Source organism: Erinaceus europaeus, chromosome 7, assembly GCF_950295315.1.
Source record: "Erinaceus europaeus chromosome 7, mEriEur2.1, whole genome shotgun sequence".
NCBI classification, from domain to species: Eukaryota; Metazoa; Chordata; class Mammalia; order Eulipotyphla; family Erinaceidae; genus Erinaceus; species Erinaceus europaeus.
In genome coordinates, this window is record NC_080168.1 from 58,454,734 (window position 1) to 58,577,747 (window position 123,014).

Consider the following 123,014-nt stretch of genomic DNA (forward strand, 5'->3'; position numbering starts at 1 on the left):
AAGTTAGGAAACAAAGGTGGACTCAAAACAATGTGAAGAAAGGTCTGAAGAAACAAAAAGGGAAATAGTATAATATCAATAAACTACCCGAATCCTAAATCGGATTTGTTTCACTAGATACCTTTCTTGCCCCAATGAACAGTGACACAAAGGCACGGGAACTGCATGGCCACAATCTAGAATTACAGAATTTTGACAGAACCATACAAGATGTAGGTTCTGGGAATCCACCCTCTTCCCTGTGGGAACATTCCATTTGTTGAGTAGAACAATGATTGTGATCAGTGAGAAGTGGCACACAAATCCTAAAAAGGAAAGGTAGGCAATAGAGACACAGCACATCTGGTAGAGTTTAGAGTTTAAGTAGGTTAGAAGAGTGAGAACAAATTCTATAATAGAATCTAAGGAGTCAGAAATGCCACCACATAGCTCACTAATTTTATATTGATAAAGGCACTTCTTTTAAAATTTATATCATAGGCAAGCATTATAAAAAGGAAAGTTTTTTGTTTTTTCTTCCAGGGTTTATTGCTGGGACTCAGTACCTGTACATCCTCCTCCCCCCTTTTTTTTATTTAAGAGAAAGAGCAGTAGAGTGGAGAAGGAGAAATACAGAGATACCTGCAGTGCTGCTTCATTCACCACAGTGTGAAGTTTCACCCCTGTAAATGGGGAGTAAGGGCTGGAACCCATGTCCTTGCTTGCACATGATAATGTGCTTGCTCAACCAGGTGTAGTCACAGTGACCAGTAATCTGAGGTGACTGGTTTTTCTTTTTTAAAAATTTTGTAATTATATTTATTTATTTATTGGATAGAACAGAGAGAAATTGAGAGGAGTGGGGGAGATTGGGAGAGAGACAGAGACACCTGCAACATTGCTTCACCACTGGCAAAGCTTTCCCCCTTCAGGTGGGGACCAGAGAGGGACTTGAATCCTGGTTCTTGCACATTGTGCGCTCAACCAAGTGTGCCACCACCTGGCCTCTGAATGGTTTTCCCTTTCATAATACAGGAGAAAGCACCAGGATTAAAGTTTACCCATTTAAAAAACAGTCATGCTGGGTAGTGGTATACCCAGTTGAGCACACACTGCCACGAGCAGGGACTTGGGTTCAAACACTCAGGCTCAAGCTTTTGTTCCCCATCTGTAAAGGAGAAGCTCCATGAGCTTCCTGAGCGGTAGAGTAGTGCTTCTGATGTATATATTTCCCATTCTCTCCCTCTCTCTCTCTCTCTCTCTCTCTCTCTCCTTTCTGTCTCCCAAGTCCCTCTTTATTTTTCTGTCTCTATCCAATGAATCAGTAAATAAATAAGTAATTTATAGTCATTACAGTTCAGTCTGCTGTAGGTTTTTATCTGGAACTTTGCCTCAGAAAAGTTTAAGTCCTATTGTCCCCTACATACTGTTTAAAGAACGCATATTTAAATATGGTCCCAGGTTCAATTCCTTAAGTACCACATAGACCAGATGTGAGCAGTGCTCTGGCCCCTCTCTATATATCTTTCTCTCTGTATCTCTGTTTAATTAAAATAATAAATAAAATACATTTAAAAAGATGAATGTTGGGGGTTGGGCGGTAGCACAATGGGTTAAGTGCACATGGCACAAAGCGCAAGGACAGGCATAAGAATCCCCGTTTGAGCCCCTGGCTCCCCACATGTGTGTGGGGGGGGTCACTTCACAAGCAGTGAAGCAGGTTTGCAGGTGTCTATCTTTCTCTCTCCTTCTCTGTCTTCCCCTCCTCTCTCCATTTCTCTCTGTCCTATCCAACAACAACAGCAACAACAATAATAGTAACCACAACAACCATTTAAAAAAGCAAGGGCAACAAAAGGAGAATAAATAGCCTCAAGAGCAGTGGATTTGTAGTACAGGTACCAAGTCCCAGCAATAAACCTGGAGGCAAAAAAAAAAAAAGAAAGAAAAAGATGAATGTTACACATGTACAAACTACTGTATTTTACTGTTGACTATAAACCATTAATCCCCTCAACAAAGAAAAAAACTGACCTATAAAAATACCGACAACTATAATAATAATTTCCAGCTACAGTTGAGACTTACCAGCCACAATTCACTATTTACTCAATGTGTTAGCAAATGACCAGTGTTCCTGAAGAAAAGCAAAAACAAAATACTGTGTGCCCTTGGCCCACTTCCTTATGTACATGAATAGTTGAACTTTCCATATAAATATGACAAGTGACATTTTAGTTGCAAACCTAAAGCAATAGAGTATATATAGTGGTTGGTTTATTTTTAAATATATATTTTAATGAGAAACACAGAGAGATAGAGAAAAAGGGAGAGACAGAAATAGAGAGATACCAGAGTTCATCTCGGGCTTACAGCGGTACAGACATTGAACCTGGGACCTCAGAGGCATGAATGTCTTTTGCATAACCATTATGCTATCTCCCCAGCCTCAGCAGTTGGTTTTATAATGATACACACCTTACAACTTAAATAATACTATTCATGACTTCCACAAAGGATCATTTTCAAAAGACATAGCAAAATCAAAGATGTAGTCACCACTCAAGTGTCTTTCTAATACTGTAGTTTATACTGAGTTTAGGTATTAGGCAGCCCTATCCATCTGCCCTATTTTGCTTAGTTTTTAGCGCTAAGATTTACAGCATGAAGAATAAGGAGTACATTCAATCCCTGGAACCACCATAAGCCAGAAATGAGGAATAGCTGGTTGAAATTTAAAATAGGGAAAAAAGCTAGAAAATTAAAAAGGAATAAGAATACAAAAAATACAAATGATATGATACACATGTGCTGCCAAGAAATAAAAAAAAAGTTTACACCCAGATATAAATGTGAAGAAGTAGGAGGAGGAGGAAGGGAGAGAGGAGGGAGGGAGGAAGAAAGGAAGGAAGGAAGGAAGGAAGGAAGGAAGGAAGGAAGGAAGGAAGGAAGGAAGAAAATGGACAGGGGAAAAAAAAAACACTTCTTCAAAAATAAAGTAGGTCCTATGGGCTTTTCCCAGATGTTTTATATAGTTTTTCCAGTTTAGAATGTAAAATAAAATGTACATTGTTTCATTGAATCATCATAGTATAGTATAGTCTGATAATCATAGATGGAATCACAGATTCTTTCTATCAAAACATTTTCTTTCGAGGGTCAGGCAGTAGCACACTGGGTTAAGTGCACATAGTACTAAGCTCATGGACCCGCACAAGGATCCCGGTTGGATCCCCTGGCTCCCGACCTGTAAGGGGTGGGGGGTGACTTCACAAGTGAAGCAAGTCTGCAGACCTGTATCTCTCTCTGTCTGTCTGTCTCTCTCTTTTTCACACACACACACACACACACACACACACACACACACACACACAGAGAGAGAGAGAGAGAGAGAGAATGTCTGCTTACCCACCAATTAAAAGGCAAAGTATTTCCAAGTAGCCATCTAGGTAAGTGCACCCTAAACCTGAGAAAACCAATCTCCTTTTCTTAGGCTTAGCTGTTCCTATTCCAGAGTATAATAGACTCTGAAAAGAGTGATTAGAAACATAATCGTTTTTAATCATGAAAACAAAATCTACCATCAACCTAGATATAGAGATACAAAGTCTCGTATAGCCTTCTTCATCTGTCAGAATTTTTTAGACTTCTTAGAGACCATTTAGATTAGAAAATTGAAATGTGGGGAGTCGGACGGTAGAGGGTTAAGCGCACGTGGCACAAAGCACAAGGACCGGCATAAGGATCCCGGTTCCAGCCCCTGACTCCCCACCTGCAGGGGAGTCGTTTCACAAATGGTGAAGCAGGTCTGCAGGTGTCTATCTTTCTCTCCCCCTTTCTGTCTTCTGCCCCTCCTCTCTCCATTTCTCTCTGTCCTATCCAACAACAACATCAATAATAACTACAACAATAAAACAACAAGGGCAGCAAAATGAAATAAATAAATATTTTAAAATATATTTTAAAAAAGAAATAGACAAAAAAAAGAGAAAATTGAAATTTGGGGGAGCCGGACGGTAGCACAGAGGGTTAAGCACACACACGGTGCAAAGCCCAAGGACAGGGGTAAGGGTCCCGATTTGAGCTCCCAGTTCCCCATCTATAGGAGGTTCGCTTCACAGGCGGTGAAGCAGGTCTGCAAGTGTCTTTCTTTCCTCCTCTCTGTCTTCCCCTCCTCTCTCGATTTCTCTCTGTCCTATCCAACAACAGTGACAGCAACAACAACAATAATAACAATGATGATAAACAACAAGGGCAACAAAAGAGGAAAAATTAAAAATTAAAAGAAAATTGAAACTTGGCACAAAAGTGTGTGTGTGTCTGCCTAGCCTATGGGGAGAAAAGTCCTGGAGTAGTGATCAGTTTAATCTGTATTTAATGTGTATTTTAAATCAATGTAATCTAAGTATACTTTGCTTTACTCATTACTAATTGAGATATAACTGGCAGGTATGATTACAGAAATAAGTATGAATAGGAAATTTTTGATAAGTCTACATAAAATCTTTTTTTAAGTTTTTTTTGTTTGCCTCCAGGCTTATTGCTGGGGCTAGGTGCCTCCACTATGAATCCACTGCTCCTAGAGGCTATTTTTTCCCTTTTGTTGCCCTTGTTGTTTATCATGGACTCGGCGGGCTCAAACCAGGTTCTGTACCCTGGTCCATGTGCTTCATACAGTGCGCACTTAACGCACTGAACTACAGCCTGGATCCCTTTAAGATTTTTTTTAATCTTTTCTTTATTATTGGATAGGGACAGAGAGAAATTGATAGGGAAAGGAGAGAGAGGGAGGCAGAAGGACATTTGCAGTCCTGCTTCACCATTTGTGAAGCTTTCCCCCTGCAAGTAGCAGCCAGGGGCTTGAATCTGTGTCCTTTCACACTGTAATTGTGTGCACTTAACCAGGTGCACCATACACCTGGCCCCATAAAATCTTCACTGATATTTTTTCCAGAAATTGAGAATGTGAATGATTCTAAGACCTGAGTAACAAATGCTGCTTCCTATAAGAACTTCACTTGCTTTCAACAAGCCTGAGGGAAAGACAAGTTATCTTTCAACAATAATTTTTGGAGATAACTGTGATCTATGATATATAACTGTAAGGAGTTTGAAAAAAATTAATAAGTGATGCTATTCAAGTAAAACTCCTTCCGTTAGACTGTAGAGATAGCCTAATACCTATGCAAAAAAGCTCTTGCCTGAGGCACCAAAGGCCCCAGGTTTACTCCCTAGCACCACCATAAGCCAGAACTGAGCAGTGTTCTGGTAAAATAAATAAATAAAGGGGGTGGACCTTTGTGCATGCCAGGTTAAGTGCACAAAGCAGATCTGCAAGTATCTTTCTCTCTCCCTCTGTCTCCTCTCCCCTCTCAGTTTCTCTGTGTCCTATCCAAAAAATCAAAAAAAAAAAAAAAAATGACTAAAGGAACAGTAGATTCATAGTGCCAACACAGAGCCCCAGAGATAACCCTGGAAACTAATAACAATAATATAAAAATAAATAAGTAGTGTAAACACCTTCTCTCTCGCTTTTTTTTTTTTTTACCTGCAGGGTTATTGCTGGGGCTAGATGCCAGCACCACAAATCCACTGCTCAGGAGACCATTTTTTTCCATTTTGTTGTTGTTGCTGTTGTTGGATAGGAGAAAGAAATTGAGAGGGGGGAAATGGGGGGGGGGGGAAGATAAACACTGCTTGTAAAGCGACCCCCCTGCAGGTGGGGAGCCAGGGCCTTGAACCAGGATCTTTGAGCTGGTCCTTGCACTTTTCACTATGTGGACTTAATGTGGTATGCTACCACCCAGCCTCCTAACCACTGTCTTTCAACTACACTGTCAGTTGAATACTATTGATATTTCTCATTGCTTACACCAGTAAATAATAGCTTTGATAATGAACCCCATACCAATCTGGCAATAAGTAGCACACAACTTAGACGTGTTTCATGTGAGCACCAGCCGGCCCACGTCAACAGTAGAGACATGAGACCTTGCACTCTAGTTTGTTTCAGAACTCAGTGGGACAACTCCTAGGATCTTTCTGAAGCAGTTCAGTACTAGAGACCTCCTTCCTATTCCTGTCAGCTTGTCTTATTGAGTACCGTGACAAAGATGCAATACTTCCTAACTTTTTCCAGGGAGACCAATTTCAGTTTTAAATAAACAGCCTCTGAAAGAGGTAATAAGCCACCTCTTACAAGTGCAGCTCAGCACACAGGAGGAAAAGTGGTTGGAATGCGGTCCCTGGAGAATAGTAAAGTATCCCGGGGAGAGATGTTAGAACACAAAATATTTCTATTCAGATGTTTAGATGTTCCTTTTTAAATTTTTTGTGCCCCCCCCCCCTTGCTGGTAGGGCTTTTAATTACAGCTTTGTACCAGTTCTCCAGAACAGACTTTGCTTTGTTTTTGTTAGATGGAAGGTAAGAGACAGAAAGGGAAAGAGTGGCTGAATGGCAGTGCACTGGGCTGAGCACACATGTTATCATGCACAAGGATCTGGGTGCAAGTCCTCAGCCTCTGCCTGCAAGGAGAAAGCTTCATGAGTGGTGAAGCAGGGCTGCAGGTATTTCTTTCTAAGCTTTCCCTCTTTGTCTTCCCCTTTCCTAATGATTTCTCTGTACCATAAATAAATGTTTTTGTTTTTGTTTTTGTTTTGCCTCCAGGGTTATCACTGGGGTTTGGTGCCTGCACTATGAATCCACTGCTCCTGGAGGCCATTTTCCCCATTTTGTTGCCCTTGTTATTGTGCTTGTTGCAGTTATTATTATCGTCGTCATAGCTGTTGTTGTTGGATAGGACAGGGAAAAATCGAGAGAGGAGGGCAAGACAGAGAAGAGGGAAGGCAGGTACCTTCAGACCTACTTCACCACGAAGCGACCCCCTGCAGGTAGGGAGCTGGGGGCTTGAACCAGGATTTTTATGCCGGCCCCCTTGCGCTTTACGCCATATGCACTTAACCCACTGTGCTACCACAGCTCCCCGTAAATGAATATTTTTTAAAGATTAAAAAAAAGAAAGAAAGAAAGAAAGGTAGTGAAACAGGTATAGAAAGGGAAATACGCCAGCAGGTATTTCATGAACTAGCCCCTCTGCATGGTTTTCTAATTTGGTGGCCAAGGATTAGAAACCAAGTCCTTAGGGACATGGTAAAGAGTGTTCTATATCCTACCCCAATATTTAGACATTTCTAACATCTAGCACCGGAGGATCCCCAAAGTAAGCACTCAATGATTCACATAGAAGAGCAGACCCTTCCACTAATGTGGTTCTAGCAGTTGCTTATCATCTTGGCAGGAAGATAAGTACTTACTAGCATTCTCAAATTAATGTGCCGTGAAATAGCTACACTTATCCCAGTAAAATCAACAACAGTGATAGGATGAGATGGCCTGGTAGGTAGAGCTCAGGACTTGCATGCAGGAGGCCCTGGGTTTGATCATTGGTATCGCTTATGCCAGAACAGGGCTTTGACCTTTTATGTCTGTTTCTCTGTCTGTCTCTCTATCTTTAATGAAATAAATAAATCTTTTGAAAAACCAGAAACACATAAAGTTAGCCATCTAATATTATGATGGAGCATTGTTTTGGTAATTCTAAGAAGAAAACAAATGAAATAAATAGTAATGTAAATTTTATTTCCTCAACTGCTAATACTTATTAATATGTATTAGTGAAAAAATTTTCAACATACAATTTTGATATAGTGACACAGCACATATACAAGATATACATAATATAAAACAGAAGACTTTTCTTTATATTAGGAGAAACATAGAAATAAAATAAAATAGGGCAGAGGGAAACAGCATAATGGTTATACAAATAGACTCTCATGCCTGAGGCTCCTAAATCCTAGGTTCAATCCCCCACACCACCATAAACCAGAGGTGAAAAGTGCTCTAGTATTTCTCTCTGTGTGTGTGTGTGTGTGTGTCTCTCTCTGCATCTCTCTCAAAAAAATTAAATAAATAAAATTAAAATTAAATTAAATTAAATTAAACCCCATGGTCTTTCTTTGTCTTGTGATGATCCAAGTTCAAATCTGGCTCCCACAGCACTGGAGGAAACTGGTGCTAGCAGTATGTTTCTGACTGTCTATCCTTATATCTATCTTTGTATCTGGAAAGCAGTAGTCAACCTGGAGCTGTAAAACCCCAGTGACATAAGTAATTAAATAAATAAATAAGGGTCAGATGGTGGCACACATGGTTGAGCACACACATTATAGTGTGCAAGGACCTAGTTTAAGCCTCCAGGACCCACCTGCAGGGGGACAGCTTCACAAGTGGTGAAGCAGTGCTGCAGGTGTCTGTCTCTTTCCATCTCTATTTCCCTCCTCCTCTCAATTTCTGGCTGTCTCTATCCAATAAATAAATAAAATAGTGAAAAAATTAAAGTAAGTAAATAAACCCCATTCATAATTGCAGTCAAATTAGAAAATATCTGGGAAAATCCTTAACAAAAATGTACAGGAACTGTAGAAAAAGGCCAAACAATTTTATATCAATAAGAATCCTAAAAGAGTTGAAAGTACCATGCTTGCATAACAAGAAAACAGAATTGCATTAAAAAACGTTTATCGGGGGCCGGGCAGTAGTGCAGCAGGTTAAGCACACGTGGTGCAAAGCGCAAGGAGGCATAATAAATATTTATTTTCCCTTTTTTTGGCCCTTGTTGTTATCATTGCTGTTGTTATTGCTGTCGTTGTTGCTGGATAGAACAGAGAGAGATTGAGAGAGGACGGGAAGACAGAGGGGGAGAGAAAGACACCTGCAGACCTGCTTCACTGCTTGTAAAGTGACCCCCCTGCAGATGGGGAGCCGGGGCCTCAAACCAGGATCCTTGCATGGCTCCATATGCTTTGCACTATGTGTGCGTAACCAGGTGCGCCCAGTTCCTCCTCCCCTTTCCTTCTCTATCTCCCCTCTCAAATTCCCTGTCTCTGCCCAATAATAAATAAATACAATTTTAAAAATTAAAAAAGAAAATATTTGAAAGATATGTGAGAGGCAAGGGTTGACAGTGTTGAGTATACATTGAAAAGGAAAATAGTTTATATAGAGTTTGTAAAAGAGAGAATGCTAATGAATAAAACATTTAAAGAATCTTGGTTTTTCTAAATGCTAGACTTTATAAATAATTATGGAAATGCCATTCAGAGTACATTTTTCATATGATGAAATTTCTCCTATTGTATTTTGAGCTTTAGAATACCAATGCTTTAACAGATTTCTATCATCCAATGGGATGGACTAAGAAAGTGGTGAGATTGTCAGTTACTCTACACATTGCTTGTGTTATTTCAGTTGGGGGAATCTATTCTCTAGAAATGGAGATATTTCTTTCTAAGGATATAAGAGCCAAGACTGATTTCACATGGATATAGTATAGTTAGTACCCTAGTGCATTGTTAAATGAACATAGTAACAAGTCAACTTATGTATATAATGATTCTTGCCATATTCTTATGTAGGAGGAACCATATGTAATTATTTGTTCATTACAAATTTTTACGTGTTTATAAATAGGCACCAAATTGACTTTTGCCTTTTAACTTTTTAAAGTAAAGTATTTGACTTTTTAAAGTAAAGTATTTGACTTTTTTTTTTTTGGCCTCCAGGGTTATCACTAGGGCTCAGTGCTTGCACTATGAATCCACTGCTCCTGGAAGCTATCCCCCCCCTTTTTTTTTTTGCCCTTCTTGTTTATCATTGTTGTTGTTGTTATTGTTGTCATTGTTGTTGGATAGGACAGAAAGAAATCAAGAGAGGAGGGGAAGAAAGAGAAAGGGAGAGAAAGATAGACACCTGCAGACCTGTTTCACCACTTGTGAAGCGATCCACTGGGGGCCGGGAGCCGGGGGCTCAAACCAGGATCCTTACACCTGTGCCTGCGCTTTGTGCCATGTGCGCTTAACCCACGGCACTACCGCCCAGCTCCCAATTATTTGACTTTTTAAATCTTCTCTCATCACTGAATTTTTCAAAAATCTGTGCAGTGCGTACATGTATGTGTATAGTGTAAATCACTAATAATCTAGGAGAAGCAGAGGGGTGTAAAACACATGAGGCTTGATTAGATCTGGAAGAATTGGCTTCAAATAACTAAATAAGCAAAGGCCTAGACAAAGTAGGAGAAAAACAGTGACATCTAGACTCATTTAGATACACTGAGAATGACTCCAAATTCACTCCTAATGTGTATTTGAAAAACAGACCAAAATAATGTTACTACACAGTCCTGCATGAAATAGAATTGTCACTATCAGGAAAGTAGATGAGAGCATTAGAAAACAGTCCTACTTTCAAGTCCTACTTCTATCTTCCCAAGTCAGAAAGATGGAATTGCAACCCACAAAACCCCAGATAAATGAACTGTGTTTACCTTAGCAATCACCATCATCTCCATTCACGGCTGCCTCTACACTGTAAGATCATCAGATTTTTTAATTGCATATTGTGTAACCAGTATGAATAAAGCTCTATACACACATGTAGGCTAGAGCTTCTGACTCTCCAGAGAATCAGAGTTATAAATAAAGGGAGCTTTGTTTATGTAAGTTTTAATCCTTTCCTAAAGTTTCTTGGACTCTGAGGGCTGCATAAAACAGGTTCTAGAGAAGATTAGTCACTTGGAACCAGACTCCTCCTTGATATTATTCTTTTTTTTTTTTTTTTACCAGTTAACTCTTACATGACCGTGGTTTTGGCTATCACATTGCATTAGTGGGACACGAGGACTCAACTAATTGTCACTTCACTTCAAAGAATCATTTACTGAGTTTCTTTTTTTCTTTTTTTTTCTTTCACTTGCAAGCTAAGATGCTTATCAGTATGAGTTAAATTTTCTTTGAACTGGGTAAGCTACAAAAAAGTGAAATAGGGAGTTGGGTGGTAGTGCAGTGGGTTAAGCACAGGGGGCGCGAAGCGCAGGGACCCGCATAAGGATCCTGGTTCAAGCCCCCAGCTCCCCACCTGCAGGGGAGTTGCTTCACAGGTGGTGAAGCAGGTCTGCAGGTGTCTATCTTTCTCTACCCCTCTCTGTCTTCCCCTCCTCTCTTCATTTCTCTCTGTCCTAACAGTGACATCAATGATAGAAACGATGATAACTACAACAAAAATCAGAAACAAGAAGGGCAACAAAAGGGAAAATAAAATAAGAAAAATTAAAATCAACGTAGTAATCATATTGGAACATTGTTTTGGTCTAGCCTAGCTCTAACCCTGGCTAGTTGTGATCTTGAATGATTTTATCAGTCTTGGTTTTTTTTAACATACAACATTATACTTTAAACTATCAAATTTGTCTACATTTGATCTAATAGAAAAGCTATTAGACCTAACCTCAGAGTTTCTGAGATTATTGTTCTTTAATTCAACAAGTATTTGTTGAGCAATTGCTCTATACCAAATACAATTCTAGGTTTGAGAGAGGATTATAATAACAAGCAAAGTAGACTAGGTCTCTATTACTTCTGGGAATTTGTTCTGACTGAAGGAAGAAAATGAACAGTTTAAAATACTAAAATTTAAAGATTTTTCCTCCTGCTCTAGCTTTGTACATATATGTATGTTCACTTCCCAAATGATACTATCAGGTATTCTGAACAAATTTGTCCTTGTTTGAAATATGAAATAGTTACCCAAACTTTACTATTTGTGTTTGTGAGTGTGTGTGTATATATGTATATATAATTATATTATACATTTTCTTTTTTAAAATGTTATTTATTTTAATGAAAGATACACAGTAAGAGAGACACAGACACAGACACCAGACTACCACACAGTTCTGCCTTATGGGTGGTGCTAGGGATTGAACCTGGGACCTCAGAGCCTTAGACACTTGTGTCTTTTGTATAACCATTATGCTATATCCCCAGAGCACACATTTATTTTCTAAACTCTTTGGTATAGTTTTCTGGGGGACATTCAGACCTCCACAATACAAGTCAGGAGAGAACTTTTATTTCTGCCAGTTTTGAGGATTTAAAAATTCAGTCTGTTTGGATTTTGTGGCTTTGTTTTGAAATCTGCATTCTTTATAACAACTGTATTTTCTTCTTATATCATCTAATACCAGAGCACCCCCCTCCACCACATATACTTCTAAATTCATAGTAGAAATATATTAAGAAAGTTACAGTAAGGGAAAGATCAGGTTAAGTGTGTGTGTGTGTGTGTGTGTGTGTGTGTGTGTGTGTGTGTGTGTGTGTGTGTTAAACTGTGTGCACACTTAACAACTAAATTAGCTAGAACATTTTTCCTTCCCTAGATAATATTTGCAGTTCTACAGTATTTCTTGTCTTGATTCTCAGTCTCAGCAGGTGAGACTCTTTCTTATTTGTTTATTTGTTTACTTACTTATTTTATTGCCACTAAGGTTATCACTTGGGGCTTGGTGCCTACACAATAAATCAACCACTCCTGGCAGCCATTTTTCTTTTATTTATTTATATTTTTTAATTTGATAGGACAGATAGAAATTAAGAAGTGAGGGGAGGGACAATAGAGAGGGAGAGAGAGAGAGAGACACCTGCAGCTCTGCTTCATTGCTTCTGAAGCCTTTCCCCACTGCAGGTGGGGAGCTGGAGCTCAAACCCAGTTCCTCACATAAGTTGAGACTCTTTCCATTGCTTCAGTTAAGTCAGTGGCTAGAGAAGAATGGACACAAAAACATCTTGCTATCCTCCACTCTGGATGCAAACTGGAGGCAGTTTTTGAAAGAGGAAGATGGAGAACTCTGATTCCTCCTGTCACTTCACCTGGAGCAGAAATGGAAATTTACTTTTTCTTAAGAAGCCCCAAGAAGCTGGGTTGTGTAGACCCTCTGGCAATAATGATAGTATTTATTGAATGCTCCCTCTGTGCTGCAGATCATTCTAAAAAAGGAACTGGGTTTTTTTTTGTTTTGTTTTTTATAATTTTTATTTATAAAATGGAAATACTGACAAGACCATAGGATAAGAGAGAGAGGTACAATTCCACATAATTCCAACCACCATAACTCCCTATCCCATCCCTTCCCTTGATAGCTTCCCTATTCTTTATCCCTCTGGGAAAATGGACCCAGGATCATTGTAGGGTGCAGAAGGTGGAAGGTCTGGCTTCTGTAATTGCTTCTCTGCTGGACATGGGTGTTGGCAAGTTGATCCATACTCCCAGCCTGTCTCTCTCCTTAATGGGGAAGGGCTCTGGGGAGGCGGGGCTCCAAGATGCGTTGATGGGGTTGTCTACCCAGGGAAGTCAGGTTAACATCATGGTAGCATCAGGAACCTGGTTTTAACTCACTTAACCTCATCAAATTTACCAAGCTACTGGAACACAGGCAGACTTTCACATTCCATGGATCACAATACAATAAACAGAAGAAGGATTTAAACCCTTGTGGTTTAGCTTAAGAGCAATGCTTCACACCACCTCTCAACAGTTAATATTCAGTTAGCCAAGAAGTAGGAAAGAACACTTAAATAGTGTCAAGATAATTGCACATTCTTTTCTTCTCTTGTCCAAATATGCAGATTGTTTCTTTTAAAAAATTTTTTTGTTATTTTTATTATTAGTTACTGGATAGACAGCCAGAAATTGAGAGGGAAGGGGGTGACAGAGAGGGAGAGACACCTGCAAGACTGCTTCACCACTTGCAAAGCATTCCCCCTGCAGGTGGGGACTGGGGGCCCGAACCTGGGTCCTTGTGCACTGTAACATGTTCACTCAACCAGGTGTGCTACTGCCCAACCCTGCAGATTGTTTCTTAGGCAGCTCAAAGTCCTGGAGAAACATGCTTCTGAAAAATTTCTAGTTATTTATATAGCATATGTTCTCCCAAATACATACACACCTGAATCACATTGTCAGTGTCCTCAAGCCCCGCTGACTCCACTCCAGCCCACCTCCCCATCCACATCTCCAAAGGTTCATCCCAAAGGTTGATTAAGCAGTTCAACAAGATAAGGTCTAAGTGTCATTTGAAAAAATCTTACAGAGTGGGGGCCGGGCAGTAATGCACCAGGTTAAATGCACATAGTGTGAAGCACAACATGCTCCAAGGATCCCGGTTCAAGCCCTTGGCTCCCCACCTGCAGGAGGGTCGCTTCACAAGCAGTGAAGCAGGTCTGCAAGTGTCTATCTTTCTCTCCCCCTCTCTGCGTCCCCTCCTATCTCCATTTCTCTCTGTCCTATCCAACAACAACATCACATCAATAACAACAACAATAACTACAACAGTAAAACAAGGGCAACAAAAGGGAATAAATAAATAAATATTTAAAAAATTACAGAGGACCTAGTGAGGGTTGTATTGTTATATGGAAAACTGAGAAATGTTATGCATGTACAAACTGTTGTATTTACTTTGGAATGTAAAACATTAATTCCCCAATAAATAAATAAATAAATAAATTTGGGGCTGGGCAGTAGTGCAGCAGATTAAGTGCAGGTGGCACAAAGCACAAGGACTGGCTCAAGGATCCTGGTTCAAGCCCCCTGTCCCCCACCTGCAGGGGGGTTGCTTCACAAGCGATGAAGCAGGTCTGCACGTGTCTCTCTTTCTCTCCCCCCTCTGTCTCTCCTCCCTCTCTCAATTTCTCTCTGTACTATCCAACAACAACAACAATAATAGCAGCAACAATAATAACAACAATGAAAAAAATCCGTAGTGATGGGGCTAAGAGCATTCTAGGTATCAGTACTTTGGGTGATTGCCTGGGAAAACCCCTAAAGACAGTTCTAGAGCAAGAGAGCAGAGTGTAGAAGAAGCCACTGGGTGAAGAATCAATGACAGAGCCCTCTGAGTATGTAAAATACACATGTACAGAAGCTCCCAGTAAAGAAAGCAAGCAAGCAGTGTCTGAAGACTGAGCAGGTCAGTGTCCTTGGTTACAGTTGTTGAAGGACAACTTTCTTCAGAGGCTTTCTTCAGAGGCCACATCGCATATGGCACTAGATGGACAGCAAAGATCCACTGCTTTAGTCTACTGCACTAGGATGGAATGCCTCACCTTTGTGAAGCATGGAAGAAGGCCTCACCTTTTCTGCTTTAAAATAATCCCTGGCTGCTGTGTAGAGAAAGGACTGGGTCAAAAAGCCAGAGCAAACCCAGAAAGCTCCTGTGGGAATCCAGATGCCCCCAATGGTTTCATGGAAACATGGAGAAATTGTTTGGGGAGTTGGCCTGGAAGATTCCCGGGTGACATTTTTCTCAGAGCATTTCCATCAAGAGAAGCCTTAGAAAACTGGCAAATCCGTGGACCTGGATCCCAGTAGCCAAAGCACCAGATCATTTTCTGCGGTGTTTTAGTTGTTTTGCTGAGCTTTCACACATCATCCTTTTTTCGTGACTTGGATGGGCCTGTCCAACATTCACAAAAATAACTTCTTGTACAATAAACAGACTTAGAACCATAGGGTCAGTATTAAAACACCTGTAGTTGTCACTGGTCAGACACAATAGATTATTCTTTTGCTTGTCAACCTTTTTTTTTTTTTTTTAATTCAGAAACAATGCTTCTCCTTTGTTTAAATATCTACCCAAGGTCATCACCTCCCCTCAGGCAGCAGTGAAACACAGAGCCCTTTAAGCTGCCACTGTTGACTCTGGCTCTGCTCCTGGTGTTTAATGAGTGGGGTTTGTTCACTTGCAGAGCTATCTTAGCAAGTACAGTGCTACTATACCCAGAGACCTGTGCACATGCCCCTCTGCTGGTGAGGGTCCCGGAAAGCTTAAATTGTCTACTGGATAAGCTTCTCCATTCCATCACTGCTGATGAGAACCAAGTGTGAACCATATCACATTGTAGGAACTGGTTATTCCAAATTGCCCTTATGAGCTGTGAAAACAAACTCTGAAAATGTTTTGGCTACCCTTTTAGTGTGTGTGTGTGTGTGTGTGTGTGTAGTCTCAGTTTGGTTTCAATAGATAAATCATTATGCAGAGAACAAGTTTGTTAACCACTCTAAGAAACAGGAAGGAAAAATCATGTCCAGAAGTTCCAGAAGCTATCTGCAAATAGTCTCTGATTCCCTAGGGAGTAAAGCTGATTTGTGTTCTTAAATAACTTCAGCGTTATAAATGCCAAGGTCATGGAGGTATAGACAAAGGCAATCTGGGTGCACAAAGCATTTATAAATCCCACTCCCCAAACAAAACTGGGAAACCTCTTTTGAAATGGTGTGTGTACGCGTGCATGCAAGTACATGTGCACATATGTGTATGTGTGCGTGTGTGTGTGCATGTGTAGAGAAAGAGAGAGACAGACAAGGCCTCACATGTGCAATTTCACTGTCCCTGGGCTGTCTTTTCACTAAGAGAGAGGAGGCAGTGAGGGGGAACAAAGAGAAACACCAAAGCAGCAGAGCCCTAACTCCTCCAAATGCATGTCTGCCTGAGCTCCAGCCTAAGCCCTGCATATAGCGATGCATGTCCCCTATGCAGTGAGATATCTCTCCAACCCTGAAATCTTTTCTCTTTGGACTTTGCCTTAAATTCCCATCTCACACGTGCAAGTATCCATCTAATGATACTGTCATTTGATGTCAGTTCAGTTGCAAGGCAGTTCTAGTGGCTCCATTTCTTCCTTCATTGGGATAGACAGCCACTGAGGGAAGATAACTCATTAAATCCTGAGGTCTGACTTAGAGGCTGGGTGGTGACACATACAGTGGAACACTGTATGTTATCTAAGATCTAACTTAAATACTTCCTTATAAATACACAGGGTTCAACTCTTGATGACTGTGTCAGAGCTGGCCTGCCTCTTGTTATTGTAATTCAAGTCTTTCCTGGGAACACAATCACAGTCAACCATGTAATCCTTATTTCTGCTTGCTTTCTTTGCCCCAAGGATAGTCAGGTTATATCCTACAAAGCCAAAACAATATGTATTATTTAGGCCCTTATGAAATAATGTTTAGGGGCATAGTGGTGCCACACTTGGTTTAGCACAAACACTACAGTGTGCAAGGACCTGGGTTCAAGCCTTCAATCCCCACCTGTAGGGGAAGAGCTTCACAAGTGGTGAATCAGGGCTGCAGGTCTCTCTCTGTCTTCTTCTTCTCTATCTTCCCTCCCTCTCAATTTGTTTGTCCTATTGAATCAAAGTTTTAAAAAGTTAAAGAATGTTTGCATTATGTATGTGTGTTCTCTTCATCCCACCTCACAAGTGCTTTCCTCTCTGTGATTAAAAATAGCCATTCTCATTTCTCATTTTAAAATATGCAGATTAATGCTCTCATGAAATCTTTTATTTTTCTTGGAGTTGGTGCAGGAATCATTGATAGACTTCAGGAAGACAGAATTGTACTCCTTGGTTCACAACTTGTTTTCAGCCTTGTTCACAGTTGGTAGACTTTTATTGATCAAACCTAGAACTTGTAGCAATCTGGTCCCTGCTTCCTCTCTCTGCTTCTCCATCTCCCTCTCCTTCTCCCTCCCTCCCTCTCAAACACACACACACACACACACACACACACACACACACACACACACCTCCTCACCTCCTCTCTCCTCCAATTCTTCCAACCATCCTCTTGAATCATCAATTATCTTGAAGTTAATTATAAGTCCTTTGTCCACCATTCTCTTATTTTCATTTTGAGGTAATTCTGCATTTACTCATATTCTGTAAGAGAGAGTAACAAACAAGTATTTTGTCATAAATTTTTATAGGGTCAGGTTGAGTACAATTTGTGTGGATTTCATTTTTTTCTTTTTTGCTGTGACATATTCATGTTGTGGTGTAGTGCATCATTATAGTTAATTTTCTTTTCTTTCTTTGATTCTTTTTTTTTCGTCCCTTCTCCCCTCCTGGGTCATCACCAGCAGCTTAATGACTCCACTGCTCTACCAGGTGAGCCTCCTCTGCCACCAGTCTTCTTCCTTCCTTTTTTCCTTTGTTTTCTGTTTCTTCCTTTGCCACCGGGTTATCAGTAGGGCTCAGTGTCTATGTGACGCCACCATTCCTGGTGACTATTTTTATTTCTTTTTTTCTTTTTTAGATAGAGGGGAACAGACAGGATGGAGATAAAGAAGAAGAGTTGGGCAGACAACTTCAGGACTGCTCAACCAGATGGTTTCATTCATGTGTGATATATAGAAGGGAGACACAGGAACTTGTGAAAAAAAGAAAAGAAAAAGAAAGAAGAGAAAAAGAGAGGGGGAAAAAACATAGCCAAAACGATCCCTAATACTTTTATTTTTTTTTAATTTTTTATATTTATTTATGTATTTTCCTTTTTGTTGCCCTTGTTGTTTAACATTGTTGTGGTTATTGGTGGATAGGACAAAGAGAAATGGAGAGGGGAGGGGAAAACAGAGAGGGGGAGAGAAAGATAGACACCTGCAGACCTGCTTCACCGCTTGTGAAGCAACTCGCCTGTGAAGCAGGTGGGGAGCCAGGGGCTCGAACCGGGATCCTTATGCTGTTCCTTGTGCTTTGCACCACGTGCACTTAACCTGCTGCACCACTGCCTGACTCCACCTAATACTTTTCAAGAACTTTGGTGGTTATGGTGGTGAGGAAGGCAGGGCACAGAATTGTGGTGGTGAGTGCAGTATGGAACTATACCTCTGTACTTTCATGATCTTGTTATACCCATCATGAAATCACTCATAAAATAGATTTTTGAGAGAGAGAAGTTGGTCTCCCAAAGGTATATTTCATTTATACACCATTCTCTGAATAACAGAATAAAATGGAGAACAGATTAATGGTTCCTAGGAGCTAAGGAAGGGAGGAGAGGGGTAGGAAATTGAACCTGTCCATGAAAGGGAAGCATGAGAAACCTGTATGATGGTAGACACTTCTGTCCAGTGTAGTTCTGGAATGCAGTGTGTTCTGGAGTTTTCACCATGGCACCACTGGGGGAAACTGACTAAAGAGAAGGTAGATTTTTCTGTACTAACTCTTTTGATTGCATATTATAAGATGCTTTTCTTGGGGCCGGGTGGTGGCACACCTGGTTGAGGGCACATATTACAGTGCACAAGGGCCTGGGTTCTAGCCCCCGGTCCCTACCTGCAGGGGGAAGCCTTTACAAGTGGTGAAGCATGTTTACAGGTTTCTCTCTGTCTTTCTCCTCTCTATCTCCCCTCCTCTCAATTTCTGGCTGTCTCTGTCCAATAAATAAATAAAGATAAAAATTTTTTATAAAAGATGCTTTTTTTTCTTCCTCCTCCTTCATTTCCTCCTCTTCTCAGTACAGAAGGTTCAATTTTCAGAAGCCATGTAAAAAATCATATGAAATTCAAAATTCAGTGCCCATACATAGAGCTGCATGGACAATACAAGTCAATTTGTCTTCATCAGGTGTTCCAAGTGTGGCTGTTCTCAAGAGTTCAGTTGTTAAAAGAATTAACTGAGGGGGCTGGGTGGTAGCACAGTGGGTTAAGCGCACATGGCACAAAGCACAAGGACATTGGTAAGGATCCCAATTCGAGCTCCCAGCTTCCCACCTGCAGGGGGATAGCTTTGCAAGCGGTGAAGCAGGTCTGCAGGTGTCTATCTTTCTCTCCCCCTCTGTCTTCCCCTCCTCTCTCGATCTCTCTTTGTCCTGTCCAACAACAACTGCTATAACAACAATAACAACCACAACAAGGGCAACAAAATGAGAAAAATAGCCTACAAGAGCAGTGGATCCGTAGTGTTGGCACCCCCAACAATAACCCTAGAGGCAAAAAAAAAAAAGAAAAGAAAAAGAGTTAACTGAAGATTTCACCTACAAAGGGAAATGAATAATAATCCCTGAATTTAAGGGGTTTATGTGGGAAAGATAATAGGTAGTTAAAATAAAGTGGTGTCTCGGGGGGTTTGGACTGTAGCACAGCGGGTTAAGTGCATGCGGTGCAAGGACCCGCATAAGGATCCTGGTTGGAGCCCCCAGCTCCCCACCTGTAGGGGAGTTGCTTCAAAAGCAGTGAAGCAGGTCTACAAGTGTCTGTCTTTCTCTCCCCCTCTCTGTCTTCCCCTCCTCTCTCCATTTCTCTCTGTCCTATCCAACAACAAATGACATCAACAATAATAATAACCACAACAAGGCTACAACAACAAGGGCAACAAAAAGGGGAAAAAATGGCCTCCATTTTTTGGAGGAGTGGATTCATGGTGCAGGCACCAAGCCCCAGCAATAACCCTGGAAGCAAAAAAAAAAGGGGGGGGGATAAAAAAAATTAAGTGGTGTCTCAAGTGGCCCCCACTGCAGTGAAGGAAGCTTTGGTGCTGTGGTCTCCTCCCCCTCCTCCCTCTCCTCCTCCCTCTCCTCCTCCTAAGAGAAGTGATGACTGCTTGAAACTAAAGGTCACTGAGGAGTTAATATGGAGGAAAGTGTTTAGTTAAGAGCTGTATAACAAAAAAGTTATGGGCAGATACTCAGTAAAGGAACTAAATGGGGAGCTGGGCGGTGGTAGCGCAGTGGGTTAAGTGCATGTAGCACAAAGTGCAAGGACAGGCCTAAGGATCCTGGTTGGAGCCCCCGGATCCCCACCTGTAGGGGAGTCACTTCACAGGTGATGGAGCAGGTCTGCGGGTGTCTATCTTTCTCTCCCCCTCTGTCTTCTCCATCTCTCTCCATTTCTCTCTGTCCTGTCCAACAACAAGTGCCCCGGCCAGCAGGGCGGTGAACAGGGGCTAGGAACCTCGGGACCTGGAATGACAGGGACAAGAGACGCGAAAGAATGACAGCAAGACAGGATTCTGATCAAGAGGCAAAATTTTATTGTGTTCACAGGCATTATAAGGCTTTGGGGAAGGGGGGGGAAATGCTGGAGGAGGAGGGGGGGGAGCAATCATCAAAGTGGAATGTTCCTTGCAACATACAATGGCTGAAACCATGTTTGTTACCACAACTATGTGTTGTGTCACTTGATTTCTGATAAATGGTCTACCTGAGGGGAAATGGTCTGCCCGTGGGGAAAATGAAAACTTGTCTCGAGGGCTTCCATTGTTTCAAAGCTTATCAAGCAGAGAAATGGCTCCTGGCAAACAAGGACGACAACAACAACAACAACAACAATAACTACAACAATAAAACAACAAGGGCAACAAAAGGGAATAAATAAGTAAATAAATAAATATTAAATAAAAGGAACACAATGTCCTGAGTAGGATGAGAAAGTATAATTGGGTTTGGACTGAGCACAGTGTGTGTGAGGGCATGTGAAACGTGAAACTGAATAAGCAAGACTAGATAGATGTTAGTTGGTTTAAAGTACTATTTCCCCACCTGTAAATGCTTGTTCACTTTTCTAATTGGAATTAGAATCACTTATTGAACTATTTACTATTTACTTTATTAAATCAAAGCATGGCAATTATTAAGATAGTCAGAAAATAGTTGTAGTTATATGTAGTCAGTTTTTCTATTTATAGAGGGTGCTTATTTCCATTGTTTAAAGAATTAAAGGGTGCTTGATAAGTACCAGTTCAAAAGTGATCCATTTAGAGAAAGAGGGCCTTCTTAATATTATAATACACTCCATAGGGAAAGGGAAAGCACTATATGAGACAGATAAAGTAAATAGTAAAATAATGTTAATAGTGAATGTTGTAACAATGTGTAAAATGTTTCAAAATGTTAGGTATTTTTCCAACAGAATATCACAATAATGGCAATAATCACAAAATTATGGGTGGGTGTACTGGGAAGATAGTATAGTGGTTATGTAAAAGACTTTTATGCCTAGAGCCCCAGAAGCTGTTGGGTCAATCCCTAGCACCACCATAAGCCAGAGCTGATCAGTGTTTAAAAATAATAAAGAAAATAAAAATGAAATTGTGCATTGGAATATTCAACCTTCACACATGCTACTATTTACTGGAAACTTGGCAGTGTGGAATTAATTAAAGGGAACCTGACTCCACATGGAGCCAGGAAGCTCTGAAGGGTGGCAACACTCTCACCTGCCACTTACTATGACAGCCAAAAAGTCTCCTAGGGCCGCAATCTTCTAGCACCAAAGAGAAACTGCCTCAACCTCAGAATCTCAATAACTGTGTTCAGAGACAACCTTTTTCACTCTTCCCCACAAAGCCTAATAAAAGCCCCACCTCAGGGGCCAGGCAGTGGCACACCTGGCTAAGTGCATTACTACTGTGCACAAGGACCTGGGTTCAAGCCTCTCTGTCCCCACCTGCAGGGGGAAGCTTCATAAGCAGTGAAGCAGTGCTGCAGGTGTCTCTCTGACTCTCTCTTTCCCTGTCTATTCCCCTTCCTTCTCAATTTCTCTCAGTCCTACCAAATTAAAGTTAAAAGAAACCACACACCCCCCCCACACACAGACACTTCACTGTTGGACTTGCTGTTGGTATGTAATCCCTCTGCTTTTTCTGAATAAACCTGAGCTAAAGACCTTGTTTCATTTCAAGGTTCATGGAAAAAATGTGTGTTTTAGACAAATGGCCATGAACCATTCTATATACTATTTAAAAGTGTATCCCAATTAACTTATCTGTGAAAACAGCTACGTTTTAAGGGAAAAAAATCTTCAGTAATGTCACTTTGCTTTAATAACACGGGAAGTGAGTATCTATATACAAAATCATGCCTTGCTAGTCGGAAGGGCAGGGGGAGGATGGTTGGTGTTCCCTACAGCATCTTTCTACCTATTAGTTTAAGAATCCAGACAATGTCATGTTTCTAGGAGAAAAGAGTGGTCAGTACCTCAGAGCAGGGTGGGGGAGATAGCACAATGACTACGCAAAAAGACTTTCATGCCTGAGGCTTCAAGATCCCAGGTTCATTCCCTTGCACCACCTTAAGCCAGAGCTGAGCAGTGTGCTAACCCGTAGAGAACACTGTCTCTAAAATGTTTAATTTGCTCCAGCTTCTTTTGGCGACCCTGTCATCTTTGCCTTTATTTTCTGACTATTCTATTAAATCTACATGGAAGAATGGACGGCAGGTGTCCTTGTCTTAACGCAAAGGACTTCGGAAACCAGCAGGTGGCGCTATGTTTCCAAAATCCAGCCCGGTGCGGGTGAGCGAAGAGCGCGGAGTTGGAGCCTGTGGGCACCCGTAGCTCGGACTCCCACGATCGGTCAGGAACCGGAAGGAAGACGGTGACCTCTGACCCCAGCGACTTCCGCTCGGGGAAGATAAATTCTTGCGCAGCCCGGCGTTGGTCGCCTTGCCAGAAACTCGAGGGCATGGCGGCTTCTGTCCCTGGCTCGACTGAGGGGAAGTTTGTGGTGGTGGGCGGCGGGGTCGCGGGGGTCACCTGTGCGGAGCAGGTAGCGCTGGGTCCCCACCTCTCGCCCTTCATCCGGGTCCCCTCGGCGCCTCTGCCCGCCCCCAGCTCCCCTGGATGGCTGCCCCCCCCCGGGGGGGCTGGGAGGTGGGGGAGCAGGGGGGGCGGCTGGGCCGGGGCCAGCGCGACCCACCGTGTCGGCCCTGTTAACCCGGAATAGACCCCGGGACTGAGAGCTAAGTAGCAAGTACTTGCTCAGAAAAGTGAGTCCCCTTCCTTAAGCAGCCGGTTGAATTCCGCTTCCAGATCAGCGCCAGCAAAAGTCTTGCACAAATAACTTTTCCTGTGCGCTCTCGGGATAGAAGAAGCGTCATCTCTGATAAGTTCATGCTTTTAAAAAGAGAGGGGAGAAATGAAATGCACGCAGGGAAAGCTTTGCTAATTATATTAAATCGTCAGCTCGATAGCTCATCGCAGGTGCCAGAAGGAACAGCGCAAGAAATTCAAGGTTTTGTTTGTTTGCTCGTACTTTTTTTAAAGGATGGTTTTATGGAAGTAACATTGCATTATAACGTAAATTTCAGGAGTGCGTCCTGGATGAACCCACATCTCTACAGGCTATATAGCAAACTCGCCTGTTTTTGGTTTTTTTTTTTTTTTTTTTTGCTTTTTGTCTTCGTTTTTCTCGGAGCGAGGGCTATGCCCAAGCACAGTTTATCTTTCCTGGGCCAGGTTTTTCTTTCACTTAGATAGAAGGGCACAGAGACACCGCAGCAAGAGGTGCAATTAGGAATTGGATCTGGACCAAGCACACAGAAAGATAGATACCTCACCTGTGACCATCTCTCCAGCCTTTTAACCTCCCCTTCCCCCCTTTTTTTAATACTTGGATGCAATTATGGGAAGTAAACTAGGATGAAGCATGAAATGTTGGCAGAAATTAGATCAGAATGGGGCTTATTAAACATACTTTAAAAAAATAATAATGCAATGCAGTGCCAGAGAATCAACCTAGGGACTCAGTGTATGTGCAGTACAGGTGAACTGCCTTCACAACTCAAGTCTTAAATCTACTTTTTGTATTTGAGATGGAATGATGGATAGAGAAAAACACCACAAAACTGTTACTCTTACTTTTGTGCATGGTGCTCCAGATCAAGCTCAGAGCTTCATGGTTAGCCAGGGGCTTTCCCATTGAGTACTTCCCAGTCCCCAGGATAAAAATCTACTGTAAACTTAAAGTAATAACTGATTTTGAGCTGCAGAATAATGTGTCAGATGAAAACCATTAAATGTTAATTATGTGTCTGGGGAAGGGACAGCAGTGTAATGTGAGACTGATCAGTCATGTTAAAGACAGTTCATGTAATAAAAAATTTTAAGACCCTGTCTAGTAATTAAAACACAAAAACTGGGAACAGAATATACAATGGAAAATATGGAAAGAGAATATTGTCAGAAATCAGAGCATGTACATCAGGTGATACTATAATGCATCTGATAAATATAAGGAATTTGAGGGTAAATTGAACATCAGATAAAATCCTTTATTATCATAGTAAGGATAGAAATAGAGACTTAGAGTTCAGAACTAGAGCTCTGAGGTAAAAGTTTATTTAAGTGGCATTTTTAAAATTCCTTTTTCTCACAGCCTGGGAAGTGACACGGGCTTGAATGTTGAACTTAAATTTGCTCTTCTCAAAGTTGAAAGTTAAAAGTTTAATGTGGGGGCCAGTTACAATACACAAGGACCCAGGTTAGAGCCCTTGGCCCCCACCTGCAGGGGGAAAGCTTTGCAAGTGGTGAAGCAATGCTGCAGGTGTCTTTTTCTCTCCCTATCACCCCCTTCCCTCTTCTGGTTATCTCTATCCAATAAATAAAGATAGTTAAAAAAACAAAACAAAAAAAGAAAAACCTTTAAAAAAAGTTTAACATGGTAAGGGGAAAATGCAGCAAGAGCAAGTTAAGTCTCTAGATTTTGTTAAAGCTAATTAATCGTCACTGATTTTGCCTGCCCAGAGCAGATACTGGTTGAGTGTATGGGAAAGGCAGAATGGCAGTGCTGCAGCACTTGAGCAAAGGTGCTTCCTGCTGAGGCTTTCACGTACTTTCTGTCCTTGTGTGGCAAATACTAATCATTTTAAGAAATAATTTGGTGTAACTATTCATTAGAAAGAAAGTTTCCTATCTCTGTATAATTGATATGTAAATTGTTGAAGTAGATAAGGAGTATCTCTTTTTTCAATTTTGTTTAAATATTTTTATTTTATTTTTACCAGATCACTGCTCAGCTCTGGTTTATAGTGATGTAGGGGATTGAGCCTGGGACTTCTGAGCTTCAGGCATGAGAGTCTTCGTATAACTATTAAGCTATCTACCCCTGCCCTAGGAGTATTATCTCTTTCTGTCTTTTTTACCTCCAGGGTAATCACTGGGGCTCTGTGCCAGCACTACAAACCCACTGCTCCTGGAAGTAATTTTTTTTTTTCCATTTTAGGACAGAGAGAAATTAAGAGAGGAGGGGGAAATAGAGAAAACATAGACACCTACAGACCTGCTTCAACACTTGTGAAGCATCTCCCCTGCAGGTAGGGAGCTGGGGACTTGAACTGGGATTTTTGCTCAGGTCCTTGTGCTTCATACTATGTGCACTTAACCAGGTGTGCCACTGACTGGCCCCTCTATCGCATTTGTTCAGGAGACCAGTGTTAGTGAGGATGTAAATGTATTCTTCATTTACTAGTATCTGAGTTGAGCATTACATTTCAGTACTTAATATGTAAGTATTAAGTACTTAATATGTAAGTATTAAGTACTTAATAAGTACTTAATACTTATATGAATAAGAGCCAGGATATTAGAAAACTTTAGATGATGAGCCAGGGAGTTTTTTTAAGTTCCTAAGTTACTAACATTAGAATTATCTCCATCTCACTTGCCTGACCATATGCACTAGTACTAATCTGATTTTTCTTATTTTTTTCTTCCTATATTAAAAAAAAATAAGCTGGCTGTTCACTTTCCATCAGAAGATATTCTCCTGATAACAGCTTCTCCTGTTATTAAAGCAGTTACTAATTTCAAGCAGGTAAGACCAAAAAACTTTGTTAATATTAACCCATAAAAATTGCAATAACTTGCATAGTAGTTAATGTAACTCTCGCCCCCCCGTCTCTCTCTCTCCCTCCATCTCCCTCTCTCTCTCTCTCTCTCTCTCTCTCTCTCTCTCTCTCTATATATATATATATATATATATATATATATATATATTGCTGGTGGTGGAAATACAGGAGGGATTGTAGTGGTCTCTTTGAGCCTGAAAAAGTAAGGTGAAGAGCTGAGAATGAAGAGGCTGGAGTATGTTACTGAAGGAATGAAAGGTGTTCCAAGACTTTGCTGTTCTCACTGCACTGACATTTGCACTGAGGGAACAAAATCAGTGCTAAGCTATAAGAGTGGCCATTGACTGCCTCTCCCTACTCAGATACAATGAATGCCAATTCAGATAGTTCTATTACTTTGGTGCAATATACCAACTCCAGTCCAAGTTCTGCTTGGAAAACTTTTTTTTTTTTTTAAGATTTAACTATTTATTTAATAGAGTCAGAGTGAAATGGAGAGGTACAGATGGAGAGTGGAAACTTTCTTCCCAGTGAATTTTATGCACATAGCCTTTTCTGATGAGGCGGTTGGTGATAATAACGAATGTGATTTCTTTATGTGGTAGTGATGCAAAATGTCAACATCTGAAAGGTCTCTTATACATAGTGAGCCAAAATTGTTCAAATAGCCAAGGTGTTAAAAGGTCCAAGTGAATGATAGACATACCAGCTTTTCACAGTATGAAAAGGTTATTTCATGTCTGCAGTTGTGTATTATAACTAGTCTGGAAGAATGCACATTTGTCAAGATATAGTAAAACGTTGACAAGAATAATATAATGTAATGTGAAAGGCTTGCATGTCTCTTGAGACCAAACTGGCTTTGTGTATTTCAAGAAGAACAACATATTGCAGTGCAAAACAAAATGACAAAGCAAGGGGCCAGATAGTGGCGCACCTGGTTAAGCTCACGTGTTAGAAAATGTCAAAGCGGGAGTCGGGTGGTAGTGCAGCGGGTTAAGCGCATGTGGCACAAAGCACAAGGACTGGCGTAAGGGTCACGGGTAAGGGTCACGGTTCAAACCCCCGGCTCCCTACCTGCAGGGGAGTCACTTCACAGGCAGTGAAGCAGGTCTGCAGGTGTCTATCTTTCTCTCTCCCCCTCTGTCTTCCCCTTCTGTCTCCATTTCTCTCTGTCCTATCCAAAAACAGTGACATCAATAATAACTACAATAATAAAAAACAAGGACAACAAAAGGGAATAAATGTTAAAAAATAATAATAATAATAAAATGTCAAAGCAGTTTAAGTGCAGAAGCATAGAGCCAGCTACCTCTCTTAAACATTAAAGAGCTTTGCAAAGATGTAAAATATCCTTCTCATCTACAGTTTTTTCAGTGATCGCTTTTTAAATATTATTTATGATTGGATAGTGACAAAAATTGAGAAGGGCGGAGGAGATAGAGAGGGAGAGAGACACCTGCAGCCCTACTTCACCACTTGTGAAGCTTTCCCCCTGCAGGTGGGGACCAGGGGCTTGAACCTGTGACCTTGTGCACTATAATGTGAGTGTTTAACCAGGTGCACCACTGCCTGGCCCCCTAAAGTCTTTGGAGGAAAAAAAAGTATCTTTAAAAGCATAGTATAACCACTTAACACAAAATGAATTTATTATGGTTAATTCTAAGTGAATGAGATCTGTTTTAGATTTTTTTTTTTTAGTTTTAATTGCTAATGTAAATATAGCTAGGTTTAACTCACAGAAACTCTTTGGCCCCTCAGTCATTTTTAGAGTGTAAGAAGGTTTTGAACTGTGACAATTTTGTAGTAGGATGTCCATACGGTACTAAGAAGTAGCTGAGGTCAGATAGCAGTCTGCAGAGTGCAGTCATTCTGTTGCAGAGAAGGCAGCACTAGAGGAGGCAGGTTATAATGATTGATGATTGGAGCAGTGGGGTGATTATTAGATAAGAATTAAGAGCATAGATGTGAATGAATCAGCCACCAAGTTCCAGATGCTACCATGATGTTAATCTGACTTCCCTGGACAGATGACCCCACCAGTGTGTCCTGGAGCCCCGCTTCCCCAGAACCCAGCCCCAATAGGGAAAGAGAGAGAGACATTCGGGAGTATGGATCGACCTGCCAATGCCCATATTCAGCAGGGAAGCAACTACAGAAGCCAGACCTTCCACCTCTGTATCCCACAGTGACCTTGGGTCCATACTCCCAGAGGGACAAAGAATAGGGAAGCTAGCAGGGGACGGGATAGGATACAGAGTTGTGGTGGTAGGAATTGTGTGAAGTTGTACCCCTCTTATCCTGTGGTTTTTGTCAGTGTTTGCTTTTTATAAATAAAAATTTTTTAAAAAGTGAATGGCTTGGACAAAAGAACAAATGATCCATAAATGGATTTAAGCTAAATAAGTTTAATAGAATGCTAATGGTTTTTAGAGAAAAGGAGAAAAAGAAGACAAAGATTATATCATAAAAGGGTTAGTAAGTGAAAAGAGAGGACTGGGCTGGGTGGTGGCTCACCTGGAAGAGCACACAAAGAGCCACACATACGCACCTGGGTTCAAGCCCGTTTTCCACATGCAAGGGGGAAGCTGTAGGAGAGCTGAACAGTGCTGCTAGTGTCTCTCATCTCTTATCTCTCTCCTTGATCTCTGTCTCCATCTATTAAACACAAAGAAAAAGGGGAAGAAAAATGGCTGTTGGGAACAGTGGAACAATAACTATGGCGGCAGAGAGAGTGCATCTGCCAGTGCACAGGAGAAGGAAATAGATGAACTACTTGATAAAACTATACAGAACTAGGTGGTGATGGCCCTCATGTCACAGTGCAGAAGGCTAAAACTCAGTCACTTATATGACTTGCCCAACAGTGTAGAACTGGTGTTTAAGTTCGTGTCCTCGTGTGGAGTCTGGCCTACTTTCCTGTGTATAGGATGCTGAGGGGCGGGGGGGGCTGTGATGAGTATAAAATAAGTACACTAAGTTCTATTGTCATCAATTAGTTCTTGGAAACTGGCTTTAAAGTGAAACAATACAATGTGACAGCAAGACCATTTTTTCCACAGTTAGCCCATATATTTTTTCTCATCAATTTTATAGGAAAGCCATATTGAACAAAATGTTATTCAGAGACTTTGTTTACTGTATAAAAACACAAAACACATCAAAGTTAGTTTTATTCAAAATTACTGAAGTGAAAGATGTTAAAGATGCATTTATACCTCTTTTATCTAATACAGGTGTCTAAGGTATTAGAAGAATTCAGTGTTGAAGAACAGCCAAGTACCACGTTAGAAAGCCGCTTTCCCAACATCAGAGTTATAGAATCTGGAGTGAAACAACTGAAAAGTGAAGAACATGTAAGAATTTGTTTCTTGATGATATTTCTGTTACATCTTGGTGAGGTTTTTGCCTGTCGTCCTTTTTCCTTACCTTTGCCAGCACTACCAATGTCTGTAACGTGAAGTTTAGTGATACTCCCAGTGTTATTACAGAAACATGTATGTTTGGGGGGGGATTATATTTAATTTAGCTTGGCATTGAATCCGGTTAGCATGAGCAGTTACATGGTGCCCTCTTGTGTTGTGGGCACTGTGGACACAATTGCAGTAATGAAACCTGCCTCTCATGTAGGAGATGTAGACATGTTCACACAGAATGGTACAATCACATGAAGACCATGGTCATGTGAAGAGTACCATCATTGAGATGTTACCAAAGCTCTGGTGTTTAGGACAATATTTGAACTGTGCTTGAAAAGATAACAGCATTGAGTCCTCCAGGTACCAAAACACATTCCAGGTGGAGATAGTATATAAAGGGCACAGAAAGAGGAAAGGGAACAGGTGGAATAAAGAGGAAGTCCAAGTGACTGGCTTGAGATCAGGCAAGGCCAGAGAAGTAAGATTATGAATAGCTTTTTATGTGGTATTAAGAAATTTTGCCTTTTGAAACACAAATAATTTAACAGGAAAAAAAATACTGAGGTATATATATATATATATATATATATATATATATATATATATATATATATATATATATATATATATGTTTGATGTAGTTTGGGAGGAGGCTAGAGACACTGCCCTTTGGTGGTAGGGTTCATTGTGGAACTATACCCTGTATTTTTTTTTTTTTGCCTCCAGGGTCATTACTGGGGCTTCTACTGCTCCTGGAGATAATTTTTCCCATTTTGTTGCCTTATTGTCATTATTGTTATTTTGCCATTGATGTTGTTATTGGGTAGAACAGAGATAAATGAAGAGAGAAGGGGAGACAGAGGGGGAGAGAAAGATAGACACCTGCAAACCTGCTTCACTGCCTGTAAAGCGACTCCCCTGCAGGTGGGGAGCCAGGAGTTCGAACTAGGATTTTTATGCCAGTCCTTGTGCTTTGCACCACCTGCACTTAACCTGATGCACTAACGCCTGACCCCCTATACCCTGTAACCTTATAATCTTGTAGCCCACTGTTAATCACAGGTTAAAATGTGGGGAGATATTGGGTAGTTTCATATGAAAATATCAGTCCCAAAACCAGACTATGTTCCTAATTCTTAAAGTGATAGTCCATAACCTATATCAGTTTATTGGCAAATGGAAGTTGGGCCAAAAGTACAGTAGTAAACATACATATTAGGACATTTAAGTGAGCCACAGATGGCCATAGCACTACTCATAGCAAAGACTAAAGTCTGATAAAATGAGACTAAGTTGTACTATTAGAGTACTTCCATTGGTGTTAGAGCTATGACCATTGTCCATCAAGGTATAACCATCAGGCTCAATTTTAGGAATTCTTACAGTAGTATCAAATATTTCCAAAGATTATCAGATTCTCTAAATTTTATGCAAAAGTGTGTAGTGTGTGTCTTATTTATCTATTTTTTTTCCAAAAGAGAAAGATACATTTTTAGAATATCCCTAAACTGATAGATGAACTTAAAATGAAGAGATACTGGACTGGAGACTGCCTTCCCTCAGCTCTGTTACTGCTGTGCCACAGTATTGAGAGCTACCAATAGACAACTTGAATCTATTTTTTGCTTTTGTCTCAGACAAAATTAAGAATGAAACTGTGTAAATGTTCCTACTTTCCTATTTCATGACTATATGTTTTTGCAGTGCGTTTTAACAGAAGATGGCGGCCGGCATGTGTATAAGAAGCTCTGTCTCTGTGCTGGAGCTAAACCGAAGCTCATATGTGAAGAAAATCCATACGTGTTGGGAATCCGTGATACAGACAGTGCTCAGGTAACACTGTGAGGTTGAATCGTAAGAAAAGAGCACAAAGAGTTCTCTCAGACTTTTCTACATCTGAATTGAAGTTTTCCACTAGTGATTCCTAAACTAAAAGAGGCGTGTTTTTAGTGTGTATAGGTGTGTGGGGGGGGATTTACAACTCATAAACAAACATAGTTAAAAATGTTTTGTAACTTCCACCTTCAGTCTGATTGTACTTGGTAATTTCTCTCTCTTTCGTTTTTTTTGTTGTTGTTGTTGTTGAAGGGGGGGGGGGGATTCTATACTAAATGTTGACATTTTACATTCTTTCCATTGAGATGTCCAAGATAATAATTATGCTGAAAGTTACAACATAAAATACCACACATACAGCTCTGCTTTGGCTGGAAATACATGATTTGCCACCTAAATACTGTAACAGTCTTTCTCTGAAAAGGTAAAACCTGCCCAAAGCTTACTGAATTTAATTCCTAGCAAAGAATTATTCAGAAAACCTTTTTTGGAACAGAATCATGACAAAAGTCTAGAGAAGAAAAAGTCACTTGGTTTATGTTTGTGTTCAAGAACAATGATAAACTATCCCAATGAGGCGAGACTATCTGTGGAACTCTAGGTACTTGTAATTAATTCTGGCTTTCTTGACCTTTTTTACCAAGAAGCTCACCCTGGTTTCCACTGACAAGATTTGTTCTTACTTTAAGTGCATTGTTTTTCCACAAGGTGGTAATTTTACATCTGTATAATATTTTATGTTCTTGAAATTGATAGCATTTTCTCATGGCCCATTCTTAAATTGCCAGGAAAGAAAAACAAGAGAAATTGATTACTTTCTTTTTCAATGGTTTGGTTAGGGAAATAATGATTTGTTGGGAGAGTTACCATGTGATCATCTTCTTAGGAAACACTCCAGTTTTCTGTTATTAAAGATAGAGCTCAAAGCTATGTTCCAGCCAGGTTCTCTTCATACATGAACTATCAGACTTCTCTTGGTAACTATGTGACAGTCATTACTCCCACATTACAGAAAGGAAACCGAGATTTAGAGAATAAGTAACTTGTATATATTGATGTAAATTTATCAGAAGTGCGATGTCTTTCATTACTTTTTTTTTTTTAATGCCAGAACACTGCTCAGCTCTAGCTTATGGTGGCGGGGAGGTGGGGGTAGGGGTGGAATTGAGCCTGAGAATTTGGAGCCTCAGGCATGGGAGTTTTTTTTTCATAACCATTATACTATCTACCCTGCCCCCATTACCTTTTCCAATATTCTTTAATATTCTAAATAAATATTCTTTAATAATTAAATTAATAATTAAATATTCTTTAATAATTCTAAAATTCTACTTCCATCAAATACAAACTGAAATGTATCTTTTATGGTATTTTAACTCACTTTAAGTAAGTATTGATTAAATATTTTAGTATGTTTTGAGATTATTTTAACAGAAATAATAATATAACATAGTATGAGGAGAACTTTATCTATTCAGACAGTATCCTGATAAAGTGAGATTACTCCATCTCCATTTTTTATAGAAGTAAGAATTTTTCAGTAAATGTTAGATATATTATTACTTGCTTGCTGTGCCAAAGCTTGGCTGCATTCATCATACTTAATCCTTCTAAGATAGTCATTTCTTTCTTTTTTTTTTTTTTTCCATTCACACACTGTTGTCTAAGGAGGGCCTGTGACACAGAGAGGTCGAGCAGCTTGCCCAAGGTCACCTGAGTAACAGCTAGAGCCAGGCAGGGACCTGTGGTGGTGGTGTGCTTCTCATTTGTACAAAGTTTAAGTGCTCATAACTCCCAAGGCAAGTCAGCAGAAGGGACTAGAAGGAAAGAAAGAATCCTGTCTCCAGGATGCAGATCAATTATCATGTTAGTGAACTAGTCAGATTGTTGGGAATGTGGTAAAGGCAGCGCCTCTTGTGGATATCCTGAGTTACTGTAAGTATAATGACATAAAGGCAAGGAAATCAGTAGGGGCATTGTTATATGGGCAAGTGAGAATAAACACAGTAGGAAGCACCTGTCATATTCATGGAGAGGGTGCATCCTGCCAAAGAAGGAAGTGAGGTTTTACTCCTTTGAAGAATATTATTAGTGTAGTCTCTGGCTTCAAGTGTTGTCCATTACCACCTATCACTGATCTCATTTTCTTTTAATAAAGGAATTTCAGAAGCAGCTTATTAAAGCTAAAAGAATAATGATCATTGGGAATGGTGGCATTGCCCTTGAACTAGCGTAAGTATCTGCTTTTAGTGCCATTGAATAAATTTCCTGTTAGTCATATCATAATATTTTAGACTAGAAAAATCCTGTCATTCTGAAAATCAAAGCTAAATATTATTTCTCATGTTCTTCAGGGAGAATTTTTTAAATCTTTCATGGAATTCATATTTGTATAAATGTCTATAGAAAACACAAGAGTTTAAGTGATGATTCCTGTCTCAAGTGATCTCACAATGGTGATATGCTAGACTTAACCCATAAGCTTATCTTATATGCGTGGCCTATATTGAAAAATAATCGGAGGCATGCACACATTTAGAACATCTGGTCAGGAGGCTGAGTGGTGGCACCCCTGGCAGAGCTCATGTGTTCCAGTGCACAAGGACCTAGATTCATTCCCTTGGTCCTCTTCTGCAGAAGAAAGAATCTTCACAAATGGTGAAGCATTTCTACAGGTGTCTCTTCCTCTGTACCTCTTCTTTCCCTCTCAGTTTCTCTCTGTCTCTATCTAAAATAAAATATACAAAAGAATGAGGAAAACTTTTCTTTAAGAAAAAATTTAGGTATTCTCATCTGCAGGTGGGGAGCTGGGGGCTGGAACCAGGATCCTTATGCCTATCATTGAACTTCGCACCATGTGCGCTTAGCCTGCTGCACTACCGCCCAACCCCCTACTTTCATCCTTCTTTATCTATTTATGTGGCCCATGAAAGCCAACTGTTTATGACTCTCCTTTTAAGATACGTGGTACTTCCAGTTCTTGGCTCTTTGCAAGTTTGAGAACTGTGAAGACTAGGGGTGGGGCAAAAAAAATGTGAAAACTCTAATATGAAATATAATCTGAAGATATCTCAAGTTCAAAAGATACTGACAAATGTTCCCACTGTTGTAGTCTACAAAGCACTGATTCCCAACACTCCCATATGTAGAATATAGGAAGCTGAAGCATATGAACTTGTGAGAGAGACACACTAAAACTTTTTGAGCACTGTGGCAGGGAGAGATGGGTTATCATAGAATTTTGATGGTGGGTGTGGTATGTAACTGTAATCTTAGAATCCTGTTATTATTAAATCACTAATAATAATATTTAAAAATAAACCACTGAGAAATATCCTGTTATAATCCATAAAGCATTAATTCTTTTTTCAAGCATAGTTTTTCAAAATTTCACAAAACTTTCATACAGCTCTGTTGTCTCTTTTAAGAATAGTTTTTTAAAATGAAAACGGTATTTCCCATGAGTAACGATAACATACCTGCTTGTTCATTTTGTCTGGGCATATTCTCTGGGCCTAGGTTGAAAGCAGTTTCTGTGATAAGAGGATCAGAGAGCATCCTCCAAGTACAGCGTAGACAGGCATTATTGTGGCAGCTGCTTCATAGTAAGCCATCAGTATGTTTAGCTATACTGCTATATGTTAAACTATTTTATGGCTTTAAAGATCAGTAGAGAAATTTTTCAGATTAAGAAAGGTGAAGAAATGCACGCATGATAATCATGTACCTGTATATAGATGGGAATATAAAAATTTATCACCAAATGCTTGAGTTGCCACTTTTTGCTTTTTAGCAGTGTTGACGCCTACATAAAATAACCTGTTCTCCACACCTGAAATTTAGTAGCTGTAAATATGTTGGACTGGCATGGGAGTGGGGCTTTGAAAGAAGCTGACAAGCAGGAATCAGATGCACTAAACCTTCCTTGTGCGCTTATTAGGTAGCCTTGAAAAATCTCACAACCTAAAATCTGTGTTGCATTATATTAGTCTGTAAAATGGCAAATGCTAGAAGAAGAAGTCTGTAAAATAAAGATGGTAAACATTGTTTCATTGATGTTGAAATTTTTTTATCTCTTTACTGGGGGACTAATGTTTTACAGTTGCCAGTAAATACAATAGTTTGTACATGCATAACATTTCTCAGTTTTCCACATAACAATAAACCCTCACTAGGTCCTCTGCCATAATGTTCCAGGACCTGAACTCTACCCCCTCACCCACCCCAGAGTCTTACTTTGGTGCAATATACCAGATGTTGAAGTGTAATGACATTAACAGAGTGCTATTTGTGTGTGTGTGTGTTTTATTATTATTATCTTTATTAGATAGAGACAGCCAGAAATTGAAAGGGTAGGGGGAGAGAGAGAGACACCTGTACCACTCCTTCACCACTCCTGAAGTTTTCTCCCTGCAGGTGGGTCAAGGGACTCCAACCCAGGTCCTTGTGCATTGCAACATGTGTGCCACCACCTGGCCCCCAGAGTGCTCTTAATAGCAGCACAAGTTTAAATACAGTCCTTGTGTAGTTGGAATGAGTGTACATCCTGCTTGTCCAGGATTGTTCCAGTTTAGCAGGTTTATCACAAGTTAGCAGATCACTTATAATCAACTCCAGAAAACAACATTGTTAGGGCCACCTGGTTGAGTGCACACATTACCATGCACAAGGAACCAAGTTCAGTCCCCTGGTCTCCATCTGTACCCCCACCCCTAATTTATAGCTCGCTAGTAAATGTTGCCCCCCCCAAAAAAAGATAACTTATTTGCAAGTATATGATTGCTGCTCAGATTTTGAAGTCATTCTGATTATTCCTTTTAGGTATGAAGTTGAAGGCTGTGAAGTGATTTGGGCCATTAAAGATAAAGCTATTGGGAATACTTTCTTTGATGCAGGAGCAGCTGAATTCTTGACTTCAAAGCTTGCTGCTAAAAAGTCACAGGCTGAAATCGCAAATAAAAGAACAAAATACACAACTGACGGTAATATAGCATCTAGCCCATTAATTCATAGATGAATGTGTTTCATTTGTGTGCTTTTTTATCAGATAGAAACAGAAGCAGAGAGAGTAAAAGGGATCAGAGCACCTAAGCTTTCTTCAGGGCAGCAAGGACTGGTCTCAAGACTGGGTCACACGTGGCACAGCAGCACACTGTCTAAGTGAAAAGTGAGGTACTTCACTAACCTACCAAATAGTTTTATTTTTGCTCCCAAGACTTTTTTTTTTTTAATTTATTGCCACCAAGGTTATCTCTGGGGCTTAGTGCTGGCACTTCGAATGCACCATTCCTGACCACTTTTTCCTTTTTTTAAAATCTTTATTTACTTATTAGATAGACACAATCAGAAATCGAAAGGGAAGGGGGTATAGAGAGGGAGAGAGACAGACAGACAGACACCTATAGCAGGGCTTCACTCTTGAAGCTTTCCCCCTGCAGGTGGGGACTAGGGACTTGAACCTGGGTCCTTGTGCACTGTAATGTGCACTTAACCAGGTGTGCCACCACCCGGCCCCCACTTTTTTCTTCCTTTAACTTTTTTTTCTTATTTTTATTAGGGCAGAGAGAAATTGAGAGGGGGAGGGGAGATTGAGAGAGGGGTTGGAAGATAGACACTTGCAGGCATACGTCACCAGTCGTGAAGCATCCCTCATGCAGGTGGGGATTGGGACATGCACTTGGTAATATATGCTATTAATGGGTGTGCCACTGCCCAGCCCCCACTGCCAGCACTACTAGCCTTTGCATTATTCCACCACTCTATGGACCTTTTTTTTTTTTCTTTTCCATAGCTTACTTCGTGTATGGTATTCCCATGTGGCTCTAGGCACACAATCCCGGAGCCTTGTGCCTAGTAAAGTTTGCACTTTACTGAATAGGCTATTGCCTGACCACAAAAACTACTTATTCTTTAACTATACAGGAGAAGATTGTAAGAAAAGTTAGCAAAATGTTGTTTTGGGAAAGTAAGAGTTCATTTCTGTATTCCTTCATAAGTTTTTACATTTTTCTATAAAACATTTTTAATAAAAATATGAAGTGAATTAAACCATTTGCATCTTTGCAAGCAGATCATCCAGTTGAACAAATACTAACATAGTTTTTTAAAATATTTTTTAAAAATATTTATTTATTCCCTTTTGTTGCCCTTGTTGTTTTATTGTTGTAGTTATTCTTGTTGTCATCGTTGTTAGATAGAGCAGAGAGAAGTGGAGAGAGGAGGGGGAGAGAAAGATAGACACCTGCAGACCTGCTTCACTGCCTGTGAAGCGACTCCCCTGCAGGTGGGGAGCCAGGGCCTCATAAAGGGATCCTTATACCAGTCCTTGCGCTTTGTGCCACGTGTGCTTAACCCACTGCGCTACCGCCCGACTCCCCCAGGGTAGTTTTATAAAATTATTGATTGATTGATTTTAGAGAAAGAGACCACAGGACTAAAGCTTCCTTCAATATGATGGGAACTGTGTTCAGACCTGGGCTGTGCACATGGTAAAGCAGCACACTGCCCAAGTGAGCTGTTTAACTGGCCCTTAAAATGATTTTACAACTGGGGGATGGGGGAAGAACATGATGGTTATTTGAAAGACTCATGCCTGAGGCTCCATGGTCTCAGATTCAGTCCCCAGCACCATCATAAGCCACAGCTGAACAGTGCTCTGGTAAATAATAATAATAATAATAATAAAATATGTGTGTGTGTGTGTGTGTGTGTGTGTGTGTGTGTGTGTGTGTGAGAGAGAGAGAGAGAGAGAGAGAGAGAGCCGGGCAGTAGTGCAGCGGTTTAAGTGCATGTGGCACAAAGTGCAAGGACCAGCTTAAGGACCCCAGTTCGAGGCCCCAGCTCCCCACCTGCAGGGGAGTCACTTCACAAGCGGTGAAGCAGGTCTGCAGGTGTTTATCTTTCTCTCCCTCTGTCTGTCTTCCCCTCCTCTCTCCATTTCTCTCTGTCCTATCTAACAACAACGACATCAATAACAACAGTAACTACAACAATAAAAAAAAATGAAGGCAACAAAAGGAAATAAATATTTTTAAAAAAGTATTGTTATAAAAATAATGTGCTAGCATAGCAGGTTAAGTGCAGGTGGTGCAAAGCACAAGGACCAGCATAAGGATCCCGGTTCGAGCCCCGGGCTCCCCATCTGCAGGGGAGTTGCTTCACAGTGGTGAAGCAGATCTGCAGGTGTCTATCTTTCTCTCCCCCTGTCTTTCCCTCCTCTCTCCATTTCTCTCTGTCCTATCCAACAACAACAACAGCAGCAATCATAACTACAACAATAAAACGAGCAATAAAAGGGAATAAATAAATAAATATTTAAAAAATAATAATGTGTGTGTATCACTGGCTTATATTCAGTACAAATTTTGTACCTTTCTGATGGTGCTGAAAATTTAGTGTTTTCAATTTGAGTTATTTCTTTCCTTTTTACTAACCTGTCCATCCAAAAATCAGATTGAGTTTACATAGAGGTCATTACTCAATATGTGTTTTGTCGGTTTCATGTATTCCTGATGATCCAGATGGAATTAGTTCCATTCCTCTTAGTTGTAAGTACCTTTTAAAGGAAACTAGCTCTATATCACAAAGTATTAAGATAATATATAAATGCTTAACATCACTTAGTTGAAGAATCATTACATTGCCTTAGAGCTTCAGAATAAAGGTAGCATAATTCTCTGCATGGCAGTTATTTTAATCATTGGAATTTTGACTTGAGCTTATCTCTTTAGGAAGGAAAAAGGTAGCACAAAGCAAAGCCAGTACTGGAAATATAGGCAGTGCCTTGGGTCCTGATTGGCATGAAGGCTTGATTCTTAAAGGAACAAAAGAGGTATGTTTTCATATATTTGACTAAACATGTCTAAATGTAATTTTGAATTTCTTTTTGTTAAAAACAAAAAAGATTTATTTTAATGTGTGAGAGAGAAGGACCAGAGAAATTCTCAGCCATGGCCATTGGTGGCTCCACCGATGGAACTTGGGACCTCATGCTTGCACGCCCTGTGTTCTACTGCTCAGCACCCTCCCCAACCTGTAGTTTTCAATTCCTAAACTTTTTGTTAAAAACTGGTTACAGGGGCCGGGTGGTGGCGCACCTGGTTGAGCGCAAGTATCTGGGTTGAGCCTCCAGTCCCCACCTGCAGGGGGAATGCTTCACAAGTGGTGAAGCAGGGCTGCAGGTGTCTCTGTTTCCTCCCTCTCTATTACCCCCTTCCCAGATTTCTGGCTGTCTCTATCCAATAAATAAAGATAATAATAAAAATAAATTTTAAAAAAACTGGTTACATAGAAGCAGAATTTCTAGATCACTTGCTTGTAATCCATAATTCCAACAAAGGACTTAAATGCACTAAGTTGCCCACTGATGAGAAGTGAATAGTAAGGTTGTCTAAAACTGACTCTGAGCCTTTCTTTATTTCTTGAAAACTCCTCAGGCACAGAGGAGTTGTGTCGCAGTGTTATAAAGATCATTAGATGGATTCTAAATAAATCAGACATCCTCACTGGATAAGCAGATGGCTTGCTTTTTCACCCATGTGTCCAGTGTTTAGTAGTTGTTAAAAGGCCTATGATACTTAAGCCTTGTCAGTAGCATACATTTGTGGTCTTTAAGACTGGATGATTTCTTTCTTTTTTTCTTTCTTTCTTTCTTTTTTCAGCTTTAGCTACATAGGGAAAGACCTCTTCTCATGATATATGGAATTGTTTTGATAGAATTTATGCAAAACTATTCTTCTTAAACTTTCACATCTTAAAGTCTATGGCTTTTTTATGTTTATGTTTTAATTGCCAGCAGGGTAATTGCTGGAGACTTGGTGCTGGCACTACAGATCCCACTTTCTTTCCTTTTTAAAAATTTATTTTATTATTAGATAGAGATGGAGAGAAATTGGGGGGGGGTGATAGAGAAAGAAAGAGACAGAGAGACATCTGCAGCCTACTTCACCACTCGTGAAGCTTTCCCCCTGCAGGTGGGGACTAGGGGCTTAAACTTGGGTCCTTGTGGACTGTAATGTATGCGCTTAACCAGTTGTGCCACCTGGTCCCCCCTTTTTTTAAAAATTTGATAAAGCAGTTAGAAATTGAGAGGGGTGGGGAGGATAGAGAGGGAGAGAAGAGAGACACCTTCTGACTTGATCCATTGTTTTGTGAAGCTCAGCAGTATAGAATAGCTCCTTGTCTGGTACTTAAATGTTCTGGGATATATCAATAAGTTGACATAGACCTGTCATCAAGATGTTTTTAAAATCCCAAACAGTTGTGATTTTTAGGGGTGTATATATATGTTTGTCAGTGAGGGGACTGGGCATTGGTATACCCAATAGAGTGCACAGTGCACATAATGTTATACCTGAGGACCCAGATCAAGCCCCCAGTCCCCACCTGCAAGAGAAGCTTCATAGGCAGTGGCTGCCTTCCTTTCCCCCCACCCAAATTCTATGTGCCTATAAGGAAAAAGGGAGGGAATGCCCACTGGGCATGGTAATTTACTTGTGCAGACACTGAGTCCCAGCAATGACCCTAGTGACATAAATAAAGTGGTTTATATTAAAAATCATGTCCTTCATGCTACTTGCTAGATCTCTTAAGTACTGAAGGGTTTCTGTTGACTCCCCTTATGCATGTCTAAGAGACTGATTTGAAAATTGACAGTATTTATTTCTTTTTTATAGATTATGAGAGAGGAAGGTGTGTGTGTGAGAGAGAGACAGAGAGAGAGAGAGAGAGTGCACAAGAATGAGAACCAGAGCTCTGGCATATATGTTGTTACTAGGGACTGACTGACCTCCAGGACCTCAGGCAGTAAGTTGGCTCTCTTATAGGTTGAACTCTCTCCTCTACCCAATGTATTTTTATTTATATCCTAATAATTAGTTTTTCTGCATGTTTTTGCAAGTGTATTACAAACTTGCTGTTCATCTAAAATAAACCAAATCATTCTTTCTTAGAAGTATTATGATGACCAGCTTCTTTTTCATTTCAGTTTTCTCATAAGGTTCACATTGAAACTGAGTGTGAAGTAAAGAAAATCTACCATCGGGAAGAATTTAGGATTTCTAAGAAAAACTCCTTGGCATTCCCACAGAATGGCCAGAAGCCATCAGTTACAACAGACAATGGTAAGTAATAAGAAAAAATACATAATTTAAAAGCAACTTCAAGTTTCTGTATAAAATTTAAACATGAAAAAGTAAATATAAACCACAATATAGTACTTTTATTCCATTTTCACTAAAGTAGGCTTTCTCCTTGTCTCCTTGTATAAATTGTATAGAGCTTTACATTTTACATAAGAATCACCACAACCCTGTAAGGGTATTGGAATGTCTTACATATCAAAAAGAACTTAAAACTGGGGGGCGGGTGGTGACATACTGGGTTAAGTGCACATGGTGTGAAGTGCAAAGACTGGTTCAAGGATCCTGGTTCAAGCCCCTGGCTCCCTACCTGCAAGGGGGTTGCTTCACAAGCGGTGAAGCAGTTCTGCAGGTGTCTGTCTTTCTCTCCCCGTCTTTGTCTTCCCTTCCTCTATTTCTCTCTGTCCTGTCCTATCCAACAACAATAGTACAGGCACCAAGCCCCAGCGATAACCCTGGAGGCAAAAAAAAAAAAGAACTTAAAACTAAAAATTCTTGATGCTGTCAGAGTTTAGGCAACTTTGCCAAAATCAAACAGGTTGGAAACTTGGAACTAAGAGATTTAATTCCTATTCTACAGTTATTATGAGAACTACTGTCATTTTAAGAACTGTTCTGTTTCTATTTCTTTGAGAAGAGAGGGTATGTTTAAATGTGAATACTATTCAAAATTATTGAAAAAGTGAATGGCCTAGTTGAACTAAATTGCCAGAGTACTATAATCTATACAGATCTTTTAAAGAAATAACTTATAAATCTATAGATAATATTGTAAATGTATATGTTAGTAGGAAAAATGTTTCATTAATTATACCCCAAACAAGGATATCAGATCAAATGCATTAAAATGGTTTTATCAGTTGTGCTCTACAAAAAATTATTAAGAAGTGTTGTTTTAAAGTTATCCAGTCTTTTTCTTATTTTGCTCTGGTCATTATTCATGTAATTCTGTGAACAGCTGGTGATGACTACATTTGAGAATTAAGTCTTTATCATTTATTTGTTTTTTAAGAAATATGGCCTGTATATGTGGAATTGACTAATGGAAAGATGTATGGCTGTGATTTCATTGTCAGTGCTACAGGAGTTACACCAAATACAGAACGCTTTCTCTTTGGCAACAATGTAAGATAACATCTCTATATATCCCTTTTTAAAAGTATTGTTTATGTGTACCTCTAATCCATATTTGTTCTAATATTAACTATAGCCAGTTGACTAAAACATTTAGTGGACTTCTTAATGTATTGATTTGCAATATTTACTGTTTAGAATTCTTAAGCAGTTCATATCTCACTCCAAGTGTTAATATTAATGAAATATAATACATAATTTCTCAAACTTAAGTTACCAGTGAAATATGCTGTTGCTGTCATCTTCACTGCTAGGGCTTCACTACTCTTGAGCTGCTTTTTGCAGATAGAAAGCAGAGGGGAGGGGAGGGAAACAGAGAGAGAGATCACAGTACCGGTTTCCCCAATACTGTGAAGACCAAGGGCTAGAAGCTGAGTTATGCACATGGCAAAGCAGGTGTAATCTGGGCTAGTTATCTTGTCGTCTTCAGTTTGTTTGTTTGTTTATTTGTTTGTTTTTGTTTGCAGCTACCTGGGCTTCTCATTTTTGGGCTCACATTTTTTGAAAGAGAGAGATACTGTAGCAGTGAACCTTCCTACACTGCATGTGTGTCAGGTCTGAATCTGAGCTGTATGCATGAGCTATGAGCTATTTGCCCTCACCACCCCCACCCCATGTTTTTATTGTTTTTATGAGAGATAGGCTAGAGCACTGCTTAGCTCTGGTTTGTGCTTGGGACCTCAGAGTCTCAGGCATTCCATGAATTCTTTAGTGACTCTTTCAGAGAAACCATATTGTTATTTTATAATAACTTCTTTTACCTTTTGCATTTGAAGCTTAAAGAAATTAGGGAATTTCTTTAAAAAATTAGGGTTAGGGAATTTCTTTGTAATTAATGAGAGGTCAGTGGGTAATTTTGATGTTAGGACTGTATCAATTTTATGGGTTTGTCTGAGTAAGGAACTCTGAGGTCCCAGAGCTCTGACAACAATATATGCCAGAGGCTCTGTGGTGTGTGTGTGTGTGTGTGTGTGTGTGTGTGTGTGTGTGTGTGTGTGTGTGTGTGTGTGTGTGTGTGTGTGTGTGTGTGTTTGTTTTCTCTCGGCCCTGGTGTGTTTTCTCTCTCATAATAAGGATAGCTGCAAAGTTTTAGACAGAAGTCACCTTATTTGTCTGAACTTTATAGCTATCTTTCACTTCCTCGTTAAAGATAAGCAAATTTGGCATGTTTTAGAATGAAAGTTGTTTCCTTTTTCTTAGCATATTGTCCTTATGAGAAACATTGCTTAGTTTGATTTAGGAGAAGACAGTGGCCTGAAAGTGGATGATCACATGTGCACCTCCATTGCTGACGTTTATGCTGCAGGGGACATTTGCTCAGCTGCCTGGCAGCCCAGTGCCCTCTGGCAGCAGGTGAGTGCACATGGGGGGATTGCTATGTGCTGGTAGCATAAGTTCCTTCTGAAATTAACTGCTGCCCACCCACAAATCCAGCTGGCTGCTTTTCAGCTTTGCTGCTGCGTGTAGAAAGCCATCAAGTTTTTGATGACATGAATTAAAAAAAAAAAAAAGATTAAATTACTAGTACCTTTCCCATTTGGTAAAGTATAATGGATTGATGGACTAGAAATAAGCCAGACTGGGAGTGGACAGGTCAGCCTCTAAAGAATCAGTTTGCATACCTGAGGCCTTGGGCTACAAGTTCTGGCACTGCCTTATGCCAGAGCTCAGTCGTGTTCTAACCCTCTCCTACTCCTTCCTTTCAGTCTCTTTCTTAAAGTAAGTTGTGTATATAGATCCTTCAGAAAGAAACTAATTGTCTTTTAGTTTGCTTAGAATACTGGGTGCTCATCTGCACTGTCTAGTGGAACTTTCTGTGATGACAGATGTCTGTACTTCTGCAGTGTCCAGTCAAGTTGCCACCAGCTATGTATAACTTGAACACTTGAAATGTGGTTAATATGATGGAAAAACTTATTAAAAATATGTTATTTATGTATATTGGATAGAGACAAAATAGAGAGAGGAGGGGTAGATGATGGGGGAAGAGAGAGGTACAGCCCTGCTTCACCACCCTCAAAGTCCCCCCTGCAGGTGGGGAGTGAAGAATTGAACCTAGGTCCTTGCACAATGCAACATGTTCATCAACTGGCTATATCACCACTCAGCCCCTGACAGAGGAACTTAATTCTAATTTTATGTACTTCAGATTAATTTAACCACAAGTGACTACCATGTTAGACAATAAATCCTTGAATTAAAAACTAGCTGACAAGGGTGGAGGGTAGATAGCATAATGGTTATGCAAACAGACTCTCATGCCTGAGGCTCCAAAGTCCCAGGTTCAATCCCCCACACTACCATAAACCAGAGCTGAGCAGTGCACTGGCCAAAAAAAGGCCAGCTGACTACCTCAGCCATACAGGCGAAGCATTCTGTTCTATGGGAATTATCATTTGGAAAAGTATTCCTAGAGTGAATGTGGTTTCTTGTCCTAATGAGTCCTTCCAAGTGGATATAGATTTGCTCCTAACCTCATAGAAGGGCACATACCTCCTCACCAGAGCAAAACTGTAGTGGACCCTTAAACAACACAGAGGTTAGGGTGCTTACCCTTCACAGTTCAGAGTTTTTTGACGACCCTAAACTTAATAGTCACTTGTTGATAAGAAGACTTACAAATAATGAACAATTGAGTTAACACGTAAGGCAGTATATGTGTTATGTACTGCATTTCTTAATATGAAGTCAGATAAAAAATATTTAAAATTTTTGTCACCTGTTTTAGCCTGGAATGTTTTAGTGTTTTAATGAGAAATGTTATTTAAATAAAAATTATGTCATCCTGGGGCCAGGCGGTGATGTGCCCAGTTGAGTATACAAGTTACCATGCTCAAGGACCTGGGTTCAAGCACCCAGTTCCCACCAGCAGGGGAGAGGGAAGTAAGAAAGGGGTAGTTCCCAAGCAGTAAAACAGTGCTGCAGGTGTTTCTCTATCTCCTCCTCCCCTCTCAATTTCTCCCTGTCCTTTCAAATAAAATTAAAAAATAGTAAATGTCTGCCAGGAACAGTGGATTCATAGTACAAGCTCTGAGTCCCAGTGACAACCCTGGTGACAAAATAAATAAATAAATAAATAAAAATAAATTAAAAAATTGTCATCCTTTAAGAGTTTCTGTAACGCCAGCACAGGGTTACTTTGGACTGTCGAGTGCTTCTGTGGAGAAGATCCAAACACCCACCTTATAGCTAGGTCTCCGGGACTGTAAAACACTCAGCCCCTTAAAGGAATCTGACGAGGCTAAGGTAGGAACATTTTCTGTTTCAGATGCGTCTGTGGACCCAGGCGAGACAGATGGGATGGTATGCAGCCAAGTGCATGGCCGCAGCTGCCTCCGGAGACTCTGTGGACATGGATTTTAGCTTTGAGCTTTTTGCTCATGTAACAAAATTTTTTAACTATAAGGTAAGATAAGCAAATTGACATCCTTTCTGCTGGTTAAGCTTAGACATAATTTTATCTAGTTTTCTTAACTGCGGAAATGAATAAACATATTTTTTTGAAAATTGATTTTTCATTTCCTTACAAATCGTTGCCTGGTATTATCTCTGAACTTAACTCCTAATCATTTGGTAATATTACCAATTTAGGTACTATTTGGTATTTTACAGTTGAGGGAGAGGAGTCTCTTCCATACTGTCATACCCAAGGATGAACTAGATACTTTCATATATATATATATATATATATATATATACACCACCTTAATCCTCTTTATATATTCATGTTTTTCTTCTTATAGATAAGGAGAAACACACAAACACCAACACAAGATTGAAAGAAATGAATAGCTTGCTCAACTTTGAGGCATGTTTGATATTTCAGATAGCTTGTGTTGTGGTGTTACGTGTAGAGTAAGTGCATACCTTTTAAAGCTTGGCCCTCCCCAGTCTTAATGATAGCCACAAAGTTCTGTGAACTGATTTTTCTCTTGGCTTTTCTAGTATAACACAAAGGCACTTTATAATATATTCCCTTCTTGGTACTCACTAGGATGACTGCCATCTCTCTCTCTCTCCAGGTTGTATTGCTAGGAAAATACAATGCACAGGGCTTGGGCTCAGATCACGAATTAATGCTGAGGTGTACCAAAGGACAAGAATACATCAAAGTTGTCATGCAGAATGGGCGCATGATGGGAGCTGTCTTAATTGGTGAAACTGACTTAGAAGAAACATTTGAAAACTTAATTTTAAACCAGATGAATCTTTCATCTTATGGAGAGGATCTACTAGATCCAAATATTGATATAGAAGATTATTTTGACTAAAATGGACATTCCAAGAAGCACAAAGCTTAAAATTAGAATTAAGTCTCAATAAAGTAAGTGATTCTGCTGATTTGATAATTACATTTTGAAATTGAAAGTATAGACACAAAGCTGACCACTTTTACATAAATCTGATTAGTCAACTAGAACCATTCTTTGTGACAATAAAGTGTGGTTTCAAGAAACATGTAGTTTTATTTAAAGAGATGAACAGCAGTTTATTAAGACTTTTTATTGAGTCCTCGTTTTTGAATTTTACAGCTACTATTGTAGCCCAAATCACCCACTTTCTGTGATTAATAAGCCTTATGTAAATTTCCAATGACATCTTATATACAAAAAAAAAATACATCAAGACACGTTGAGATATTTTGCACACAAAAGGTTCTTTCCCTTCATTACACTGTAAAATCATACAGTTCATAAACTCAAATTTTCAAAAGTTAAACCTTCAGTATTTGAGAGAGCTCTGAAAATAGTTCAATATATAAAGTATAAATGAAAATTTTTAACCTGATTAGCTACAAAAACAATAATGTAGGCAAAAGTGATAGCAGATACAAGACTTTCTTGCCTGAGGCTCCAAAGTCCCAGGCTCAATTCCCCATACCACCTATGCCAGACAGCTGTGTAATGCTCTGGCAAAAAATATAATAATAATATATACAAGCCTAAATTGACCTCACGAATCAATTTTTCTTTTCTTAGCCCCTGTAACCTTAGAATTAGATTGCTGACACTTATTTGTAGACTTCTGGAAGTTATCTGAAGTTCTTTCATCTTTGTTTCTATCTGCATCTTCAGAATGACAAGTCTGAGGTGATTTCGTCTGCAACAGTAAAAAGGAAGCATTAAATTAATAATGCCAGGAGTCACTCTATGAGTTCTCTTAAGTGTCTAGTAGTTCCATCCCTTATCTTTAAATTTCTACTGTTATCTTGAATAGAAGGGGCTACACTATCAGAAATGCAAACATCTACAGAAAACAAAGAAGTGTTTTCTCTCTTCCTACCCAGAAACTAAAAAGAACTCACTTTAACTCTTCTCATAGTCAACTGGCTAAGAAACCAGTAAAAGCATACCAAAAGCATTAAAGTCTGTTGGATTTTTTGCATGTAGCAATAAGACATCACGTGTAGTGCCATTATTCCAGGGCCAACTTTTTTCATCCTATCTGTTTTAGATACTGAATGAGAGAGAGGGAGAAAGAGATCACAGCACCGCCCTACTATCTATGGCACCTGCCCTAGTAGCTTGGTGCTCCCACGTGATGCTGGGGCTCACAGCCAGGGCTTCATGCATAGTAAGGTGAGTTATCTTCCAGCACTGCACTGGTATGTTTTTAAATATCTCATTTTAAAATAAAATAATTTCAATAAGTACATAGTGAAAATTAAAAGCCAGCCACTTACCTTGAAACATTTCTGTGTTGGCTTTTTTACTTGCATGGCAATAACATGTGCCTCATTACTTAGAAGATGAGCTTTAGGTCCTATTTTCAAGTAAGAAATGGTAGCATATGCTGTAAAACTGTAGTCTTCTCTGGAGAAGAGAAAAGATCAGCCATCAAACAAGACTTGGTTGAAGGGCTACAGAAAACAATCTTTTAACTTAAAGTTACCTTAAGCAGTAACTTTTAAGTAATATCTATACCATAAGAATGTAAATACAGCACAAAGCACAAGGACCGGCATGAGGATCCTGGTTCGAGCCCCCGGCTCCCCACCTGCAGGGGAGTCACTTCGCAGGCGGTGAAGCAGGTCTGCAGGTGTCTATCTTTCTCCCCCTCTCTGTCTTCCCCTCCTCTCTCCATTTCTCTCTGTTCTATCCAACAACGAACAACATCAACAATGGCAATAATAATAACCACAGCGAGGCTACAACAACAAGGGCAACAAAAGGGGGAAAAAATGGCCTCCAGGAGTGGTGGATTCATGGTGCAGGCACCGAGCCCAGCAATAACCCTGGAGAAAAAAAAAAATGTAAATACATTATGTGCACACATTACCATGTGCAAGGATTCAGGTTCAAACCCCCAGGTCACACCTAGAGGGGGGAGGTTTCAAAAGCGGTGAAGCAGTGCTGCAGGTCTCTCTCTCTTTCTCTCCCCCCTTCTCAATTTCTGTCTATCCAAAATAAGTAATTTTTAAATGTAAATAAATATTTATAGAAAATATTTAATTTTGTATTTTTTTTCTTACGTCATTGATCTCTAAGGTCTGAATTTGTCTATAAGTGCATGTAGGAGCAGTGCAAAACCATTGATTTTTCTGCAGTTACAGAAATAAACCACCCTAAAGACAAAGACAAGAAATGAGTTTCTATGTACTTAAGGTACTGCTGTAGAAGAAAGTGTGCAATGATTTTCTCCAGGTCTTCTCGAGGCAGTTTGGGAGGAGCCACCCCTGCCACTCTCAGTTTTGCTACACCCTTTCCCATCCAGGCATCAATCAGTTTCAAAGGAGTGAGCCTTTCATTCAGTTCATCTGCCTGCTTCAGTATCTTGATCAGGTCTCTGCAGTATTCTGTCACATTCTTCCTTTCAAATGCTATAGTGAAAGAGACACAGTGACAAGCATTAGAGTTGAGAAATGAGGACAAGGAGAGGCAATCCTAAGTGGTTCAGCTGGTTTAAAACTTCTCATCAAGAGGAGCCACCCTAAACCCACGCTAAACACTGATGTGGTAATGTGTTCTGAATTAAGATGGAGCTAGCTATTGACTATATGCTAAGTTGTAGCTTCTGTAAAATGTGAGGGCATATGCACAGTGTAGTCAGACATGGAGGCAGTTACTGAGAAGTGTTTTGAAGAAATTGGCAGTTTGTCACATCTACCAGACCTGTACTCCTTAACACACTGTTTCTCAAACTGGACTGGCTACCTAGGCCATTCTGATTTGAATGTCCTGGATAGACTTCCCCAATAATTATGAGCCTAGCAATCTGATTTACATATCAGATGTCTGCCAAATGTGGCACAAGAACTCAAACCTCATATGAGAAACTAGACCAACTATTCAAATACAACATACATACAGCATGGGCGTGTGGGGGATAAGAAATTCAGCATCAAAACAGTATCTCAGGAGCTACTACCTGGACCAAAATTATTGATTTCTCAATGACTATCAAAGATTAGCCTTTTCTTATGTAAATAGCATTTCTATTGTGAGGAATTTAATTTTTTCCTCTGCATTTCTTAAAATATCCACATTTGTATGACAATATCAAAGATAAGCATAAACACAGCCTTTCCTTTTGCAGCAAGTTGCCAGTTATCATCCAAACCATCTAATAAGTGTAACAAAAACAATTTGGCCACAGACTAATTGATAGCAAATGAAGTAAGTTCCCATGGCATATTTTAGCTGGCCACAAAGGCCATCACCTAACTTCTAAAGCCCAAAACAAAATACTTTCAAATGTCAAAAGTCATTTTCTTCCACCCATTCATCCTTTTTCAAATTGAAGATCATTTGTATTTTTTCACTGCTCAGCTCTGGCTTTGGTAGTGCCAGGGATTGAACATGGTACCTCAGAGCCTCAGGCATGGAAGTCTTGCCTAACCATTGTGCTATCTCCCAGGCCCCTTTTCGAATACTTTTTTTTTTAACAGCTCAGAGTCTTTGTCTAGCAGCTCAGGGTGCCAGCTAGGACTTAACCCTAGATAGGCCGATGTACCTTGGCAGGGTAAGTCACGAATACCCTCACTCAACTGGGACAGTTGGGACATGCCAATTAACCCAGCATCTTTGGGATATTGGAAATAATTACAGAATCCAGAGAGAACCAGATGCAAGCCATACAGTCTATGCAGACTGTGGCCTTGGACAGGTATCAGCTCTCCCCCTACACCTTACTCATAGCAGTTTTACTGCATTAGTACTTCTGAATCAGAGTCATACTTATTTAAGTTTTTAATTCAATTTGGGGGTCTAATTCTTCCCTCATGTAGCCCTAGCCATATATACCAAGCTATATAGGGTTTTTTTTTTTTAAAAAAAAAAACAACTCACAGATGTCTCTACAGCAGTTATCACACATCTTGCTACATCCTTCTGAGTTCCACACTTCATCAAAATGCTGAGCTATCAACACACGGCGGCATCTGAAACAAACAGATTATTAAATGTTCTCCTGTGGCTGTCATAACATCATCTCCAACTTAGAGGTAAAATACAACAAATTTATTATCTTGTATTTTTTTCTTTTTTATTTTTTTATAGACTTATTAATGAGAGAAAAGGAGGAAGAGAACCAGAGCATTACACTTAGAATGTCAAGGAATGAAATCAGGACTTCATGCTTAGCAGTCTAATACCTTACCCATTGCACCACTTCCTGGGTCCCACCTTCTATTTCTACAAAAGTCTTGACATAAACCTCAGTGGACTATAGTTAAGGTGTCAGCAGGACTGAGTTTCTTCTGAAGCTCTATGGAATAACCTGTTTCCTGGCCCTTGTCATTTCTGAAAGGAGGCTATATCCTCTTGGCCGACAGCCTCCTTTCTCTATCTCCAAAGCCAACAGTGAGTTAAGTTTCCATGTCACACTTTTTTTTTTTTTTTTTTTGCCTCCAGGGCTATTGCTGGGGTTCGGTCCTATACCACTAATCCACTGCTTCTAGAGGCTATTTTTCCCCTTTTTGTTGCCCTTGTTGTTTTATCATTGTGGTTATTATTGTTATTGATGTCATTGTTGTTGGATAGGACAGAGAAATGGAGAGAGGAGGGGAAGACAGAGGGAGAGAGAAAGATAGACACCTGCAGACCTGCTTTACTGCTTGTGAAGTAACCCCTCTGGCAAGTGGGAACCAGGGGCTCGAACCAGGATCCTTACACCAGTCCTTGCACGTCACACCACGTGTGCTTAACCTGCTGCGCTACTGCCCAACCCCCACTCTGAACTTCTTTTGCCCAACCCCCACTCAGAACTTCTTCTGCCCAACCCCCACTCTGAACTTCTTTTGCCACCTCCTTTAACAATTTGAGGGCCTTCATGACTACACCAGGCTTACCCTACAATCTATGGCAACTTTCTTGTTTTCCAGTTAGCTGATTAATAATCATTAAAAAGATTTTTAAAAACATATTTCATGAGATAAATAGTTTCCCATGACAGAGCACCATTTCAGCATATGCAGTACAAAGCATCAAACCAAGAAGCCCGGGGTGTAGACCCAGTGTTGTCTCAGCTGAGGTATTCCCCTGGCTGGTGACCAGCAACCTTAAGGCTCTTTTACCCAACAATAGGTTTTCCCATATGTCCTTGACAAATATTGCTTTCAAAACTCGAACATTCGAAAGAATCTTCTTGATAGCACTTTCTTACGTTTAACAGTATTTGTTATGAAAAATCAACTGGACACCTAGGGAAATTCTATTTCCTTGTTCACTTGATTAGGAAAAGGGAATACTATTTCCCCTCCCTACTAAGCATCCTAACATTTGGATCCTTTTAATGTAATGAACAAAAAGCACAATGACTACTAAAACCAAGAAACCTTCAGGGAAGTAACAGTCTTAACTAAAAACAGATTAAATAGATGTATTTTGTAAGAAGTTCGAACCTAATCTTAATGATTTCATCAGCCTCTCAGCTGGTAAGATGGTGTGTGCTACTGAGTTCTACTTTGAAAATGTCTATCCTTACACACTTTCTCTTATTTGCCTCCAGGGTTATCAATGGGGCTTAGTGCCAGCACTACCAATCCACTACTCCTGGCAGTGATTTTTTTTCCATTTTATTGGATAGGATAGAGACATTCAGAAGGGGAGAGGAAGACAGAAGGGGAAGAGAAAGACAGACACCTACAGACCTGCTTCACCGCTTCTGAAGTGACCCTTCACACACAGGTGGGAAGTCGGGGGCTCGAACTGGGGATTCTTACAGAGGTGCTTGCAGTTCATACTATGTTCATTTAACCTGGTGCATCATTGCCCACTCCCCCCCCCACACACACACAGGCTTTTTCTAATAAGCTAAACCACGTAGTCATCCTCCAGTGCCAGGGAAAGGAGTTTCTTAGATCAAGGCAGATTGTACAGGTCCACATACTGGTGTCAGCCTGTCCAACATCTGCTTTTACAAGTTTGCACTTAGTGTTTCATCATTGGGTCTACTCATGCTTGGCAAGTGCTGTAATATCACACCTTCACACTGTGTTCATCTTTACCAGTAACACAGCTATGTGGCTTACTTGCTTATGTTTTGACAGTAAGACACCATCTCATACAGCTTCTGTTGTCCCACATTTTCCATCACCACCATGGAGCTTATTCTGAATATGTCTCCAAAGCCATAATACAAAATGCAGTCTGCTTTCATGTCATCACGACCTGCAGTATTTCAAAACATGCAAAAAAGAACATGCATGCAATTACCTGGCAGTGCTTCACACATTAATTGGTAACAACTATCCTCAAAATAAAAAGGGGCAGGCAGTTGCAACACTTGGATGTGCAAGTACTCTTGGTTCAAGCCCCCAGTCCCCAACTGCAAGAGGGAGGCTTCACTACCAGGGAAGCAGTGCTACAGACAGCTCTCTTTTTCTCTCCCTCCACACCCCTGTCAATATCTCTGTCCTTTCAAATAAAATTGAAAGAAAACCAATCAACCATTAGCTTTATTAATCCAAATATCTATGTCCATAAGTAATCCAGTTTGTAATTACTAAATAACTTTAAAATTCAGGTGTCAATGATGGGCATCAAATTATCTTAGCAAGCCTAAGAAATAATTCATAACCTAAACAGAAATAAAATTTCTTCTTAAGTATATAACAGCAAAAGAGACTTTCTTGTTCTAAAAGTACTAGCCAGTAAAGTTTTAAAATGCAGAGGTACTAATTGTTATCTATAAAACGTTTTCAGGGAAATTTATGTTTTTAAATTTACTTATTGGGTAGAGACAAAGAGAAACTCGGAAGGGGAGAGGGAGAGAGACAAAGAGATACTCGTAAGTCCTACTTCACCACTTGTGAAGCTTTCCCCCTGCAGGTGGGGGCCAGGGGCTAAAACCCAGGTCCTTGCATATTATAATGTGTGCTCAACCAGGTGCACCACTACCCAGCCTCAGGAAAATATTTTAATACATATTTATTTTATTTACTTATTTTTGCCTCCATGGTTATTACTGGGTCTTAGTGCCTGTACTATAAATCCACTGCTCCTGGAGGCTATTTTTTTGCTTTTGTTGTTCTTGTTTATTGTTGTTGTTATTGCTGTCATTGTTGTTGGATAGGACAGAGAGACATCAAGAGAGGAAGGGAAGATAGAGAGGGGGAGAGAAAGACAGACACCTGCAGACCTGCTTTACCACCTGTGAAGTGACTCCCCTGCAGGTGGGGAGCCGGGGGCTTGAGCCAGGATCCTTCCTCGGGTCCTTGTGCTTGGTGCCATGTGCACTTAAATCCACTGCGTTACTTCCAGGTCCCCACATATTTATTTTAATGAAAATAGATGACAGACCAGAGTACTGCTTGTTTCTGGTTTACAGTGGTGTAAGGGATTGAATGTAGAACCTTAGAGCCACAAGCATGAGAGTCTTTTGTACAACCATTATGCTATCTCCTGGGGGGTGGGGGGAGACACACATCTTTTTTTAATCTTTATTTATTTATTGGAATAGATAGCCAGAAATAGAGAGGGAAAGGAGGCATAGAGAGGGAGAGAGACACTTACAGCCCTGCTTCACCATTCGCAAAGCTTTCTCCCTGCTGGTGAGGGCCAGGGGCTCAAACCCAGGTCCTTGAACAATGTAATGTGTGCTCAACAAGGTGTGCCACCACCTGGCCCCCGAGACACACTTTTTTTTAACTACTTTTGGATCTGAGTTATACATACCTGCACGTCCACTCTCTTGGTAATAATTCTCCATAGATTTGCTCATTGAGTGATGAATAACAAACCGCACATCTGGCTTATCAATTCCCATACCAAATGCAACAGTTGCCACCACTACCTAAAATATCAACATGGTATAGGTTAACAGAGGCCGGTAAAATGTTTCTAAAGGTGAACTAAACTTCTACTGATGAAGTATACCTGCCTGAATTTCATTGGCTGACCATTTTGTATGAACCTTGGTCTTATCTTCTGGTTCCATATTGGCATGGTACGCACCTGCACGAATGCCCAGTTTGTGCAGACTAATTGTAACTTGCTCAGAGTCCTTCTGAGAAAAACAATATATGATTCCTGTAATAAAAAAAAAAGGAAAAATTCCAATAGTTGGATATCTGTAGTCTACACTCCTGAAAGATTGCTATATCCATACACACTTAAGATAATGCACTGCACAGAGGGCATATGAGAACTAATATATAATATTATAAATTTATATTTTATAATATTACATATTATATACATATAATATTATGTATATTACATATTACATATAATATTACATATTATAAAATATAAATATAATAATATAATATACATAAATATAATATAATAGAAAACTAACATAATAGTATAATCCACATTTGTGTTGTTTGCCTCCAGGGTTATCACTGGGGATTGGTGCCTGTACTTCGAATCCACTGCTCCTGGTGGCCATTTCCTCCCCTCCTTTTTTTATTGGATAGGACAGAGAGAAATTGTGGGGGGGAGAATACCCTAAATAATGTATAAATAAAATCATCTTCTAGTGTTTGCCCTTCTTCCGTAGACAGTCAACAGCGTCAGGTTGAGCCTGATGTAAAGTTTCGAGACCTCCTTTGAATCTGGAGAGGTGGCAGTCGTTGACTATGTGGGTCATAGTCTGTCTGTAGCCGCAGGGGCAGTTCGGGTCATCTCTGGCTCCCCAGCGATGGAACACAGCGGCGCACCGGCCATGGCCTGTTCGATAGCGATTGAGGAGAGCCCAATCATAACGTGCTAGGTCAAAGCCAGGTTGACGCTTGCAGGGGTCTGTGATGAGGTGTTTGTTCTTTACCTCACCTGACTGCCAACTCTGTTTCCAAGAGACTGGAACAGAGAAGTTCAGTGTAGGCATAGGGGACCAGATTGGGTGACGAGACATCAAGCGTTGGACAGGGTGGGCAAAGATATCTGCGTATATTGGCAGGTCCGGTCGAGCTTAGACGTGGGAAATGAACTTAGATGATGCCGCATCCAGACGAATATCTGGCGGGGCGATGTTGCTAAGAACTGGCAGCCATGGAACCGGGGGTGGAACGGATGGTTCCAGAAATTATCCTCATGGAGGAATATAATTTGGAATCGACCAAGTGGACATGGGGGCTACGGAACCATACTGGGGCACAGTATTCTGCAGTGGAATAGCATAATGCCAGAGATGATGATCATAGTGTGGAAGCGCTCGCGCCCCATGAGGAGCTGGCCAGTCTTGCAATGATGTTATTCCTCGCGCACACCTTTGCTGCAGTTTTTATGAGATGTTTGTGAAATGACAGGGTGCGATCGAGAGTAACGCCAAGATAGACTGGCTGGGCTTCATGCCGGATTCTCGTATCGCCAAGCTACACATTAAGCTCATGCGAGGCCGAGGCATGGTGTAGATGGAAAACAGATGATACCGTTTTTGCAGTGCTAGGGATTAGTCGCCATTTTTTATAGTAATCAGATATCAGAGACATGTCTTTCGTGTTTCCTCGAGGATGTCGAACTTGGATGCCTGAGTTGCACAGCAGATGTCATCAGTGTAGATGAACTTCCTTGAAGAAGTTTCTGGGAGGTCATTGATGTAAATATTAAATAGCGTAGGAGCCAGAACAGAGCCCTGGGGGAGGCCACTTGAGACAAGTCTCCATCTGCTAGACTTGTCACCCAGATGCACACGGAATCTTCTGTTTTGGAGAAGAAACGATATAGTGTTGGCTACCCATGGAGGCAGGCATCTTGAGATCTTGACCAGGAGACCACGGTGCCAGACCGTGTCATAGGCTGCTGTGAGATCAACAAAGACAGCACCCATCTTTAAATTCTTCTGGAATCCATTTTCAATGTAAGTTGAGAGGGCCAGGGCTTATTCGCAGGTAGATCTTCTTGGGCGGAAACCAGCTTGGGCGGGTGATAGGAATTTCTCTGTAAAATGAGAAATACGTGACAGAAGCAGCCTCTCAAGGACTTTGTAACACACGGAGAGGAGAGAAATTGGTCTATAGCTGGCGGCCAGTGTTGGGTCTTTCATTGGTTTCAAAACCACTATAATCTTCTATGCCAAACTTTGGGCATAGACTCAGATTCCAAGATGTGGGACAGGAATGAAGTGAGCCACTTCTTTGCCGCGGGACCCAGGTTAAGAATGAGTTCTGGGGTGATGTTATCATAGCCAGCAGCTGTTCCCGGTTTAACCCTCTTCAAAGTGTCTTCCAGTTCAGACAGTGTAAAAAGGGAGAGAGTTTTGGAGATGGACAAGATAACCGGAAGTGGGATGACCACTCATGGGATATTTCTCTTTTCCAGACTGGGTTGATCTTAGTACTAAATAAAATAAAGTACTAGAATACCCTATAAACAGCTGCCTTCCTCAAATTCATGTTTTCCCTGAAACTCCTTTTACCCAGACACCTATTGACAGTGCCTCAATATTTAAGAAACAGTAATTAAGGAAGCTTTGAAATGCTACTTCTTATACAAGCTCTTTCCTTCAGTGGCCCATTTATTCATTAATCCAGGTACTGTATACTCTCAACTCCAGATGCTTTATTTTTTAACTCTGTAGCCCTTCAGCGCTTACTTTCTAATACACAGCAGATACTTCCTGGATATATGCTACTGATAATTAACATGTATTCATTAGGTCCACTCTTTAATATAAAGATACAGCACGAATTAGACCATTTTCTGATTTATAGTCTGTGTTATTAACAAATATTTAAGGCCATCGAGTGAATCAATTTCATCCTAACATGTTCAGATATGGTCTGCCATGTACTGATATCAGTGAGTCATTAGTTATTTCTTTGAAAGTTCTGTTTTCAAAGTTGTTTGGTTTCCGTATTACCTGACTGCCCTTTGTACCTCCCACTAATGAGCTTCACAATATCCTCAATGAAGTCTTCTGTGTTGGAGGGCTTCTGCCGAACCTAGAAAGAAGCAAACTGTTCACATGTACCCATAAATTAGGGCAAAATATGTATCTGAAAGCAAAAGTACAGAACAGTCTGCAGTGAGTCAGTATAAAGTTCATAATGAAATAATGTCTACTCAGACTTAGATACCCTCCTCACCTACTTCCTATTACAATTCCCTGACTCATTCCAAAGCTAACCCTATCAAAACAAGGACTGCAAAAGCTGAATAAGGGCAAGAGACTAACATACTTTAATGATGACACTTTAGTCACTATCAGGCCACCCCATCAGCTGGGGCCCTATTCGGGGAGTCCTGAGATTCCCAAACAGATATGATGGGCCTAAATCTCAAATAAATCCCTCTCTCTATTGTTACCAGTCATCTCTATCAGGAACAACAAAATAGGCCCCTGTGTAGGCTCCCCATAGGACATTGTCCTCAATTTGGGTCAACAATGGTAGAGAATGTTCCATCCTCCGAAGGGAAGATGGACAACATACTCTATGCTACACCTGAGGAAGATGAGTCCTGATAACTGGGGCAGCTTGGAATGTTCTTACTCATGACCACAGAATGTGAGCTCGGATCTACAGGGATGCAGAGGTCACATAGGCTTCTAAGCTGAATATGGGCCCCAGATCACATCAAATTGATGGGGTTTACAGTCAACAATATTTATACCCCTTTCCCATATTAGGGAGCTACTCTCTTGCCTGATTCCGCTTTCTGGTCCTTTTTCCAGCCATGACATCATTTCCCCAGACAATAACTTGGATCTACCTGCATATCAGATTTCAGGCTCAGGGGGAAAGAAAAAAAAAAAAAACCTAGTATAGCTACAGGCCCTTTGGAATATAACTAAAATATGGCTACGTATCTATCTACAAAATGGAGGGCCCCCCAACTCTTCATCTGCACTATTCCAGCCTTTAGGTTCATGGTCAACTTGTTTGGCTTTGTATTTTAACTCTCTTTTCAGCCACCAGGTTCCAGACACTAGCATGATGCCGACCAGACTTCCCTAGACAGACAACCCCACCAGTGTGTCCTGGAGCTCTGATTCCTCAGAGCCCCACCCTATTAAGGAAAGAGAGAGGCAGGCTGGGCGTATGGATTGACCTGTCAACACCCATGTTCGGTGGGGAAGAAATGATAGAAGCCAGACCTTCCACCTTCTGCATCCCACAATGACCTTGGGTCCATACTCCCAGAGGGTTCAAGAATAGGAAAGCTATCAGGGGAGAGGATGGGATACAGAGTTCTGGTGGTGGGAATTGTGTGGAGTTGTTCCCCTCTTATCCTACGGATTTGTCAATGTTTCCTTTTTATAAATTTAAAAAAAAAGTAGGCATCACAAATTGTGACACACACACAAAAAAAAAAAAAAGGGAAAAAAGAAAGAAAGAAACTGGTTAAGAAGTAGAAGGTGAAGATGGCGGACTGAGAAGCTGCTAGTGGTGGAGCTCTGACCACATCTCCTGGAAACATAGGATTTTCTGCCTTTAGCAGGCCAGCCAATAAGGGGTCCTAGCAGTGACACCAAGGAGGTGACTATAACTTAATTTGGGTTAAGAATTAGAGTAGGGAAAAAAGGGGGAAAATTTTTCTTTTCTTTCTTCTTTTTCTCCTTTTTTTTCTTTCTTTTCTGTTCTTCCTTTTAATTTTCAAGCATACCTCCTTCCAGCTTCCCCCCCCCAAACCAGTCCCTGGGGACCAGCTCCTAGCAGGGGAGGGGAGCTCCTTTTCTTTACCAAATTCGTGCCCCACCAGGGAGTATCATGAATTCTAAGTCTATACCCTTCTGAAACCTCTGGTCTTTTTTCTTTCTAAGTAGCCAAGCCACCCCACCTCACCCCGCATAGCTAATTAAATAATTAAAAATAAATACAAAAAAAACAAACCTTTCCTTTCACTGCCCTTTTATGACTGTTCTTTTTCTAATCTTTCTCTTTTTTTCTCTCTCTCTTTTTCTTTTTCTCATTCTTGTCATCCCTTCTTCCTTAATCCTACAGCTTCCAAAGTCACAGCCCCCCAGCCCCCACACCACAGTGTGCTTTTTTGAATTCACTGATACACATTTGGGAATTTCCTTTCACTGCTCTTTAATTACAGCTCTTTTTCTATCTTTTCCCTTATCTCTCTCTCGTCTCTCTCTCTCTCTCTTTTTTTAATCTTGTCATACACTTCTTCCTTCTTCTTTGCCTTTCTGAATTTGTGAATTATTTTGGGGAAGAAATCTGACTCAGAGTGGACTCTCTATGTGTGTATCTCTGCTCTAGTTCCCTTTCCCCTCGTTAACCCTAGAATATACAGTGGATAGTAGATTTGCATAACTGTCTATTCTTGCTATCCTTTCTTTCTTTTCTCTTTCTTCACTGGTATTTGGTTACTATTTTTTCACGGATTGGAGAAATTGTTTGGCTAACTGGTAACGATTAAACTACTTCAATACTTGCTTCAGTTGCTACTGTAATTCCTGAGGTTGGTGAGTGCAATTGTCATAAAGGTATTTAGTACAGTGTTGCTTGTACTCAAGACACAACAACTGAGGAACAACAGAGCATAAAAAAAAAGAAACACATAAATCATCAAAATGGGTAGATCAAAAACAAATAAAACTGCTACTCCAATGAATGAAGACAGGAACCCAGAAGAAACTACAAATCAGCCAGAAGTAACCATAGATAAGAAAAGTATGAAAGCAATAATAAACTTATTAATCACAGAAATGAAAACAACATTGGAGGAAAGGAATGGCAGTATTAGGGAAACAACAGTTGAGACCCCAAGGATAATACTGATTATCTTGAGGCAATTAGAGAACTGAAAGCTGAAATAGCTGTAATGAAGAAAGAAGGTGAGGCAAGGGAAAGCAGACTAACAGAAGCAGAAAACAGAATTAGTCAGACAGAGGATGAGTTAGAGAAAACAAAGAAAGAGGTGAAAGAGCTTAAAAAGAGATTGAGAGACACTGAAAACAACAAAAGAGACATGGGATGATCTCAAAAGAAGTAACATTCGTATAATTGGCCTGCCAGAGGAAGAAAGAGAGGAAGGGGAAGCAAACATTCTAGAGGAAATTATAGAAGGAAACTTCCCAGACCTGAGTAACAGAAAGGACATTAAGATTCAAGAGGCCCAGAGAGTTCCAAACAGAATCAACCCAGACCTGAAGACACCAAGACACATCATAGTCACAATGAGAAGTAAGGATAAAGAAAGGATCCTGGATTCGACTTCCGGAGGCAGAGCTAGGAGCAGCAGCTCCTCTCCTCTCCTCTCCTGGATCAACTAGGAATACCAAAGGAGACCACCCGGACCGAAACAAGACAGGACTAGAATGACCACAGAAATCCAGTAAATCACCCGTGAGTACAAACACGCGTAGCTGGTGACAGAGAGGAGAGAGGGGCCTAAGGAGAGATTAAGTGACTGCAAACAGTTCAACAGTTTGTCAGTGGAGACACCACCTCCAGTCTGCTCAACCAACAAAGGGACAGCTGAAGGGAGGAAAGGACTCCCCAGAGACTCACCAAGTACAACTCTGAGTCTCCATTGCTACTACCCTCAGAATCTGGAGCAGCAACAGGGAGGGACACCAGGGCACAGAGATCTAACCGGGAAACTCAGGAGAAGACCTATACCTCGGTGGCATAGCTGAAGGGCTGTGAAAGTCTCTTTGCATAACCACTGGATTATCTCTGCCACACCCTGCTTTATCTCTTGGTCAGGAGTCATTGATTAAGCCAAGAAGCCTATTGATAGTTTAAAAGCCCTCAGGCTACCATAGCCTACAGGGGAAAAAAAAAAAAGGCTTTTACACCACTGAACTCCAACTCAGGGATTGAAAAAACTGTTAACTTATATAAAATGGTTAAAACAACAAGAAAAAATAATGGAGACTCGAACCAGGACAAGAGTCCAGCTAAAAGTCCTCCAGAGGGCGAAGCACAAAACAACGAGTTCAACATCCAAACATTAGCTAAGGAAATAATAACAGGAGTGAGTAAAGAATTTGAAAAAATTGTAATCAGAACTGCAGGAACAACAAATGAGAATATGGAAGAAAATTCTAATAATCTCATGGTTATTAGAGAGCTGAAAGCTGAAATTGCTGAGCTAAGAAGGCAACTAGCTGAACAAGCTAAAACAGTATCAGAGCAGGGCAACAAAATAGATGAACTCCAGAAAGCAGTAGAGGGCAGAGAGAATAGAATCAATGAGGCTGAAGACAGAATTAGCAAGATTGAGGATGAATTAGAGACAACTAAAAAAGAAGTAAGAGATCTCAAAAAGAGATTAAGAGATGCTGAAAACAACAACAGAGTCCTATGGGATGACTTCAAAAGAAACAATATACGCATTATTGGTTTACCAGAGGAAGAAAGAGAAGGGGAGGAAGAAAGCGTTCTCCAGGCCATAATAGCTGAAAATTTCTCTAGTCTAGACAACACCAAAGACATAAAGATTCAAGAAGCCCAGAGGGTCCCAAACAGAATTAACACAGACCTAAAGACACCAAGACATGTCATACTTAGATTGGAAAGGAATAAGGGTAAAGAAAGGATCCTCAAGGCTGCAAGAGAAAAACAAAGAGTCACCTACAAAGGAAAACCCATAAGATTAGCAGCAGACTTCTCCATACAAGCACTACAGGCCAGAAGAGAATGGCAAGATATCTATCGAGTGCTCAATGAGAAAGGCTTTCAGCCAAGAATACTATATCCTGCTAGATTGTCATTCAAACTAGATGGAAGCATCAAAACCTTCTCAGACAAGCAACAGTTGAAGGAAGCAACCATCACCAAGCCTGCCTTGAAAGAAGTTCTGAAAGGTTTCCTATAAACAACCAGACCACCACAAATAGGACATATATCAAAACACTCTAAAACTCTACAAGAATGGCGTTAAAATATCTTCAATCTTTGATATCAATAAATGTGAATGGCCTGAATTCACCTATTAAAAGACACAGAGTAGGAAGATGGATCAGAAAACACAACCCAACAATATGTTGTCTACAGGAAACTCACCTAACTCAACAAGACAAACACAGACTTAAAGTGAAAGGATGGAAAACTATCATTCAAGCCAATGGCCCACAAAAAAGGGCAGGAACAGCTATTCTCATATCTGACATGATAGACTTTAAAATAGATAAGATTAAAAAAGATAGGAATGGACACTACTTAATGCTCAGAGGATCAGTCAATCAAGAGGACTTAACAATTATTAATATCTATGCACCCAATGAGAAGCCATCTAAATACATCAAACTTCTACTGAAAGAGCTACAGCAATATATTAACAGTAACACAATCATAGTAGGGGACTTCAACACCCCACTCTCTCAACTTGACAGATCATCCAGGAAGAAAATCAGTAAAGACATAAGGGAGCTAAATGAAGAGATAGATAAACTAGAACTATTGGACATTTTCAGAGTCATTCATCCCAAGAAACTGGAATACACATTTTACTCAAATCCACATGGATCATTCTCAAGGATAGACCATATGTTAGGCCACAAAGACAGCATCAGCCTATTCAAGAGCACTGAAATCATCCCAAGCATCTTCTCAGACCACAGTGGAATTAAACTAACACTTAACAATCAACAAAAGATTAGTAACAGTACCAAAATGTGGAAGCTCAACAGTACACTTCTTAACAACTTCTGGGTCAAAGAGGAAATCAAGGAAGAAATCAAAATGTTTCGAGAGTTCAATGAAAATGAAGACACAAGCTATCAAAATATTTGGGACACAGCTAAAGCAGTCCTAAGAGGGAAGTTCATAGCTATACAAGCACACATTAGGAAACAAGAAAAGGCACAAATAAACAGCCTGATTGCACATCTTAAAGACCTAGAAGAAGAACAACAAAGGAACCCTAAAGCAACCAGAAGGACAGAAATTACTAAAGTTAGGGCAGAAATAAATAACATTGAGAATAGGAAAACCATACAAAAGATCAATGAAAGTAAATGTTGGTTCTTCGAAAGAGTAAACAAAATCGACAAACCTTTAGCCAGACTCACAAAACAAAAAAGGGAGAAGACCCAAATAAATCGGATAGTAAATGAAAGAGGAGATATCACAACAGACACTGCAGAAATTCAACATATCATGCGAGGCTTCTATGAACAACTATATGCCACCAAGTTAGAGAACCTGGAAGAAATGAATGATTTCCTAGATACTTACCAACTTCCAAAACTAAGTAAAGAGGAAGTGGATAACATGAACAGGCCCATCACAGCTAATGAAATTGAAACAGTTATCAAAAATCTTCCCAAAAATAAAAGTCCTGGACCAGATGGTTTTACAAATGAACTCTACAAAACTTTCAAAGAAGAACTAATATCTCTACTTTTAAAAGTCTTCCAGAAGATTGAAGACACTGGAATACTCCCTGCCAGCTTCTATGAAGCCAACATCACCCTGATACCAAAAGCAGACAGGGACACAACCAAAAAAGAAAACTACAGACCAATATCTCTGATGAACATAGATGCGAAAATATTGAACAAAATTCTAGCCAACCGGATACAGCAGTATATCAAAAAAATTGTTCATCATGACCAAGTGGGGTTTATCCCAGGCATGCAAGGTTGGTTTAATATACGTAAATCAATCAATGTGATCCACCACATCAACAAAAGCAAGACCAAAAACCACACGGTCATATCAATAGATGCAGAGAAAGCCTTTGACAAAATACAACATCCCTTTATGATCAAAACACTACAAAAAATAGGAATAGATGGAAAATTCCTGAAGATAGTGGAGTCTATATATAGCAAACCTACAGCCAACATCATACTCAATGGTGAAAAACTGGAAGCATTTCCCCTCAGATCAGGTACTAGACAGGGCTGCCCACTATCACCATTACTATTCAACAGAGTGTTGGAAGTTCTTGCCATAGCAATCAGGCAGGAGCAAGGAATTAAAGGAATACAGATTGGAAGAGAAGAAGTCAAACTCTCCTTATTTGCAGATGACATGATAGTATACATGGAAAAACCTAAGGAATCTAGCAAGAAGCTTTTGGAAATCATCAGGCAATACAGTAATGTGTCAGGCTATAAAATTAACATTCAAAAGTCAGTGGCATTCCTCTATGCAAACACTAAGTTAGAAGAAATTGAAATCCAGAAATCAGTTCCTTTTTCTATAGCAACAAAAACAATAAAATATCTAGGAATAAACCTAACCAAAGAAGTGAAAGACTTGTAAACTGAAAATTATGAGTCACTACTCAAAGAAATTGAAAAAGACACAAAGAAGTGGAAAGATATTCCATGCTCATGGGTTGGAAGAACTAACATCATCAAAATGAATATATTACCCAGAGCCATCTACAAATTTAATGCTATCCCCATCAAGATCCCAAGCACATTTTTTAGGAGAATAGAACAAATGCTACAAATGTTTATCTGGAACCAGAAAAGACCTAGAATTGCCAAAACAATCTTGAGAAAAAAGAACAGAACCGGAGGCATCACACTCCCAGATTTCAAACTATATTATAGGGCCATTGTCATCAAAACTGCTTGGTACTGGAACATGAACAGACACACTGATCAGTGGAATAGAATTGAGAGCCCAGAAATGAGGCCCCACACCTATGGACATCTAATCTTTGACAAAGGGGCCCAGACTATTATATGGGGGAAACAGAGTCTCTTCAACAAATGGTGTTGGAAACAATGGGTTGAAACATGCAGAAGAATGAAGCTGAATCACTGTATTTCACCAAATACAAAAGTAAATTCCAAGTGGATCAAGGACTTGGATGTTAGACCACAAACTATCAGATACTTAGAGGAAAATATTGGCAGAACTTTTCTCCGCATAAATTTTAAAGACATTTTCAATGAAACGAATCCAATTACAAGGAAGACTAAGGCAAGTATAAACCTATGGGACTACATAAAATTAAAAAGCTTCTTCACAGCAAAAGAAACCACTACCCAAACCAAGAGACCCCTCACAGAATGGGAGAAGATCTTTACATGCCATACATCAGATAAGAGTTTAATAACCAACATATATAAAGAGCTTACCAGACTCAACAACAAGACAACAAATAACCCCATCCAAAAATGGGGGGAGGAATTGGACAGAATATTCACCACAGAAGAGATCCAAAAGGCCGAGAAACACATGAGAAAATGCTCCAAGTCTCTGATTGTCAGAGAAATGCAAATCAAGACAACAATGAGATATCACTTCACTCCTGTGAGAATGTCACACATCAGAAAAGGTAACAGCAGCAAATGCTGGAGAGGGTGTGGGGTCAAAGGAACCCTCCTGCACTGCTGGTGGGAATGTCAAGGTCCAACCTCTGTGGAGAACAGTCTGGAGAACTCTCAGAAGACTAGAAATGGACCTACCCTATGACCCTGCAATTCCCCAGCTGGGGATATATCCTAAGGAACCCAACACATCCATCCAAAAAGATCTGTGTACACATATGTTCTTGGCAGCACAATTTGTAATAGCCAAAACCTGGAAACAACCCAGGTGTCCAACAACAGATGAGTAGCTGAGCAAGTTGTGGTATATATACACAATGGAATACTACTCAGCTGTAAAAAATGGTGACTTCACCGTTTTCAGCCGATCTTGGATGGACCTTGAAAAAATCATGTTGAGTGAAATAAGTCAGAAACAGAAGGATGAATATGGGATGATCTCACTCTCAGGCCGAAGTTGAAAAACAAGATTAGAAAAGAAAACACAAGTCGAACCTGAAATGGAATTGGAGTATTAAACCAAAGTAAAAGACTCTGGGGTGGGTGGGTGGGTGGGGAGAATACAGGTCCATGAAAAATGATGAATGAAATACTGGGGGTTGTATTGCTAAATGGGAATCTGGGGAATGTTATGCATGTAAAAAAGAAAAAAAAAGAAGTAGAAACGCAAAGCAGAAATTGACTGAGTTTGGAGTATGGCACCAAAGTAAGAAAGCAGAAGTATACTAGAGTTTGCAGTGAGTACCTCCCTAATACTTCCTCTCCACTTTTCCAAGCTTTGGGTCCATGATTGCTCAACAATTTGTTTGGCTTTGTATGTTAACTCTTTTTTCAGTCACCAGGTTCCAGGTGTCATCAGGATGCCGGCCAGACTTCCCTGGACTGAAGACACCACCAATGTGTCCTGGAGCTCAGCTTCCCCAGAGACCCATCCTACTAGGGAAAGAGAGAGGCAGACTGGGAGTATGGACCGACCAGTCAACGCCCATGTTCAGCGAGGAAGCAATTACAGAAGCCAGACCTTCTACCTTCTGCAACCCTCAATGACCCTGGGTCCATGCTCCCAGAGAGATAGAGAATGGGAAAGCTATCAGGGGAGGGGGTGGGTTATGGAGATTGGGTGGCGGGAATTGTGTGGAGTTGTACCCCTCCTACCCTATGGTTTTGTTAATTAATCCTTTCTTTAATAAAAAATTAAAAAAAAAAAAAAAAAGAAAGGAGCCTAAAGGCTGCAAGAGAGAAACAAAAAGTCACATACAAGGGAAAACCCATAAGATTATCTGCAGACTTCTCCACTCAAACTCTAAAAGCCAGAAGGGAGTGGCAAGATATCTATCGAGCCCTGAATGAAAAAGGGTTTCAACCAAGGATAATATATCCTGCTAGACTTTCATTCAAACTAGATGGAGGGATCAAAACCTTCTTAGATAAACAACAGTTAAAGGAGGCAACCATCACTAAGCCGGCCCTGAAAGAGGTTCTGAAAGACCTCTTATAAACAAGAACATCACTATAATACTTGCAATATATCAGAGCAAACAAAATTTTTTTTTGAACAATGGCACTACAATACATTAAATCCATAATATCAATAAATGTCAATGGCTTAAACTCACCCATCAAAAGGCATAGGGTAGGGGATGGATCAGAAACCATAACCCAACCATATGCTGCTTGCAAGAATCCCATCTGTCACAACAAGATAAATACAGACTTAAAGTGAAAGGATGGAAAACTATCATACAGGCTAACGGACCACAAAAAAGGGCAGGAACAGCCATTCTCATCTCAGACACGATAGATTTTAAATTAAAGTAATAAAAGATAGGCAAGGACATTACATAATGATTAGGGGATCAATCAGCCAAGAAGACTTAACAATTATTAACATCTATGCACCCAATGAGGGACCATCTAAATACATTAAGTACCTACTGAAAGAATTTCAAAAATACATCAATAGTAATACAATAATAGTGGGAGACTTCAATACCCCACTCTCACACTTAGACAGATCAACAAAGCAGAGAACCAATAAAGATACAACAGAATTGAATGAAGAGATTGACAGACTAGACCTCTTGGACATTTTCAGACTCCTCCTCCCCAAAAAACTGGAATACAGCTTCCTTTCAAATCCACATAACACATATTCAAGGATAGACCACATGTTAGGCCACAAAGACAGCATCAATAAATTCAAGAGCATTGAAATCATCCCAAGTATCTTCTCAGACCACAGTGGAGTAAAACTAACATTTAACAACAAACAGAAAATTATTAAAAGACACAGAATTTGGAAACTAAACAACATGCTCCTTAAGAACCACTGGGTCAGAGACTCACTCAAGTAGGAAATTCAAATGTTCCTGGAAACTAATGAAAATGAAGACACAACCTATCAAAATATTTGGGACACAGCTAAAGCAGTACTGAGAGGGAAACTTATAGGCATACAATCACATATTAAACACCAAGAAGAAGCTCAAATGAACGACCTTACTGCACACCTCAAGGACTTAGAGGAAGAGGAATAAAGGAACCCTAAAGCAACCAGAAGGACAGAAATCACTAAAGTTAGAGCAGAAATAAACAACATCAAAAATAAAAGAACCATACAAAAGATCAATGAAGCCAAATGTTGGTTCTTTGAAAGATTAAACAAAACTGACACACCCCTAGCCAGACTCACCAAACAAAAAAGAGAGAAGACTCAAATTAATAGAATTGTAAACGATGGAGGAGATATCACAACTGACACCACAGAAATCCAGATAATCCTGCGAAACTTCTATAAAGAACTATATGCCACCAAGCTAGAGAATCTGGAAGAAATGGAACAATTCCTAGAAACATATGCCCTTCCAAAACTGAACCAAGATGAACTACTACAAAATCTAAATGCACCAATCACAGACAAAGAAATTGAAACAGTTATTAAGAATCTTCCAAATAACAAAAGTCCTGGACCAGATGGCTTCACAAACGAATTCTACAAAACTTTCAGGAAACAGTTAGTACCCATACTTCTTAAGCTTTTCCATAAGATTGAAGAAACAGGAATACTCCCTTCCACCTTCTATGAAGCCAACATCACCCTGATACCAAAAGCTGATAGGGACAGAACAAAAAAGGAAAACTACAGACCAATATCTCTGATGAACATAGATGCGAAAATATTAAATAAGATCTTGGCCAACCGGATACAGCAACATATCAAAAAGATTGTTCATCATGACCAAGTGGGATTCATCCCAGGAATGCAAGGTTGGTTCAACATCCGTAAGTCAATCAATGTCATTCACCACATCAATAAAAGCAAAGCCAAAAACCACATGATTATCTCAATAGATGCAGAGAAAGCCTTTGACAAAATCCAACACCCATTCATGCTCAAAACTCTACAAAAAATGGGGATGGGAAATTCCTCAAGATAGTGGAGTCTATATATAGCAAACCTGCAGCCAACATCATACTCAATGGACAGAAGTTGAAAGCATTGCCCCTCAGACCGGGGACTAGACAGGGCTGTCCACTGTCACCGTTACTCTTCAACATAGTATTGGAAGTTCTTGCCATAGCAATCAGGCAAGAGAAAGAAATCAAAGGAATGAAGATTGGAAGGGAGGAAGTCAAGCTCTCACTATTTGCAGATGATATGATAGTATACATAGAAAGACCTAAAGAATCCAGCAGAAAATTACTGGAAGTTATTAGGCAATATAGCAAGGTATCAGGCTACAAAATCAATGTACAAAAATCAGTGGCATTTCTTTATGCAAACACTAAATCTGAAGAAGAAGACATCCAGAAATCACTCCCATTTACTGTTTCAGCAAAATCAATCAAACACCTAGGAATAAAGTTGACCAAAGAAGTGAAAGACTTGTATGCTGAAAACTATGAGTCACTACTCAAGGAAATATTAACTGATACCAAGAAATGGAAAGATATCCCATGCTCATGGATTGGAAGAATAAATATCATCAAAATGAATATTCCCCCCAGAGCCATATACAAATTTAATGCAATACCCATCAAAGTTACACCAAGCTTCTTTAAGAGAATAGATCAAACACTAAAATCATTTATCTGGAACCTTAAAACACCTAGAATTGCCAAAACCATGTTGAGGAAAAGAAACAGAAATGGAGGCATCACACTCCCAGACCTTAAACTATATTATAAAGCCATCATCATCAAAACAGCTTGGTACTGGAACAAAAATAGGCACACAGACCAGTGGAACAGAATTGAAAGCCCAGAAATAAATCCCCACACCTATGGACATCTAATCTTTGATAAGGGGGCCCAAAGGATTAAATGGAAAAAGGAGGTTCTCTTCAATAAATGGTGCTGGGAAAACTGGGTTGTAACATGCTGAAGAATGAAATTGAACCACCTTATCTCACCAGAAACAAAAATCAACTCCAAATGGATCAAAGACCTAGATGTCAGACCAGAAACAATCAAATTCTTAGAGGAAAACATTGGTAAAACACTTTCCCACCTACACCTCAAGGACATCTTTGATGAATCAAACCCAATTGCAAGGAAGACTAAAGCAGAAACAAACCAATGGAACTACATCAAATTGAAAATCTTCTGCACATCTAAAGAAACTATTAAACAAACAGAGAGACCCCTCACAGAATGGGAGAAGATTTCCACATGCCATACATCAGACAAGAAACGAATCACCAAAATATATAAAGGAAACTTAGCACCAGAAAAGCAAATGACCCCATCCAAAAATGGGCAGAGGATATGAACAAAACATTCACTACAGCAGAGATCCAAAAGGCTAACAAACATATTAAAAACTGCTCTAGGTCACTGATTGTCAGAGAAATGCAAATTAAGACAACACTAAGATACCACCTCACTCCTGTAAGAATGGCATACATCAAAAAGGACAGCAGCAACAAATGCTGGAGAGGATGTGGGGACAGAGGAACCCTTTTACATTGCTGGTGGGAATGTAAATTGGTACAGCCTCTGTGGAGAGTAGTCTGGAGAACTCTCACAAGGCTAGACATGGACCTTCCATATGACCCAGTAATTCCTCTCCTGGGGTTATACCCCAAGGACTCCATAACACCCAACCAAAAAGAGGTATGTACTCCTATGTTCATAGCAGCACAATTCATAATAGCTAAAACCTGGAAGCAACCCAGGTGCCCAACAACAGATGAGTGGCTGAGAAAGATGTGGTATATATACACAATGGAATACTATGCAGCTATCAAGAACAATGAACCCACCTTCTCTGACCCATCTTGGACAGAGCTAGAAGAAATTATGTTAAGTGAACTAAGTCAGAAAGATAAACATGAGTATGGGATGATCCCACTCATCAACAGAAGTTGAGTAAGAAGATCTGAAAGGGAAACTAAAAGCAGGACCTGACTAAATTGTAAGTAGGGCACCAAAGTAAAAACCCTGTGGTGAGGGGTAGACATGCAGCTTCCTGGGACAGTGGGGAGTGGGAGTGGGTGGGAGGGATGGGTTAGTCTTTTGGTGGTGGGAATGGTGTTTATGTACACTCCTAGCAAAATGTAGACATATAAATCAGTAGTTAATATGAGAGGGGGAAAATCAATTGTATGTCTCAAAGTTTTTCAAAACCAAACTGAATCTTTTTAATATATAGGCTGTGTATTTGATATGCGGACTCTCTCAAAAGCCTAGACCAAGTAGATTAGAAGCATCCAATAGCATAGCTATATACAAGATACTGGATACTGTACAGCAAACCCTAACAAAAGGACTTTTCAAAGTTAACCCAATTACCAAATAATGTGATGATAACATTAACTATTGATTGTCTTTTTGAATCCTAAGACAGCAGGAACCTCACATCTCCACTATAGAGCCCTTACTTCCCCCAGTCCTGGAACCCTTGGATAGGGCCCACTTACCCGTATGCGTCTCCCAATCCATACCAAATAATATTGCATCCGCCGATCACAACCTAACCAACGCAACGATTGCCACCTCAACATGCTTCACCTCAGACTGTGTCCAGAGACTTCACGAGTGGAATGACAACCCTTCAGCTTCATTACTCGGGTGAGACCTTTCCTTTTATAGTACACTCTAATTTCACCTCAGGTGGTTCACTTTCTAACAAAGTCCCATAACCTAGATATACACCAGTTTCTGTGAGAGAGAGCTTATGTTCACACGTATCCATAAACTACTGCAAAATATATACCTGAAAGCAGAAGTACACTAGAGTTTGCAGTGAGTACCCCCCCCCCCCAACACTTCCTCTCCACTATTCCAAGCTTTGGGTCCATGATTGCTCAACAATTTGTTTGGCTTCATATGTTAACTCTCTTTTCAATCACCAGGTTCCAGATGCCACCAGGATGCTGGCCAGTCTTCCCTGGATTGAAGACCCCACCAATGTGTCCTAGAGCTCAGCTTCCCCAGAGACACACCCTACTAGGGAAAGAGAGAGGCAGACTGAGAGTATGGACCAACCAGTCAACGCCCATGTTCAGCGGGGAAGCAATTACAGAAGCCAGACCTTCTACCTTCTGCAACCCTCAATGACCCTGGGTCCATGCTCCCAGAGGGATAGAGAATGGGAACGCTATCAGGGGAGGGGGTGGGTTATGGAGATTGGGTGGTGGGAACTGTGTGGAGTTGTACCCCTCCTACCTTATGGTTTTGTTAATTAATCCTTTCTTAAATAAAAAAAAAAAAAGAAGTAGAAGGAATGATTACCATTTACTTAACACTTTCCCAAGGCCATTCTCTCATGAATGTAAGAGATTTTCCTACAGCTTTTTCACTCTTTTCACTTACCTCAACCCAGCACCTACCACTCTCCTCCCCATCTTTACTGTTTTATTTCATCAGAGATGAAACACATTTAGTAACTAGTAAGTAAGGAGATAGACACCCCCCAGTGCTATGTTTATAAAAATATAAAACTACAGTGTAAGTATTCAATGAAAACTTGAAAAATATTTGTCTATTCTTAAAAGAAGTAAAAAGAAAAAATCTGTTAGGCTATTTAATATTAATATTAGATATTAAATATCATCTAAATAGATACTATCAGCAAATTCTTTTTGAAAATTGGTCTCTTTTATTTTTTTACCCAAAGCCCTGTTCAAGCTTCGGCTTTCAGTGTTGCTGTGTACTGAACCTTGGATCTCAGGGCCTCAGATGTAGAGGTCTTTTGCATAACCACTATGCTGTCTCCCCAGCCCCATAGCACAGTTTTCATATGGCCCTGTAATTTCATAGTATTTATTTGTTTAGTTCAATAATGATGTTGTTGCTGTCAACTCATTCTCTCCATCCTAACACAAGAAAGGTTCTACAATCATTGAGCTTCTACTTAATCTAACATATGCAACACAAGATATGTATCTCATTAAGCTCTTAATTACCTCCTGATCCTAAGATCTTTTTTTTTATAACTGCTGCCGGGGTTATCCCTGGGGCTTGGTGTCTGCATAATGACTCCACCTCTCCTAGTAGCCATCCCCCCCCCACCCCTTTATATGACAGGACCAAGAGAAACATAGAGGAGAGGTAGAGATATAAAGGGAGAGAGAAAGAGATGCACCTAAAAACCAGCCCCAGCTACATCACCACTAGTGAAGTTTCTCCCCTGCAGGTGGGGAGCTGGGGATGACTTAACCAGGTATGCCACCCCGTCTGGCCCCCTGACCTTAAAATCTTAATGTAGCTGTTATTCATGGAAATTAACAATGTAAAGGTCATTTCTTTGTCTTCACAAAAGTAGTCAACTGAATAAAAGCTCCATACCTCATAAAACAAATTAGGCCGGTTAAAAGAAGCTGTGAAGGTCAAGCACTTGTCAACACACAATATTTTCTGAGCATCCTTCAGCACGTGGTTGGTGGCTGTTGCTGTCAACCCGATGAGTGACGTGTTAGGGAACTGCCGCTTTAAGATACCAAGTGCTTTATAATCTGCAAAGAAACACACAATCAGCCCTCTTTCTGTCCCTTCAGGAATAAAGGGCACCTTCTAATCAAGGACTCATTGATTTCTGCAGCTCTCTACATCAGCGCGTCGGCAGCTGCTACGGAGCCAGAGAAAGCTGGCTTTCATACACCCTGAACTGTTCTTCAGAGACATGGTCCTTGGCCACGGATGTAAATCCTTGGTGAAGAAAGGGAATATTTGAACATTTCCCAGAAACTTTAGATTGCTCTGTACCAGCTGAATGGTGGATTCAAGATGCAGTGGGAGAAGCCCTAGTTTTTTAGTCTATGTCTGATGAGAGAGAAGAGGGCACTGGCCAAAAGCCTCCTGCCAACAGGATCATCCCAGTGAAGGTGGATTCAGCCAGGAAAGGCTTAGTGAGGGCACTAGTTATATAGAAACCTATTTCAAGAAACTATTCTGGCTCATGCCTGTTCTACACAGCTCAATCAGTATTTACATTCTCCTTAGTACTCCCTTAAATAATTAAACTTTCTGAAGGGAAAAAAATAAGAATTGTGGCTGATGGGTAGAGCACATGCTTTGCAAACCTGCAACCCTGAACTTGATTTCCAACACTGCATGTGACTAAGCAGAACTCTCTTCATGCTCGCTTTCTCTTGGATAAATATTTGAAAGGAAAAAGACTTTGTAGAATTTGCCAGGTACTAAAGTAGAGGTCTACCATGAAAATCTAGGAGAAATAACTGAGGTTTCAAGTAGGTTAACACTTATCTGTGTCTTTTTTTAAATTTTTCTTTTCAAATGCATATTTCCAAAGATTTTTTTTCTTTTCTTTAAGTGAGAGAATACATCGCTCTGGCATTTGTAGTATCAGGGATCAAACAGGATTCTCTTGCAAGTCCCATTGTTCTACTGCTACACAACCCCCACATTCACCTGAGTTGGATCTGGAAAAATGAACAGAGGTTCCTGAGGAAGGGCAGATGATGAAAACCATCTGACAGAGGAGACACACTTACATGCAGACGCAGTACCTAAAATTACTTGGCAGGTCCAGAGAAGAGCAAGCAATAAAGTGGACCAAAACACAGTGTTTTGCTGGCTGCTTCGACTATCCACTCCAGAAACCTGGGAACTTGCATTCCCTTATGGCTTCCAAACTGCTCGTCCTAAAAAAAAACCTGAGAACCAGTCACCATTATTCTCTAAGGATCTTTGCTGGAAAAATCAGTTGAGAGAAGTGGAGGTGCCAGGCCAGCTGGAGGATGTCCTGGTTCTTCACCACCACTTCCATTCTTCCCAACCAGAGACCTGGCCAGTCAACAGTGGCCCCATGAGACTGCTGGCTACATATCTACAGTAGCAACTGCCACACAGAATGAAAAGCTTCCCAGAGACCTTTTACAGGCCTCTGATTTGGTCAGGGACTCCGAAACTGACCATGTGGGGGGACCTGGTTGAGCACATGTTACTATGCGCAAGGACCAAGGTCCAAGCCCCTGCTCCCACCTGTAGGGGGGAATCCTTCACAATTGGTGAAACAGATCTAAAGGTGTCTGTTTTTGTTTTGTTCTGTTTTGTTTTTACCTCCCTTCTTAATTTGTGTCTTATAAAATAGAAGAAAAAAGAAAAAAGAATCAGGAGCAGTGGATTTGTAGTGACAGCACAAAGCCCCAAGGGATAACCCTAGTGGCGAAAGGAAGGAAGAAAGGGAGGGAGGGAGGAAGAAAGGAGATGAAAAGAAAACTGGTCGGGGGCAGAGCAGTAGCACAATGGGTTAAGAGCACATGGAATAAAGTGCAAGGACCAGTGTAAGGAACCCAGTTCAAGCCCCCGGCTCCCCACCTGCAGGGGGTTTGCTTCACAGGCAGCAAAGCAGGTCTGCAGGTGTCTATCTTTCTCTCCTCCTCTCTGTCCTCCCCTCCTCATTGGCTTTCTCCCTCTCCTTTCTTTCAACAATAACAAGGGCAACAAAATGGGGAAAACGGCCTCCAGAAACAGTGGATTCGTAGTGCAAGCACCAAGTCCCAGCGATAACTCTGGAGGAAAAATAAATAAATAAAAGAATTGCTAATGTTTGAAGGAAAAAGGAGATATCCACACATACATAACCATGTACATAGCACCTATTTTCTAGAAGTTGAGGCATCTACTATATAAGAATTAGCTCCCAAGGAGAACGTTGATGACTTGGGTGAATGCTGAAGAATAATGACAGAAGTGGATGAGCACTCCTCAGCACACATGGAGGTGAGTAAATGCCACCAGGACAGAAGAGGACTCACTGTGTTATCCTCTTCTGTCCTGCTGGCATTTACTCACCTCCATCAGTCAGGAGGGCACTTATGCCTGTTCACAGGACAGAGGTCCCAACAGGCGGCACCACAAAGCCTAGAAGTGCAGGAGGTTAGACCATCTAGGCTGTGTGATGACATTTTATGATGCTGACACAATGGCAAAGCCTCCTGACTATACGATTCTCATCTGGTGCCCTGGGTGTTAAGTAAACTGCATCTGCCAATAATACACTGCAAAGATTAAAGGCAACTGGAATAAAAAGATTAAAAGATTCCACTCTGACTTCCCTCCTAGGAGGGCCAGAGAAAAATGTAAGTAGAGGAGATTGTGAACAGAAGCAGGGATTTCCACTGTGTAAATCTGAGTCAGGAGCTTTCTAGACACAAGGTCACTACCGGGTCTGAAGTCATGGCCCCACTGACTACAGCAGTGAACTTCATCCACGGCAATCCGGGTCAGTCTCTTGGCTTCATAGGCTTTCTCGAGTCTTGACATAAACATTTTGCTTTTGGCAATTTTCTCCGGAGTCACGTAGATGAGCTTGAGCTTGGAGTTCTTATTTACCATTTCAGCGTGGACCCATTTCACATGCTCCTGTGGAAGGGTAGACAGAGTATAGAGACTGAGAAGAAAACCAGCAGACTGCAGTGCTAGGTGGTGAAGGAAGATGGTCATTGCTCAAAAGCAAGACCTAGGCTGTTCAGTTCATTAGAATCAAAACCATGTCCCAGCACTAAGCTTCACCAGCTCTGTAAATAGCATTTCAGCTATTTATTTACACCCAGTCTGTTGAATGACAGAAGAAAGTCATATGAGAAAAAAAAAATGTGGAAAGACACTTCCAATAAGGATTTATTCTACGAATGCATAATTATAAATTGTTTCATAATATAATCCAAAACACAAGCTAAATGCAAAGGCTATGGGTTTTATTCATCTTGATTTTGTAGTTACTTCATGTGAACAAAAATGTATTCCTGGAGGGGGGCTTAGAGAAGGTGGTGGAGGGCCAGGGAGGTAGGAAGACAGTAGCACACCAGACTTTCATGCCTGCAGCCCCACAGACCCCAGATTCAATCCCTGGCTCTACCACATGCCAGAGCTTAGCAGTGCCTAGACATTCTCTCAGGAAAATGGATATTTAAGAAAAAAAAATTAAGTATCCCACAGACTTGTCAAGCAATATAACTAGAAATGGATTGCTCTATTGTCAAAAGATCTGAATTCTAAACAAAGAAGCTTCCTCAACAAAGGATAAACGGGCATTGTCCATTGTCCAGGCAGACATCAAATACAGGATTAAACTTTCTCCAAGAAAGAAATCCCACTGGTGGGCCGGGGGGGGGGGGGGGTGTCAGTGAGTTACAATGGGAAGAGATCTATAAGATCCTTGGGGAGCTGAGGGGATAATATGGCCAAGCTCAGTTGCTGTCTATCTGCATCTTTATTGGGTATATGACACAAAAGTGCTACAGATGCTACATGTAATACTAACACCAGACTTCAAAAAGAGTGAAAAAGAAATGTGCATTTATTTACAGCTATAATGATTCATGAGCTGCTAATGATGTCCAGGTTTAGCTGTATCTTAAAAGCAGTCATACAAGATGACTGGTCAGCAGATGTCCCTATACAGTAGTGCCAGGCAATAAATGTTAAGTGTTATGAGCATAGTTCTCTTACTACTACTACTACTACTACTACTACACACACATACATACATACATGAACCTATTACTGTTACTTACAGACACAGAAGGTTAAATTCCATGTCAGTATTACAATGCACAAAATAATTGTGAGATGATTTTTTTAAGGGGGAGGAGCATGTTCAATGTCACCACTACTGGACTGACTTTTTCATTTCAGTCAGAGAGGGAGAGCTTCCCCTGGTACTGAGCTTCTCTGTGGTACTGAGACTAGAATCTGGCTAGGTCACAGGCATGGCAAGACACACAGCCTACTAGGTAAGCTGAATTCCAATCTCTTTGATGATTTCTTAAAAGCACTTAAAATTTAAAAACCCTCAGCTCATGGACCACATAAACAATGGCAAAGGAATGGAGCTAGCCTATGAGTAGTAATTTGCAACTCTTAACGTTATAGTTGTAGGATTGTAAGGTTTTTTTTTTTTTCCTTTTGTTGCCCTTGTTGTTTAACATTGTTGTGGTTATTGATGTCGTTGTTGTTGGAAAGGACAGAGAGAAATGGAGAGAGGAGGGGAAGACAGAGGGGGAGAAAAAGACAGGCACGTGCAGACCTGCTTCACCACTTGTGAAGCAACTCCCCTACAGGTGGGAAGCCGGGGGCTCGAACCAGGATCTGTAAGTTTTGTTTTTTTTTTAAGATTTCTTTTTTAATAATATTTTATCTATTTGACAGAAACAAAGAGAAATCAAGAGGGAAAGGGGAAGTAAGAGAGGGAAAGGATGAGACTGCTTGTGAAGCTTCTCTCCTGTAAGCAGGGACTGGTGGCTTGAGACAAAATCCTTACACATTACATGTGTGTGGAACCAGGTGTGCCACCACCCAGGCCCCCAGATTATAAGTTTATAAGCAGTTCAGTGGCAGCTGAAACTCCTATTTCTTTCTTTTAAAAAAATTTTTTTTAATTTATTTTCCCTTTTGTTGCCCTTGTTTTTTTTTATTGTTGTTATAGCTATTGATGTCGTCGTTGTTGGATAGAACAGAGAGAAATGGAGAGAGGAGGGAAAACAGAGGGGGAAAGACAGACACCTGCAGACCGGCTTCACCGCCTGTGAAGTGACTCCCCTGCAGTTTGGGAGCCAGGGGCTCGAACTGGTATCCTTACTCTGGTCCTTGTGCTTTGCGCCACATGCACTTAACCTATTGTGCTACTGCCCAACTCCCTGAAACTCCTATTTCAAATGAATTTATATTAAACAAATTAAGTAACTGTCATGGAAACATACCTTAGAACTAGAAGCATTCAGCATGGTAGCTGAAACTCCTAATTGCTTTAAAACCATTAATTGGTCTTCCATAAGAGAGATCAATGGACAAATCACAAGTGTAAAACCTGCAAGAGAAAACAATTCTACTTTAAATTTGCACTATCTCCACAAAGAGTAACTTGTGGACTGTAACTTGTGGACACTGATAAAGACTAATGGTTTTTTTTTTTTTTTCTTTCTTGTCTTTTCTTTTTCTCCAGAGCACTGCTCAGCCCTGGCTGATGGTGGTACTGGGGACTGAACATGGGACTTTGGAGCCTCAGGCACAAGAGTCTCTTTGCATAACCATATCTAACCTCTGCCTGAAGACTAATTTTCAATGCAGATCTATCAGTGTACTACCCATCTCTTACTCTCAATTAATAAAGGTGGTAGATAATAATCCATGATCGTAAGACAAAGACAAAGATCACTAACTTTCAGCAGAGCTCTTCCCTGTGTGGGTGCCACAGGCTGCAGCTCTCAGCTGTCCTCTCACACTACTCTGGATGATGTGTTCACTCTGGCTTCCATGGTCATCTCCACATCCACAGCCTTGGCTAACTCAGAACCCTAAGAGCCAAGTTTATATCCAACCAGTCTCTTCCCTACCCCACTCCCAGGTGTCTCACAGGCATGGTGAAGTCAACCCATCACAAACTGAATCCACTACTTTCCTTCTCTCTCACTAAGAATTAAGTTCCTTTCCCAGTGCACCCTAACGTGGTAAACAACCTCAATATTAGATTTCATATATGTATGGCTAGGGAGAATTTTTTTTTTTTAATGAGGAATCAGAATTTTCTGTATGTGTGATGCCAGCATTTCTGAGGCTTTATTTTTTTTTTTTTCCCCATTCATTTATTTCAGAAAGAAAAGAGGAGAGTGATGGCAGCATCAGCCCACCATCTACTAGGATTTTCACCAGGCCAGCCATAATGTTCCTATCTGGTGCTATGGCTCCAACCCAGGATCTCATGCAGGGCAAAGCAGAGACACTACCAGGTGAGCTATTTCCCAGCCTCTCAGCACGGTTTTTTTTTTTTTTAAACTGAAAAGTATATTAGGGCAAATGCCATTTCTACAACTTAACAGAATCGTTATTAATACGTACCATCTGAACACAGTGCTGGTAACTGGTAGCATAAACTCTTTCCACCTCCAGTAGGCATAATTAGAAAGACATCCTTCCTAGACATTGTCACGTTAATAGTTTCAAGCTGAAGCAATCTGAACTTCTGCAGTTTAAAGACATTTTGAAGCACGTCTTTAACTTTGCCAGACCACGGAAAATCTAGTGAGACAAAAACATATTAATCTAAATATGAGGCAAACACTGAAATGACTGCTTTTATAGTTGAGAGGAATCAAGTAAACATATGTAAGACTTTTAATACTGGCAAGGAAGACAGCATAATGGTTATGCAAACAGACCCTCATGCTTGAGGCTCTGAGGTCCCAGGTTCACACCCCACACCACTATAAGCCAGAGATGAACAGTGCTCTGGTGGTGGAAAAAAAGACATTCAATACTTATGGGCAATTAAACTTTTTAAAAAATTGTTATTATCTTTATTTTATTAGACTGAGACAGCCTGAAATCAAGACAGAAGGGGGTAATAGAGAGGGAGAGAGGTAAAGAGACACCTGCAGCCCTGCTTCACCTCTTGCAAACTTTCCCCCTACAGGTGGGAACCAGGGCCTCAAATCCAGGCCCTTATGCATTGTAACATGTACACTCAACCAGGTGCGCCACCACCTGGCCCCAACAATTAAACTTTTTAATGTAATTTTTTTTTTCCCCGTCCAGGGTTATTGCTGGACTCGGTGTCTGCACCATGAATCCACCGCTCCTGGAGGCCATTTTCCCACTTTTTGTTGCCCTTGTTGTAGCCTCATTGTGGTTATTATTATTGCCATTGTTGATGTTGTTCATTGTTGGATAGGACAGAGAGAAATGTAGAAAGGAGGGGAAGACAGAGAGAGGGAAAGAAAGATAGACACCTGCAGCCCTGCTTCACCTCTTGCAAACTTTCCCCCTACAGGTGGGAACCAGGGCCTCAAATCCAGGCCCTTATGCATTGTAACATGTACACTCAACCAGGTGCGCCACCACCTGGCCCCAACAATTAAACTTTTTAATGTAATTTTTTTTTCCCCGTCCAGGGTTATTGCTGGACTCAGTGTCTGCACCATGAATCCACCGCTCCTGGAGGCCATTTTCCCCCTTTTTGTTGCCCTTGTTGTAGCCTCGTTGTGGTTATTATTATTGCCATTGTTGATGTTGTTCGTTGTTGGATAGGACAGAGAGAAATGTAGAAAGGAGGGGAAGACAGAGGGGGAAAGAAAGATAGACACCTGCAGACCTGCTTCACCACCTGTGAAGCAACTCCCCTGCAGGTGGGGAGCCGGGGGCTCGAACCGGGATCCTTATGCCAGTCCCTGCGCTTCATGCCACATGCACTTAACCCACTGCGCCACCGCCCGACCCTCTTTAATGTAATTTTGAGAGGTTTTAGCTCACTAAGCTAGGCCATAACAAATCTAATAATAATTCATCAGAAATAAAAATACATGACATCTGAGAATTAATCTTTATAGAACAGGAAAGCATTGATCAGGCATTAAAATGTTGGTATTCATAGTATGATTTAAAAAAGAAAAAAACTCAAATATGAACAATGTTGACAATTATTTAGAAATTTCAGTTAAAACACCTTGTTTAGAAGCGATTCACTAGAGGAGCCAGGCGGTGGTACATGTAGCTGAGAGCAGTGCATAAGGACTCAGTTCAAGCTCCAGGTCCCCGAAGCTTCATGAATAGTGAAGCAGTGCTACAGTATCTCTCTACCTAGCTCAGTATTTCTCCCCTCCCTCTTGACTTCTCTCTGTCTCTACCCAGTAAAATATAAAAATTATAAAGGAAGTGGTTCACTAGAAAACAAGATCCTCCAAGCACTGTGAATCTTCCTAGAGTGGTTAACAGCCCACTACTGTTACTAATCAGCATTATGCTTAGCAAGATCTTGAATTCAGCAAGGTTTGATTGAGGCCCTGGGTTCAATCAAACCACTCAGCTCTGCTTTTGGTGGTGCCAAGGATTGAACCTAGAACCAGTGCTTCTGTGCCATTTCCTTGGTCCATTAAGTGTCTCTGTGTGTGTTTAATTAACCTTATTTTAAAATTTTTTAAAATATTTTATTCATTTTTGGATACAAGAGTTGAGAGGGAGAGGGAACAGGAGGGAGGGAGGGAAGGAGAGAGGGAGAGAGGGAGAGAGGGAGAGAGGGAGAGAGGGAGAGAGGGAGAGGGAGAGGGAGAGGGAGAGGGAGAGGGAGAGGGAGAGGGAGAGGGAGAGGGAGAGGGAGAGAGAGAGAAACTTGCAGCACTGTTGTAACATTTGTAAAGCTTCCCCCCTGCAAGTGGGAACCAGGGTCTTGATTCTGGATTCTTGTGCACTATAATGTGTGCACTCAACCAAGTGTGCCACCACCCAGCCCCTTTAACCTTATTTTTTGTTAAAGAACATGCAAAAATAAATGGCCTATCTACAAGTTTCTCACTCCCTTTAAGTAGCTAGTTTTGCAACAAAATGTAAGCCCCTCCCCCCAAAAAAACACTAGCACTAATCCATGCAGCAAAATCATTTACCTCAATTTTAAATAAGCAAGAACTAAAACTAGTAAGAGAGAAAAAAATAAAAGAGAGCACACCTTCTTTATTCCAAGCAGCAGGTGAAAGATCATATTCACTGCTTTCGCCAGCACCTGAGTCTTCAAGACACTGCTTTATTTTCTTTGTTAAGATGTTCTTCTTCTGAATCAGCTCTTGCTGCCTTTCCAGAAGTTCTTGAATTTGAATGTCTACTGCCTGTAACTCACTGGTTATAGAATCTAATTCCTCAGTTAGAGCTATGAGAGAGGGGGGGGAAAGATATAACGGCTAGACAGTTAATTAAAACATGGTTTTCTCGTTGGTTTTGTGGATTTGCCTCTAAAGCTAAATTTGAGACAGACATCCAGCAGCAGATCAGGCTGTTAAGAACATGTGTTCAAGCATCAAATAGATTGAATTAGACCTCAGACTTACTCTTCTCTTACTTAAGTGACCTTGAGCAGGTAGTTATTGGAGTTCCTATTTCCCTGTCTGTAAAAGGGGGGTAACACCCACCTTTCATAGTATTGCTTCAAAGAATCAAATAAAATAGCCTCTTGAAATTCTTGACACAGACTCTAGTACATAGTTAAGTATTTAATAAGGATGATGACTGTTTTTATTATATTGTGAAGCAATGGTCCAACAGCCTTCTAAATCATACAAATGCTCAAACTTTGAAACAAAGAGCAGCTATTTTAAGAGTAACTCCCAGGAGTCAGGCGGTAGTGCACATGCTTAAGTGCACATAGCGCAAAGCACAAGGACTGGCGGAAGGATCCCGGCTCAAGCCCCAGCTCCCCACCTGCAGGGGAGTCACTTCACAAGTGGTGAAGTAGGTCTGCAGGTGTCTATGTTTCTCTCCTCCTCTCTGTCTTCCCCTCCTCTTTCTATTTCTCTCTGTCCTATCCAACAACAAAGACAGACAACAATAATTACAACAATAAAGCAGCAAGGGCAACAAAAGGGAATAATTTTTTTAAAAAAACTTAAAAAATAATAATAACTCCCTAGCTACTTCATTGTTATTTCATGAAGATATTCATATCTGGATTCACCCAATAACACAGAGTCCTTGAATATAAACAAGATGATGAAGCAAGTAAGGGGAGGAATCATCTGTGCTGTGAGAATTAGTATTGCAACTCTGATGGAATTTCTGCAGAAGTCTCAGGATATGATTCTTCTGTCTGAGTAGCAGCGTCCAAGTGAGATTCCTTTTAAACCAAATGAGTGGAAGCTAGAAAGACGCTAAATATATTATTGCATGTGATCGAGCAATCCTCCTTCTAGGTTTAAGCCCCCCAAAATTGAGGAACTCAAGTAAATATCTTAACACCAATGTTTACAGTAGCATTAGCATAGTATCCAAATAGAGGAAACAGCAAAATATCCACTGACAGACAAATGGATAATCAGTCCAAAGATACATGCCAAGGGGCTGAGCAATGGTGCACCTGGTTGAGCACACATATTACAATATGCAAGAACCCAGATTCAATTCCCCTGTCCCCACCTGCTGGCAGGGAAGCTTCATGAGCGGTGAAGCAGTGTTGCAGGTGTCTTTTCTCTATCTCCCTTTATACTATTATCTCTCCATGTCTCTTTCCAGTAAATAAATAATTTTTAAAGGATATATGCTGGGATAGCAATCAGTCTTTAAAAAAAAGTGCTAAAAGATGGATGAACTCAAAGATGTTTTAAGTGAAATAATCCAGACACAAAATAATACAAAATAATGTATCAGGAAGAGTCAGCTTTAGAGACAGAAATCAGACTAGTGTTGCAGGGACTGAGGAAATGAGACTAAGTGAAGGTATATAATCACTGGGAACAGTTTCTTTTTGGAGTAATGACAAATTCTGGAGATGGATATTGAGGATAATTGCACAATGATGTGAATGCATTTTTTCTTTTGTAAATATCTTCTTTTAATGCGAGAGATACAAAAGAAAAGATACACAGAGTGCCACTCAGCTCTGGTTTATGGTGTTGCACTGGAACCTCAGTGTCTCAAGCATGAAAGTCTTTTGCAGAACCATTATGCTGTCTCTCCAGCCCATGAATGCATTAATAGTACTGAATCGTACACTGAAAAAAGTTTAAATGTTAAATGTTCTTTTATACAATTCACCATGATAAAAAAATCATTTATGTTATTGTGTTTCTTTTAATTAATATTTTATTAGGGAAATAATGATTCACAAATTGTCACATTTGATATCATGATTTTTTTTTTATTACTGGAGTTATTGTTGTTATTGATGTTATCATTGTTAGATAGGGAAAGAGAAATGGAGAGAGCAGGGGAAGACAGAGAGGGGAAGAGAAAGACAAACACTTGCAGACCTGCTTCACTGCCTGTGAGGTGACTCCCCTGCAGGTGGGGAGACGGGGGCTGGAACCAGGATCCTTACGCCAGTCCTTGCACTTGGCGCCAACCCGCTTAATATGTGCTTAACCCGCTGCACTACCTCCCTACTCTCCTGATATCATGATTCTTAAAACAAGTATTTTCTAATTATTTTTAACTACACTTAAAAATAGCCTAGAATTCATACCAAAATTAAGGATTAGAGAAGAGCACCTTTTAAAATATCTTTTTCTTTTTAAAAAAATTGCTTTATTTATTTATTAGGTAGAGACAGAGAAACCAAGATAGACAGACATACAAAGAGAAACAGATTGTGAAGCTTCCCTCCTGCAGGTGGGGACCTGAACCTGGGGCTTGGATGCAGATCTTTGTGCACTGTAATAACATGTGCGTTCTACCAGCTTTGCTACTGCCTGGCCCCCAAATGTCTTTTTTTTTTTCAAAGAACATGCAATAGAGAAAAAACTATACCAATTATTATTTCCACCAACCTGAAACAGATGCCATTCTAATATTGAATTGGAGATTCAAATTTCTTTCTAAAAAAAATAATAATCATAGCAAGGAAATTAGAAAAACACCTGTTAAGAATATTTAACCTATTGATAATCTGTCACTATTAAGCATAGAACATGCTAAAAAGTAGATGATAAACTGAGTGACTTTTCAAGTAAGTGCTACATAGGACTTTCCATGCTAGTTTGCATAGAAGATTGTCTAGATTTTGGAGAAGAGGCATAAAAACTTTTAAGAAAAAAAAAAATGGGGCCAGGTGGTAGCGCAGCAGGTTAAGCGCACATGGTGCAAAGCACAAGGACTGGTGTTAGGATCCCGGTTCGAGCCCCCAGCTCCCCACCTGCAGGGGGTTCACTTCACAGGTGGTGAAGCAGGTCTGCAGGTGTCTATCTTCCTCTTTCCCTCTGTTTTCCCCTCCTCTCAAAACAAGCAAAAAAAAAAAAAAAAAAGGCCTCCAGGAGCTCTAGATTCATAGTGCAGTCACCGGGCCCCAAGATAACCCTGGAAGCAAAAAAAGAAAAACTAGTACAATTAAACTAGTACATTTTTTAAAAGCCTCTTTGTTGCAACTACAAAAAATGAAATTAAGGGAGTCGGGCGGTGGCACAGTGGGTTAAGCGCACGTGGCGCAAATCGCAGGGACCGGCGTAAGGATCCCGGTTCGAGCCCCGGCTCCCCACCTGCAGGGGAGTCGCTTCGTGGGCGGTGAAGCAGGTCTGCAGGTGTCTTTCTCTCCCCTCTCTCTCTGTCTTCCCCTCCTCTCTCCATTTCTCTCTGTCCTATCCAACAACAAAGCAACGTCAACAATGGCAATAATAACCGCAACGAGGCTGCAACAAAAAGGGGGGAAAATGGCCTCCAGGAGCGGTGGATTCGTGGTGCAGGCACCGAGCCCAGCAATAACCTTGGAGGAAAAAAAAAAATGAAGTTAAACAGTTTTAATACGAAATGACTGGAACTTAGCAAAGGTGCACTTCTTTCCTTTCAGCCTCTTTCCCTATCTGTAAAACTAAGATTATATAAACTATCTTTGAAATGATTAGATGCTTAGATACTTCAGATTCAGTAAAATCCACTACCACTCATATCCCAATCAATCACCATTTTATTGAATGCCTGCTTTAAAAAGTTATAATTTAAGGTTGATCTTAAAAAAGTTCATATTCTATGGAGGGTGAGATTTCAGGAGAGACTAACAATAGGTCAGAAATGGAGATAAAGCATAAGGTTATATTAAAGAACTCTAAATACCTAGGAATGACTGAAACTTAAGAGTGAGTAAAGGTGTGACTTGAGACTTTATCCACAGTTACCACAAGCACTCTGATAAGGACAATCGATATTTTCTCAAGTCAATTTAGGCTTAATTAAAAAGTTCTTAACAAATAAAGTAAAATTCAATAAACATTTTACTCCTAATCAAGCATAGCTTGTTCTTCAGCAGCTCCTTAACCTCCCACAGACTCTGCTGACCTTATGCCTAGAATCCTGGAATTCCAAGGTCTGGCGAGATACAGTTTAGAATAGCCATATTACTGAAGAGGGGAAAAAAAAGGACTTTTAATTCATCAAACATCTCTCTACCACTTCTCAGACATAAAATTATTCTTCTCTGGACCTTAAGGTTCTCCAGGTGGTTCACCTTTCTAGTCACTAAGCCTTGCAGTACCTTATTAAAAAATATTTATTTGAAAGGAGCAGGAGAACCAGAGCATCAATCACCCTGACACATGCGAACTTCAGGGTCCTGTGCTTTATCCACTGAGCCACCTCCCCCAAGAACATCTATGTTTTTTTTTTCCTTGTCCAAAATGCCATGCATAGGAGACCAAGCAGTGGCACACCTGGTTAAGTACATGTATTATCAAGAGTAAGGACCGGGGTTCAAGCCAATGCTCCCCACCTGCTGGGGGTCTGTTTCACAAGTGGGAAGGTATGTAGGTGTGTCTTTCTCTCCATCTCCCCTTCCCTCTCAATTTCTCTATGTCCTATCTAAGTAACAAAACAAAAAAAGGCTGTGGGGGAGCTGCAGATTCATAGTGCTGGCACTAAGCCCCAGCAATAACCCTGGTGGCAAAAAAAAAAAAAAAAAAGTCCGGTTCAGGTTACCTGAGACTGAAATCAGAGGCTGGCTGTATCCAGGGGGGAAGGGAACTGGGGGGGGGGGGGCACTTCACAAGCAGTGCTGCTGGAGTTTTACTCTCTTCCTCTCTCCTCCTCTTTCAATTGCTGATATCCATATCCCACAGTGGAACACTCTACTGTGTGCAAGAACCCAGGTTCAAACCCCCAGCCCACGCCTGCATGAAGGACACTTACTGAGTGGTAAAGTAGGTCTTCAGCTGTGTCTGTCTCGCCCTGTATTCCCCTTCCTTCCTGATTTCTCTCTCTATCCAATAGATAAATAAATATTTAACAATATATAAAGAAATAGTCTCTAACCACCCATTCCTTGCAGTATTTTAAATGGCACCTTTGATTATGCACTTTAAAAAAAAACTGCTCATAAATCCCTTCTCCCCAAATAATGAGGCTTTTTCAATGCATTTGTAAATGAATAAACTCTTGAAGGTCAGTCATATAAGCGAGGCACTTACTGGAAAAATAATAGTAATAACGGGGTCCAGCCTATCAGCTAAGACTGCATGGGACACACACATCTGCCCTCTGACACTTGAATTTGGAGACAACAGCTCTCCCTTACACTCAGTGCATCCCTATATGTGTTTCCAATAAAGCTACTAGCAGGTTTAGGGACCAAGTCTCCCGCAAGGAAAAGGCTGGAGGGAAAGAAAGAAAAGAAAAAAAAAAAAAAAAGGACCCATTGCGTGTCCTTAAATGTCAGAACCCCTGGGAGCTGGAGCTCCAGTTCCACCTTGACAATATTGATGGTTCTAAGTGGTCAGCAATAGAGCTTCTCTCTTTCAGGTGGCAACAGGAAAGATAATCCCGACAATTCGGTCACAGAGGTACCTAAAAACTTCTCCCCAAGGACTCCAGAACCACCGCCCAACCCCGAGCACGGGGACCCAGGGCCCCACGCACCGCGGTCAGCAGCTCCGGCAAAAACTTCCCGCCACTAGCCCGGTCTTTCTCACCAGCCCGGAACGACTGCCCTTCCGGGTCACTCCGCTCCACCAATGACAAGCAGCAGCATCCTCTCATTGGTCCACAGCAGAGGCCACGAAATACGTCACGAACATTACCTAAGAAGATTGGTTAACAGCGTTAACCTGGTGAACCAATAGGCAGTGGTTTTGGATCCCGGGTGAGGGCGTCTGCGTGTTTCCGGAAGACGTGGCGGCTCTCGCCTGGGCTGTTTCCCGACTTCATTTCTCCCTCCCTCCACTTCCCACCTAGGGTCCCCCGAGCCGCTGCCGCCGCTGCAACCACCGCCCTCGCCGCCGTAACCATGATCTCCTTAACGGACACCCAGAGTAAGCAGCCGCTCCGGGGCCCTCCGCGAATCCTCCCCAAACCCCGGGCTGGGGCTCCGCGGGGTCAATGAATGGAGCGGGGCGTGAGGGGCAGGGGCCGGGGCGCCACGGGGAGGGGGGAGGGGGGCAGGCCAGGGAGCTGGGTCTGGGGGCGCGCGCCCTGAGGAGGGGCCGCTCTCTGGGCGGCGCCTGTGTGATGGGCGCTTTGTCTGTGGCCGGTCAGCAAAGAAAGTTTGGGGTGCGGCCACCCCTCCCGGCCCCCAGCGTGAAGGAGTCCTTCTCTAGCGACTGGCTGGAGGCGTGAGAGGCGGTATTTTCAATGCCACCGAGAGCGAGCGGACTTTTTGTTAAGTATTTTTTATATGCCGCTCCCTGGAAGCAAGCCTTCCAAGAAAAGTCGCCGCCCCCAGCCCCGAAAGGACCCCCCGCCTCCAGCAAGGAGGCTCTGGAGAGCCGCTTGGAGCCGGGCTGGCTGCTGCAGCTCCCCGGGCCCAGCTGAGCCCCGCCGCGAGGCTCCAGGCTCGCACTTGGCTCTTTTCAAGCTTGCATTTTCCCCTTTGCAGCCTCCTTGTGTGACCATCCGAGTACCGGTTGCATTTGCCTATCAGCCCCAGCCTGTCTCTTACACTCTCTTTATAACAGTGGTGGTCTTTTTTCAGTCTCACTTGCCTTTTTGTACGATGCATTTCCTTTCATCCTCAAGCTGGCTTACCTATTATTGTTCCTCTCCCCCCCCCACGCCCCCACCCCCACATGATGTTATCATTAGAACAGTCTATACAGGTGGAGATAGGATTTTATTTGAAATGCTTGCTTAAAATTCATTCTCAATGTTTGGATTCAAGTCTTTGCTGACTTGACCAGCCCTGAGTTTTTTAAATTTCTTTTTATTTTATTATTATTGTTGTTATTTATTTTGGATAAAGACAAAGAAAATGAGAGGGGAGGGGAAGACACCTGCAATACCGCTTCAGCGCTCTAGGTGGGGACCAGGGGCTTGAAACCGGGCCCTTATACACAGTAACATGCAGTCAGCCAGGTGGGACACCTCCTGGCCCCCTGCACTGAGTTTCTAAGGCCTCTTGCACTCGGTGCCACCTGCACTGGTCCAGGAAGGCTACGCTACCCTTTTTGATCTTGGGGCATCATCAATTCTGATCATAAAAAAGAAAATAATAATTGGGGTTAGGCAGTGGCACATCTGGCTTCTTCTTCTAGCGTTTGCCCTTCTTCCGTAGCCAGTCAACAGCGTCAGGTTGAAAGCTGTCAGGAGCTGCTTGTTGCTGGCTTTGAAAGTGACTGGGTTCCATGTGGATTCAGTCAGCTAGGAAGGATCGTCAGTTTCCCCAATGAATGGGTACTGTGCGCAAGGACAGATTCAAGTCCCTGTCCCCACCTGCACGGGGAAAGCTTCATGATCTGTGAAGCAGTGTTGCAAATGTCTCCCTCTGTATATTCCCCCTTCCCTCTTGATTTCTCTGTCTCTGTCAAATAAATATTTAAAAAAGAAAAGGGGAGTCGGGCAGTAGTGTAGCAGGTTAAGCGCAAGTGGCTTTGCAAAGCGCAAGGACTGACAGAAGGATCCCGGTTGGAGCCCCCGGCTCCCCACCTGCAGGGGAGTCGCTTCACAGGTGGTGAAGCAGGTCTACAGATGTCCGTCATTCTCTCCCCCTCTCTGTCTTCCCCTCCTCTCACCTTTTCTCTCTGTCCTATCGACGACGACATAAATAACTACAACAATAATGACTACAACAATAAAACAGAAAGGGCAACAAAAGGGAATAAATATTTAAAACATTTCCTAAAAATAAAATAAAAAATAAAAGAAAAATAATAAAGCCCCATGCTTTTCTTGGTATTCACTGTTACTATAGAAACTAGTAAATAGGGAGTCGGGTAGCACAGCGGTTTAAGTGCACATGGTGCCAAGTGCAAGGACCGACGGGAAGAACCCCAGTTCCAGCCCCCGGCTCCCCACCTGCAGGAAGGGTCTTCACAGGAGGTGAAGCAGGTCTGCAGGTGTCTTATCTTTCTCTCCCCCTCTCTTTCTTCCCCTCCTCTCTCCATTTCTCTCTATCCTGTCTAACAACAATGACACCAATAACAACAATAATTACAACAACAATAAACAAACAAGGGAAACAAAAGGGAAAATAAATATTTTTTTTTTAAAAAGGAAGAAACTAGTAAATATGTGGTCCAGGAGATGGTGCAGTGGATAATTCATTGAACCCACAAGCATAAGGTCCTAAGTTCAATCCCTGGCAGCACATGTACCAGAGTGATGTCTGATCTCTTCTCTCTTCACCTATCTTTCTCATTAATAAATAAAATCTTTTTAAAAAAAATAAAACTAGTAAATACTATAAAAGCATGTTCTTTCAGTTTGCCAACTGTGCCCATATAATTACCCCAGGACCAGACTGGGTAGCACAGTGGGTTAAGCATACATGGCGTGAAACACAAGGGCCAGCATAAGGATCCCGGTTCGAGCCCCCAGCTCCCCACCTGCAAGGGGTCCCTTCACAGGCAGTGAAGCAGGTCTGCAGGTGTCTATCTTTCTCTACCCCTCTTTGTCTCCCCTCCTTTCTCGACCTCTCTCCACCCTATCCAACAACAACAGTAATGGCAACAATAATGGCAACAAAATGTGAAAAAAATGGCCTCCAGGAGCAGTGGATTTGTGGTGCAGGCACTGAGCCCCAGTAATAGCCTGGAAGAAAAAAAAATATTTATATATATATATATATATATATATATATATATATCCTTAATTCTTAGAAGAACTTTGTGAGGCAAAGAGGGAGCTGTCTCTTTTGTAAATCAAAATAAGCTTGAAAGAATTCCACCTGCGGTCATACAGGAAGTGACAGAAACAAGACTTCCATCTCAGATCTGCTGGCTCAGAAACCTTAATTTTGTTCTCTCTACCCAACTAGCATCTAAGGAGACGTGAGTGGAACTTGCTTTGATGTCTGTCTTGGAATGATGAAATTCCTACATAGTAAAAGTGTTTTCAACAGCAGTATATAGATATGTAATTTGGAATTATGCGTTGATGTATTTTTGAAAGGTTGCATAAGATACTCAGTCTGTTTTCTGTGTGTGTGTGTGTGAGAGAGAGAGAGAGAGAGAGAGAGAGAGCGCTATTTATTTGTGGGGGGAGAGTGGGAGAAGAAAACCAAAGCATCGCCTTCACAGATGCATTCCCAGGGACCAAACTCAAGACCTCATGCTTGAGAGTCCCATGCTTTATCCACTGCACTATGTCTCCCTGGCCTCTAAAGATTACTTTCAATGCATGGTGTTCTATCCTTGAATAAAACCCTGAAGTAGTAATAGGTTGTCAGCACTTAGAGTAGCTCAATAAGTAGAGCATGTGTCTTACTATTCAGAAGGCCCTGGGTTCAGGCCCTAGCCAGAGGAGCACCACAGCCAGCACTGGGGAAGGTGGAGCAGTGGTGGTGGAGCAGTGCCTTGGTTTGTATCCTCTCTAACTCTCTAAAAATATATAAAGCAGTGAAAAAGATCAGTCCAGTGAGGTGATGTTGCATGGGTGAGGCTTTGGCTCAATGTTAAAATTCAGTTGTCCAAGGAGATTTGTGTATATAATTGGTGGCATTTATTTCAAATTCTAATAATTACTCAGAGTGGCTGCTTAATATTTATGTAGTTTTCTTACTTAGCTATAGAGTATTATTATCCCTCCTACCTCTCTCAGTCTATGATTATTACAAATAAAACATAAATTATTAACCATGTGCATATGGAGATTCTCTTCTATTGAAGATTTCTTGGAGGGGCAATTGTTGGATTTATATCATTCCAAAAACCAGACCTGTGAGCAAAATAGGAACCATTTTCCTCATTAAGGTGATGAGGACAATGAAATCATATTGTGCTGCTCATTTGCAGAATGGATTGGAACACAAAATGATTAGTGAACCAAAAGCTCTTTGAATTTCAAATGGTGTTTGTGTATGTGTGTGCTTAGCTGCAAGCACTGGCTAACATTCAAGTGATTTGCTACAATTATTCTGGGCTTCTGATTCTGGGAGAGGGTGACCAAGCACTATTTGAATGAATTTCATAACAACAGCCTCCAAAGAAACCCATCAGATTTGTTTAATTTTTTATTCATAGTATATTACAAGATTGTAAGATTATAACGTATAGGACACTACACCCACTATCAAAGTTCTGTATAACCTCCATAGTTCTTAAAAGTTAGTTTGCTTGCTTCTGTTTTGTTTAAACCCATAAGATTTTACTGAGGGGATAGAGTGGATCAATTCCCTTGTTCCCAGTAAATCTTTACCTCATTATATCACATTGTCTGAAAGCTGATATTCGGATGAGTTCAATTCAGTGGCTACTCTATTTAGTTATTTAATATGCCTCTGTGTGTGTGTTAGAAAGAAAGAGACAGACGAGCAAAGTAGAATTCTCCAGTGCTATGAGAGTGGCATGCATGGCAAATAGATGCACTATCCAAGTAAGCTATTTTGCCAATCCAACGTTGTCTTTATTTTAAAAGGCACAGTAAGAAATAGTAGGGGGCTGGTTGGGTGAGCACACTTGCATGATTTTCCTGTTTCAGGCCACTTTTATCACTCAGCAATACACACACACACACACACACACACACACACACACACACACACACACGGGGGGGGGGGGGTGGGCGGGGGGAGTGGAGAGAGAGGGAGAGGAAGAAGCATCATAGCACCAGAGCTTCCCTGGTGCCATAATACCTCCCATGGAATGCCAAGGCTTAAACTTGGGCTTCAAACATGGCAAGATATTTGTGCTGCCCAGTGATATAGCTGTCTTTTCAGCCCATTCGTTTAAAAAAAAAAAAAAATTGAAGGGGTAAGATGTATTATTTTCATGCAAGAGGGAACAGGGCACTGCTGGGCTCTAGCATATTGTAGTGCTAAGGGTTGAACCTAGGACTTCGTGTATCCAAGTCAGGTCTACCATCCCTGTGAATCTTTCTGGCCCTAATTTTATTTTTTTAATGATTTGTATTTATTTATGAGATGAAGACACCTGCAGCCCTGCTTCACCACTAGTGAAGCTTTCTGTCTGCAGGTGGGGGACCAGGGACTTAAGCCTGGGTCTTTGTACACTGTAATGTGTGTGCTTAACCAGCTACTGCTTGGCCCCAGTATGTCTTTTCTTATAAAATATACTCAGTGAGCTCTTTATTTTACACAAGTTAATTTTATTAGGTTTGTTTTATCATATTACTCTTTTAAAACACACAGATGGGGGTTGTGCAGTAATGCAGCGGTTAAGCGCACATGGTGCAAAGTGCAAGGACCAGCCAAAGGATCCTGGTTTGAGGCCCCAGCTCCCCACCTGCCAGGGGGTCGCTTCACAAGTGGTGAAGCAGGTCTACAGGTGTCTGTCTTTCTCTCCCTGTCTTCCCCTCCTCTCTCGATTTCTCTCTGTCCTATCCAACTATCCAACAGCAGTGGCATCAGTAACAATAATAATAACCACAACAACGATTAAAAAAAATAATAAGGGGGAGGGATTTGGCGGTAGTGTAGCGGGTTAAGCTCATGGGCACAAAGCGCAAGGACCAGCGTAAGGATCTGGGCTGGAGCCCCCGGTTCCCCACCTGCAGGCAGGGGAGTTGCTTCACAGGCAGTAGCAGGTTTGCAGGTGTCTGTCTTTCTCTCCCCCTCTCTGTCTTCCCCTCCTCTCTCCATTTCTCTCTGTCCTGTCCAACAACGAAGACATCAACAATAACCACAACAAGGCTACAACAACAAAGGCAACAAAAGGGGGGGGATATCCTCCAGGAACAGTGGATTCATGGTACAGGCACTGAGCCCCAGCATTAACTCTGGAGGCAAAAATAAATAAATAACAAGGACAACAAAAGGGGGGAAACAGCCTCCAGGAGCAGTGGATTTAGCACCTAGCCCCAGGAATAACCTTGGAAAAACAACACACACACACACACACACACACACACACACACACACACACTTAAGAGGAATAAAGGTTTGATATTTCACAAGAGGAAAAGAAATTGAGTTTACTTGATAAGATCCTGGTGGGCATATTCTGAAGTGAGAAAAGGCACGGTGAGGCCAGGTTAAACCCTGCCAGATTAAGCAAAGATGTTATATAGACAACTGGCTCTTAACTAGGCTGCACTGAAGAGTAAGAGTATCTTGCTTGCCATAAAGTAGATTCCCAAGATTGAATTGAAATTCCAGCCTGTGTCCATGCCACCACCCTTTCTCTTCCCACCCTCACAGAACACACATATTTGCTGATTCTGTGATCAGAGACAAGTTATGTGATTTCTCTCTTGAGTGTTTGGCTGAGCATATGAAATGAGGCTGGGCTACTTTTAACCATTACATTTTGTCATAAGAATTAACCAGAGGATTGGAGTTTAAGGGTCAAGTCCCAGGTTTGATCCCCAGGACCATCATAAGCCAGAACTGAGCAGTACTGTGGTAAGGGAAGGGGAAAAAAAGAATTAACAAGATATTTGTAGACCAACATTATTACAGTAAAACCATATTCAGACACTGGTGATTTCCACTGTAGTCAACTAAATCCACTTAATTATGCTGAGTAACAAACAAATCATAACTAATTTGAGTCACCCAAAGACAACTCCCCAAGATTTTCAGTACACTCTAATGTCCAGCAGTATGGCATATGGTTCATAAGCGCACGGACTTTGGATTCAGATAGACCTCAGATCAAATGCTTATCCAGAGTACAACTTCTGGCAAATTAAGCTAGTTTGCCAAAGCTCCATTTCCTCTGTGTCTAAAATGATGTAGCCCAGCGACCTTGCAGTGGTCTTGAGAGGATTCAGTTATACAGGGTACTTAAAGCATTGCATAATTCAAGGGAAATTCTGTATACACTGCAGGTGCATTTCTATTTAGTTTCTTTTTGGATAAACAAATACCTCAAAAACTTTACTAAGGATAATTTATGAAAAGACATAAACTTAAGTTACATCCAGTAACTAAGTCATAGTTACTCCATGGAATCTTAACTCTGATTCATTTTCTCCTCTGGGAAGTTATGTCTGACATCTAAGCAGTTGTTTTTGGTAAATTCTAGGGCATTGAACTATGAAAATATTCATTTCAATTTTTCATACAAATTTGTGAATTGGCATCAATGGTGTATTTGGAGGCTGGTGCCTCAATGCTTTTAGCTTGTGGGATAAGAAAGCAGTTGAAATGGATGGCAGTAATTACCTATAAATTGAGGTGATGGAGGATGTAGAAAAGGTATATGCTATAAAATTGTCTGCTTATTAAGACATTTTCCTGGGGCTAGGTGGTGGCACACCTGGTTAAGCACTCTCATTACAATGTACAAGGACCTGGGTCCAAGCCCTTAGTCCCCACCTGCAGGGGGAAAGCTTCAGGAGTGTGAAGTAGGGCTGTAGGTATTTATCTGTTTCTTTCCCTCTACTGCCCCATTCTCAATTTCTCTGTCTCTATCCAATAATAAGTAAAAATAAAGTATTTCCCATGACAAGATTTTTTTTTTTTTCTCCCAGCTGAGACCTGCATTTTCTGGAGCTGATGAAAGAAAAGTAATAAATTAGAAGTCACCAGTGGTGCACGTAAATTGTGCTTCCAAAAATGGGGTGACTTCTGCTCTGATTCATTATTTTATGACAGTGGTGCTTCTACATAAAATAAGGATTGTGGACTGTTTCTCAAAAACTAAACTGATTGAAAAGGCATCTTAGCAACCTGGGAAGTGGCACAGTAGTTACGGAATTAGACTCTCAAATGTGAGGTCCCAGTTTGATCGTGGCATTGAATGTACCAGAGTAATGCTCTGGTTTGTTTTCTTTCTCATTGTTTAGTAAGTAATTAATTAATAAGTAAAAAAATAAAAACACCTTTAAAAGAGAAGTGCCTTACTTAGTAAGTTGTGCTCTGCTGGCATAAGTAGCAAAGTACAGCTGTAATCTTAAAAAGTTAAGACTCTTCAGACTAAAGGGATATGGCTTAAAAGATACGATGTTAATTAAATGTCTAGTTTCAGTGTGCTAAGTGAGTATGGACATCTTGAGTCTACACTTTGCCCACCCCTGGACTTTCAGCACATAGAACAGTAACTGGAAACTAGTAGTTGACCATTCATTCTCTATCTGGTTTGGCATGGAAGAGCAAAAGCCCAGAATACTAGTGACTGGTGTAGTACTGTTTGTTTATGACTTGTTTCAAACTTCTTTTTTTTAATTTTTTTAAATATTTTCCCTTTTGTTGCCCTTGTTTTATTGTTGTAGTTATTATTGTTATTGATGTTGTAATTGTTGGATAGGACAGAGAGAAATTGAGAGAGGAGAGGAAGGCAGAGGGGGAAAGAAAGATGGACACCTGCAGACCTACTCACTGCCTGTGAAGTGAACCCCCTGCAGGTGGGGGGCCAGGGGCTCAAACCAGGATCCTTTCTCAGGTCCTTGAACTTTGCGCCACCTGCGCTTAACCCGCTGTGCTACCACCCACCTCCCAGTGTTTCAAACTTCTAAACTAGCTGTGCTATAAGGTTCATTGTTAGGATAAATCTGTAGATGCTCCATCCATAAGGAATCAAAATATGCCCTCACTTTCTGAAAAGATAGTAAAATAACCGAGTGAAGGGTATTATGCTGATTTGCCATAGCCTTTCTACTGGAATGAAGAAAAAATGAACTTTAAAAGGGGAAGGAAGAAAATACTCATCTACCAAGTTTCACAGTACAAGTGGAGGTACATTAAATAGTAATAATAAACCGAGATAATTACATCGGATGCTTGAAAGGTCTTGGGGAGAGAAAATAATCAATGAAGGATTGAGAATCCTGATGTGGAGGCCCTAGTAGTGATGCTCCTGGTTACATGTTACAGTGCACAAGGACCCAGGTTCAAGCCCCCAATCCCCTCCTGCAGGGAGAAAGCTTTGCTAGTGGTGAAGCAGTGTTGCAGCTGTCTCTCTGTCTCTCTCCATCTCTAATTCCCCTACCCTCTCGACTTCTGGCTGTCTCTATCCAATAAATAGAGACACTACAGTTTAAAAAAGAGAATCTTGATGTGTCTTTCTCTCTTACTGGTGTGTTTGTGAGCAGTACTAACTCATGTAAGGATTTTATATCCAGCGACATACTGGTGAATATCATTATAAAGTTGAGCTGCAGAGATAAGAACCTCACTTCCTTATATTAGTAAAGCTGAACTGTTGCTTATTTCATTTACAAGAGTCTTAATGGCACTTTATTTTTTCTAAATTTATTTATTTCCCTGCCCTTAACAATATGATTTATGTTGCAGAAATTGGAATGGGATTAACGGGATTTGGAGTATTTTTCCTGTTCTTTGGAATGATTCTCTTTTTTGACAAAGCACTACTGGCTATTGGAAATGTGAGTTTTTCTACATATTTTAACTAGAAATGAAATATTGTTTGCTATTAAATTGGAGGGGAGGGGATACTTAGTATTACTCATTTAAAGATTTCTGTTACACTCAACAGGATACCATGACTGCTTTGTCATGCACACAGCCCAGGTTCTAGCCCTGCCCTCACCACAGTGAGGGACCTTCCCTGCTGGGTGTTTGTCACTTTTTTCCCATCCATCTGTCTTTGTTCTCTTTTCCTAACTGGAAAAAAAGCCAACTTGGAATAGTGAAGCCCAGGTGACAACAAGAAATGATTGCTAATGCAGCCTCTTATTTCTATCAGGAATAAATCTTTTCTAAATAAATGTAAGCACTTGGAGTTTTCTAATTCTATAATTACTCTAAGTGTTTGTTGGATTTATGATCAAATGAAGGCTGCCAGTAAATAGGAGTTCAAAATAGACAACTTGAGAGCCCTTGTGTTTTGCTAAATTTGTTAATGTGTTTTAACTTTGAACATGATGTGTTTTTACACTTAATTCAATACCATAAATGAGCAGATTTTTTTTAAAGGTTTATCATTATTGATAATTGACCTACTTAGAAAGGTGTGCTTATTGTTATTTTGAGATGTATATACTATTGCCCATGCATGGAGATGGTGTAAAAACTCTAGAAATCCATGTTACCATCCATGTTACTTGAACTCTCAGGTTCAAGCCCCAGGTCTTCACTTCCAAGGAGGAAGCTTCATGAGTGGTGGAGCTATGTTGCAGGTTTCTCTTCTCTGTCTCTCTTTCCCTCTCTGTATCTCTCATATCTATCAGAAAGAGAGGGAAAGGAAAAGAGAGTGAACATGATCACAAGCCACTGTATACAGTGAAGCCACAGGAATCAAGCCCTGACAGTAACCCTGGTGGCAAAATAATGATGATGATGAGACTTCTAGAAATAACCATTTTAAAGGCCAATAGTGTCACTGAACAATGATTAAATGTGTATGAAATTGATTTATTTTTTGTAATATTTTTATTTATTTATTAAACTATTATAGAAAACACTAATTTTGTTTCCCATCTTATTTTCCAATTAAAATTTCAGTGGAGATGGAGAGAGAGAGAGGGACACCTGTAGCACTGCTTCACCACTCTTGAAGCTGGGCCCTTGCACACTGTAAATATTTGTGCTTGACTAGGTACACCATTGCCTGGCCCCTTATATCAATAATCTTAACACTAATATCAGAATATGAGACATAACCATTAAACTTAATTAACATTTGTGGAAAATATTTTTTTCTACAAAAATTAATGAAGAATGCTAAGTAGGAATAAAATCTGAGAAAGAACAAGTTTTGAGTAGATCTTCATTTCTTGTCTGGAAATATGCATACATGTACCTAAGAACACATGCCTATATTTTTATTTCTATTACCTCCAGATATTCTGAAATTAGTAGAACCTAGAGACTTCTTCCTGTTTCACTTGGTTTTGTGTATCAACTTGGCCATGTCAATTTCTCCTACCCATGAAGTTTCAGAGCCAGAGGTCTGTCCTTTGTAATAACAGCCTTATGGGAAGCTTCTTCTGCCACTCACCTGCTTGACCAAGCCACCCTGACCAGCTAACTCAGAGCAATGCATTCCCTAGTGTCCTTTGTGATATCTCATCTTTCTGTTCCTTCCCTCACCCCACTCCCCACTATTTAATGAAGATTGGAAAAGACTGAGAAAGGGAATGCAAGCAGTGTCTTCACATGCACAGCTCACCCTTTGGTCCACCTTTCGGTGGGCATTGTAGTTTTCTGGCCCCATTGCTCACATTAAAAAAGTCAAATGTACATCTTTTCTGTTATGTTTAGTTTTAATGTTTTCAAATATGTACAGTCTGTTTACCCTTTTTTAATTTATTTTATTCCCCCCCCCCCCAGGTTTTATTTGTGGCTGGCTTGGCTTTTGTGATTGGTTTAGAAAGGACATTCAGATTCTTCTTCCAAAAGCATAAAATGAAAGCTACAGGGTTTTTCCTGGGCGGTGTATTTGTAGTCCTGATTGGTTGGCCTTTGATAGGCATGATCTTTGAAATATATGGATTCTTTCTTTTGTTCAGGTAAGGTAGCAATTTTATTTTTCCCCTTTATTAAACCATGTGTCCATCTAGTAGTCACTGCAGAAACTAAGGTGTTTGCATCAGCAGTAATAAGACTATAATTTTCTTATAGGCGTTTTAGTGTTTGTTGAATTTTTATTATTTAAATAATTCTGTCAGTTGTGAAAAAGTTTACCAAGTATATATGGACAGTTATACATGTACAAATGATCTTGTATTTTTTGTGCATAAGATTCATTTGTTAGTGAGTCGGGCAGTAGCGCAGCAGGTTAAGCGCACGTGGTGCAAAGCGCAAGGACCAGCAAAAGGATCCCAGTTCGAGCCCCTGGCTTCCCACCTGCAGGGGAGTCGCTTCACAGGCAGTGAAGCAGGTCTGCAGGTGTCTATCTTTCTCCCCTCCTCTGTCTTCCCCTCCTCTCTCCATTTCTCTCTGTCCTGTCCAACAATGACGACATCAATAACTACAGCAATGATAACTACAACAATAAAACAACAAGGGCAACAAAAGGGAATAAAAATAAATAAATATTTTTTTAAAAGATTCATTTGTTAATACTTAATGAACATATGTTTTTATCATTTTATTGTATTGGAGAGCAGTTGTTTACAGCATTGACATGCACATAACCTCATTCATTTTACTAATATATAAGGCACTATTAATTTTCATCAATTAAACTAGTAAAATTTTAGTACATAGAACTCAATAGTGCATAGTTACTTCCCCTTGATAACAAGTTCTTTCATGTGCGGCCATACTACAAAGTTCTGTACCAGTAAGGCTATGGGAAATACAAATGTGCTAAGATTTTGTAAATGACCCTGATCAAGTGAAGAACACTAATAGCATGTATTGTAAGAAAGTACCATTAAGTCAGTCTGGGTAAATTATTTAGTGTAGCAATATGCTATCTGCCTAAATCATCAGCTGTATTACTCACCAAAGACATAAAAGTGAGTTATGTGCAAATTTGTTGCAGAAAATTTAATTTGTTCTATAGAAAATAGACTGGGTGGGGAGAGGGGAGAGTGAGGCGCTGGCACACCCAGTTAAACACACATAGTGTTAAGTGCAAGGACCTGCATAAGGATCTGGATTTGAGCCCCTGGCTCCCCACCTGCAAGGGGGACACTTCACAAGTGGCAAAGCAGATATGCAGGTGTCTGTATCTTTCTCTTTCCCTCTCTACCTCCCCCTCCTCTCAATTACTCTCTGTTCTGTCCAGTAAAGTGGGGGAAATGGATGCCAGGAGCAGTGGATTTTTAGTGCCAGCACAGAGCCCTAGCAATAACCAGGGGGCGGAGAGGGGGGAGGTAGGAAGTAAGTGCTCTCTTGGAGATAAAACACACATAACATGATCAAATCCAAGAAGAAATAAGTCATGTTGGCTGAAGTTTGAAGTCTCTAGAACATTTATTATAATTTTAGCAGGATCCTTTCTCTGTACTTAATGCTTGATTTTGGAAGTAGGGAACGTAACTTCTAAGAACTTTTTCTCCTCTCGCAGGGGTTTCTTTCCTGTGGTTGTTGGCTTTATTAGAAGAGTGCCAATCCTTGGATCCCTCTTGAATTTACCTGGCATTAGATCAGTAAGTAGTCACGTGCTTAGCATTTTATTTTTCAATACATCCAAGTAAATACTTTTTGTTGCTCTTTACATTAAGAAATTCGAGTAGTATACTGGTCAATCAGTATACTTTTATTATAACATAAGTAGTGTTACATCACATAGATCTTGGTTATCACGAGTAACAAAGTAAGAAAACCATTTCCAAACCGATAAAATATAAGATTTTGCTTTCCTCTCTCCATTTTTTAATACTGTTCTCTATGTTTTAATGTAACTCAGATTTATATGCTGTGCCACCTTTCTCTTTAGCAGTTCAGGCACTTTTCAGCTAGATTTTATGTGTCTTCAATTTCTAGAAGCAATTATAAAAGGACACCATTCTTTCTCATAAATATTTTGTTTCTTGAACAGTTAGGATACATTCAACAATTAAATAGCACACAGTTTTACTGGGCATCAGATGATTAAAAACTCCTGTTTGTGGGAGTCAGGCAGTAGCATAGCAGGTTAAGCTCAGGTGGTGCAAAGCACAAGGACCAGCATAAAGGATCCCGGTTCAAGCCCCCAGCTCCCCACCTGCAGGGAGTCACTTCACAGGTGCTGAAGCAGGTCTGTGGGTTCCCCTCCTCTCTCCATTTCTCTCTGTCCTGTCCAACAACAATGACATCAATAAGAACAACAATAACTATAATAAAAAAACAAGGCAACAAAAGGGAATAAATAAATATATTTTTTAAAAAACCTCTTGTTTGTAGCCCTGTTGCATTTTCAGCAGTTGTCTTGTTTCTCCAGGTTCAACCATCAACTTCATAAACAGGTTGACAACTTTTTGTAGGTGCTTTGAGAGAACCAGTTGCTATCATCTACTGAATTCTCAGAGAGCTAAAGGATGGCTGAAGAATAGGTACCTCTATAAGCCTAAATCATTTCCATCCTCTTATCATTTTTTGAGTCAGAACGACTGATATTTGAAGCTACCTTTGGAGATAAAATGCTGTTTTTCTCTCCAAAACATATCTTAAAATCCGAAAGAACTTGGTGATATGCTCGATGCAACCATGACTATCAGTATACAGTCACCTACTTGTGATAAAAATGGTGGAACCTAGGCCTAAAGGGGTCTGACCTATTTTCATCTGCATTAATCTGCAAACTCATACAGCAGTCGATGTTGTTTATGTTTAGAATGGCTTTTGAATTTGTAGAAGTTTCTAGTTACTGACCTATAATCATTAATCATGTCCTTAATTTTAAAGTTTCTTCAGTATTTGTGTAAACGAACATCCAACACTGTTTTGTTATTTTTACTTCATTGCAACAGATTCTTAAGTCAGACTATGAATAGTGAAATAAAGGTCAGGTTACTAGATAGAGCAACCACTCGTGTTGCATAACTTTTAATATTTTCACAATTAGTTTTTTTTTTTTTTTTTTTCTCCTCACCCTATGGAATGGGGAAGAAAGCCCACTCACTTTATATCTGAGGTGGAGTAAACAAAGAACCACTTACATTGATGTTTTTTAAGACTTAGACTCAGTAATTATGAATTTTTATTTGCATTATTAAAGCTATTTTTCATGTCATTGCCACTTTCAGTCTGAAGTCCATAATATATGTTTAAAGTATTTGTAGTCAATAGTTGTTGTTAAATATTGAACTTAATGGAGTTAAATCTGTTTGTTCAAAGACTACATAGACCCAGAAGAGATCCACAGTAATGGTCAGTTGAAATATCTTATTGGGTTTATTAATGCATGAATGGCTGACACTTGAGCTTTTTCTTTTTTCTTCTTTTGTTAAAGTAAGCAGTGTTACCTTCATTTTATCTGATTTTTTTTTTTATTCATTGTGTTGCATCTCATGTTGCACCTTTCAAGTCATATGTATGGTGTACCATGTAAAAACTTGGAAAAGATATGTATACATATTTCTGCTCTGTACATCAGAAGATGGCACTGAGTAGTACTGGACTAATCATTGTCAGTCACTCTTCCACAAACTTTCTTAAAAGCTGGGTTTTTAAAAACCAACATTTAAACACATTGATACAATGTTGTAACCATGATCAAGCTTTCCTTCTAATTGTTTTTTTTCCTTGCAGTTTGTAGACAAAGTTGGGGAAAGCAACAATATGGTATAACAACAAGTGCATTGAAGACTCATTTAAAATATCGTATTATTTATAAAAATCCTTTGAGGAATATTCAGCACAAAATTAAATTACATGAAATAGCTTGTAATGTTCTCTACAGAAGTTTAAAGCGTGTAGCCTACACAACGCCAACAGCAGTAAACAAAGAGGCAATGAAAATGAGCTTCTCCTCAAGTGATCTAAAGAAGTCGGCAAGGACCTGAAGGAAAGGAGATCTATGTTACACTTACTGAAACTCTTAAAGGTCATCCCCCACCCTCTATTGTTTCCCACCATGTGTGGAAACAGCCATCCTCAGTGAACCATGGTGCCGGATTCTTTGCTTTTGATGGTGCAGGAGCGCCCATCGGCATTTGCTCTCTAGAATTATCCACTGCAGTGGCAAAAAAAGAAAGAAAGAAAGAAAAAGAAAAGTCTCCATTTGCACCCTATCTCTGAAAGTGATGCATGAGGTCAGATTGGACTGTGTCATTTTAATGTATTAAAACTGAGGAAATCCCAGTTTTGATGTATAAATCACCCCCCCCCCCCGAACGCGGTTAAAATAAAACTTTGGCGGTTCTTTCCGATCTTAATATTTTTAAAGCCAGATAAAAACCTAAAGTAAATACTCTTTGTTGAAAAATGCTAAGCTTATTCTTTCCTAGCTTTTAGTTTCTATATTACAGCTGGCCAAGCACTTTTTTTGGTTAGTGACATACTCATACTTCTTGGGAGTTGCACCAAAGCAACTGTATCACTCAGTACATGAAAGCATTTAACAAAAGAGCATCCTTGGCCATGAAGCAGTCTGTTACTCACCTTGTTTCATAGTCTTATTTGAGATAATAAATGATGCAAGCCAAATAGATTTTTTTCCACATCGTAACTATTTTTTTCTCTCTGTTTTTCTGACTTTTAGCAGTGGTTTATCATTTGCTCTTCATAAATTACGAGAACTATTGGTAATGTTTACTTTCATATGTAATGTATTGGAAGGTCAAGTTAGTTATTTTTAAGGGCTGTTCACAGAGACTGTCATCCATCCTTTTCAGTTTCGTCATACAGAATTCATTATTCATGATATGTACTTCTTCATCTGGTCACACTTCATCTGAGTTCATGGAGAAAAAATGTTCACGGTCACATACTAAGATTATTTTGCTGTAATTCAGCTGATGACAATTTCTTAAATACATGACACTAAAAAAATGAGGGTTTTTTTGTTGTTGTTGTTTTGTTTTTTTCTTTTTCTACCTTTGCTGCTTGTCAGGCAGTAAGAAACAGTGGTTATTCATTCAGTAGTTTTCCAGGGTGGCAGCTTTTGTGATAGATGTAGGGATATACTTTGGTAGAATTAGATCAGTAAGTAGTCACATGCTTAGCATTTTATTTTTCAATACATCCAAGTAAATACTTTTTGTTGCTCTGTATACATTAAGAAATTTGAGTAGTATACTGGTCAATCAATATACTTTTATTATTACATAAGTAGTGTTACATCACACAGATCTTGGTTATCATGAGTAACTTGTTCTACCACTAATGATTGCACTATGTACTTTTAAAATTTGGAAAAAAAAAAAAAAACCCTGATGCACCACTTTTTAATGTATAAAATCATAGTTGAAATTTGTAATTTTTATTTACACACATGTCTACAAAGTAATGCTATAGCTCTGTTACCTTCAGCTCTGTCTCTCAACATGGAGAGAACTCCCAAAGTTGCTCTTCTAGAGAAGGAAAGCCATGGCATATAATCAGGTGGTTCAGTCTTATGAATTACTGTCATTCTCAGTACTGGCAATTAACTTGTAATCTGTGAAAAAAAAAAAAAAGATGATATTGACAAAATGAGACTCCTACCTCAATAGTTCATGGAATCATAAGATACTAGTCTTGTATCTAATGTTCTTAAAAAAAGGAATATCTTCACTTGGAGAGTGTTAAGTAAGCACGTTTTGGGGACTGACTTGTACAAGTTGCCCTATCAGACTCAGTTGTACATATTTTTGACTGGCCCATATTGTTACAAGTGGCTAAATCCACCCTTAAGAGCAAGAAAAATATGCTGTTAATGTACAGACCACCTAAAATACCTAACTCCTTTGTAGACATGAATTTCTACCAAAATTTTCTTTGCACTGTAACAGATCTCTTTTTCAGCAATCTTATTTTAAAGAACATTATTAGACAGGCATGCATAAAGGATATGATGATCTCCCAGTCCTTGGTAAGTTGAGAGTCTGGAGCAGTTTTCAGTTTTTAAATGAGTCCTCAGTTAATCTCCGATGTGAATTTGAGACTGCTTGGCAGCATTATGCATTTTTTACTCAGAACCACTGATGCAGCTATATTTTGAAAAATAAATAGCCTTCTGACAGAAAGCACTATTCATCCCATTGTTTCCAAAATTAGCCTTCTTTGTGACAAAAGTGTACTTTGATTATTGCTCTAAAGATGATGGAAAAGGTCTAATAACTGCTTAGCCTTAAGTGTTTCAGCATTCTTCAAATGTATTTTCTGTAACAGAAACATATTTGGAATGTTATTCTTCTCTCCTTACAAACTGTAATTCCTGGGCTACTGCTGCTTTAAAGAGTCTCACGGTCAGATTATACAATCTAGCAATCGATATTGTAAATATACTTGTCTTACCTCTCAATAAAAGGGTACTTTTCTATTAACTGCCCATTGTCTTAGCTACTATAACAAAATTCCATAGACTAGGTTCCTTAAACAGCTTTTCTCATAGTTCCAGATTCTGGAAGTCCCACATCAAGTACTGACAGATTGACTTCCTGATGAGGGTAGTTCTTTGGCTTGCAGATCACTGGCTGCCTTCTTTCTGTGTCCTCACACAGCAGAGAGAGAGCTCTGGTCTTCTAAGGGCACTAATTTCATCGTGGAAGATCCCACCCTCAAGACTTCACAGAAACCAGATTAACTGTCAGAGACTCCATCTGACCATGTTGAGGAGTAGGTTTTCAGTAGATTGGGGGTGGGGGATAGGGGAAGGTACAATTCAGTTCATAACTGGTCAAATGTGCACTGTGAAATTCTAAATGTTAATTTAGCATTGTACAAATCTTCTATGCAACTTTTTTAATAAATTGGTCATAAGATCTTATTTTAAAAATGAATTTAATATGAACAGTGGATTTAAAAAATCAGTGTAGAAATGTGAAAATATTTTTAAAAAGTTTAAATGCTTATACAATTAAAAGGTTCATATGATACTTCAGTATGTGTGACTTAAACATCTACAGTTCTTTTTCCTTAAGAGTTATTGAGAGAGGGAGAGAGAGACCAGAACATCACTCCAGCATATGCAGTGTTGGGGATTGGAACACGACCTCGTGCATGCAAGTCCTATGTTCCACTGGCCACCATCTGCAATATTTTCACTGTAAGTTTTGGGAGAGCCAAGAAAACACTGGCCAAATTAGCCACTTAAGGTACCTAATAAGGAACTGTTGAACCTAGCAATGAAACTGCTAGTCTTGAAATTTATTTTGTAGTGAACTGGAAATACTGAATCTGTTAATAACCAGTATATTTCTCTGAGCTGCAAGGTTCTGTCTCTGTGGGAGAGGGGGCATGGAGATAGCACACAAAGCCTTTTCCTCCCTCTTCACTTGACTAGATTTTCTGGCCCTGGCTAAATGATCACTTTGGTCATAGATAGCTCTCCTGACCTGGAACACCAGAACAGCTGGCCCTTTCCTGACATAGAACTTTGCACTTATTTTTATATTCATTTGTCTATGAGTTTGAGTTTCAAAGTCATAATTAAAAAGAATCCCTTAGTGTTAACAGCCAGTGGATGGCAGACCTTCTTGGTCTCCCTAAAGCTGGCTATCTTTTTGGTTCCCCTAAAATAGGTACCCCCTAGAAAGAAATCACTTCTCTCTGTTAAAACAACTGCCTCTTGGGCATAGAGTTAAAGTAGGAAACTGAACCCAATTGCCTCATTCATGCTAAATCTAAATCCTCTCTAATCTGTTCTTAAAGACTTAATTTGGATATTTTAGAGTCGTAATAGCCATATTGTCCAAGTAGCCTTACACAGCTGCTTTCTATATTAACAGTTAGTGGGTGACCTTGCAAGAATACAATAGAAATTGTAACTGGCCTTATTCTATAAAGGGATCCTGAGCCTCTCCAGTCAACTAGAGGAGTTCAGCTAACAACTAACTAGCAGGCAAAATGATCTCCATTGCATATACCTTTCAAAAGGTTTGAGATCCAATTTAAGTAGCCACTGCCTCAAAATACCAAGAATAAATTTCAGTAATGTTGACATTATTTATTGTCTGGTTTTTGTCCAATAGCTTTCGTCTCTAGGTCTCCTTTAGGCTTAGATGAGTAAAAAAAAAAAATCTTTTAAATTTGTAATTTAACAAAGAACATGTTATTTGGAGTCAACACACTTTTAGAACAGGATATGCTAAGACACCAGTATTGATAATATGTCAAAATTACTCTCCTGTGCTTATTGTACTGAAAATGGCAGCTTTGACGTAAAATGTCTGCTTGCAAATTCATTACCTAAACTTTTAGAAACTGTCTATTTGCTTTTCCTTAAAATAAGTGTAAAACAGTTACTAGTGCTAGTGATTTTTTTTTTTCTAGTATATACCCCTCTTTCTAAAAGAGTTTTTTATCAAGGTAGGAGGAAAGGCATTTTAAAAAGTTGTTGGGTAACCAATAAAATTAGATTACAGTTATGAGTACACTTAATTCATAACCACATGTATGCTTTCATTTCTTTGATCTTTTTGGAAAGTTGTTGCAGTCCCATAAAATAAAATCCTAAAACCTTATAGCCAAGGGAATATTCAAATTGTATACCCAGAATCAGTGCTAGCCACATCCTATTCAGGTTTCAACCCGTTTCACTCTTGCCTCTGCCCTCAAATATCAAGCCCAGTGCTATACACATCTAGCTCAACCTTTCAATATGGTTGAATATACATTCTCCTGGCTTCCACAACCTCAGGGTCTCCTGGAAGCTCTCCTTCCGTGCTACACCTCGGCTTCCTTTGCTCTCAGGAGCTCTGCTCAGTTTGCTTCCGTATCTCAGTTCCTGTGTATCTCTTACTCCATTCACTCCTCTACATGACCTCTTTCAACCCCACCCTTTTTTTTTTAATGTAACTGACTTATCATAGCTTTACAACACTAGAATTTCAGAGTTACAGCTTTATATCTCCCTATGTGTGTAAAGCTCTATGCATCCACCAAAGTTTTAGTGTCTAAAAGACCCCTCTGTCCATTCTTCTCATCCTCCTTCCCCTTTGCTTCTAGGAAGCACATTGGCCTTTACCTAGTTTGTCCGATTTTAATTTCTATTTTTTATAATTTTTTGGCTCATTTGCTTTTGTTTTTTAATATTTTTTTATTTTCCCTTTGTTGCCCTTGGTATTTTTTATTGTTGTAGTTATTATTGTTATTGATGATGTTGTTGTTAGATAAGACAGAAATGGAGACAGGAGGGGAAGACAGAGCAGGGAGAGAGACAGACACCTGCAGACCTGCTTCACTGCTTGTGAAGAAACTCCCCTGCAGGTGGGGAGCTGGGGCTCGAACCGGGATCCTTAAGCCAGTCCATGCACCTGCGCTTAAACCGCTGCACTACCGCCCAACTCTCTACTTCCTGCTTTTGTTATAGTCCTCATATCTGAGTGAAACCATTTAGTAATTGTCTTTCACCTCCTTATTTTTTTCTTCACATAATCACTTCAAGTTTCATTATTTTGTCCAAATGGAACAATTCCTCTTTTCCACTGCTAGAGTATGTCTCCCACAGCTTTTTTTATATTAATATTATTATTAATCTTTATTACCTGGGTCTTTGTGCACTGTAATGTGTGCGCTTAACCAGGTGCACCACCACCTGGTCCCCCCTCTTTTTTTTTTTTAGTGATTTAATAATGATCAACAAGATTGTGGGATAAGAGGGGTACAATTCCGGGGGTCGGGTGCTAGTTCAGAGGGTATAGGGCACATGTCGCAAAGTGCAAGGATCAGCATAAGGATCCTGGTTTAAACCCCCGGCTCCCCACCTGCAGGGAGGTCACCTTACAAGTGGTGAAGCAAGTCTGCAGGTGTCTTTCTCTCCCCTTCTGCATCTTCCCCTCCTCTATTTCTCTGTCCTATCCAACAACAATGACATTAATAACAGCAATAATAACCACAATAATGATAAAACAACAAACACAACAAAAGAGAAAAATATTTTTAAAAAGGGGTACAATTCCATACATTTGCCACCACCAGAGTTCTATATACCCTCCCCTCCATTGGAAGTTTCCCTATTCTTTAACTCTCTGGGAACATGGACCAAAGATCTTTATGAGAAGCAGAAGGTGGAATGTCTGGTTTCTGTAATTGCTTCTCCATTGGACATGGGCATTGACAGGTCAATCCATACCCCCCATCCTGTTACTATCTTTCCGTAATGGGATATGGCTCTGGAGAGCTGGGGTTCCAGGACACATTGTCTGCCCAGAGAAGTCAGGTTGGCTTCATGGTAGCATCAGCAACTTGGTGGCTGCAAAACATTAAGATGTGTGTGTGTGTGTGTGTGTGTGTGTGTGTGTGTGTGTGTGTGTGTGTGTGTGTGTGTGTGTGTGTAACTCCCACAACTTCTTTAAGTCCTCTGAGGTCCTTTGACTATTGTGGATAACGCTCTTTGCCTTAAATCTTTTAAAATTCTTGGGGCCAGTGAGATGGCCTACTCAGGTGAGCCTCTCCTGAGTCATGCATGTGACCCAGGTTCAAGTCCCCTGTACACTAAATGGAAGTTCTACAACAACCAGGGAAGCTCTGATGTTATGGTGTTCATTCATTCCTCTCTCCTTCTCTGTTTCTATCTAAAAAAGTTACCCCATGGCAGGGAAACCCAGAAGAAAATACAATAAATACTGTTAGAATTCTTAAATGAAAGCATTCCTGCATCAAAAAGGAAAACCAAGAAAGCTACAGGTTGGTGGCTCCCTTGCTGAGTTCTATAGTGTTTGACATTTCCAACTGTCTTTTCCACATTTCTGTCAGGATGTCAAATATGCAATTTAATGTGTCAAAGACAACTCTTAATTTCTTCTTTCTTACTTTTGTTTTTTTTAATATTTTATTTATTTGTTAGTGAGAGGGCTAGGAGGAAAGAGAAAGAACCAGACATTCTAGTACACATACTACCATGGATTGAACTCAGGACCTCATGCTTGAGAGTCCAGTGCTATATCCACTGTACCACCTCCCGAACCACTCTCCTTTCTAAAGTTTCTTCAGTTTCAATAAATAATGTCTCCTTGATCACCCTGTCTTTAAGCCAAAAATATAATATTTATCTCATATTCCATTTGTTCATCTATTTTTTTATCGCTTGTATTTACTACCAAAAATAAAAAAATAAAACACTCTAACTCCTTAATTTATCAGTGAACCAGATTAGAGTGTTTCTCTCCTACCTAAAAGAAAAGTTTGGTCAAAATAGCCTGTCTTTTTAATGCATAGCAGTGTCCTTGAACTGTCAGAGGAGTGGAGACATAGAGGAGTTTTCATAAATATTTTGTTAAATCATTGAATGGATAATGCAGAAAGACTGATGTCAAATTCCATTGAGGTTCCCTGACCTTTTTCGCTTGTTCTCAAGTGATTCATCTTTAGTCATCAACAATTACTTGATAGCTGTTACTCAAGGCTGGTCTCCTGAATTTACTCACTTAGTTTTGATACTTCCTGGGGCTACTGATTGTTTTCTTAAACAGTAGTAGAATATAAACAAGAATAATAAGGCATTTGGGGAAAGAAATGATGATAAAGAGGGCCTCTTGGCTAATGTAATCAGTGTTTCAACGGTGATGTCCACCCATCAATCATCCCTCTCTTCCTGCAACTGAATCTCCCTGGAGGTGTCTGCCAGATCCTTTCAATCTTGAAGACTGACAACAAGTCCCTATGGACTCCCTAACTGGATGGAAGATCCGATGGGGTCTGTGACACTAAGATTTTAAAAGCCCCACTTCAGAACAAGCCTGGAAAACTCCTAGACAAAGTTCTGGTTACTGAAGGTTTTGGAGAGGGATGAACATGAAGGTAAGTAAAGTTCTCGTTTTCATGAGATATCTTAGTGATTTTATGAGATGTGTTCTAGTTTTCTACCTACCTTACGATAATTGTGTGTTAAAGAGGCTTAAACAAGCTTTAAACAGTGTTCTCTTAAAACACAGGAAATATTTTATTTGCAATGAAAAAATCGCTTATTAAACTCACTAAGCTCAGCTAATATATCAGAAATGTGTGTGTGTGGACTTCTAAATTTTTTTTTTAATGACAAGTTTTGTGGATTAATTATAAGGTTGATTGGGGGACCCCCTGCATACTGAATATGAAAAACAGAATTCTGCAAAAACTAAGGGATTGCAATTGTCCAGGTGTCCAGTGGAATATCCTAGAGGCACTGAAATGATCCTCTAATTAATCTTCTCATGCAGGGATTCAGAAAACTGGCAGCTGCAGCCTTAGCTCTTTGCCTGGTGTTTTCTTTCCTGGGGAATTCCAGTAGTGCTCCTCAGGTAAATCAAATGCAAAAAAAAAAAAAAAAAAAAATGGGGCTTTGGATAAAAAAAGGTGAAAGACAACTACCCAATGATGGTTTTGCATGTATGTGGAATAGAGAGAATTGAAACACATGCACTTATGCACTTGCTAAAAACTTTTAAGACTTTGTAAGACCAAAACGGATAATGGGGGAAGGAAAGCAGGGTGGAGGGGAGAGCACAGAACTTTGGTGGTGAGTGTGGTAACTCTACTGCTATAACTTTATAACTTTGTAAACCACTATTAAATCACCAATGAAAAAATGTTTAAATGGATCTCTTGGGTAGACTATCTCTCTTCTTTCCTCCCCTTTGCTGCCTCCTGCCTTTCTTTTTCCTTTTCTCCCTTTCTCCTTTTTCTTCCTTTCTCTCCCACTCCCACCCCTTTCTATTCACTCCTTTCTTCTCTCCCCTCCCTACCTCCCTCTCTTTCTCCTTTTCCTAACAGAACAGAGCTGCAGTGTGTCTCTAACTCCTTTTTCTCTGCTCCCGGGCTACAGAGACTCTTTGACCGAAGGAACTGGACTCCTCAGGCCATGCTCTACCTGAAGGGTGCACGTAAGTTCTCAGTCCTTTGCTTTTCCTGCAGCCTCAGGAGAATCTCTTTGGAGATAGGGGCATGCATGAGGGGAGAGGCCTGAGCCAAGCTTGAGGTACTCCTGAACTTCTTAATCAAAAAAGAGAGGGTCGACTGGGGGCAGAGAGTGGACAGTTTAAAGGGAAGCACTGCCCTGAGTCTGGAAGGTCACTTCTGTGCCAAAATCCACTAGCCAGGCAGGCCCATTGCTGGGGGCAGCTGGGGGCTCTTGAGCATGGGGTGTGGGGTGGGTGGGAACTGGGGTGCACTGATTTGTACACAGGTACTGTTTCTCACTGTTGCTCAAGCAAGCAGAATTGGCTTGCTTCCTGGCACCTGTCTCAGATCTCAGGGAGTCCCCTGCCACCCTCAGTACCCCCACCCTCCCCACCAGCTCCCCCACCCCTCCTGGGGACTGAGGTTTAACCCAGACCTTCTGGGATGGGTGAATCCTGAACCCTAGTTTCCCCTTTGCAGAGGGCCGCCGTTTCATCTCCAACCAGAGCCGACGGAAGGACCTCTCTGACCGCCCTCCACCTGGTGAGTGGGTCTGGGGACCTGGGTTGGTCAAGCAGGAGAGCTACCCGAATGAAAGCCCTGAGGGGCAGCCAGTGGGGCTGGTCTTCCAGCATGTCTGAGCTCAGTGTCAAGACATCCCCTCCACAGGAGTTACTAAGAGAAAGAGGGGTACATCTCTTAGCAGGGAAGCAGGCTTCAACAAACATGCCTTCTCCCCCCTTAGGACAAGACTTTTAAAATGCAATTATTGCTGCTAGTTATTGCAGTTGCCACTGTTCTTACCAAAATAGCAGCTTGCCCTCCCCCACACCTTTCCAGAAAGAACAAGGGAAAAAAAAAACTGCCTCCATTACATTACTAGCAAATGGCTTAAAATCATTAATAGTTTTTAAGTGTGGACATGGAAAACCTTCCCATCATTGCATTGAAAAGTAATAATACAAGTCAGTTAGTTACATATTCAAAATTGAAATGCTAGAGATACAAGGTAAAATACACTTATTTTAGAAAAGACCAAACACTATAGTGAGCATACAATAAATGGTTAACATATTCCCCCTTTTTAAGCTTTTGGAGTAATGAAGTGCATTTACTTTAGGTGGGCAAAGTTGGCAGTCCCATTTCACTTGCTCCCCAATTTTAAAAGTCAGGTTTATTTTAAATCAGGATGTTTTTTCTCATCTGGCAACTTAGATTAAAAATAACAATGACTACTGCAGTCTTCCCACCAAATGATTGCCTTTCCTGTGGCTAAGAACACCTATCATCTCAAACTGCTCTTTATTAAAGGCATATCAATAAGAGAAGAAAAAAAAAACAGTCTCTGGGGCCTCATGTGTGTCCTGTGCCTCCTTACTGACCTACAGTATGGCCCTCCCTGCCTGCTCACACTGCTTTGGAAGGAGTGGAGAGCATGGTCCAGACTTCAGGGAGGGTCGCCTCTGATCTTTCTCGTCCCCACATCCCATGTGAGCTCTGAAGGGAGACATTTTCATTGAGCTCTTGGTTTGAGTCCTCTGTGCTTTCATGAAATTTACTAGTTGTACATAGCTTAAACTCTCCACTGTGGTTTAAATTCTTTTCTCTCGCACACAACCTAAACACCACGTGACCATTAGTAACTCAGGTCCCAGCAAAGTGGAAAGGTGTTTGATGAAAATCAATCTTTCCTGTTAAAAGCCTTTTGTGGAGAGATCAGATATTTCACAGAGGGTTTTTTTTTCCCCCCTTTCTATTTTTAGGCCATACTGGAATGAAATTTATTTTCATCAAGATTTTTTTTTTTTGGTTTGGAGATTTTTCTTTATTGGGGGATTACTGTTTTATAGTCAAGAGTAAACACAATAGTTTGTACATGCATAACATTTCCCAGTCTTCCTCATAATAGTACAGCCCCCACTAGGTCCCTGCCATCATGTTCATCAGGATTTTAAAGCTAATAGACTCTTTATGTTTCTGTTTCTCCAGACAGACGGAGCCCAAATCCCCAACAACTGACTCTCCCAGAGGCAGTGTCTCTGTTGCTGACTTCCTTGCAGAAACCACAGGAAGGTACATGTATAGTGATCACTGTAACTGCAGGACAGAGCAGCTTTGATTACTGTTGAGAATCTAAATTGAGTACAACAATTGTTTTTAAATAAAGATTTATTTTTTGTGAGGGCTGAGTGGTAGCACACATGGCACAAAGCACAAGGGCGGGCGTAAGGATCCTGGTTGAAGCTCCTAGCTCCCCGCCTGCAGGGGGGTCGCTTTACAGGCAGGGAAGCACATCTGCAGATGTCTGTCTTTCTCCCCCCATCCCCCGTCTTCTCATCCTCTCTCAATTTCTCTCCATCCTATCCAACAACAACAATAACAACAATAGCAACTATACACAAGGGCAACAAAAAGGAAAAATTGGCCTCCAGGAGCAGTGGATTCATAGGCACAGAGCCTCAGCAATAACCCTGGAGGGAGAAAATAAAAAGATTTATTTTTTTCAATTAAAGTTCCCCACCCACCTATTCACAGTGATGCTTGCATACTACTTAAAGATCAGTATATTTCTTTATTATTATTATTATTAGTGATTTAATATTGATTCACTGAATAATAGGGGCATAATTCCAATCCCCTCCATTGTACACTGCAGTAGTTCTCCCAAGGTCACAATATGGGTTGACTTTATAACTATATCTGTATTTTTGCTGTTTGTGTTCTTTTTTTTTTTTCTACATTCCTGCCTTCACTTTCTAAGTCACCCCTACATGGACTACTACTTCTGAATGTCCTTCCTTTCTTTTTTTTCCTCTTCTCTCTGATAAGGGAAACAGTGCCTGGCTTCCTCTGGTGTTTTCCAGATTCACTTCCCTTCCTATGATGGTACAAAAACAAGATTCCTGGTGACAAATGCTTTGGGTCCTGATGGACTTGGGATTCAAATGGGACTTTGATCTTTTTTTCCCTATCCTTTATTCCTGGAAGTATGGACCACAGTTGTTTTTGGGGTGCAGAAGTTGGGAGCTGAAGATCAGTATATTTCTCATTGAGTAGATTCCTATGAACATAAGAACACTTCTTTGGTGAAACTGGGGATTCTCACTGGAGTCTCACAGTCTGTAAAATGTACTGTAATTTTCATTTATCTTCAAATTCTAGAGCCGAAAAAGCTCACCAATCAGTTTCACTGTTTTATAAAATATATGTATTAAGGAGAGAGCTCGAGCGTCAAAGCCTCTCTCTGCATATGCGATGCCAGGGATTGCACTATGTAACTCAGTCTTGCAAGTCTGCCCCTCCACCCCCGCCCCACCTCCCGGGCCTCCTGGGCCTACAATTTCCTTATTTTATAGCTTAAAAAATCTGAAGCCAGAAGAGGATTTAATAACCACAAGCTCAGCTTCTCACTAACAGATTGAACCCAATGAGATGATGGGGAACCCAACCCTTTTAAACTTATCATCACACCCATTTTGCTAGTTGACCTTGACAGTTATGGGCCAGTCCTGATTCTAAGTTTGAGTCATTTTTGCTATGCTCATTCCTCTATACCAGCTTCTTCTGTAGCAGGCTTTGGTGCAATCTTCAAATGGAGGTCCTCTGCCCATACACCATGAGAAGTGCTGGTGAAATTAAAGCCCATTGCTAACAGACTAGCCAGGGCCTTGGAGCATAGTGGGTCTGGCTTCAAATCATGCTGCTACTGTGGCTTCACCAGTGGGGTGGCCCTGCACAATGGAATAATAACGTCCATGTTCAGGGCTGCTGTGACAATTCAATGAAGCAGGTATGTAACTGTCAGTATTATTAACAGTAGAGGTCATTGGAGTATATTAAACAGACCTGAAATTCCAATCAGAAAAAATAGTGACCATGCTATCTATATGTGTGATGTGACTTGAATTGAAAAGGTGGTTTAATACAATGCTGGGGCTAGCAAAATAGCTCACCTGGACAGTGTGCATGCTTTCTCTTGCACTGGACTCAGGTTCAAGCCACGCCCCCACCACACTGGAGGAAACTTTAATGCTGTGGTGTCTTTTCCCTCTGTCTAAAAAAGAAGCTCAGAGTGTTAAAGTCCTATTGTTGATAGGGAGAAGAAAAGAAAGAAGGGAGAGAGGGAGGGAGGAAAGGAAGGAAGGAAGGGAGAGAGAGAGAGAGAGAAAGAAAGAAGAAAGAAAGGAAGGAAGGAAGGAAGGAAGGAAGGAAGGAAGGAAGGAAGGAAGCTCTTGTAATTGGTAGGGTGGTGACAGGCTGCTGACTCAGAGCTCTGATGTGCTTGCTCATGGGGAAAGCATCTGTACTTTGAGCCTGCAATTATCTGGGTCGTGTTGGTGGTGGGGATAGAGCAGAAGGTAAATATCATGGCTTCAAAGCTATGGCTTTGTAGAGTTAGGACTGGAAGTTCACACCTGAATTTCTCCTGGCGTTTCCTTCTGCATCACTTGGATCCCTTGAATCAGTGACTGGAAAGCCAGCAGCTACCTCTGTTGTGAGGCCACCCACATGAGTGCCAGCAGTGTTGGTGGTGGGGATAGAGCAGAAGGCAAATATCATGGCTTCAAAGCTATGGCTTTGTAGGGTCAGGACTGGAACTCAGTTGTAGAACTTCTCCCACCGTGTGTGTGTGTGTGTGTGTGTGTGTGTGTGTGTGTGTGTGTGTGTGTGTGTGTGTGTTTAATACTAGCTATGTTTCTTTTCCCCCAGAGCACCAATCAACTCTGGCATGTGGTACTGCCAGGGATTGAACCTGGGACCTCTGGTGCCTCAGGCATGAATGTATTATACTGCCAATGTCACTATATCTGTGACTCCTTTTCTGTTCATTTTTTAAATATCCAAGAACCTGTTGTCACTGGACTGCTGTTCTGACTCCACCTATGATGGTTCATACTCTCATGTTTTGCAATCCTGTCCAGTTGACAGGTGTCCTCTTTATTTCATTTCCTCCCTAGACTGCTCTCTGAGTGAATAAAAGATGCAAAAATGTGCCAGTGTCATCTTTATGAAGTAAGAGTCTTTGGAGTAGGAAATAGAAAACCTTGATGTAAAAAAATGATTCTTTTTTTTTTTTTTTTTAAGAAAGGATTAATTAACAAAACCATAGGGTAGGAGGGGTACAACTCCACACAATTCCCACCACCCAATCTCCATATCCCACCCCCTCCCCCGATAGCTTTCCCATTCTCTATCCCTCTGGGAGCATGGACCCAGGGTCATTGTGGGTTGCAAAAGGTAGAAGGTCTGGCTTCTGTAATTGCTTCCTCGCTGAACATGGGCGTTGACTGGTCGGTCCATACTCCCAGTCTGCCTCTCTCTTTCCCTAGTAGGGTGGGTCTCTGGGGAAGCTGAGCTCCAGGACATATTGGTGGGTTCTTCAGTCCAGGGAAGTCTGGCCGGCTGAGTTTGACTGAGTTTGGAGTATGGCACCAAAGTAAGAAAGCAGAAGTATACTAGAGTTTGCAGTGAGTACCTCCCTAATACTTCCTCTCCACTTTTCCAAGCTTTGGGTCCATGATTGCTCAACAATTTGTTTGGCTTTGTATGTTAACTCTCTTTTCAGTCACCAGGTTCCAGGTGTCATCAGGATGCCGGCCAGACTTCCCTGGATTAAAAAAATGATTCTAATGCTGAGTATTTACACTTGAGACATAACTCAGAGAAGCACATTTCGTATTTTCAGATTTCTACCAAACATACCACACTATAGCTGCAACCATTATGGAGATTCAGACTGAATCTGCAATGTGTTCCAAGAATGTGGGGGGTGGGGCGAGGAACTAAAGCTGAATCAATCAAAATCCAATCTGAGGGATTTCATCAGCCTAGTACATGAGATAGCATAGCTTAGGGGGCTGGTTATTTCTTCCTGTTTTTCTCTTTGCCTGATCTTTTCTTCTTTTAAAATACAATATGTATTTATTCTGTGTGCCTCCTCCCCCACCCCTTTACAGCTGGAGAAGAAAACTTTGATCAAACAAGGCTCCTGGGAGACAGTCTGCTAAACTGGTGAAATACACCGAATTCCATTCAATAATAGTTCTGTTCTGGCTGAAAACATACACCTTGTAAATAAAAATCTGTGGGACCCCTTTAACGTCAATTGTAATCTTAGGAACAAACAAAACTAGTTTGCTTTTTTTCCAGCAGCAAAAGTAAGGTAGCATTCTTACATGAGAATATCAGTGTCTTCTTGTATGCATCCTCTCTTATTTAGATCACCTTGGATTATATAGCCTATCTGGCAAGGCTAAAGACTCTTTACTGTGCTCTTTCCTTTTGTTACAGTTGCTTGTCTTGGTCTATTTCACCATCATTATTATTTTATTCTGCTACCCACTTGCATTGTCTGACCACTCAGTAGCCAACCTCACTCTCCTCCCCATTCCCAGTCTTCAAAAAGGTGAGGGGAAAGCAAAGGATGATGGGAAAGAGTAGAGTGTTCCTTTAACAGTTGGTCCAGAAGAGATTAAGTTGGGCGGGGGGAGGGGGAGGGCTGGAAGGAGGGAGGAAGAGCGAGGTGAACAAGGAAGTCAGAGTGGAGAGTGGAAGGTCAGGGAGGTCAGAGCGGAAGTGAGACTAAGGAGTCTGTCCCCCATTGTGGACCCTGCAAGAGGAGCAGGAGAGAGGGAAGAGGAGCTTGCAGACGAAAGAAAAAAAGGGCAGCAGAAACAGAGTGACTGGGAAAAAAGCACTGTGGTTCTAGCACCATCTCGGTGTGGTGTTAGAGAACTGTCCACATATAAGGAAGGTTCCTCAGTTGGGAATACCCCACAACTTGAGCTCTTTTGGGGGACCTTCCCTAAATTCACTTTAGAAATATGTACCTATAAGTTTGTGGGGAATTAGCAGATGGAAACACATTCTGCACCTGTTTACAGAGAGAGCAAACCAGTTTTTCAGAAGTGACTCATTTACATGACCAAGGGGAAAAAAAAAAGAGTACTTTGATTTGAATAGAACTCCAGGCATTGTGTGGCATAAAAGCATGGCAAAGGCACCCTCAGAATATAAACGCATGATAATGTGCCTGATTTACTCCTTTTCAGACTCAACTAGGGTTTAATGATTGAAAGGGAAAACATACATACACACACTGATATGCATACACATAGCAAGCCTAAAAACACCCATATTTGGAATATAAACATTGTTTTTGAACTGACTGACTGCTGTTGATAAATGTTCTAAGAGAAATGTTTGTAGCATATAACCATTACTTAGTAACTAAAGAATGTCTTATAATGTCTCTGTATGTTGTAATTACAATCTTACTGTGTTGTTATCAAAACCCTGTTTGTAATAGTTACCGGTGTCTTGTTCTGTAATCACTAATGAAACAATACATTCAAGGTAATGTGACAAGATCTCTACTGAGAAGGCAAGATAGCATGGGGTGGGTGGTGGCACACTTGGTTGAATGCACATGATATAATGTGCAAGGGCCTAGATTCTAGCCCCCAGTACCCACCTGCCGGGGAAAAGCTTTGCAAGTGGTAAAGCACTCTCAATCTGTTGTCCCTTCAATCTTGCCCTTCCTACTCGATTTCTGTCTCTATCCAATAATTTAATAAAGATAACAATAAAACAAATTTTTAAACAGATAATATAGCATTACAGAAAAAAACAGATGGCATGTAATAGACACCTGTCATTAATTGTGACATGCTTTTAAAATGGATTTTCTAGGCAGCATATGTGTTCAATTTATTGAGAATTATTTCCTCATCTGGTATATGCTCATGCAAAATGGCTACTTAAATATCATACCTATCCCAATAACACTTTGAAAATCCATCTTTTGATCAAATTCTTTCTACGCTAACTAGAACAATCTCAAACAGACTGCTCACTACAACTGGCTGCTTACAGGCCCAATAGCTGTTAATGTAATACAAACTCAAAGTTGGGGAAGCACTTGTATTCCTTGAATATGTTTCTGTTGCACAGATATGTTAATGATCAGCAGTTACATAAAGACTCCTGTGTCCAGTGTGTTAAAGTGTTCCATTTTTTATTCGGGCTTTCTTTGCAATTATCTTTATTTCTGTCTTTTTCCAAATTGAAGTAAATAAGTGATGATAGATTGTTCAGGTTTTTTTTTCAAACTTTGGAATTTCTCCCTCCAGTGCACATCCACCACCCTCAGCACAGATCTAGTTCCCTGCCCCACTTTCCCTCTGGAGCCTACCGCCCAGAGTCTACAGAGCCACTGTCAGAGTCACCAGGTGACCTCTCACTTTTCTTTCTCTGTGGGTGCCTCCTCTCTCTCCACATCACCACGATGATCCCGGAGGAGAGCAGGTAGAAGACATGTTCCAACCAGCCTTTTTCTTTACCTGGTCCTGAGGACACAAAAGTCTCTACATTCCATTACCCTGGAGCTGTATCCTTTCACATCAGCCTCAGGAGAAAAGGGAGTTGAGAATGTAATTGATTGGTCTTCTAGTGAACAGGGAATTCTTTCAGCAAGAGTTCAGGTTTGAGCTGATCTTTCTACCCACCATAAGAGGCCAATTGAGACTCTAACATTGCTTTCACAGAAACTTAGCCTCATTCAGTGAGACATCTGGGGGTCTCCCTCAAGTCTAGTTGTGTGGACCCTCATTATTACATGGAAAATAATTCATCCTGTACTTAAATTTGTTTTTATTGCCACCAGGATTATTGCTGGAGCTTGGTGCCTGTATGATGTATCCACCGCTTTAGGCAGCCACTTTCCCATATATATTTTTATTTTTATTTTCCCTTTTGTTGTCCTTGTTTTTTTATTGTTATTGTAGTTATTATTGTTGTTGTTATTGATGTCGCATTGTCGGATAGGACAGAGAGAAATGGAGAGAGGAGGGAAGACGGAGAAGGGGAGAAAAAGACACCTGCAGACCTACTTCACTGCCTGTGAAGTGACTCTTCTGCAGGTGGGGAGCTGGGGGCTCAAACCGGGATCCTTCTGCCAGTACTGTGCTTTGCACCACGTGCACTTAACCCGCTGCTGCACTACTGCCCAACTCTCTTTCCCATATTTTTATTTTATAGGACAGCTATAAATTAAGAGGGGAGAAGGAGATAGA

The 123,014-nt window shown here is 40.6% G+C and overlaps 4 protein-coding genes across 7 annotated transcripts; 3 read left to right on the forward strand and 1 right to left on the reverse strand.

Annotated features, from left to right (window-relative positions):
• Positions 1–23,046: 23,046 nt before the first annotated feature.
• PYROXD1 (pyridine nucleotide-disulphide oxidoreductase domain 1) lies at positions 23,047–47,268 on the forward strand. Its single transcript, XM_007538427.3, has 12 exons — positions 23,047–23,205; positions 26,170–26,250; positions 29,521–29,640; positions 31,408–31,536; positions 33,698–33,771; positions 36,361–36,521; positions 39,270–39,370; positions 41,525–41,660; positions 42,691–42,803; positions 44,043–44,165; positions 46,081–46,218; positions 46,835–47,268. Exons 1-12 carry the CDS (start codon positions 23,122–23,124, stop codon positions 47,081–47,083), a joined length of 1,509 nt encoding a protein of 502 aa, XP_007538489.1. The 5' UTR covers positions 23,047–23,121; the 3' UTR covers positions 47,084–47,268.
• Positions 47,269–47,615: 347 nt separating this feature from the next.
• RECQL (RecQ like helicase) lies at positions 47,616–87,661 on the reverse strand. 2 transcript variants are annotated; one of them, XM_060194479.1, is made up of 15 exons: positions 87,600–87,661; positions 86,102–86,149; positions 83,296–83,493; positions 80,697–80,876; positions 79,562–79,668; positions 77,024–77,222; positions 74,184–74,350; positions 58,059–58,140; positions 55,130–55,282; positions 54,929–55,042; positions 53,284–53,422; positions 51,101–51,192; positions 49,413–49,632; positions 48,496–48,625; positions 47,616–47,912 (listed from the first exon to the last, which is right to left on the reverse strand). In XM_060194479.1, the coding sequence occupies exons 2-15, from the start codon at positions 86,115–86,117 to the stop codon at positions 47,766–47,768; spliced, it is 1,944 nt and encodes a 647-aa protein (XP_060050462.1). In that variant the 5' UTR covers positions 86,118–86,149; positions 87,600–87,661; the 3' UTR covers positions 47,616–47,765. The 2 variants fall into 2 exon arrangements, with proteins under 2 accessions (XP_060050462.1, XP_060050464.1); XM_060194481.1 differs by lacking the exon at positions 86,102–86,149 and having other exon boundaries at positions 87,600–87,654.
• A 1,722-nt stretch (positions 87,662–89,383) lies between these two features.
• Positions 89,384–104,798, forward strand: GOLT1B (golgi transport 1B). Of its 2 annotated transcripts, XM_060194482.1 has the most exons (6): positions 89,384–89,563; positions 98,881–98,972; positions 100,879–101,057; positions 102,566–102,647; positions 104,317–104,349; positions 104,731–104,798. In XM_060194482.1, exons 1-5 carry the CDS (start codon positions 89,539–89,541, stop codon positions 104,323–104,325), a joined length of 387 nt encoding a protein of 128 aa, XP_060050465.1. In that variant the 5' UTR covers positions 89,384–89,538; the 3' UTR covers positions 104,326–104,349; positions 104,731–104,798. The 2 variants fall into 2 exon arrangements, with proteins under 2 accessions (XP_060050465.1, XP_016041404.1); XM_016185918.2 differs by lacking the exon at positions 104,317–104,349.
• Positions 104,799–112,167: 7,369 nt separating this feature from the next.
• SPX (spexin hormone) lies at positions 112,168–121,938 on the forward strand. Of its 2 annotated transcripts, XM_060194483.1 has the most exons (6): positions 112,168–112,863; positions 113,262–113,342; positions 113,867–113,924; positions 114,421–114,483; positions 115,930–116,013; positions 119,898–121,938. In XM_060194483.1, exons 1-6 carry the CDS (start codon positions 112,852–112,854, stop codon positions 119,954–119,956), a joined length of 357 nt encoding a protein of 118 aa, XP_060050466.1. In that variant the 5' UTR covers positions 112,168–112,851; the 3' UTR covers positions 119,957–121,938. The 2 variants fall into 2 exon arrangements, with proteins under 2 accessions (XP_060050466.1, XP_007517949.1); XM_007517887.3 differs by lacking the exon at positions 112,168–112,863 and having other exon boundaries at positions 113,256–113,342.
• The last annotated feature ends 1,076 nt before the right edge of the window (positions 121,939–123,014 follow it).

Coding starts and splice junctions, on each gene's coding strand:
- GOLT1B (XM_016185918.2), top strand. CDS start 89,539: ATGATCTCCTTAACGGACACCCAGA. Junction 89,564..98,880: donor CTCCTTAACGGACACCCAGA/GTAAGCAGCCGC, acceptor TTTATGTTGCAG/AAATTGGAATGGGATTAACG. Junction 101,058..102,565: donor GGATTCTTTCTTTTGTTCAG/GTAAGGTAGCAA, acceptor CTCCTCTCGCAG/GGGTTTCTTTCCTGTGGTTG.
- SPX (XM_060194483.1), top strand. Junction 113,925..114,420: donor GCTCTACCTGAAGGGTGCAC/GTAAGTTCTCAG, acceptor TCCCCTTTGCAG/AGGGCCGCCGTTTCATCTCC. Junction 116,014..119,897: donor CTTGCAGAAACCACAGGAAG/GTACATGTATAG, acceptor ACCCCTTTACAG/CTGGAGAAGAAAACTTTGAT.
- PYROXD1 (XM_007538427.3), top strand. CDS start 23,122: ATGGCGGCTTCTGTCCCTGGCTCGACTGAGGGGAAGTTTGTGGTGGTG. Junction 26,251..29,520: donor CAGTTACTAATTTCAAGCAG/GTAAGACCAAAA, acceptor TATCTAATACAG/GTGTCTAAGGTATTAGAAGA. Junction 44,166..46,080: donor CCAGTGCCCTCTGGCAGCAG/GTGAGTGCACAT, acceptor TTTCTGTTTCAG/ATGCGTCTGTGGACCCAGGC.
- RECQL (XM_060194479.1), bottom strand. Junction 55,283..58,058: donor GAGGTACAAAGGGCAGTCAG/GTAATACGGAAA, acceptor TTTTTATTACAG/GAATCATATATTGTTTTTCT. Junction 48,626..49,412: donor CTTCTACAGCAGTACCTTAA/GTACATAGAAAC, acceptor TCTCTTCTCCAG/AGAAGACTACAGTTTTACAG.